General features: G+C 39.8%; 14 protein-coding genes and 1 long non-coding RNA gene across 22 annotated transcripts in view; 5 read left to right on the forward strand and 10 right to left on the reverse strand.

Annotated features, from left to right (window-relative positions):
* Positions 1-20,647: 20,647 nt before the first annotated feature.
* LOC107304300 lies at positions 20,648-33,243 on the reverse strand. Of its 2 annotated transcripts, none has more exons than XR_001550384.1 (5): positions 33,149-33,243; positions 29,379-29,472; positions 24,422-25,203; positions 24,263-24,341; positions 20,648-21,060 (listed from the first exon to the last, which is right to left on the reverse strand). It is a non-coding gene; the product is annotated as an uncharacterized LOC107304300 (long non-coding RNA). The 2 variants fall into 2 exon arrangements; XR_001550383.1 differs by lacking the exon at positions 20,648-21,060 and adding an exon at positions 23,588-24,008.
* LOC102711066 (transcription factor MYB61-like) lies at positions 25,816-28,233 on the forward strand. Its single transcript, XM_006653962.2, has 3 exons — positions 25,816-26,321; positions 26,456-26,585; positions 26,688-28,233. The coding sequence occupies exons 1-3, from the start codon at positions 26,189-26,191 to the stop codon at positions 27,706-27,708; spliced, it is 1,284 nt and encodes a 427-aa protein (XP_006654025.1). The 5' UTR covers positions 25,816-26,188; the 3' UTR covers positions 27,709-28,233.
* Positions 33,244-38,707: 5,464 nt separating the features above from the next.
* On the forward strand, positions 38,708-40,668 carry LOC121054460 (protein SOGA3-like). 2 transcript variants are annotated; one of them, XM_040524263.1, is made up of 2 exons: positions 38,708-39,576; positions 40,186-40,668. In XM_040524263.1, exons 1-2 carry the CDS (start codon positions 38,754-38,756, stop codon positions 40,272-40,274), a joined length of 912 nt encoding a protein of 303 aa, XP_040380197.1. In that variant the 5' UTR covers positions 38,708-38,753; the 3' UTR covers positions 40,275-40,668. The 2 variants fall into 2 exon arrangements, with proteins under 2 accessions (XP_040380197.1, XP_040380198.1); XM_040524264.1 differs by having other exon boundaries at positions 38,708-39,567.
* Positions 40,669-43,156: 2,488 nt separating this feature from the next.
* LOC102708245 (RNA-binding protein Y14A) lies at positions 43,157-46,514 on the forward strand. The gene is made up of 4 exons (XM_040524191.1): positions 43,157-43,510; positions 44,749-44,885; positions 45,402-45,547; positions 46,142-46,514. The coding sequence occupies exons 1-4, from the start codon at positions 43,243-43,245 to the stop codon at positions 46,188-46,190; spliced, it is 600 nt and encodes a 199-aa protein (XP_040380125.1). The 5' UTR covers positions 43,157-43,242; the 3' UTR covers positions 46,191-46,514.
* A 657-nt stretch (positions 46,515-47,171) lies between these two features.
* LOC102708524 lies at positions 47,172-57,299 on the reverse strand. Of its 4 annotated transcripts, none has more exons than XM_015837356.2 (8): positions 57,191-57,299; positions 54,494-54,564; positions 51,456-51,559; positions 51,071-51,143; positions 49,383-49,639; positions 48,585-48,701; positions 48,299-48,347; positions 47,172-47,672 (listed from the first exon to the last, which is right to left on the reverse strand). In XM_015837356.2, the coding sequence occupies exons 3-8, from the start codon at positions 51,543-51,545 to the stop codon at positions 47,410-47,412; spliced, it is 849 nt and encodes a 282-aa protein (XP_015692842.1). In that variant the 5' UTR covers positions 51,546-51,559; positions 54,494-54,564; positions 57,191-57,299; the 3' UTR covers positions 47,172-47,409. The 4 variants fall into 4 exon arrangements, with proteins under 4 accessions (XP_015692842.1, XP_015692841.1, XP_015692843.1 ...); XM_015837355.2 differs by lacking the exon at positions 57,191-57,299 and adding an exon at positions 56,266-56,281; XM_015837357.2 differs by lacking the exon at positions 54,494-54,564.
* Positions 57,300-58,043: 744 nt separating this feature from the next.
* On the reverse strand, positions 58,044-59,226 carry LOC102708802 (glucose and ribitol dehydrogenase homolog). Its single transcript, XM_006654914.3, has 2 exons — positions 58,972-59,226; positions 58,044-58,869 (listed from the first exon to the last, which is right to left on the reverse strand). The coding sequence occupies exons 1-2, from the start codon at positions 59,086-59,088 to the stop codon at positions 58,096-58,098; spliced, it is 891 nt and encodes a 296-aa protein (XP_006654977.3). The 5' UTR covers positions 59,089-59,226; the 3' UTR covers positions 58,044-58,095.
* A 2,095-nt stretch (positions 59,227-61,321) lies between these two features.
* LOC102709082 (anaphase-promoting complex subunit 8-like) lies at positions 61,322-66,034 on the reverse strand. Its single transcript, XM_040524195.1, is given in 5 exon segments — positions 61,322-62,518; positions 62,850-64,091; positions 65,486-65,858; positions 65,947-65,968; positions 65,971-66,034. Coding segments are annotated over 5 exon segments (1,791 nt in total). The 3' UTR covers positions 61,322-62,428.
* Positions 66,035-67,573: 1,539 nt separating this feature from the next.
* Positions 67,574-73,155, reverse strand: LOC102709368. Its single transcript, XM_015837880.2, has 5 exons — positions 72,871-73,155; positions 69,314-71,327; positions 69,115-69,183; positions 68,563-69,011; positions 67,574-67,929 (listed from the first exon to the last, which is right to left on the reverse strand). The coding sequence occupies exons 1-5, from the start codon at positions 73,110-73,112 to the stop codon at positions 67,878-67,880; spliced, it is 2,826 nt and encodes a 941-aa protein (XP_015693366.2). The 5' UTR covers positions 73,113-73,155; the 3' UTR covers positions 67,574-67,877.
* A 5,814-nt stretch (positions 73,156-78,969) lies between these two features.
* On the reverse strand, positions 78,970-80,434 carry LOC121054571 (benzyl alcohol O-benzoyltransferase-like). The gene has a single exon (XM_040524718.1). It carries the CDS (start codon positions 80,432-80,434, stop codon positions 79,100-79,102), a length of 1,335 nt encoding a protein of 444 aa, XP_040380652.1. The 3' UTR covers positions 78,970-79,099.
* Positions 80,435-83,509: 3,075 nt separating this feature from the next.
* On the reverse strand, positions 83,510-87,678 carry LOC102709929 (uncharacterized tRNA/rRNA methyltransferase YsgA). Its single transcript, XM_040524148.1, has 4 exons — positions 87,222-87,678; positions 86,991-87,095; positions 86,388-86,514; positions 83,510-84,149 (listed from the first exon to the last, which is right to left on the reverse strand). The coding sequence occupies exons 1-4, from the start codon at positions 87,660-87,662 to the stop codon at positions 83,932-83,934; spliced, it is 891 nt and encodes a 296-aa protein (XP_040380082.1). The 5' UTR covers positions 87,663-87,678; the 3' UTR covers positions 83,510-83,931.
* A 560-nt stretch (positions 87,679-88,238) lies between these two features.
* On the reverse strand, positions 88,239-92,818 carry LOC107304277 (putative E3 ubiquitin-protein ligase RF298). The gene is made up of 4 exons (XM_040524057.1): positions 92,694-92,818; positions 92,411-92,466; positions 90,228-92,323; positions 88,239-88,979 (listed from the first exon to the last, which is right to left on the reverse strand). The coding sequence occupies exons 3-4, from the start codon at positions 92,304-92,306 to the stop codon at positions 88,443-88,445; spliced, it is 2,616 nt and encodes an 871-aa protein (XP_040379991.1). The 5' UTR covers positions 92,307-92,323; positions 92,411-92,466; positions 92,694-92,818; the 3' UTR covers positions 88,239-88,442.
* An 11,732-nt stretch (positions 92,819-104,550) lies between these two features.
* On the forward strand, positions 104,551-106,107 carry LOC102711346 (phosphoglycerate mutase-like protein AT74H). Its single transcript, XM_006653963.2, has 2 exons — positions 104,551-105,185; positions 105,272-106,107. Exons 1-2 carry the CDS (start codon positions 104,558-104,560, stop codon positions 105,709-105,711), a joined length of 1,068 nt encoding a protein of 355 aa, XP_006654026.2. The 5' UTR covers positions 104,551-104,557; the 3' UTR covers positions 105,712-106,107.
* Positions 106,108-112,474: 6,367 nt separating this feature from the next.
* Positions 112,475-117,230, forward strand: LOC102711618 (phosphoglycerate mutase-like protein AT74H). Of its 3 annotated transcripts, none has more exons than XM_040524610.1 (4): positions 112,475-112,590; positions 114,666-114,736; positions 115,587-116,292; positions 116,370-117,230. In XM_040524610.1, exons 3-4 carry the CDS (start codon positions 115,761-115,763, stop codon positions 116,792-116,794), a joined length of 957 nt encoding a protein of 318 aa, XP_040380544.1. In that variant the 5' UTR covers positions 112,475-112,590; positions 114,666-114,736; positions 115,587-115,760; the 3' UTR covers positions 116,795-117,230. The 3 variants fall into 3 exon arrangements, with proteins under 3 accessions (XP_040380544.1, XP_015692438.2, XP_040380545.1); XM_015836952.2 differs by having other exon boundaries at positions 115,705-116,292; XM_040524611.1 differs by lacking the exon at positions 112,475-112,590 and adding an exon at positions 112,782-112,831.
* Positions 117,231-121,341: 4,111 nt separating this feature from the next.
* Positions 121,342-122,415, reverse strand: LOC121054406 (S-adenosylmethionine decarboxylase proenzyme 4). Its single transcript, XM_040523899.1, has 2 exons — positions 121,894-122,415; positions 121,342-121,806 (listed from the first exon to the last, which is right to left on the reverse strand). The coding sequence occupies exons 1-2, from the start codon at positions 122,413-122,415 to the stop codon at positions 121,342-121,344; spliced, it is 987 nt and encodes a 328-aa protein (XP_040379833.1).
* A 19,064-nt stretch (positions 122,416-141,479) lies between these two features.
* The window catches only part of LOC102712081, a 551-nt gene continuing 167 nt past the window's right edge, over positions 141,480-141,863 (reverse strand). Inside the window, exon 1 of the mRNA XM_040524626.1 lies at positions 141,480-141,863. This exon is cut by the window's right edge and continues 167 nt beyond it. Coding sequence (XP_040380560.1) covers positions 141,681-141,863 — 183 coding nt within the window. The 3' untranslated portion in view covers positions 141,480-141,680.

The raw sequence follows: 141,863 nt of genomic DNA on the forward strand, positions 1-141,863 counted from the left end.
AGCAGGCATGGAATAATTGTATTTTGCAACACTGTCATCATCTTCGTAATGGCGTTATTATATGTACAGTACTGAACAACTGTACTAATTTTCTGTGGTGTTGTACGTACAGAGAATAAGTTGTTGGGCTAGCAGCCATCCATGCATCCACCATGGCCATGCCTGCCTAGCTGCCTAGACTGTGGTCGCCGGCCGATCGACACTACGTTGTTCACGGCATCATTACACGCATATATGGACGTATTATCGATCATTATTTCATGGATTAGATTAGATCGATCAGAGGAGGAAGATGATCGAAAAGATTAGCTAGCTAGAAATCAAGTAATATGTGATCGCATGCGTGCATCTATCGCTGATCGATGATGGACAAATGCATGCGTCGCCCGGTTTTGCAGGGCTAGCTACCTTCTGCACACGTAGCCGTCGTCGATCGTACAATATCTGAAATCATGGTGTCCGGCCATGGCTAGCTAGGGCATGCACACCAAGACATCTGACACGTAGGATGGGAGGGATGGATGGATGGACGCCGGAGGAGGAGTCCGGCCACCGTCCGTCTCTCTCGCGCGGCGGCTGGACCACCGCGTGCGTGCGTGCGTGCCTGCATGCATGCTCACATGCATCGCCGTCGCCGGCCGGTCGCCGTCGTCGCAGCTGTAGCGAAGTCGATGTTCGTACGTACATACGCCCTCCCGCTGATCACTCTATCGCCCTCCCTTTTAACTCCAGCTATTTTACTACTCCAACACCATAGCATTTTTGTCTCCATAGATGGAAAAGGTAAAAAGTACTTAATTACACATTTGAACAACTTCATATGCCGATTTCATTGAAAAACCTGAACCAATAATGTTCAGATTTTTAAAACAACTGATAACTAAAATCGAATCAACCGAAGTGAAGGTGTTTTAAACCCCCCCCCCTCCCTCAATCATCACAACCTCCTATTCTCCAGTGCCATCCTCTCCTCATCTCCCCCTCACTCCTTCACCCCCCTCCTCTTCTCCGCCAATGCTCTCCTTCATATTTGTCGACGTGAGCCCCTCCTTTCCCCTCCACTACCCCTAGTATGGGGGTTGGAGGCCACTGGTTCAGGACACCTGGATTAGTGATTTACCTTAGCGACGACGATCCCCCTTGCGGCAGTGGCCTCCTCGACTGTTGTGATCTCCATCAACCACTCCCCTCCACTACCCCCCAGTGTGGAGGTTGGGAGCCATTGCATCCAGTCAACAAGAGGTCAAGGGATGATGGATCCACGGCCTTACCTAGTGACGACAACATACCTCATCCTCTCCCCTCCACCCCCGCCCCCCTCCCCAATGTGGAGGTCACGGACCGCTGGATCCGACCGTCTAGAGGTCAAGGGTCATCAAATCCATGACCTCCCTCGATGATGGCAACCTCCTAGCGACGTGTCCATGGTGAGAGGGTCATGGTTGCATTCATGTTCGATTTCAAGCATCAACTTCGTTTAGCCCTCGTCAGTGAGTACAAGGTTGCTGCAACAACCGTTGATTTCAACAACACATCTGGTCTGTGAAATATGAATGTGATTCTTATTTTTCTTGGTCTATGAAAGTGATGAATGTGAACTTGGGAAGAAGGAAACTTGAAGCATCGTCTCGATTGCTTTGAGCCAGGATTCTTTTTACTTGGGAAGGACACATTGGTGTCGTTTTTTAGACCGGCACCAATGAGGGGAACTTATAGTTGCTGCTAATTTGGTGTCGGCTCCAAATCCAACACCAAAGATTGTTTCAGTAGTAGTGCTTCTAGATCTTATGGTGCATACCTTTTTATTTCTTTTATAATTAATGCTAAGGTTTCTAACCTCCCTTTTTTACTTACCTTAATAATACAAAGTAATTCTAGTAGATACATATTCTAGAAGAAATATAGTAGTTAGATATGTTCGATTTATACTAATAAGGGCAATTTAATAGTATAATCAATTACTATCTATATAAATTGTCACATCACCTATGATCAATCTAATAGCTCACTTATAATACTATATCCCACACTATTCTCTTGTAGAGCTCTTAATTAATTAGGCGCTTATGCTGCAGCCAGGCAAATAGATTTACAACAAATGCTTGTCTTCTCTCTTCTCTTTTCTCTTCCAACAACAAATTAATAGCTTCTTTTATAGCATGTTTATGTGATTATGTCATTCTATGGTACCTGCTCTAACATTTCACCTAGTCAAAACGACTAAATTGAAACCAGAGATTTCCAGTGTATCTTGTGTGGAACCACACTAAGTAAAATTAGACTGACACATCAACTCTAGTTTGTTTCTCTTAATAAATACAATTGTATATTCAACGCACAACTATACCGGCCACTATAATTAATGTATATATATGGACCCATCAACACAACTTAACATGCAAAATCTTGTCAAGCTCTCTGTTCGCCCATTCACAAGCTTCTATCACAAAAGACTTTCACCTACTTTCTCTGCTTAAGCAATTAATCCCAATATATTTCTCATTTAATTTTACTAATTTTTAATATACATTTCCGGCTGTAAAAATCTCTATATCATGGTACCTACCAGCTTGTACAAGAAACGTACGGTAACATTTTCCATTTTGCTCTCTGTTGGCGTACTACGTAGATTAGATATAGCTACAGTAGCTCCTGGCTACGTATACTAGCTGCTATTAGTATTTCCTACGTTTCAATTCAATTTCTAAATATACGATGTATTTTATTTAGTTACGATAAGAATTTGATTAACGATTGCTTTATTAGAATACGTTTTAAAAAAATTATTATTAAAGTCTTATTTTATTATGATTTATTTTTAACATGTCAATGATATATTTATAGAAAAAAAATTTGTTAAAATTTTATTCTAATAAAACAAAATATGATTTATGTTTTGAAAAGGAGGGAGCTAGCTGCAGTAAGCGGCGATCGAGCTACTAGCTAGCGAGCTAGCTATAGGACACCGACATTGGCTAATGGCATCTGGCCCACTGATCCATCGTGTGTAGTCCATGCGTGCAAGTGACGCCATGCATTCGTAGTTATATATTTTTGTTATGGTTGTGCTCATAAATTAAAATTAAAATTTTAAATTTTAAATTTGAAGATATTTCTCATCAAGTTTATTGTTTAGTTTTGGCTTTTAGATTGCTAATAACACGTGTATAAAATTTTTATCATAAATTATTTTTTATTTATAAATATATCATTTAGTTTTTTTATGAAAAACCAAACAATATATATCACCGACTGGTTGATCAATCATGCACTAATAATCAATATGTTCAGACATACACCATCGTTGTAATCGATCCCGTCGTGCAAATGGGTATCCCTCCGTTTGTCCAATTTCTTTGTTTTTTTTTTCGCACCAGCATATTCACACTAATCAATAAATTTCACAATTACATTCCTGTCAAAATGTGTTTTCTATTCCTCTATTTTTTTACTCTTGTATTTCAAATGAGCCCAAAATTCATGGTAAATGGCTACCAAATCAATAGTATAATATCAAATCGGTGGGCTCGTAGTGGTGTTAAACGGAAGAGGGGAGGGAAAGGAGTTGTTTTCTAAGGGCACGTTTCCTGAACTGTTAAACGGTGTATTTATAAAAATTTTCTATAGAAAAATTACTTTAGAAAAATCATATTAATCTATTTTATATTCTTTAGTAATTAATTAATCATATACTAATCTCCCTCACCGTCTACGAACGCGGCTCTAGTATAGTATTTTAATCCATCAGCGTATGTATTAGTTAAGATTACGTACGTCAATGTGTACCAATTAAAACATGTACAAGTACTCAAGTACACCTAATACAAACATCTTACAGTTACTTACCGTTATTATACCGTTAACTATATTGGAAGCCAGGGATTACGTATATTAATTAAAGATGCAAGTACGTACGGATTACCAACTTTATATAATCTTTTTGAAATCCAACTTTATATAATCTAAGCGACCTACCTAGCTGGCTTAGCCTAATTAGTATATAGTTACCTTGCACATAACTATAACTAACAGTCTATTTATTGAAGTGTCTCACTAATTTGGTTAGTTGCTTAATTTAATACGAGTCGGGTACTTAGCCTGGTTAGCTAGCTAGCTGTTGCTAGCTATATATTAGGCGTGTGCTAATTAAATGGCCTTCTTGATCACTGCTACAATCATGTCTGTCTAAGTGCAGTCACATGTATAATGGATTATATATATAACATAGTACTGTCACCAACAACAATTTATAGCTTTAGAATACTAGCTAGCAAGGCCATTGAAAACTTAATTTTAGCAAGACTATATATATAATTAATCTGTGTCAGATTAATTAACAAGCTAATTAAGAGAGCTTATATGAACCTAATTACTTGGTGGGAAAAAAGCCTATGTAGTCAGTGTTCGACCAATTAATATACTATTAGCTACTCTATCATGGAGTAGTAAAACTGATGGGGCCATGCAAGGTTGTTGTCTGTCTTGTGTTTTTCCGAGGAAAAAACAACACAGCACACATGTGTCACAATAACTAAAGGTGTGTTTGTTTCTAGTGACTTAGTTCCTAGTCACGTCGGATGTTTGACACTAATTTAAAGTATTAAACATAGATTAATAAAAAAACTAATTTCATAAATAAGGGCTAATCCGTGAGACGAATTTTTAAAGCCTAATTAATCCATAATTAGCAAATGTTTACTATAGCATCACATAGGCTAATCATGGATTAATTAGGCTTATTAGATTCGTCTCGTAAATTAGTCCAAGATTATAGATGCGTTTTATTAATAGTCTATGTTTAATACTTTAAATTAGTGTCCAAATATCCGATGTGACATGGAGCTAAAAAGTTTAGCCCCATCTAAACAACCCGAAGAAAGGAAAGGAAAGGAAGAAAGAGAGAGACAGGGAGACAGTATTGGACATTAGACATGAACCATGCATGGACCATCCATTCAACTAGCTAGCTACATCAGCTTGTAATGTCCATCGGACTTTATTTTTATCTTACCCTATTTATTCTTAAAAAAATGTTTTATATTTTATTTTTCAATTATTATCATATTATGGTTCGATAAAATGATGGATAAATACATTGAAATTTAAAAAAATTAGAAGACAACTTCATTGGGATTTAAAAGAATGAAGAACGTACTGGTCTTTGTGGCTTTGGATTAATTTGTATATGATAAACTAAAAGTAAAGTCTTTTTTAAGGAGTGGGAGAGAGGAGAGTACTACTCGCAAGCTCGAGATCGATTAGTCTGCCCTTTCAATTCATTTATACTTAGGCCCGGTTGAGTTGCCAAAAATATTTAAAAAACATTACATCGAATCTTTGGACACCTAAATAGAGCACTAAATATAGATAAAATGAAAGAACTAATTGCACAGTTACGTGAAAAATCGTGAGATGAATCTTTTGAGCATAATTATTCTATAATTAGTCATAAGTACTACAGTAACCCACATGCACTAATGATGGATTAATTAGGCTCAAAAGATTCGTCTCGTGGTTTCCACGAGCCGTTAAATTTGTTTTTTCATTCATATCCACGAACCCCTTTCGACATTCGATCAAACATCTGACGTGATATCCAATATTTTTTATTCCCCAACTAAATTAAACACCCCCTTAGCTTGTCCATGAGCTAGGTTACCTAACCAGCCAGGTAAGTACATATATATGCATGATAGACTGTTAAAAGTTTGGTTGTCTTTTCATGGACATATATATAGCACGGCCAGCAGATGACCAATGTAACCTGCTCCAAAGTACACCGCAACTAGCTAGATAGCCTTCCATGAACAAAATATCAGGAGTACCAACTACTACAAGCTCACAAGTCACAGGCATGGCCCACACTCTGTGGGGTCAACTGATGATGACTTAAAAGGTTTTCATTATTATATATCACTCTCTTCAAATTTGCATTGAAATGATCAATAAATCATATAACCTAACTTATATGTTTTAGCTGTGGCCCACGTGGAGGTGAGACTCCGACAGATGTAAATAATACCTGTTGCCTTACTAACCGTAAGCAAAAAATTTGAATTTCAGAACTTAATTTTAAGCTGACTTTACACCATGATCGTCATACGCAGTCTTATCTCTTAAATCGTAGATAGGATAAATATAATTTTCTTTAACATATAAGTATTTTTGGTTGCTTCTTTGTTTCTATACAGGTTAATTATCAACCGCAGCTTAACTAATCAGATCAGTGTGACATTAATTGCGTGTGACGACCGGTGTACAGTAGCATATGGGTGGAACAGGAGCTGGATAAGCAGCAGATAGCTAGGCGAGATGATCAACGAACAAATTAACATGTTTGGGTTATATACATAATTATATATATATATATATGATTGATCGATATTCGTGCAACACGCGCGATTGTTAAGGGATTTGTTTGCCGTCATTCCATCTCCAAGGACCCACTATATATGCTAGCTGCCCGCCCGGCCTCCATGCAGTACTCTCATCAATCTATCATATACAAATTTAAATAGGATAAATTAATTTGTAGAGATTAATTTTAGAAATAATTGGAGATTTTTTGCTTACCAAGTGTTCACTTCGGTAAAAATAACTCGATTCATTATTAGCGTGTTAAGACCATCATGTTTGAGAGCTATAGGTTCCATAGGTGACTTCTAATGTTCCACCATATATACATTTGTTTTGGAGAGTGGATGGACAGTGGTCCCATGTATCAGAATTTTGAAGAGTTGATGGGTTTGGCAGATTCACCACTCAACACCGGCAACACTATTGTTTAAAGGATTATAGATAAATATAACTATGATTTCTATATGAAATTTAAAATATAATAGGATTTCAAATACAACTCTTATGTTCTTTTCTATTTTCATACATGCTTTTGTAATTTGCATACTATAATTTTTAAAAGTTAAATTAGATTTTATATAAACCTCTTAGCCTATTTTTTTATCAATGCAATTGTATTTCATATATAACTACATTAATCAATCTAAACCACAATAATTTGGACCAACTATGGTATCCAATGGTCAAATCGTTTCTTTCCCCTTCAATTAATGTGATATTGTTTTAGCCTCCACAGCAAACACAATGGTTTGTTTTCGAGTTGTCTTAATAATATATTAGATAGGTTTTGCATTAACCAATTAGAATAAATGGTGAATCCAGCAAAGAAAAACAGGCACGCGTAAATATTTGGATTGTATATGCATGGTAAATTTACCTTTCAAGCACATACATCATAGCATTAAAAAATTATTTAAATATAAAATAGTTGAATAAAATTTTAAAAGGTTTAACTAAATATTGTTATGAATGTAAAATATTTTTGACCAGGAGAAAGAAAGATCAACATTTACAGTAAACCTGTATTAATTTCGTCGGTGCTGTTGTGCAAGCGGACAAAATAGTTGATTAATTACCTATGCATGTAGCCGTATAGATGCATGCAAAGTTAGAGATCACGAAATGACAAGGATTTATAGTTGATTAACATGGTGTATATGCATATGTATATGGAGAGATCGATTGGACGCATCTGTTTGATCGGGGTGTTCAGCTATATTATCATGAAAATTAAGATTAGTGAGAGAGGTGCATGCTCTGTCGACATAATGTTGGAGAGCTAGCTAGTGGCTTAATTCGGTATTGATCATGCATTATATTGTTAATTGACTGGTTAATCAATGGTGTCAATCACAGAGACAGACTGACAGACAGCAGACAACAACCAACCGGCCGGCTAAATGCATGGTTCTTCCATGGATCAAATAGTTGCAGCCGGCTGGCCATTATTAATTAAGGCTAGCTAGCTGTGATTATTAGTTGATGGACTTGTGTAATAAATCAATTAATTAGCTACAGCAGTGCACACTTGCTCCCGTTCTAGAATAAACCAATTTTTCATTTTTTATCTTTAAGTTTTCACTCTTCGTCTTATTAAAAAAAATTTGTGATTGATACTTTTGTTTTTATTAGATGATAAATCATGAATAGTATTTTACGTGTGACTAATTTTTTTCTAATTTCCTGAAAATTTTTCAAATAAGACAGATGGTCACACGTTGGACTCGGAAACCAGAGAATTCGTTTTTTTTACGGATGAAGTAGCTACAGTGGTGTATGTGCATACACATAGCTAGCTAGGGGATTGAGTAGGCTAGCTTGCTTGATGTGCAATCTCTGGATCCTCTTTGGTACTACGATTTAATGGTATATTTATAAACGAAAAATAATCAAAAAATAATTTATCGATGTAACAGCTAGCTAGTATAGCTAGTAGTAGACGTAACACTGTATAGAAAAAACTTTTAGAAAGGCAAAAAAAATTCCTAAAACATATACACAACCATTTGTTAAAACAAATACGCTTATTTGTATAAAGGCAGTTCGATAATTAATCTAACTGCCTATGAAAAAAACTCGATTTTCATAGGCGGCATTTTCTCCGCATGGAGCATTTTCGTAGTAATTTTTAAGAGGCCATCTGCTAGCCTATATCTGGATATAGAATTTACCCATCTACCAAAATGTTTTTAGGGTACATTTCGTAAAAGAAAATCACGATGTGGCAATGATATTCCGCCATACAGAATGTTGACACTTATGAACAGTGACACTACAACACCACAGCTTGATTGGCGCGGGCAAAAGGCACTTTTAAAAAACACAAGATCTTTTTATGTTTAAAATTTGAATTAATAAAGTTCAAATACTGTAAAAATGCCCTTGCCTAGAGGCGCCTGCAACCGTTAGTACTACGAACATTTATATATATGAATATATATATATATATATATATATATATATATTTATATATTGTTTCCCCTTAAAAATTAAACCTTGTTATCTACTACTATTATAAAAGTATACAGTGCTTTCCTTCCCATCCGTCGTTCGTGTCCGTAGTCTATCAACGGGAAGTTCGTGTCAAAGTCTGCAATGCACTTTTCCTAACTGTTTTACACTGTGGAGAATGTCTAGTGATTTGCGTATCAATTACAGAAGCCTCACATGTTTCTTTTCTAATGCTTTTATAATAATAATAAAAGAGTAATCCTAGCTAGCACTACTCCTCCTTCCCATTCACCCAGAAAAAGAAAGTCTTTTTGATTCACCTAGAAAAGATAATCTAATATATGTGTGATGCTAAAAGCTAACATATATAGTTTTATAACATAAAGAGGATCTCTCGTCGTAAGGTATTTAATGATCCTGTCAAGTAAATAATTAATTTGATGTGCATGACAACGCATCGAGACTGACTGTACCGTACAGATATGCCCTACGACGACTGACGAGGCCACTGGCTCTTTAGCAAGCGTACGTCCGTCGTCCGGCCTAATATATATTGGAAGCAACACTTTGTTAACTATATGTCCTATCTACTTTAACTTTGCCGTCCAGCATGGCAGCCCTCTATATAATTTTCACGCATATCTAGGTAGGATTCTGGATCATTCTCATTCACTCCTTTTTATATATTTATCCCTTAATAATTCATCATTCATATCTCAACAAATGTTTTGCACCTAGCTAGCTAGTCCATCGAGGTTTTAATTGACAGAAAATTTATGGTTTTTGAGATAATATTTAGAGGATTTTCTTGTAAAAGGTGTTGTTTAGTTTGTAAAAAGTTTTTGCAAAAACATCAAATCAAGTTTTTGGACAACCATTTAAAGTATTAAACGTACTCTAATTACAAAATAAATTTCAGATTCCGTCTGGAAACCGCGAGACGAATCTTTTGAATTAATACGTCATTAGTACATGTTGATTACTGTAGCACATATGACCAATCATGTTCTAATTAGGGTTAAAAGATTCGTCTCACGATTTCTCACATAACTGTGTAATTAGTTTTAATGGTCATGTATATTTAATGCTTTATTAGGTGTCCAAAGATTCGATGCGATGTTTTGGAAAAAGTTTTTGGAAATTAAACAGGGCCAAATATAGTGTTTCTAGGTAAATAGTGTATAGATATATCAAATTTTTATACTAGAAAATACTATAATATGCATGTACCTTCTCAACAATGTTAAAAAAATTGCTTTAAACTAAATCCTACATTTGATACATCACCAAGTTTAAGAGTACATGCATATATATTTTAATGAATATAAATGTGCATATCTATGCTCTATGCAACAACGGAGCCACCTCCAGACAGGTCAAGTGGTCGTCGAGCTCCACCACCGTCATATTGTTTCCACTGTATTTTTGTCACAACATATATAATAAATTATCGATCAAGAGCCAAACTCGTACGTAGGTCGTGTCCGGCTTGATTTATGCATGATTAATTAATTATTAATTATAAAAGAATAAAATAAATTCATATAATTTTTTTAAACAATATTTTTATAGAATTTTTTTAAAAAATACACTATTCAATAGTTCGTAAAATGTACGCAAGAAAAACGAGAATATCTGAGGTTATAATGGGGAGCCAAATGCAGCCATAGTCACTTACGGAACCGGCTCCTTTGACTTAAGTCAAAGTGGTTGATATGTGCCGCTCATAGGCGGTAGAACCCATAGTCAGCCACCTACTTCTCCTACTTCTCTCTGATGTGTACGCATCTGTATTTTATATACATAGTTGTGTGTGGACGGTGAGGGTCAAAATTAAAAAAGTATGAAAGAATAATAGTCAAGAGGCCATACATATTGGGCTCGTAAGCGGTGAGACCCACCGTCAGCCACCCACGTCTCTCTGATTTAAGTCAGACGAGCTGTGTTCAGTCATTTACACTAGAGAACATGCACACGTCTACATTTTGTATATATAGTTGTGCGTGGATAGTGAGGGTCAAAATTAAACTGGTACTCCCTAGAAAAAAGTATGAAAGAATAATGGTGAAGAGGCCGTGCATGCTTTCATAGATTAAATAGGAAAACGCAGCTAGTAGTACTAGTGATCGATGGAAAGGCGATCGATCGATCGTGCATGAATCGATCTGGTCTTTGCAAGCGATGATGAATCAAGAGAATCGAATCGTTGAGCCCTAAAAGAAACCTTTTTGCGATGATTGGATGCAAATGTAAATGGAGAAGCCTTTTTCTTCTTTCTTTCTTTCTTTTCACTCTTTCTTTTCGGTGACGACAGTTCGTCATTGCTGCTAATTGGAGCTTTATTAATTAATTATTAGCCCAGGTTCTTCCTGTCGGTGCACGTACATATTTACAGCACAGCATATATAATATCGACGTCCAAGCTAGGCCCTGTACGTACGTGCTGGGGCTCATCGTCCATCGATCTCTCCCTTTCGTTAATCGCATGATTAAAACTTTAATTAATTAGTTTGCACGATTTTTTCGTATCCCTTTGTTGGCTACCGAAAAGACAAGAATGCAATCCAGTTCTTGGAGAGAGATGATGATGAAGAAGTTCATGTAGGTATACCTGTGTGTTAATTTGGAGGGTAATACTGAATTGAATAATTAATTTTATCAAACAATTAATGATATGTTTTTTAAATATTTTCTTGTAAAGATATTCTATATTATGGATTTATATCTTAATATATTGGAGATCGAGTTGTTTTTTTAAAGTAAAGGTAAACTATCCAAGTTTAACACCCCACACTTTGAAACGGGGATAAAAAACGGCAAAAATAGAAAAACAAGGGATTCTTACAGAAATTCAAGTCAAACATAGGATTACAAAACACATAAAAAATAGAAGAATTTTCATTTGAATAGACCAAAAAAAGGCATCTAATGAGAGATGGACTCAAGGAAAATTTTCTGAGAGATTAAAATTAACTCTTCCTAACATTTCTTCAAAATATACGTGTATTGAGAAATTAATTCCTTAGGAACTTCATAGGATTTGGGAAAGTCTAATCCTTCGTCTCAAGTGAACATATTGGAAAATTTTCCATAGGATTTGAATCATACAAAATTTCTTCACAAATTTGATTCGAACGGGCCTAATTTAGTTCATAAATTGTTTATAAGTAGTACATTAATTCTTCTCGATCGGTGGCTTTCCTGAAGAACGCCAATTTCGAAGGGTAATAGCCAAAAAAGCAACTAAATTATGTTGACATATATTAATGGCCTTAAAAACAAGCTTATAGACAAATAATTCAAACAGAACGTTATGTTTGAATTAATGACGTTTCACGCACTTAGACATTTTAACTGGTTTAATTCGATGTGATGTACAATTAACCATAAACTTGTGATGTATATTTGAGCACAATACAAGTTGTCCTTGTTTCTATATTTATTGGTATGAATGCAATGTAATTTACTCTCATATGTACAATATTATGGTTGTTTGCTAAATTTTCTTCAATTTTGATCAAATACTAATTACGTTGGACTATTCAATTTGTTTCTCGAATTTAAATACGACAGGTCATACATATAAAAGGTATGAATTTGTAGCTTTCATGTATTTTGCTGGGCAAAATTGTGGCATTTCAATTGTATATAAAAGGTATGAATTTGTGACATTTCAATTGAATATGTTGGGAATTACTGGCATATATGAAGTTGGGCAATATGTCAAGTTGAAGAGAATATGTAAAGTTGGGCAATATTTGAGTATCTGTGACTTACCTATGATTTTTACTGCTATGTATATGTGTATTCTTCAGAGGGCATGGCTAGCGAATCCTGAGGCTAGCCAACTTTTAGCATTTATTTTTTTCTAAATTTAACTCATCACTGACGGGTTAGAACTAAACCCTAACTCCTCTGACGTGTTCTCACTAACAAACCATCAGAGGTAACTTGCCTATGACGGTCACTACCCTTTGGGCCTGTCACAGGTGTGTTACCTGTGACGGATCCTAACTGGCCGAAGGGTACGTGCGATCAATACCTTTGACGAGCCGAAATGTATATACCCGTCAGAGGTGAGAATCACCTCTGACGGCTTTCCATCCATCAGAGGTGACTCCACTCACTAGTGACCACTGATCACTGACTATGGCCAAAACCGTCACAGGTGAGGGTTTGGACCCATCATAGATGACCATGTCCAGTGTAGTGAACCTATTTGTTTAGTATTATTTGATTTTTTTTCTGATTATGATGGCAGTTTGGGGTGTTAAGTTACTCTGCTAATTATCACTGGACCGACAGAAGTAGTTCTGGTCGGCGCTGTCGTCCGTTGAAGGAATCTTGAGATGCTTTTTTTTTCTGATAAATAAATAATAAGCTAAGAAGATACATGCATGGCTCCATATATTCCAATGACGCGATACCAAATCAAATCATTAACATTCATCATATAATTATTTTATGTATGTGCCGTCGCGTTCATCGAATTGAGCATGAGAGATATGATTTTATATATATTTAGTGTCAATTGTATTGACCAAAACCGTCAATTCGGTGCCGGCGATTGACTCCATCAATGTACATATCTTCCTCCATTTTGTATATATTTCTGCCCATGTCGCCTTTAGTTCTTAATTTACATGATGCACTTAGCTGGGTATAGATTAAGCACAGGTACTTGTCAAGCAAGATTAATTGTAAATAGGAGAATAATATTGGATTAGTTTTTTTCTCTAAAAAAGTGGCGCCATATTTTTAGTCTAGTTTTAGTCAATAGAAAATTGTCACTGTTTAGTTAAATATGCTTCAGTGTGCCGAGCTTCCATACCTAAGGTTATGCCAAAATTTGTCTGACTAAGGAATCCTTTGCTACGAGTTGAGTGAACTTTGGTAAGAATTTGTGTCTATGATAAGCAGGAGTAGATCAAGCATGGAGGCGGTGGGGGCTTGAGGCCCTGCTACCTCGGTTAAAGCCATTGGACCCCCACCCCACAAAAATCCCCTAAAATTTTATGTCAAAGATTAATAGAAAGAACTGAAACTCTATTTAATTTGTTTAGACCCCTCTAAACTATTGGCTAGATCTGCCACTGCCACTGATGACAAGTATGAACCGGGTTAAGTTGGCTAAACTTGTCTATCAAACTATCAAAGTTATGGCGAAGTGTGGTTACAAACCAAACACCCCCTAGTTACTGTGCAATAGTATGTTTACAAAGCACACACCTATCCTGTAACGCCTTGTTTTGTTGGTAATATGTTTTTGTGTCAAATATTACACGGTACTAGAGTTTTACACTTCATGATACAAAAAGGAAAATCAAATGGAGAACAGAATTCTCAAACAAAACTTGAAAATATATATTTTGCTAAGTTCGAACGGATATTGACCAGATTCCAAAAATTTCAACCAGAATAACCACATCCACCACATACTCTATGACCCACCAATAATCCAAAATTTCAAAAATTTCAAACTAAAAGTTGAAACCCTTCACCTTTAAAATGTGTACTACATAATACATATTAACTACATGTATGTAGCACCCTATCTTTTCGTTTCTTCTTATGCTTATAAGTCAAAATGTGAAATTTTCAATCTTAAATTTAGAGTTGATTTTGTGTTTTTTTCACCGAAGTTTATTTTCCGGCCTTGGTTTTTAAATCGCTAAAAATACATATATAAAAAATTTTGTTCATAAATTACTTTTTGTTTACAAATATACCGTTTGATATTTTTCAAAAAAAGACCAAACAATCACTCCCTACCTAGCTAGCTACTAACTTAGGGACAAGGAGTAGTTGTCTTTGGTATTGACAGTACGAAGGGGGCAGGGGCGACCCACACTCAACGGTTGACGTTGCCCCCTTAATTTGTTGTTTGCCATCCCTTAACGACAAATGGTCGTTATTACCCCATAACTACTATACCGATTAATTATTGGTTGAGTTTGTTAAACGATAAGTATGTATATAAGAACATGTACGGCATGCAGACCCATTATATTTGCCGGACAATCGATGGTTCTACCTGCATGTACACGAGTACAGTCGACGTCGATAGTGATCGCCACATAATATATATTTGGTTTTATCGGTTTGATACGTGTTGTCCGTTCTAAAATATAAATATAAGCATTTAACTTTTAGGATGTTCAATAAATACTAACATTAGGTCAAAAGATTGTTTTTTTAATTACCTTAGTTCTTAGATTCTATTTCTAAGCATTTGATTGACTGGAGAATCATTGGAATGATAATAACCATGAAAATCAATGTAGGAATTGCTTAAGTTATGATACAAAATTTAAATCATAAAAATATTTATACTTTAGAACCGATATATAGAGTATCTTACATCTGAGGACATACCAGAGGAAATCAACGTCAACTTAATTGTATATATGGAGAGAAAGCAACACACGCTTTTTTAAAATTTGGACGCAGTGTGGTGGCTACATTTCTACGTACTATACGTACGTAGTATATGTATGCCTTTTCAAAGTTTAGGACGTTTGTTGAGCTTTCAATTCTGCACTTGTACGTGCATATATTGTTAGTTTTAGCAATGTCATCATCGATCCCCTCCAAGACACCAGGCAATTTATAACAAAAATTAAAGTGGTCTTGCATGACGTAATCCACCCATCAGGGTTTTAATTTGGTGAGGTTAAGATTTTAGAGAGAATCTATTATATGTTACTGGGTTTATACCATTTTAATTAGATTTGCCATTGATGTTTACATTGATTTTACCTATTTGTTTCTATAGTATGTCATTGGACCGGATGCTTTTTTTTTTCAAAAACACCAAAAATACCCTTATAGACGTACAAGGTTAACAATTGATTTGATCCACTGAAAGAAAAAAGTATGAAATTTTTGTATAGCCTCCAACACTATAGTGTTGCTTCAAGATTTCTTTGATGTAAAATGAGAGAGGAATACTGAAAATATAGAACAAAAATATGTTGAGCAGTATATAAAAATTATTTACAAAAGAAACAAAAATTATTATATGTGGCGCATATAATAAATAAATTATATTATATAAAAGTAATTTTGCAGTGCAAATTCTTCAAACTTGCACAAAAAAAATTATATAATGTGCTAGTAGGCTAGACAAAAAAAATTCATATAATTTTTTAATCTCCTAGTGGGGGCCAAGCAAAAAATAATTATTTTAGTACTTTTAAAGAAAAAAAATCAATGGTATAAAGTACTTTTCCTTTAAGATATATCGCTATCATACGTTTCTTTTAAACGTGTACTAATATAATTAAGTTAGCATAATTTTGGAGGTGCGCGCATGAATATGGTGTACGCACATTAATTAAGGCGGTGTATTTGCGTGTGTATTTTCATGTAATCGAACAAACAAATTAATTATTTAATTATACTACTAAATAATGCATGATACAAGTATACTAATATTGGCAATATATTAATCATGCATCATGTGTACTGTGTACGTACGTGTACTTGCGTATATACGTAGGGTACATCCATACATACATACTCGAGTGATTTATTAGTGGTTAGAACGTACAATGTATCAGAACAATTAATCATGCTAGTTAGAAATAGAATATCATCACAGCACTGTAGACAAGATGTGTGTTTGTGTATAAGAACAATGATGCAGGACAAAGGATGAACTATAGCAGAGATCAAACTAAGTTGGCTAGCTGACAGTATATGTACATATGGCTGCATGCTGTCCCCGGGGCCGGTATAATCTAACACGCTCGTACGTATGCTGCTGGATTCAAACAGAATAATTGAGATACTATACTACTATCCATGCATCCACCGATCGATCCAGTTCTCTTAAATCGTATGCAGCAAAAGTGGATTCTGCAAACAGTTGTGTCCCCTAACTCCCTTGTTAATGCATGTGCTATTCACGTTGATTTGTTGCATCCCAAACAGTTTGTGGCAGTGTATATGCATGCTGCTAACCCATGCTAGCTGCCTCGATTCATGCATCTCGATCTCCCCACAGCTACGAATATAATCAGGGACGGATCAGTATGGAGCTATGCGGGCTACAGCCTTCTACATGCTCGATCCTCTATAGAAAATAAAGGAGTGGAGAGAAAGAAGAGGGGGCTAGAGAAATAAAGTAACCAGTCTTCAAAACTTTAGATCCTAGATCCACTCCTAAATATAATGGAGCTGCAACGGCAAGCCGTCGATATTTTTTGCTTCAAATTAATGGGATATTCACATATTCCCTCCGTTCTCGAATAACTAATACTCACGCTATATATTAAAATTTAAACTTCGGTTGTATGTATTTTACTACAAATAAAAGATTTATAAGTGCTTAATTTTTTTTACAAACGCTTGAAAAATATGTTGTGTTGTCGAAGTGTGTAGCATCATAATACAACCGTACAACTTTCATTCGTCACAATATAATTATTTGAAATTAATTTATGATAAACTAGAAGTGAGATAGTCAGCATTGACAATTATTCGACAGTAAAGAGATTACATGTAATTGAAACTCTCTAAGAAGTCCCCACAGTGATAAAAAAAAAGGATAGAAATTCTCAAGTTAATCGACAAAAATATAAAATTAAATTTTGTTCTCTATTAGTTCTATGGCATATATCTTCCACCACATAATATATGGATTTACTAAATTGAAAATTAATAAATACTCAATTGTACATAGTTTTATAGTTTTTTTCATCATTTAGTAACAAACATTTGAAATTAATAAATATAGAGTTGTGCTCTATCTGAAATCTTCATGGTAGTTCTTTTATTGTTTAATAATTTCAAAATTATATGATACCAAATTGTACTTGGTCTTATAGATTTTTTTGTGATTTAATAATGCCAAATTATGAATTAAATAAATTTAATAACCATGTAGTTGTACGCGGCGCAATACAAGTATTGTAGTTGGTTTCTAGCTAGAAGGAAAAAAACGCATGTTGCTTTCGAACCAGCTATTAATTCAATTGCTTTTCTTTCTTTTTGTTATAGCATGCTTTAATTATGCTTTTCACAATCTAAGCCCCAAATTATTATTCAAAATGAACACACATCCTCCAAACAAGCTAAATTGCTCAAAAATAAAATGAACTGCATGCTTCATATATATGAAACTCTCATATACACCATCCTACAATATTATCCCCTAAACTGTGTACATTCTACACTATATACATAACTAGTTGCTATCGATCGATACCTATACTCCTATATAAAAATAGTAGTGTGGTAAATCTACCACTTATCCCATCACCAACTCTCTCCTATGTTTTGAATGGAGAAATAACTGAAAACTGAAATCTATATATTAAACTAATTTTATTAACTCTACTTTAATAACATACTAATGATTTTTTTTAATAAAATTCTGTTATAACGCATGGTCGATATGCTAGTAATATATAATACATGTTCGATCCTCCAGAATACAATCATGGCTGAATAATGCAGAATTTATAGCCAGGGTTGATATCCAGAGCTGGCGTCATTTATTTGCAAAGCGTCCATATCCAGTAGTCATATACATGCATGACCTTAATTAGGACCCCCAAAACACACTTGGGCAGAAATTAATAAAAACGACGTCTCAACAGCAAGCTATTTATTTTAGGCATTTCTACATGCACGTATATATGTACGTATATACGCTAATACATACATGGACGTACAGTTGTGCCGATGTATATCAAATATGCTAGTAGTAGCTAGCTGTATGTATACAGCGACCTCTTCTGTGGATAGGATAGGCTAAAACGAATTGAAACGAATGGACCGTGTGTCATGCATGTGACATATTTAGGGCACCGCCTAGCTAGCTGTATATACATGTATATAGGAAAACTAGATGTAGTTACTCCGTTCGCATCTAAAGCACAAAAACACCTTCATACATGTTTCTGCTCTTACTTAGCATGTTCGCATCTAAGGCACAGAAACACCTCCATACATGTTTCTGTTCTTACTTAGTAGAAAACGTAGACACCGTTAAATCACATATAAACGATGCAACTATGTATAGAGTCTTTGATTTCTGCTCTCAAACTTGTATGAAGGTGTTGATGTAAAATGAGTAACTATACGTACGACGATTTAAGCTTCCTAAGTATATATACTTATATAAGAGCATACATGCATACATATATGACACCGTTGAATACATATATATGACACCGTTGAGTTACACGTTCACATTTGACCATGAGTCTTATTCAAAAAATTATATAATTATTAAACATTTTGTTATAATTTAATTTATTATTATATTAATTTAAGTATGACTTATAATTTTATATATTTAGATAAAAATTTTAAATAAGATAAACGGTTATTTAAAAATTAACAGCGTCGTATATAAAAAATGGAGTTCATACTAGCGTATCTCCGTCGTTTAATATAAGGTATCTTGAAAATGAATCTAGACAAATGTTAGTCCAGATTCGTCGTTAGAATTAATCCTTTACGTTTAAGGACGGATGGAGCATATAATAGTGATCAGTATAGGGTATACGTAAACTTTAAGGTATTTATACGGGGAAAAGGTACGTATAATATCGTAGTACTGCCAATATATATATGTACGTACGGACGGGGTGTCATGAAAAGGTGCATTGCACTGCATGATAGGACGTACAATGTCACGCTTGCTGATACGCTGGCCATTGGCGTCCCTTCCTTTCTAACTAAAGCTTAATTGGCAAAGCCAAATTAAGTAGGTAAAAGGAGAGTTAGGAGTGTACTCACATGTATATATGCATATGGATACAGTTGGATGCAATAGAGACCCTCAATGGCTAAAGCTCTATATCCTAGATTGACGCTGGGATCTAGAGTATGTAAGCTAAATTAATTAAAATGACTTATAATGTTGTACTTCATTTAAAATAAAAACAAAATAATTCATCTAAACATTACCAATGTAATCACACCTCCATATCCATAAATTTCCTAGAGCTTGGAATACTCAGCTAGCTCAATGAAAATTTTCGGTTAAAAGCTATATATGCCAAAAAGGACCATAGATTAACTGTAAATATTTGTTTCAAGATATATATATGGGGTGATTATTCGTCTTTTTCATGAAAAAGACCAAACAGCATATTTGCAAGTGAAAAATAAGTTATGAATAAATTTTCTATGTACATATTCATAGCGAACTAAAAACCAAGGCTGGAAAATAAATTTCAATGAAAAATCTTCTAAAATCAACTCCAAATTTAAGGTTGAAAATTTAAATTTTAATTTATAAATATAAACAGAAGCAAAATGATGGTGTGAAACACTGCAATATGGACACGTACGTACGCATATACGGCAACCTTAAATAGCAAGAAAAAGCATCTTGCAATGGTACTTAGCAGCAGTAGAGACCTTTTTCTTTTAGACTCATTCATGCATGCAAGGCCAAGGGGGGGACCTAATGGAAGGTGCCATTTCACATCTCGTAGGGACGGCAGATTAATTATTATAATGGGATCGGACCCCCTTAATCAATTGATGGCTTGTCAACTAGGGTGACCAGAGCCTGGCTTAATCCCAACCATAATTAACCACAGATTTTAATTTCATTTGTTTAAATAATTAAGCAACGCAATATGTTATCACACACTCCATTTTTTGTGTGGACTACAGAGATCGATCAACTAGTACACTTACTCTGTTCACAAGTAGATGCCGTTCAAAAATATACAGAAAACTCTCAAAATCTTTTAACTCACTAACATACAACAAAAAGATATTAAAATTTGATATGCAAAGTTGAAATTTGATTCTAGTAATTCTAAAAACATGTAATTAAACAAAGTAACATTGTTAAAACATGTGTATTGGAGACTCTGTTAATGTCCTAAACGACAAGTAAAAAAGAACGAAGAAGGGACCAAGGGAGGGAAGTGATAGTGTAACCTCTGTTTGGCATGCACCAACTAATTGGCTTTTTGTTCACAAAGAGGGCCATGAATGAAAGTGATGCCATTGAGGAAATGGAGCCCGGCCATGGTGTCATGTCCTGGCTAAAGAAGAAGAAAAAAAGTAGGGTAATTTACACTCAAGCACAAAACATAGCTTATTGGCCATTGATTTCCATGCATGAACGGCCAACTTTTTTTGATAATCCACAAGCAACATGCTGCTGCTGTTGTTGTGCAAACGATCGATCAGAATCGACCAGAGCATGTCGTTCTTGACACGTCAATTTGATCTGCACACACATGTGGACCATGCATGGAACTGTACCCGGTTTATCTACACGAGGAGAAAGTGAGATGCATGGAACTGTCGGTAGGTATTACAAAATCGATTGCACATAATTGCTTCAAGAAAAAAATATCATAATGATAATCAATCAACGGCTATTGTTTTTCTGGTTTGACAATTGATTATGCAGAGAAAAACACATGCCACGCACAGCTTAATCAACTAGCTTTCATCTGACTCTGTCTCTTATCTTCCTTTTTTTTTCTTAATTATTTCGATCATATCATCACCGATCGACTTGCAATATAATGCAACTTGGTTTCGTGTAATTAACATGTGTAGATGCATGATATCGCCAAGAATCCAACTCTGACGATTGGGTGTCTGACTTCTGGGGAGTGAAAAGAACAGAAAAGGAGAGAAGAGGCTATTACGAAGAAATTTAGTTGGGACGCAGGCACCTTTCATACTAGAAGAATATACTACACTGAAGAAAGTGATGTCTCGTGAAAGCAAGTTTTGTGTTATTTTATCAAAAAAAATAACATATGGATTCATGAAAAGAAGTTCATGCAGCAGCAGACGATCGAGAATTTCTTTTGGGCGAAAAGGACGAGGACGAGAGCATGGCACGACTGCATGCAATCGTCCTGGATTACTTGTTTAATCCTGCTACATTTGGTTGGTAAAGGACAGCTACAAATGGTTGGAAAATCTTGATGCAATCTTGATTAGCACATAAATGGTGATTATATTAATTAGTGATCCTACTTGGCCACTTGATCATTGTTCCAAAAAGGATTGCATGCAGAGATATATTGTAAAGACAAAAAAAAAAGGTTATGCATGCAGACGTTACCCACAAAAAAAAACAATATGCGGCTATATATAGTATCATCACATATGCTTGTGCTTAATTAAAATAAGTTTAGTTGAGCTTGCTGGTTAATTAATCATCAAACAAATGCAGAAGAAATGTCTCAACCATACATAACACGTACCAACGACCCCGAGTGTTTTTCTCTTTTCAGGTCAAACCGTCAGGATCAATTGCTGGCACATGCATGTATACATACACTCATACACACACGAACAAGAATTAGCAGCTAGGATCAATCGATTAATTAGTTAACACCAAACACCCAGAGACCACACGAGCTACGTCCTTGCACAATCGAGTACGCTACGTTGACACATGCAAACACGCGTACACGTGTACTGATACATGCACACTAATACACTATATATACGTACGTATGTATGTATGTACGACGTAGCAGTATATGGACGTACGTTGCACGGCGCAGCACACCACACAGTATGACACTAGCAACGTAGTACACTAGAGACGCATGCACAGGTAGAGTCCACTGATGACAGCTAGCAACGGAAGGAAAGAGAGCACAAAAAGCTGTGACAGTGACGAAACGCGACCTCGCAGGGATACTCATGTCCAGCAGCAAATCTTGCTTTAATTTGCCCTCATCAGCTAGCTGAAGCTGACCATGAAAAAACCTCAGCCATGTGTATTTAGTTTGTACAATATGCACCATAAAAGATAATTAACTAACTCTTCTAGTATAAGAAAACTATGTTCACAGAAACATCTGCTGGCTGTGACAGGATGAGGCCCCATTTGAGATTTAGACTTGTTGTCATGGACTGTCTACTTGGTTATAGTGTTGAATCAAGATAAAAACTTATTTTTAAAGCAAATCATCTAAGTAATACAACAGAAGAATTTTTCTTAGGAAACCTATTGTTGAAGCATGGAGCACATAATCTGCTCCGATAATTCGGTGAATAATCTGAAAACATAATGTGCGTGTGTGTGTATAAATAAAGAGTGAAACATATATATATTGGAGCTATGGAAATTGGCACAAGAAGTGCGCATCGAGTTGGCTGGCACACATGGAGCCGATGAGCTGATGCCGGGTTGTGGGAGTGGTCCCTTGTGTCCAGGCTAAGTCGTTGCTAGCTCGAAATGAGGAACAGATGGGTTGGATTGGAATGAAATTTGGAAGATTATTGAGGATGAAAAACCGGATCCATCGGCTGGGTGCCCCTTGCCCTGCCCTACCGACGTCCTAAACCCAGTGACCCAGGCAAGGAGCGCACCATATGTACTACTACTACTGTGCACTGGCTACATGTACACCTCTCCTCCAGCCTCTCTCTCACGCCTCTTGACACGTCCTTCTCTCTCTAGAAACAGACACAGTGACACGTGCACACACGCAAAGAGAGAGAGAGAGAAGGAGCGTACTAGCAGTACACTAGCAGGCACTGACTGTTAGCTTCCAGGGGTCCACTCCACGACGACTCTGGTATGGTATGGTATTACTATACATACTGTTGTCATATTTTATCCCTCTTGAATCCCGGCTGTACCGATCAGTCCCTTCATCATCATCAACACCCCCCTCAAGCCCACCACCTCCCTAATTAAGGACACCCCAGTCCATCTCTCTCTCTCTCATATAATGCTGATATATCCTATTAATAATGGTTATGATAACAATATTATCATTGGGTAAATCATCGTGTATAAGTAGTAGCAGCATGATATGTGTGTGCATCTTAATACTCTTTCCAACTCAAAAAAAAACTTCATTTTTAACATATCTCACACGTACCAATCATAGTTTAAAAACGCTAATATCCTTCTTTTTCTAGGCCAAATGCGTTTATCTTTTATTTTATAACTTACAGTATATTTATCTCACACTTTACCAAACTCTAGTGAAATAATTGCTCTAAAGATAAAGTCGTTGTAGGACAAATAAAGATATCTAAAAATGAAGTCTTAGAAAGGAGGCAGTAGTATATTGTGTTGTACTGTAGTGAAGGGGGGTGCTGTACTGGACCTATGTTTTTCTGGGGACCCCAGAGAAAAGATGCCCCGTTTCGTTTGTCAAACTCACCTTTCCCGTGATCTTCTAATGCCAGCCTTGCTGCTGCTAATCGCCATGCTGCTCCTGCCGCCACCACCCCTAGCAATCTTATCTCTATTATTATCTCTCCCTCCTAACTAAATAATGCCTCTACCTAGATAATCAGCATATGTACACACACCACTAAACAGTACACAACATTTACACACCCACAAGCATGAGAGTGTGCCCTCTAACACACTTAAAAGAGACGGAGATATTTAACTTGAAACAAACAGAGTTATGTGCATGGCATAATTCAGGCTTGTGCCCAGGAGTAAGGGGAAGAGAAGAGAGAGATGAATGAAACGGACCTGTGCCAAAGCAGAAGAAGGTCAGGCTGTCACCAGAAAATCCTTTTTCCCGGCTAGCTAATTGCAGCGTCATGCTCCTCTGCATGGAGAAGAAAGAGCAGATGGTGACACTGAATTCCAAGAAGAGTATCATAATTTTTTTAATTGCTGCATACATACATAAAGACACCGGCGATGTGCTAATTGCTCCAAAAATCTCCAGAAAAACATATACAAATGCATAGCACAACAGACAATGCAAGCCTCCAGAACGGATGAGATCCGTTGCATGGGGAATCAAAGGACAAAAACGATCAGCTGGAAACCAGATTATAAAATCATCAATCAATGCCTTTTGATTCGCCGCGCGCTTGTTTAATTGGGGATAGAGTATCCGCTGTCACATGGGCACAGGAGGGATGCCATTACAATCCTAATCATGGAATCATGGATTAAACTTTTTTTCTTTTGTCAGACAGGCAAGGAAACCAGCCATAATACTTGCATTGACTAGCTCATTTGGGGGAATACTATACTCCAAATGTTTTTGTCTCCTCCTCCAAGGCCTTTTTCCATATTTCTAAATTCTAAAAAACACAAGTTCACAGGCAACAAGCCTCCCTCTGTACAATGATCATCGGTGTTCCCATTGACGGCAGAGACAGTCAGCAGACAAATCATTATTCCTGTACCTGAGCAATTATCTGTGCAATTATGGGAAGCTCCGTTCAGAAACTGATCACAGACAACACTGAACGTGCTTCTTCTTGGATTGGAGAAGCAAAGATGGATTTCTGAATGAAATTGCTAGGGTATCTAGCTGCCCCCAGGGTAAACAAAGGGAAGAAGATGCCCTCTGTCCTGGAATACCAACATCTGATGCCACCACTTTTTTTCCCAGGACCCCAACTGTGATGATTGACGAGAGCTTTTCCACAGAGACAACTGATCCAGTGACTTACCTGAAAAGCAAGAGAAATAAAGGACAATACTTAGGTCTGACACATAAAATCTTGCAGGTGGGAGAAAATGAGGTGCACATGCACGCACGCACGCACGCACAGCACAGCAGCTAACAAAATTGGATCTTAATTGGAAACAGAAGAAAGGTGGACATGGCCTCCCAGTCCCAGCACCACAGCAGTAGTGTGCTTTCTTTCCACCGCATGAAACCCTCGTGATGTAGAAGTAGCTAACTGCAGAAAGAAAGAAAGAAAAAAAGAGAGAGGAAAACAAAAATGATAAAAGAGAGAAGGTTTCTGGTTTCTAGTAGAAGTGGGGGTACTGGCTGCTCTGCGCTGCTCTGGGTCGCAGTCACTCAACATGGGAGCAAGAACATCAGTCCTTGTCCTAATAATGTAAACCCTGATGGACTGGTTTTACTTTCACTGGCTGATTCTGACCAAGAAGTACACTGGACATGGGAAATGGGATAAACGGAAAAAGGCAAAGAAAGAAGAAGATGGAACAGTATTTTGCACAAGGCCACGACAATTAAAATATCGGTGGAGACGGCTACCCCACCAGTTTTGGCACCGGACATAGATTCTTAGGAGATGACGAGACAGACCCCCACGCACAGCCAGGAAGCAACCAAGGCAAGGGTTAAACCTCCCTTCCCACAACCACCACCACCACCTTTAAAAGAAGGTGCTAAAGGGGTGTCCTGCAAAGAAAAGGAGAGGAGTGCCCCCTAACCTTTCCCTGCTTTCCACTGAAATCTCCTATCCGCAACCATACAGTTGCTCAATTCTGGTCTCAGCTGCAGCCCAATCATTCATCGATATATACCTCACTATACCCTCCCTTATAGTTCCCACCCTTTGAGCCATGAATCCCTGAAGAAGATGTCTGTGCTACCGGAGAAGGATTAGCTGTGCAGAATTTCGCAAGCGAAACCTGCCAGCTGTGTGAATTTCAAGCTCCGAGGTCTTGCATTGCACTGAAATGGGGAGGCATTCTTGCTGCTACAAGCAAAAATTGAGGAAGGGGCTCTGGTCCCCTGAGGAGGATGAGAAGCTCATGAATCACATAACCAAACATGGCCATGGCTGCTGGAGTTCTGTTCCTAAACTTGCAGGTAAGCTCAAACAAAGTCTTCTGCATTTCCTCGTTTCAATTGCCAACTTCCAATTCTTCTCTTATCTCTTCTCCAATAATTATACTCCCTGACTTGGTCCAAAATTCTAAATTCTTCCTGGTGAATTGTTGCAGGGCTCCAAAGGTGTGGCAAGAGCTGCAGGCTGAGGTGGATAAACTATCTGAGGCCTGACCTCAAGAGAGGTGCATTCTCTCAGGAGGAGGAAGACCTCATCATTGAGCTCCATGCTGTTCTTGGGAACAGGTAAACTTTAATCTCAATTGGTAGTACCATAATTCAGGACTAGTAACTGCAAGGCAATCCTTGATATCAACTAACACAGCCCTTCTATTTTTCCATGAGAAGGTGGTCTCAGATTGCAGCTCAGCTGCCTGGGAGGACTGACAATGAGATCAAGAATCTCTGGAACTCTTGCATCAAGAAGAAGCTGCGGCAGAAAGGCATTGATCCCAACACCCACAAGCCCCTCTCTGATGCTGATCGCAGGGGAGCAGCTCCCACAATCAGCACCGAGAGGACCTCAGGCTCCAGTGACGTCAACCCATCAAGTGCTGGTGCTCTAGGTAACTTGAGCCACCTCCTCAGCGAGACAGCTCAATCATCAATGCTACTCCCGGTGTATGACAAGAATCACCCTGAAACTCCAAACTTGGCACGCCCTAAGGTGCAACCAAAGGAGTTGTTCCTGGACCAGCTTGCTGCCGGTCATGAGAGCCCATCAAGCTGCCGGTCATCAGGTCCAACCCTGTATTTTCCTTTCCAGCAACCATTAGGCTATGGCAATGAATGTGGCAGTGGTGATGGTGCAAATATGAATTCACTCTGGTACAACCAGAGTGATTTTAACTGCAGCACAATTTCCACTGTGATGCCTCCAGTTTCACCGTCAGCCCTCTCAACATCAATGGGGCTGAATCTTCCACCAGAAAATCCTCGCCACGGAGGCGCTGGCATTGGCAACGCCCCGTTCTACTGGGATGGTTCTAATCCTAGCAGCAGTGGCAGTACTGGGAGCAGCGGAAGCAACAGCATGGGATTCGAGCCACAGAGCACAACCTCGATTTTGGAGAACAGTGTATTCCCATGGACAGATATTGGACAAGAGAAAGATACCAGAGTTCACTTAGTGGAGGAACTCAAGTGGCCTGATTTGCTCCATGGAACCTTTGCTGAGGCAACCACAGCCATGCAGAACCAGAACCAATCATTATACGATGATGTGATCAAGGCAGAGAGCCAATTCAACATGGAAGGGATATGTGCTTCTTGGTTCCAGAATCAGCAACCACAGCAACAGCTACAAGCAGCATCAGACATGTATGATAAGGACTTGCAAAGATTGCCCTTGTCTTTTGAACATATCTAGGTGCAATGCTCCGCCATGCATGGAACAGAGAAGAGATCAGCAGAAGCAGAAACTTGTAAGTCTCACATATTGACTGCAAGCTACACTGAAGTGTTTGCACAAATGTTTTGATACAGAATCGACCTCAACACTTTCTCCTCAGTTAAAGATCCTACAGTGTCATGGAAAAGACAGCTCTGGCCTTAAGAGTGGCAGAAGAAGGGATAGAAAAGTACGTTCTAGAGTCTCCCTCTTTTCTCTTGAAATTTGCTGTTTTCTGTACACGACAACTCAACTTTTGGATACTTGAGTTTTGGTTCACTCTGTTTATCAAATAAATACAGATAGGCATGGGCAAAACATGTGTCGGTAGCTCTCACAAACCATACAAGTAGTCCCAACCTTTTCAACTGCTGCCATGCACGTACATGCAAATTAATTATTGCATGTTGTATTTTTTATTTATTTTTGAGAAGTTGCCGACAAAGTGCAGTTGTATATTTGTAAAGGAAAAAAATTGGAACATTGACCTGAGAGTTATTTTCACCCCCTCTCCCTTTCCAGTTTCTGTCTTAACTTTTTATGTGAAGAATCCAAAGCTACTTGATCGCTTTCTACTTGAATACAAGCAGGGAAAAGGATTGGTAGAATTGATAGGTCCAAAGAGGTAATCATCCTCCAGAGAAAGTAAACACATTTGACAAAAGAAAAGGAGGAAATTATTAATGAATATCCACCAACCATATGGATGGGTAATATATGGAACATCAATGTGTGGCGAGCACTCAAGCTATACTTATCTATGTCTGTACATCATTTCTTTGTGTGACAAAACTATGGTACATTGCTTATATTTAATGTTCAGCACCTAAGATATTGAAGCCATTTAGCATGCTTCTTTGGTTTATCTCATAATGAATATGGACTTGCAGCACCCCTTAAGCAAGGTTTGAGTTAAAACTTAAGAAGGCTAGACACAAGGGCCTGGTGTCAACATCTTTGTCCTCAGGAACATAAAAATGTGTAAAGGGGAGCTACTTGCTGGCTATGTGAGGGGATGCCTCTATTGCCTCAGCCCTTGAGCATTTGTAAAAGGGAATTATTGAATGCTCTAGGATTATTTAGAATTTAGTTCATGAGGATTTGGATCAAAATGCCCTTATCAAAACAGTCCAAGTTAGATTTTGAATATAGAAGGCTCGATAAAACTACAGTATTCAATAAAGCTAACAACTCCTAAAATGATTAACAAACGAGGAAAAGGAAAGGTTATGCCACTTTTTTTCCTTGGGCTATCAGGTGGGCTCCTTTTTCTCTTGACTATTCAAAAATTGAATCAACGTCATATTGGACTGTTACTATGCATTGCAATAGTCCATTAGTCCTAATTAAACAAAGCTGTTTAATCAGATTCCTAGGCCCCAGATTAGGTTTAGAAGTTACAAGAAATATTTTTAAGTGACAATTAATGGAGCATGGCCATGTGCACAAAAAATGCTGGCCCAAGGAGATCAGTCCTTGCATTTTCACAAATGACAATGAGACCAATAATGTTGATAAGGACCATTAGCACTAAATTAGAGATGTCCAATAATTCTGATTCATAGCCATCAAAAAAGTTACCTGTCTACATCTTGGTTCTGGTAAATAACTAAACACAAATTACACTTGCTAAGAGCATGCTTACATACCCTGATATTCCAAATCATGTGGCATATATGCTTTAATTTCCTTTGTTTATATCCTGTGTCGGCTTGGATGCATGAGCTGTATAGTTGGATGTATCTGCATGTTTTGAAATGAACATGTCAGTTGGAAGAAAGCCAATAAAAGGTACAAAAGGAAGTAGAGTTAGCAGGACACGAAAATAGTAAGTTACTAACTGTTGAAAGAAGTAGTGCAGACACTCTTCCAGAGAAACAGATGTTTGGTTTAATATTTTGATATTTAGTTTCAACTTTGCTAACAATACTGCAATAGTTGATTAACTAACACCATCATTAGCAAAAGGAAGATAACAGACAAGGAGTAATATCACAAATTACTCAAATAGCAGTAAGTAGGCTGAGAAATTAAGCTATAATCAGGCTCTAGGTATTCTATTTTTTGTGCTATTAGGACATCCAAGTGGAGCAAGGAGTGTCCAACAAATAGTTCATCTATTTCATTTTACATGACCTTAAATGCAATTCGTTGTGATCAGAGTTGAACTTTGAATACATGAAGCTTGAGTCAGTAAAATATACTGGTTTTGGTAGAAACGTAAACTTTGGGAAAACCAAACAATTAACCATCACTGGTCTCTTATAAACAGAAACTAGGGTTATCGTGATATAACATTACAATAAAACAACCAAGGCTAAGACAAGAATATATTCCTGCATGCTAAGTGTGTTTCCGAATGTTTAGTTTTCTTTCTTTGACATCAGCATGACGATGGAAATAGGAACTCATATTGGAGCAGATTTAAGTTTGCATCACTATAACCAAGAAAGATGCTCCAGTCTAGTGTTGAGGTTGCAGCTGCCAAGTACATTTCCCTGGACACTCTCAACTAACAGCATATGCCCTTAGACAAAGTTACTACTCCATCCATTCAAAAATGTTGTGCATAACTTGTCTGGAATAGAGACGAAGGACATTAAAAATCATTAAAATACCATTAACTGTTACTCCCTCAGTTCCAAAATGTAAGCATTTTCGGCACTATTTACAGTACTACTTACCCCATCCCTTATTTATTAAGGGGCACCATAGTCTTTTATTTTTAACCTTAATATCTGCTAAACAACCTAGAAATGCTTATATTTTGGAACGGAGGTAGTACTTTCTAAGTTCTATATCCAATGTGTCTAATTAGGCAAATCAAAGTAAAGCTGACATTTGTGAGAGGCATAGATGAAACATTTTGCACTGGAATATAAAGTGCACACAACGTTTGTGAACAAGATCACTACAAAAATGCATTGTACTCTATATTTCTTAATGGAGGGTGTACATGCTTGAGATCAGGGTTTTCGTTATTGCCCCGGTTACCGTGGTAACAGGGGTTACCGCCAGGGCATGGTAGCGGTAGCCGGCAGTTTCATACGTATGAAATTTGTCATGGTTTTCACGGTTTCTGCAGTAACCGCGTTACCAGTGGGCGGCGTCATCGGCTCCCAGAGATGGTTTTGCAAACCCTGCTTGAGACTTGATTGCAAAAGTTTAATCAGTTGCTCACCTGTGAGTTCACACATATTGGATATTCGGATGACACATCTCTGAACTGTGATTAACCATATACCATACTCAATAACCCAATGGCTTAGCTAGGATTGTGGTTCATGACTTACATTGAAGATCAGGTAGAGAGAGAAGAATAATGTTTGCACAACCAATCCCAACGGTATACACCCAATCACTAACAGTAGACAAGTAAACCAAAAGGAATGAACCAAGACTGTAAGACAGGAGGAAACAGCAATACAAACAGCTAATTAGTTGGGATCATCCATGAGTGCATGTGGATAGAATCAACAACCAAAAGAACAAATCAACAACTAAACATAGCTGAACACAGTGGCAGGCAAGGATTAAAGGTGGCTTGTGGACCTGGCTGTATGCACTATATAATTCAGTCTGCGCAAGCCAAATTTTATTATATAGGCTTCAGTGCTGTTTTTCTCATTTTTGTGTTTCATTTCCCCTTGATCCCATCTTTCTGGTTGCATTGGGACCACAGGATTTAAGGAGTGTAGCTCAACGTTTTTATCATTTATAGGCTGCATTCAAGCATGAAGCTGAAGCCCAACATGTCAAGGCCTGCTATGCGAATTGTGAGATCATGGCCCAGGGCACAGGAACCATCTTCCAGAATAATGGAATCAGCACTCCAACTAGAGAATTTTTTTTATGATCCCAGCAACCCAGGGTGGACCTGCGCTTTCATAAGACTTGCGTCGACAAAGAACAAACTGGTAATTTCCAAAAGAAAAATGCAAATGATTGACTATCTTGACATTCATTTGTCTGTTTCCACCATGAGGTTGATGCAGTCACCTAGCAATATTTGGCAAGAATACCAACACTTAAAGATCTAAAGCTTCACATTTTCAGAAGTAGAAAAACTGTGAAAATATTCTTAGAGAACAAAACTGAGCCACCAGTGAAGCGAACACAAGTTTACCTTATTTCTGACTAGAGCATGCAAAGTATCAACCATTATTAATATTTCACAATCAGTTGTTCTCAAACGTCAAGTGAAAAGGAAAGATTTGTAAGTGATCACTTCATCTTCTTTCCTGTTTAGCTATAGTAAACTGGCCATGGGTAACAGATAACCCAGGAAAAGAAAAGATAGAGAGACTTCTCAATTGCTACTTTACTAGAGTGCTCATCGTGATATCCATCCCCCACAGCTATATTCTTAAAACAGTATCATGTACAAATGACCCAGCTCCTCTTGAATCTTGATATTATCCTATACACTTCACCATCTCTATTTGGGCTTAATAAGATGTTTCACAATTCTTAAATCTTCAAAATAAATTAATAGTTGTGTGTACCTGACTGTTTTGAGAAAATTATGTGCATATTACACGCTTACCAAATCGCTGTTGTGACTTGTGCGTGCTGTTACAGTGACAAGGAGTGTCTCAAAAAGGCCAAATGAAAATTCTATTTCTTGTTTAAGTACACTACTTGAACAATGAACAACTTGTTTTGCAAAACCCAGGGAACTTCAGTGGTTTTTCACAAAAGCAAACATCTATCAGCCGCAAACAACCCATGCATACAGTGATCTGGATGGAGCCAGCAGGGGAAAGTGTTCGCAGCACAGCGACAAATCGATGAGGTGGCCGGCGGATAGGCGTCAGAATTGTGTAAGAAACATACATATATGTCAGCTGAAGCTAATAGCCCTGGCACTTTTTTTTTAACCTGGATATATCATCTGAACCAAATGGCGAAGTGGCCATACTCTAGTATTTGGACCTAAACATATTTGCAGCATGTTCCTTAGGTACGGGTGGTGCTAGAATGCAAATAACACGGCAGCATGTCAATCAGATGCAAACTTAGCATCCCGCATTCGGATTCGCATTGACATTTATTGAGCCACTTGGCAACATAAATTCGAAATGATGGTTTACGCCCTTGTGGTTAACCAGTTTGGGCGAGCAATAGAATGTCAGGGTAATCACTTATTGAGTCACTTGGCACCTAGCATTTGCATCGGTAATCATTGCAACAGCAATGGTGAATCCATCCATCCATCCATCCACCAGCCACAGCCACATGAAAAAAAAAATGGAAACAACCCGTCTCCTCCGTAAGCGGAGCCAAACAGATGTAGAGCCGCCGGATTCCCACGCGCAGGCGCGAGAGCGAGGAGCAACCGAGCAATCGATTTCAAATCAACGCCGCAGAGGGGGCAGAGAAAGGGAGAGAGGGAGGGAGGGAGGAGTAAAATCCGTACCGTGCGGGCAGGCCTCGCCGTTCTGTGGCGGCGTGCGCTCCCCTCTCCTCTCCTCTCGCCGCTCGCCGGCACGGCGCACGCTTGTCCCCTCGAAGCGGAGCAGAGAGGGGGGGGGGGGGGGAAGGGGAGCCGTCGCTTTAGCCCAGATCCGCGTCGGTGTCTCGGCCCACACAAGAGGATGGGCCATAAAAGCCCAAACCAAAAGCGCTGGGCAGCCGCGATGTGCTTTGTGTGTACGCCTGAAGCATTGGGGCTTTTGCATCACACTCATCCTTCGCCGGTGGCATCCCACGTGTCAAGTAACATAACTCCACTCCGGGTAAAGCTTGTTTCTCAAAAACATCGTATCGAATGATTAGACATAAATAAAGTATTAAATATACATGAATATAAAAACTAATTACACAGTTATGGAAAAAATCGTGAGACAAAGTTTTTGAGCCTAATTAGGACGTGATTAGTCATAAGTGATTCAATAAACAACATGTGCTAATAACGGATTAATTAGGCTCAAAAGATTCGTCTTGCGGTTTTCAAACGAAATCTAAAATTTGTTTTATAATTAGACTACGTTAATACTTCAAATATATGTTCAAAGATTTTTTTTAGATAATGGTATGTTCAAAGATTTGATATGATGTTTTTGTAAAATCTTTTTATAAACTAAACAAAGCCTTAAAAAGGAAAAAAATATACTCTACATGTTTCCTACTGGATTTATCTCGTGCAGCCCAGACAAAGATCAGGAGCAGACAACACTGCAGAGAAATCGGTCACCAAATACACGGTTTCTCACTTTCTTTCGAAGAAGGAGAAGAAGCGTGCGTGTACAGTGGACAAGTTCACGATGCATGCACACGTGTCAGGGCTCGACCGTAAACATGCCAGGATTAACGAAGACAAACAACACTGTCGTAATAAAGTATTAGCTATATACGTACCTGACGCAATTGATTTTTATCTATATCTAATCATTTATCTTACTTAAATTTGTTATACAAATATATAAAATTTTAGGTTATATTTAAAATTTCTTTAGTAATAAATATATTTATAATAAAATAATTAATATTTATATAAGCTTTTAATAAAACAATTGGTCCGACGTAAATTCAAGAGCCAATGTTAAATAAAAAATAAGAAGAAAGTATATCCCTGACAAACGAAAGGCGTGTCGGCCGCCGTGCACCGCACAGCGTACTGACAGTGCACGGCTGATAACTCGAGGTGGGCCCACCACGCCATTAGCCTTGAATCTAATCTCGGCGACACGTCAACGTCTCAGGAGACGTTAATTAAGGCAATTAATTAATTATAAACCCTCCCCCTTTTTCCAGCTTAACCGCGTCGACACCGACCCCCACCTGACGCCACGTCACCCGAGCCCCCGTCCCTCCCGGGCCGTGCGTACGCGTGGCACCTGCCAGGTGGGCCCTCGTCCGCGCGCGCACGCACCCCTCCAACGTTTTTTTAATTTTTTTCTTAGCTCACCTATATAATAGTTAGCTCTTTATCATTAAATACAGGACTCACATATCTCTCATATAGTTTCTTGTTCTTGTGTCCAAGCTGACTATAAGATTACAGCTTACTTCTTTTCTCTTATCCCCTCTCTCCTCCACATAAATATTTAGCAAGCTTATAGCATGTTATTAGAAGTATTAAATATAGACTATTAATAAAACTCACATCATACTCTGGATTATTTTGCGAGACGAATCTACTGAGCCTAATTAGTCCATGATTAACGAATGTGATGTTACAGTAAACATTGCTAATCGTGGACTAATTAGGCTTAAAAAATACATCTAATAAAATAGCGTTTATTTATACAATTAGTTAGTTATCAATCTATATTTAATAGTTCTAATTAATATCTAAACATCCAAGATGACAGGGCAAGTATCCCAACAGCCACTCAATCCCTCGTGGCACCTGTGCTCCTCGACCTTTACTCTTCCCTTTTGCCATCATCGCTTCATGGTTGGCTTTTTAACGAAAAATAAAACAGTATATTTATAAATAAAAAATAATGTATATATAAAATATTATATATATATATATTAGCAATCGAAAGCTAAAATTGTAAAATAAATTTTGATAAAAAAACTCTAAATCAATTTTAAATTTAATATTAAAAATTTAAATCTTTTATTTATAAGAATAAGCAGAACGGAAGATGGACGCATTTTCTTCTCCTCCTCTTTTCTTTTTCCACGCTGATCACTAATGGCGATGTAACTTTGCACGGATAACAGTTAATGTGGGGTGGTTAAATTTAATTTTTATTCCCTTGATCTTATCCGGATATATATGTGTCAGCACGAATGGAATCGCTTTCGGAGAAATCCCAAATACGATCGTCTTAATTGATTCGTGATCGTAACAGTTGCCTGGGTTTTGTGGGTGATGGATGATGAGAGGGTATATGCTCTGATCACAGTGTGTGATGGGTTAGGGTCTAGTCCTCATGATGCATCGTGATTTTGTTATAAATGCGCAGGAGATTCATAAAGCGATATATCATTTTAATTAGGCCAGATGTATAGTTTCATGACACGGTTATTAAGATGGTAAACTAGGTAATCGAGTCAGATAAGTTTTATAGGGATGAAATTCCTCTCTTATCTCATGAAACTCCCTCATTTAATAACATTGACAAGTCAGCAATTTTACTGATGCGACACTCTATTTATATGCATAACATCCCATGAATATGCATTGAGTTTGGCCTTATTATTTGCTACAGTAGAGGGGTGTGGATAAGGTCAGTCTCCAATACATGTTTCACGGAGTGTCATATATATTAAATAGGGTGTCACATTAGCAAAATTGTTGACTTGGCAAGGTCATTAAATGAGAGAGTTTCATGGATGATAGAGGAGTTTTATCCCCATAAAACTCATCTGACTTAGTTATCTAGTTTAAAATCTTGATAACTATATCATAAAACTATATATTGAGACTGTCCTAGGTAAGTAAGGCTGTGAGTGGAAATCTTAGAGTATGTCGGACGACTCGTTGTGGTTATCGGTCTTTAATATGTTGTAACACAAATTCAGAACTTGTTGATTAACCATCTCTTCTTCTATCGAATTTTGGCAGATCTTCGGTTGTTCGAAAAAAAACTTGAGAGAAGTAATTAACGTAACTGACTAAAACATATTTCATAGATAAAAATTAAGTCAACATATTTACTAGGGCAATTCTTTAACCGAACATCTGTAACTAGTTAATAGTGGTTTTGTCTTGCAAATATATGTAAGAGTACTTTCATAGCATGTACACCTTTCATCATTTAATTTTGGTTATATTGCATATATCGAGATTGAAATATTTATAGACCTTTGTCCTCTACGTGGAGAATCACCTTTGAGTAGCTAGCTAGTGAGAATATAAAAAGGCTAGGTTTGTAAGCTACTAGTTTCTACTTCATCATTTAAGGTGGTGTTTAGGTGATGTTTAGATTGTGAAAATTTTTGGAAGAAGTATCACATTAAATGTTTGACCGGATGTCGGAAGGGGTTTTCGGACACGAATGAAAAAACAAATTTCACGGCTAGCCTAGAAACCGCGAGACGAATCTTTTGAGCCTAATTAATATATCATTAGCATATGTTGGTTACTGTAGCACTTATGGCTAATCATGGACTAATTAGGCTCAAAAGATTCGTCTCAAGATTTCTTACATAAATGTGCAATTAGTTTTTTGGTTCATCTATTTTTAATGATTTATTTAGGTGTCCAAAAATTCGATGTGATGTTTTTGAAAAATAATTAGGAACTAAACAAGGCCTTAGATTGAGAAAATTTTTGGGAGAAGTGTCACGTCAAATATTTGACCGGATGTCGGAAGGGGTTTTCAGACACGAATGAAAAAACGAATTTCACGGCTAGCCTAGAAACCGCGAGACGAATCTTTTAAGCCTAATTAATCCGTCATTAGCACATGTTGGTTACTGTAGCACTTATGGCTAATCATGGACTAATTAGGCTCAAAAGATTCGTTTCAAGATTTCTTACATAACTGTGTAATTAGTTTTTTGGTTCATCTATGTTTAATATTTTTTTAGGTGTCCAAAAATTCGATGTGATGTTTTTGGAAAAAAAATTTGAGAACTAAACAAGGCCTAAATTCTATAGCTACAAATTATTATAATCTAGATAAAAATATACTAGTTTAGATAGTCGAGGATTCTAAAAGAAGTTACAATGGCTATAAACTTCCCCAAACAAAGCCCAGATTAGATAATCAACATTGTATTTATTTTGGAACAACTGTCTATTTTTAACAATATAGGTTTGGACTAGGAAATGGATTCTTGTCATTCAATAGTTTATCGACTTGTCTTTTTACGTGTTATCTAAATTGTTATGATTTTTTTAAAAAAATTAACAGATATATTAATATGTTATATAGCATTCCACCAACATGCACATCCAAATTCAAACTCTAAAGTTATGATAAAAAGAACAAATTAAATCTGATTATATATACATGTTCATAATCATATTTGATATTTGTTTTTTTATTGTATCTTGTATAATTAAAAGTTAATCTTGCATGTCGGCGTAGTGATCTATTATATATACACTAATCTATATTGATAAATGTTTTTAAATTTTTCCTAAAAATTTAGATAACATGTAAGAAACGAGAGAATATCCCCACAAGGGTTTAAAAGAGTTCGCTATCATATGATTAATTAAATATTAATTACCAAAATCACACAAAATGAATTCATTTGAATTTTTAAGTAACTTCTATATTAAAAGTTTCTGCAGGAAATAAATGCATCATTTAACCATTTAAAAAACAAACGAGCTAATAAAAATCGAGAAGTAGGGTATTTTCCATAGAATCGCTAATTGAATATAGTTCTTTCTATATTTCATATTATGTTTGTCTAAATTTATCCTTGTATCGATATATATGTTTTGTATATGTGTATAGATTTATTAGCACACATATTACTTACTTTGGATAAGACCAAAAGTTTTATGTAACGGAGAACACTATCCAACCTACTAATAAATTCCATCATGTAGCTAGATGTCCAATATATATCATCAAGTAGAGAGAGCTTGTGGCTCAGATTGTTTATGCCGACCGTGCGTGCCTGATTGAACCGGCTACTGTTGATACTTGCCATACATACCACGCCACCATGCCGCTCAACCTTGACAGCATCGTCGTCTCTCCCAACACACACCAAGCTCGGTTTAGATCAATTTTAATGCATGTTTCATGAGAGTGTCATGTATATTAAATATGACGTCATATCAACAAAATTGCTGATTTAGTTGGTCATTAAACGAGGAAGTTTTATGAGATGAGAGAGAAGTTTTATCCTATAAAACTCATCTGACTCGGTTACCTAGTTTATATTGTTAGTAACTATGCCATAAAACTATCCATTGAAACCGGTCTTGGCTTAGCTACCACCTGTCGCCATTGCACCCAAGCTTAGCTCACGTTCTCACCGCCCTCGTCGTCTTCCCCGTCCGCCTATATATGCACGCGCCCACCCAACAACGGATGCTTCCCACCATCTCCACTAGCCTCGCCTCGATCGATCCCAGCTGGTCGGTCTTGGTTGGTTGTATGTCGCTTATGGCGCCCACGACGACGGAGCCGATACCGATCGGCCGCGTCGACGAGGAAGGGGGTGGGGGGGACGACGACAGTGACGTTGACACGGCGGAGTTTAGGGCGCTGAGGAGCCGGCTGTCGCGGCTCTCCGTCGAGGGCGGCGGCGGCGGCGATGGGCTGAGGAGTAGGGGTGGTGCGGTCGTGGAGCGAGCTGGGGGTGGGTTTAGGGTCGGCGGCGGCGTGCGGGAGCGTCGTGGTAGTTGTGGCGGCGGCGGCGGCTCTCCGGGTGGGCGGGCGCTGCCGCCGCCGCAGGCGTGGCTGGCGGTGGAGGACGCGGGGAAGATGAGCTACGGGAGCGACCCGGAGGAGCAGTGGACGCGGGTGCTGCAGGGGGGAGGGTACGGCGGCGGGGCGGCTGCGGCGGCGGCGCAGAGGCAGGTGCAGCGGCGGAGCAGCTTCAGCGTGGTGCGGCGGGAGCGGGCGGCGCGGGAGGCGTGGCTGGACCGGGCGTGGGAGATGAAGAAGAACTGGCACGAGCGGAACGGCGGCGCCCCCGACGCCGACACCCCCGTGGTGGTGGTCGTCGGGAAGGGGCCCCCCTCCTCGCCTTCCTCGAACGCCGCGGGCTCCGTCGGCGGCGGCGGCGTCGCCATGGACATGGAGGAGGTCCGCGCCTGCAGGGACCTCGGCCTCGAGCTCCCCTCCGACTGCACCGTCGAGATCCAGTGCTACGGCCTCTCCGCCACCAGCAGCCCCACCCACACCGCCTCCGCCACCTGCAGCTGCTGCAGCAGCGCCGCCGCCTCCCCCTCCGTCTCCAGCCCCGGTACGTACGGTACGTGCATACATGCATGCCGCCGCCATATATCTTATCTCCTCCTTCTCTTGATCCCTTCCTGGTTCTTGCATGCACAAATCAACTCGAACCAACAAAAAAAAAAGATCTGCACCTCGACGACGACGAGCAGCTAGATCGAGTAGCTAGCTAGCTAGTCTTCGACTGGTCAAGCAAGGCAACTCCATGAATCGATCGATTTCTTGGTTACTGTCACCGTCAATATTAATTACTCGATTAATTAGCTTAACCAACCACTGCAACCGTGCCTTCCCGGCGTCGCGGCAGACAAGGACAGCTCGTCGCCGTCCGGCTAATAATCTCCATGAGCATAGCACTGCCGCTTCTTCTCCGGCGAGCCCCTGCCTCCTCTGCCTCCGATGCATCCATCCATCACCATCCAACCACCCGTATCACGGCTCATCATAACAGAGATCGATCTCGTCGTCATCATCATCACGAGCATAACAACAGAGTTAACGATCGATCTGGAAACAAGCATGGGAATTCATTAATTAATCAAGCTAATAACTAATCAAACACACACGCTTGAAATTAATGCATGCAAACTAATTGCTAATGTTGGTGGCCTGTGTGATTAATCAACAGCAGCGGATGATCCGATGGATGTGAAGGCGAGGCTGAAGGTGTGGGCGCAGGCGGTGGCGCTGGCATCAACCACGCACCTCGGATCTTGATGCATGCCTTTCAACGGTTGAGATGCAACGAGTGAACAGAAAAAAAATGGAGAGCTATGTCCTCAAGATCTCGACACGTGGATCAAATCATATATATGCCTGGCTATGTCCTAATTAAGCTAATTTCACGTATTTTTTTAGCCCTGTATAGAGACAGGGGTTTAATTTTCTCACTTGAACCATGATGGTGTTATATATTTCCCACATGTATCACATCTCTGGTTTTATTTTTCTCAGTATTGCGATGTGTGTGCTTGTGTTGTCAACTTCTTCTAAGAGTCCTCTTTTTCCATTGTAAAATGTGATATATAATTGAGCAGTGTGGCTTGTCCAACTTACCATGTACTCTCTCTTTGTTTTATAACTAGAGCAATTTCACAATCCTTAAATAGATATCGAGAGACACCAAAATTTTAGTGTAAAATTTGATACGTTCTAGTATCTAAAGTATCAAGAGGTACCAAAACTTATATAGAAAAAAATGGTACCTTCTTAAGAACTATATTCTCTTATAACTATGTTATAAGTTGTTTTGACTTTTCTTAGATTTACCATGAACCAATGTGTGTGTATATATATCTAAATTAATTAGTATTAATATTAATTTAGAAAAAACAAAACATCTTGTAACATGAAACTAAAGTAATAAGTAACGTGCCTTTTCAAATTATAAGTGCAATAAAGAGTAGTGAAACAAAGCTTCGGCACAGTATTTCGATACAAAACTCGAAACTCCTGTAGTGAACAAACAGAAGACATGTAAAGAGTTCATTCACCCTCATTTTTTTAGATAATGGATAGAAATCTGGCATCTACATCTATAAGTGGATCACACCCAAACATTTAGTACATAGACTCTAAACCTTGAAACAAGGAACACGACAAATCAAGAAACAAAGATAAAAATACTAAAAATACTAGAAGACTAATATACAAGTATTTTTCAATGCCCTTGATTCAACCTTGCCCTATCCTTGTGCAAAAACAATCACATCACTTGTCTACTTAGGTCGTGTTTTTTTGGTAAGTAACCGATGTGTAAAACGTAGCAGCAAATTAGCATATGATCAATTAATTATCAGCTATAAAAAACTTTAAATGGATTGATATGATTTTTAAATCAACTTTATTATATAAAATTTTCACAAAATACACACCGTTTAAAAGTTTGGAAAGTTTGCACACGAAAAATGAGAGAATCTGAGTTAACTAACCTGAGTGAAGAATAGAGCCTTAGAGACTTTAATATTAGGATTTTCCCGCCTAAAAACACCCCTCTTGGAGCTCCCCTTTGCCTATGGCTAACTACAAGAGAAAGGAAAATAGTGGATATATCCCAATGTGCCACCACCCGCAATCTCACTACCACTTTTTGCTTGCCACTTGCATTAGATACGGGGAAGGGAGATGATGGTCGGTATAAAGATCAAAGATGTCCTAAATGGGGCTGAATAGCAAACTTAGAAGACAAGGCCAAAATAGTGATTTTAAAGCTTAAACTAACTTAAGAGCCTAGGTTGTGTGAAAGCACAAATTTATGACATGTAGCCTTTCCTAGCGATTTCTACTAAATCTAAAGAAAATATCACCCTCGTGTTAGTGACACCACCATGTCAACAAATTTTTGATTTTTTTACCACATTTGTTACTCTTTCCCCTTTATCCATTTTACGTAGAAAAACATGACCAAAATGCCCATCTCTATTTGCATCCCTCTTCCTTTCCTCTCTGTTTCAATGCATAACCCTAGAGCTTGACCAACCAGTGGAGCCATGGTGTCTTAGTCGTCATTGATCATTCTTGAAAGTACATCTAGACCTCTTATGAGTTTTGAATAATTGATAGCAATATAAATAGAGAACTAATAAGCATTAATGAGTTAAGCATAGGTTTAGTCCCTGAAAGGTGAAAGGATAGTTACTTCTATGTTTTGTTTCATGTAGTAAATAGTTACTTTGATTTTTTTTGTGTAAAGTTACTTCCATTATTTGTCTAAATTTTTCCAATACAACAAAAAATTACTTTTTTATTTGTTAATTTACTTCAATGGTTTGTCTAAATTACTTTTGATATATCCCAAAGGTACTTTTATTTCTATATTACTTCTATAGTTTTTCTAAATTGCTTCTAATATAACAAATTGGTACTTTTATTCCGTGTTCAATTATCTCTACAATTTGCTAAGTTACTTATAATACAACAAATATTTACTTTTATAATTTGCTAGATTATTTCTAGTACAACAAAGAGTTGCTTCCATTTCCATAATTCTAGTTTTTTTCGTTGCAACTTGGATAATAAAAATTAAACCCTAACTATTTAATACTCTGTTGTGACGCTTGAGCTTTTTCCAAGTTCAGAAAAACATGGAAGCATAAAAATATTACTCCAAAATTATATTTCAGGCTACAGTGCATCCAGTGCTATTTTTCATGCATAGAAAAATGTCTTTCAACCCCCATAATAATATAACGAAAGCAAAAAACATATAAACCACAGTAATACAATAATGAGAAAGTCTGGAGTAACAATCCAGAGAGAGGCTGTGTTCGGCTAGAGGTAAGATATCCGGTGAAAAAAACGTAGTAATAAATTAATACATGATTAATTAATTATTAGTTATAAAAATAACAAAATAGATTAATATGATTTTTAAAACATCTTTCATATAAAAAAACTTTCGTAAAACACACGCCGTTTAGCCGTTTACATAAAAAAACGAGAGAATTTGAGTCAGTAAGAAGGTGGCCAGGGTCCGAACCAAAATAAAAATAGAAATTTTAAAAAAGCTACTGTAGTATAAAAACTAGAGACAGACCGGATCACTGAAACTTGGATCCGTTCGCTATAAATGAGATGTGAAGGGGTGTTTTTGACAAAATCCGGCCCTGCATCGTGCAAACCTCACCTCCTCGACGCAAACCCCAACCCTAGCTCCCTCCCTCCCTCCCTCCCCTGCACTGCGGCGATGGCGGCGGTGACCAACGCCGACGTGGAGGCGGTCGACTTCGACCCCGACGACGACGACCTCATGGACGAGGACGCCTCCGACCCCACGCCGGCGCCCGCCCCGCCGCGCCTCCGCTCCACCATCGCCGGGGGCGACGACGGCGGGGGCGCCCGGAGGACCAAGGGCCGCGGCTTCCGCGACGAACCCAGCTCCCGCTTGGCAGGCGCCGGACGCTCCGCCGACTTCGACTCCCTCGGCTCCGACGGCGGCCCCGGCCCCGTCCGATGTACGCCTCTTTCTTCCTGCCCCCGTCCCGTCTCTAGCTTTCTCTCTCTCTTTTTTCTTTCTGTTTCTGTTTCTGTTTATGTTTGCTGAAGAGGAATGGTTTCGCGATGGTGATGGATTGGTTGGGCATCGTTGTGTGATCTTGCATAGGATCCTATCTCGATCTATTGCGTTTTGATGTTAGATGAATCGGCCTAGATGCCAATCTGTGCTAAAGGTGCTGTCTTGGTATGCAAATTCGAACGCCAAGTTGCAATTTGTTAATCAAATCTGCCTCTTTGTGACTAGCGAGGGTTTGGATGTGATTTCTTTGATATATTTTCGTTGCTGTGGTCTGCTCTTTTGAGTTATATGGCTGGTTGATCCTATTCCTCCTCCAAATCCTTGCTGATTTAAGTAGATCCCTTTTCATGCGCTCCATCTCATTAAAAGGATGAGAGTTCTGATCAATGTTGAGTTAAAATTTTGAAGCTTTTGGATGTGTTGTACTTGTTAAGTGGTTAGGATCTCAGATAGTAGGCTGTAGGATTTGTTCCCACTTGTAACCTACAACATCAACATCGTGCCATCTAGTAGCTTCTGGCATCTCCAATAACTGCCGGCTCTAGGTTAATTTATCAGCTTGTACCTGCAACATTTAGTAGTTTCTAGCATCTGCGTGGAGAGGTTTATTTGTTGTTGTTGTTGTTCTCTTCCGAGCAATTTGGGGTTAAGGAGCTGATTCAAAAGATTAGACTTAGCCAAGAGAGATATGGATGTGGAATTCTACACTCCTGTAAGTCGGGTGTTGGTATGGTAGAAGTTCTTGTATGACACCTGGACCTTCTTTTGGTTATTTGTGTTGCTTGCGTTCAGTTGATGTCTCTATTTGTTTTAAAGTTTTCAAACAATCTCAGTTTCGCTAACAGTTTCCTATCTCTCCAGTTAGTTACCAAAGCTTGAATTTCCCTAATCATGCAACATTTTGAACCTACTATTTCCATCTTTAGCAGAGGTTCAATTTCTGGTTGAATCGTCATGTTTGCATATGGCATAGTCATGTTCTATTGGAAATAAAACAAATAACCAGCTCATATTAAAGCTTTATTTCTGTAATGCATTGTACAATGAAAGCTGTGTGCGCAAAAATGTAATGGTTGAAGGTCAGGTTGTGTTTGCTTATATTATTTGTTTCCTCGTGGAAGATAAGATAATTGGCGTCAGTATCTGATTCCATGCGTATTTGGTCTTGTGTTACAGCCATTGAAGGGTGGATTGTGCTAGTCACTGGAGTTCATGAAGAAGCTCAGGAAGATGACCTTCACAATATTTTTCGGGACTTTGGACAGGTCAAAAACTTGCATTTGAATTTGGATCGCCGAACTGGATTCGTCAAGGTATGTCTTTCTACTATGTAATGTTGTAATGTGTGTAGGCCCTTTTGCAACCCCTTGTAACATTGTTTATACTTTATAGTTCTAGGTTTATAGGATTTTCTCTTATATAAGATTCCTGAAAGTATTCCATAACAAGGAATAACAAAATCCACAGAAACTGGCCCTGTAATTTGGAGCTCATTTTTTATCTAATATTTCAGATTACGATACTTAGTTTAAAAGAACATACTGTTTTGCATCTCTTCTAACTACGCCCCCCATCTTTTCTCTTATGCTTATGCATAGATGGCAAAATTTGAATTTTAGAACTTAATTTGGAGTCGATTTTTTTATTTTTTCATTATAGTTTATTTTCCAGCCTTTGCTTTTAGATCGCTAGGAACATGTATATTAAAGTTCTCCCACAAATTATTTTTAATCGTTAATAAGCTGTTTCGCTTACGCTTAATTTCAGCGAAACAATGAGGCTTGGGTTTTTTATCTCCTTGATTCTGTCTTCACCTTTTTCTTTTCCAGGGATATGCCTTGATTGAGTATGAAGCTTTCGAGGAAGCTCAAGCTGCAATAAAAGCATTGGATGGAACAGAGCTTCTAACACAAATTATAAGTGTTGATTGGGCATTTAGTAATGGCCCAGTCAAGCGTAGAAATGTTCGGAAGAGGTATGTTTATGTGAACTTACATGCCCCTTCTATTTGGTTATGGCATAACAATCATACTATCAGAGGGCTAGGTTTTATTCACATAATCTTTTGCTGACAGGGGCAATGGCACATGTTGTAAGATATTTTTTTTTGCACCATCTAATCATCCTACTACTTAGCGTGGGGTAGAGGATAGTGTGTGTGTGTGTGGGGGGGGGGGGGGGCTTGGTTGGATTGTTTAGTCCTTTTTATTTGCAACTAAAAGTAGTATGTGCCATAATTATCCCTTGTTTATAAAATTTGACTCAGATTTTGTTTGACTCTCAAATATGTGCTAGGATGTATTTGATCTTACTGGAAAAAAAATATTGTCTATTAATTGTTGAGCTAATGCCAATGTGATAATATGAAATTTATCGATGTCTTTTAGTTTCAATTTTTCTAGTTATGCATATTTCGACTTTCATTGCATGTATTTTGCTCAGACATTTCTTCTGTTAATTAATCATCAAGACCGCTCTGACTAAATGTATTTTAGGGCTACATATTGTAGGCGCTAAATTTCCTCTCATGAATGAATACTAATTCTACTTGGTATTCTGTTCTCGTCAGATCACCAAGAGCTCATCGCTCTAGAAGCCCACCAAGGAGAAGATACTGAGTGCTTCCCACCATACCATGGAATGATGGTGCTTAGAGTTCAAGAATTGCTTGTAGGATCCCAGTTGTTTGCTTGGCCTCCTACATAGTTTGGTTATCAATGCTCTTGTGCGACTGGTAGTTCTGTGCCATTTTAACTCTTTTCAGTACCATGAGTGGAGCAGTGTTTACTGTGTTAAGTTTGGCATTGCCAGCCAATGTTAACAGCTGAAGTGTTGGATCTTTGACATGAGATGGTTTGTTGCTTGGGATGTTTACATCGTATTGTACCTCCTCTATGCTTTGCGTTCCTTGTTTTTCTTTATGAAAACGTGACCATTATGAACTTGAGTTTGTGCAGCATTGTGCTCAAATCCAGGTAGTTCTACTTGTGGTGATGTTGCAACTGTGCTTACATTTCTTTTCCCTGCCACTGTTTGATTTTGCCAGTGAAAAGCTCCCTCTTGACGCTGCAAAGTTGCACATTTTGACATTTTAGAAGTGCCGTTGCGTGTCAATAATATAAGCACTTTTGGACTAATAACATCTAACATTGTTCTATGATCAATAGTTTTTATGATTTGTGTTGCAACATGTCTGAAGATCATTAATCAGACAGTGAACTGTCCCGTAAAACGCAAACAACGTCGCAACCTGCCAATGAAGCGAACTTCACAGGGCCATGAAAACAAACACTGCCCAAATCAACGGCATAAGCACATCACTCGTCAGTACTAAGAGATTTTTTTTATTTTTTAAACCTTTTTAAGAAATAATTTTATTACTAAACCTTTGGATAAAATATTTTCACCGTATGAACATTTTAAAACAGCTTGCCACACCATGCCATGTCCGAACAGACGGCGTGGCAGCGTTGTCTTTGCCACGCCACCAGCACTGGTGTGGCTAAAAAGTTCAGTTTTCAAAATATTTTTTCTAAAGGTTTAGTAATAAAATTATTTTTAAAAAAAGATTTAAAAAGATAAAAAAATTTCGTACTAAGAAGAGATTTGACCACCATCATCAGCAGTATATTTCTGGTGTGGCCAATTCAGGTTGTTGACGAGATCTGGCAGTGCAAGTGTACAGCTCCACAACAAAGCGCTTCAGACATGCCTATTTCCTCAGTAGTCTAAGGATGTATGTGGGCTGACCTGCTAAGTGCTAACCTACTACTAAAAGGCCTACAAGGTCACAGCTGCTTTTGCACCATTACTACTATAATGACCCAATGATTTAGATTAGATACTGGGTCTCAGAATCCCCGAGGTTGTGGCAATGGTAGCTGGCTGACTGTTTAGCCTACAAGTGGCAGTTGCATCTGATGAAATTTCCAGGCTCGAGGAACCTGGAGATTCTTGTGATTTATCTGATCTTTTCAAGAATTTCCTCGAGGATTCTGGAGCTTCTTGTGATGTATTTGATGATCTTTTCAAGGATTTCCGTGCTTCCTCTTCATCGTCGTCAGATGTCGCCTCTTCATCTGAACTGCTCTTATCTGTGTCTGCAATCCATAATTTGAGGCAGCAAACAAAGATTCAGACATCATAGTGGAGAACATATATTCTAGAATCGTATCTAATGAGTTCTATTATTCAGAAATCTACGCAAAGCTTGAGAATAAAACATATTTAAGTGAATCAAATTAACCGAATGTCTCAGCTTTGTTCAGAAAAAAGAAACCAATAGAACTAAGAGATTCATTATTAACAGTTTTTAGCAAATAGCATAGTTATTGTTTATTTTTTCAAATGAAATAACAGGATACACCTCTTAAAGAGAAAACAAGAGTAAAAAAAGATTTGCCTCAAACGGTTTCAGCACCAAGATCAAATGCCTAAGAGGAACAACATATCTTTCTATAGAATATGAAAGTATTTTGTTTGAAAAAGTTATCATGAAGTTTCCTTCAAATTCCAAATGATAAACAAGCTAACCAATCAACCAATCATCATGCATTCCTTGTTGTCATGTGGTAATATTTTCCCACTTCCCTTTTTGTTCTTGGCTTACAAGAAATGGACGAGGATTGCAAACCACCAAGGCAATATTAAGATCTTAGAATATCACAGTTTTCAACTGGAACACAGCCATATCATATCTACAAGGACCACAAAAGATCAGGCGTACCAGATCTATGATGAATCAGACGAGCAGCATACCAGCAGCGTCCATTTGCCTGACGCCATAGAATGAATATATCGTTAGATGTATATATGATAATATAAATTTAGCTGAAACTGTTTTAAGCTATAAGAACTGCTCCAGCTCAGATATAGACTCACCAAAAGGCCAAAACTGAACAAGAATCACTTCGGATCAGTATATACATACTTTGGTCCTAAACTACAAAAAAATTACATAGAAATTAACAAAAGGTATTAGGAGTCCTGCCATTAGGGCATTAGGTAGATACCTGTGAAAGAGGTACAGTCCAACCTTCTACCAGGCACCAATTAAGAGCAGGCCTGATGTCCTTACAGTAAGCAGGATAACAACGACCTTCACCTAAGGGAGGTTTCAACAGCTGTACCTGCAAGTAAATGGCCAAGCAGAGAGATCAATATATTGTCTCATGTATGTTCCTCCAACTGTATCTTTACCCACTGAAGTTTTTCTTTTTCTGTTCTTATAGGGAAAATATCTCAACATTGTGTGTCCCACTCAATATATGTTGCTCAGACTTTTTTAATAAAAAAGCACGACCATGTATCATTATGTTGTGCTTTCCTACATTTTGCAATTCTTGGTGGGTGAGTCCAAGAAATACTAATATATATCCAGAGTCTGGATCGAAAAGGCTGGACAGTCCAAAAGCACGTATAAGGAATTGTAACACATCTCTTCGACATTTAAGATGCAAATCAACAATTGATTGCAAACTTCGGAGTTAAAAAACTGACTGTGAATTAGATTTTATTACTTTCATTTTCTAGTGTAGAGACTAATTAGTTTGATTAGCACATGGTAAAATTATATTCCCTTCGTTCCATATTATAAGACTTTCTGAGTATGCCTTGATTTATCGATGTATCAATGTATATGTTTTGTATATGTGTCTAGATTCATTAGCACACATATGAATCTAAGTAAGGCCAGAAAGTCTTATAATATGGAACAGAGGGAATATTTATCACGTGTGAACAATAACTGAACTCATATCTTATAAGGGCAGCAGCAAATTTATCGGCTTGCTAAACTATTAGATGTTTACCTTAACCATATCTTCGTTGAGTAACTTAGTAATTTTCCCAGTCCAGTAAGAACCTTCAGACAACCATTCAATCAGATCACCTACTTTCGGGGTATCACAGAAGGATACTATCATATTACTCTTTGGAAATTGCTCAGGAACTTGATCCCCCTGATACAACTCAGGAAAGGAAGGACGAAGCATGCATTCTATATCCGCATTTGAGTTCCTTTCGACATAAGCTGGGTTCTTTTCAAAGACTCTAGTCCATGTTTTCTCTGCAAAGGGCATGGGGAGTAATGGCATGACATGAGGTGTATATAAAACTAATTTTCCTAGTCATGATGAGTTCCCTTCTTGCAATAGTTGCTTGTGCTTTATCAGCATATAAGGATAAAATGGATCACATAAAAATTATACAGGCTGCAAGAATTTGCCTATATCTTCACAAGGTTACAAATGCCTACAGGTAATGCCCCCTCTATAAAACAAGATAAGCATCTGTGGAAGACACGTTCATACAAGCCCTTGCAACTCTCATTATACAGCAGCTATATAAAAGAAGAAAATGCAAATATATCAAGCCATTCCAATACTGATTTCTGTAACACAGTAGCACCTATTAGTTCACATAAATAAGTAAATAACTTATTTACCCCTCAACCCATGATAATACTGTTTTATGCAACATATAGAGAGGAACGATTAGTTGGTCACCACCAAATGTAAAACAAAAGAAGTGTTACAAGATAGTGGAGATCATAGACCAACCAAACTGTAAACCTCTGTCAGTAGATATAACAAAAATGTATTCCCCAATAGAGAAGATGTTGGGATTCATATTTAGATTAGCTCTGTTCAACTTTCCTATTTACTAGAATATAATGATTTGCAAGTTTCCTTCAATAGCTTCATAAATTATGATCTGTACAACAGATTCTTTCAAGGCAAGGCACACATAGGAAAGATTTTGGTTTTAAAGCTATGAATGACCCATCCAATTAAACGTATTACATGCGCTAGATCTCATCCATGGCCCATTGACTGTTACAGAATGCATGATTTGTAAAAATACCTCATGATTCTTATTTGTGTTTCATGATATATTGCTCTCTTGGAGGCACCACATTAAAAAATGTTAACTATCAGGAGCATATTTTGGGATGGACCACAAACTAGAAACTACAGAGAACTACACCATACCTACAAATTCTTTTTTAAGTTATGGTAATCCCCACCTATATATGTAAATCTGGATAACTACCAGAACATTTTCAAACAAAAAGGGAGCATAACGTCAAATTTACCAGCTGGCTCCAGGGCCACAGTGATACTTGGTAATTGGTAGCAGAGAAAATTGGAAAGAAGAGGGCTACTAACAGTTTGAGGCACAAATGATGCCAACAATACGGTAAGAACATATCCTCAAATCTAAGATAGTCCAAGAATGACTTATCATTTATCAAAATGCTTTAGTGCAAGTTGTTTGCTTAGAGATTTTTCTTCAAATCTTTTGGGTAAGATCAATCAAACAAAAAGAAAGTTATCCATATGACAAGTGCCTTTGTCTGAATAAGCATTACTGTGATGGTTTGTAACAATTGCAGGCATGAGTATAGAGGATTGTCCATTGTATAAAGGCATTTTGCATAAAAAAAGAAAAAAAATAAATCCACAATAAAGGATAGCTCAGATAACAATTTTCTTACCTTCATCTCGATAATCAATATACTCCAGGAAATACTCAAGGTTCCCCGTTTCTGTTACACGCGTATCTATAATCTGAAAATAAATAAGGTGACATGTTTTATATCAGCACTATGCTCCATTATGCAACATGGACCAAAAAAAAGTGCTCCATTTTTGGATTCTATCAAACTTGTCTAGTACATAAATTTGTCCAAAGTGTGCAGCCATATAATCAGCCATATAGTAACATGGGCTAGCTGGCTTGGGTTCCAAGCCTTACTCCTACCTATTTTATTGATATTAGGTCTTTCCCTAGTATCCGCATCTTTATGCAGGTGTTATTATATGCTGAAATGTGCAATGAACTCCAGAGATAAATAATAAGAAAGAAATTAGCCGCCTCACCTTACAGCGAAACCATGCACCTTTGTAACCATCGATGAATGACTTTGACTCTGCAAAATCACCCTTTTTGAATGGAAGAATCAGATCCATGTCCAATCACCAATCTACAAGCAAGAATTGAGGTTAGATGTTAGCAACAACGCGAAATGATTAAACATGACAGAAGAATAAGCACATCATCAGCAGAACAAGGAAAAAGGTCGCTTCTTTCTGTTTACTTTTTAGCACAGCTCCTGTTAACAGTTAACCTTCTAGCAGCACAAGATGGTGAGTACAAAGAAAAATGTTAGCAGGTGACTTCATGGCGATGAAACCACAAGATTCTTTGATTCGATTGCCCCCACAAGCTCTGCAAATCCACATTCCTCAAGCATGCATTCAAGAAGACATCCTCGATAACACAACCACAAATAGAACCACGATAAGCACATCACCTATATTAAAAAAATCGCATTTCTTTTTCTTGTGGGCTTATGATTTCCGATATTTTGAAAGCACAATCAGTTTTAATCACCAGAGCAATCGCCTTTTATTCCCCCCCCACCCCCCCCCCCCCCCCCCCCCCCCCAAAAAAAAAATGGGTTCTTGATTTTACAAGACGCACGAGATTGGAGAAGCCGGAAGCGCGGGCAGGGCCGTACCTGGAGCGCGTCAGGAGGCGCTCAGCTCCGCCATGGGAACCGGGCAGCCGCGCACTCCGGCGATAGGCGCCGGCGACCACGCGGTGTGGTTCGCCCTTCGCCGCCACCTCTGTAACTGTATTGCTGCGTGGGAGGAGCGAGCTCCAGACTCCAGAGTGTTCTTCCTTTTCTACTACTACTTTAGTCTTAAATAATGGGACACTCATATTTTTAGAAAAAATTTAATAGCTATTCCTATATTCTTGGACTAATATATATATATATATATATGTATGTATATGTATATGTCTAATGAAATATATAAGATATTACTAGATTTTTCAAAGTGATTTCGTATGGCATTTATTTATTAGTCACCAATAATATAGTATATAAAAATAAATTAATGGTCAAAGTGTTGAAGACTGCATAAATAGCATGCATGTCAGGTAATTTTGGACTAAAGGAATAGTAATTAATTAATCATGGTCAAAGAAGCAAAGAAGCTCTAGATTGGACCCAATTATTCTTATTGCAATCATCACAATGCTTGATATAGGAAAATTATCTTAAAATAAATTATGTATGTTAAAAAGAAAGAGGATATTTACTATAATTGAAAAGGTACCGGAAGATTTCTTATTTTTTAGTGTAAAAAAATTAGTGCAAAATTTTAACACAGTAGGAAGTACCATAAAAATTATAGAAAAACGTAACTTCCCAATTACCCATTTTAACAATGTACGCCTCCTCAATCTCACCTTCTTTAATTTCCTCTCCACCCTTTCGGCACTCCCTCTTGGTGAATAAATCTAATGGTGGCTCAGCTCAAAAAATATTAGGGATGGCTATAAATATATTTATTAATTTTAATATTAATAGAAGGCCACGAGAAATGATATGATTATAGTGGCACTCATAGGACATGACATGCTACCTATGACTCCCACACTCTCTCAATAGGTTTAAGTAATGTTTTGTCTCCTATAAACTCCACTTAACTGATCTAGGGAACTTCTTTTTCTGGAGGTTAGCATGAACCAACATAGAGATCTAATGCGATAAATAAAGTGAGGAGAAGTAGGGTCCAGCAATTTCCCCGCCAGGGCTAGGGATTTGCCGGAGAACCACCCCTACATGGCCGGGGGCAGAAAAATTTTCCCCCGTAGGAGCCCCTAATAGTGTGATTGGTTTGAGGATGTCATGGGATGGGTCAGGCCTATTCCTACTTTTTTTGGGAATCGAATGGTTACACTTCTATGTTTGGTTTGAGAGATGAGATGAACTATATTTTTTGTTTGGTAGAAGAATGAAGGAGGAATAGGATCCATCCATTAGTCCACGTTTTTCCATCTCACTAGGTGGCAGCTCCGGCACGGGCACAACTCCAACCACCATCGTTGTCGTCATCATCCTCCTCTCCGAGCGCGACAGAGGGCACTGGCATCTAGTATCGAGGAGAGCAGGCGCGATGAAGGGAGCCAACGACGGGTAGCAGGAGGCGCGATGAAGGGCGCCGACGCCGGGAGGAGTAGGACAGTGGATGCACTGACGCTGGAGGAGGTGTGTCAATGGAGTTGACACCATTGTTTCCTCCGCGTGGGTTTCGTTTGATCCGACCGATTTTGGCGGACGAACTGGACCAAGATCTGGGAGGAATATTTCTCTTTTAGGTCCAACCTATCCTACCTATGCTCAAACCAAACACCCTTAAGAATGGGTTGGCGCTATCCATCCTAACCCTAGAACCAAACACACACTAAGTGCATTAGCGCACTAACATTTTTGTATTTATGTGCCACTGTCATCGGCCTTAGAATCAAATCATATATACTCGGTTCTGGCATTGCAACCTCTAGGGTAGTAGCAGTACATGGCGCATGACTCACAAGTCACAGAGGACAAGTAATGTTAGTAGCATGCATCGGTGGCCGACTGATAAGGTCGGTAGTGGTGAAGGTTTATCAGGCAATACATGGTGAGCAAAGTAGGCAAAGTGACACGACACCTCTCCAAAGAATCTATCATGGCACTAGGTGCTGAGCACAATGCATGTGTACTAGAAACACCCATTGTGATGGACACATGAGCCGTAGCTTGCAAAGGGCTATCACGTTAGATAAAAGCGTGTGGATGGTATGCGAGCATGTGACGATCAGATGATGGAGGAGTTAATATAGGATGTGGGGAGACGGTGTATAGGGGAGGGTCAAGGGAAATCACGATTGGTTTGATAAGTGGGAATACCAACGACAAACAAATGAAAGGTCCATATATGAATGCACATAGGATACACAAACGAGACTCGGATGCAAACGCATCTAACACACTGGACAATGGACAAAATAGGTAGGTCATGATCAGAAACCAGGTCGTATTTTTATAATAGTAGATAAAATATTGGAGATATGTTTGTACCTTAACCTTGGTGTATCAATTTCCAATGTAACAATTGACAAACCTCTTGCACATGAGTTGATAAAAGGAACCTAGCAAAAGTGAATGTAAAGAAGTTAAAAAAAAACTTAAATGTAACACAATAGAATAAATAGAAGGGTTTGAGACAAAATAAAAGAAATATCAAGACAAAAATCATTACAAATAATGTGAAAAGCAAAATCGGTCTCCTTTGTTGAGGATTAGCTGACCGGAGAAAGAGATGTTAGTTTCTCTGTCATGTGTATGTGTGATGGTGATTGACATGTGCAACCTCAATTGTACTTTAAAAAATCTTGCAAGATTAATGAAAACTCTACCCCACAAAAGAAAATGACAACTACTATCCGCAAAAATAAGAAAATTAAAAGACAAGTCAACTCTTTTCTATACTCAATTGATAAAATAGACATTTAAGATAATGTTTGATCAAACTTTTAATATTTTGACATCATTTTTATATCATAATACATTTTTAAGATTTACAATATTTATGATAAGATGGCACTTCTCGAGGCAAATCCATGAATACTATATCTTCTATATATAAACTAAAAATTTGAACAATTACTGATGATAAAGTTTTAAAAGTTTGACTAAATCTTTATGTAAATATCAAATATTTATAACCGGAGAGATTATGTTAAAGAGAAACAAAAAAAATATCCAACACAATACAAATAGAAAAGATATTTCAAACTTTTGGGAGAAAAAATATATACATCTATCAAATGATCAATAGAAAAGGAGATGATACATTTAAATTTTCTAAAAGAATAGTAGAAAAGAATAGTTGAACATTGGGATAAAAAGACACACATATCAAAGTGTCAACATGAGATAGAGTTAAAATAATAGATATGGCAATAAATGTCGACATATCAATATAATTTTGAATGCCTATGGAAAAATAAATTAATTGAATAAAAATGAAGATACATTAAATAAATAGAAAATGATCAACATAAGGGAGAGAGAGTTAAAATAAAAATGGTAATATATGACTTAGCTATATAGATTAACACTCCACTAAAATAAATTAATTGAGTCAAAATGAAGAGATTAGAGAAATAGAAAACAAAATAATTCACAAAATCCTAAAAGCAATTTATACTGAAATGAATGAAAACAAGCAAAAAGATCAAAGCTTTCTTATGTGACTTAGGAATTGAATAGGCATAGCAAAGATGACTAAAACTTCTCTATATGTATCTTTAGGGGTGGTAATGGGCCCAACCTTTTCATCTATATAATTTTAGAGGTTGAGTGCAAAATAGACTGAAATTGAAATTGTATAGAGCCTTGAGCTAAAAAAGTAAGAATTAAATATAGTTATGGAAAAAGCCAAGGACCTTACCCCATTACCACTCGTAACTATCTTACACCGTAAACAACCAGAAAACCATGTATATATATATATATATATATATATATATATATATATATATGGTTGTATATACACCAAATCTTTGATACATTCATTGTGTGAAAAACAAAGATGCCCAAAAAGTTTTCTTCATACAATAGCAAGTATGCCTGGTTATGTAACGATAAATCATTATGTAAATTCAAAATTTTTGAAAACAGAAATGCTAGATAATGGTATACCGTTCAAATCAGAAGCAACATGATGCAGCTACTAGTACTAGATGGCTTACTCCGACACATATGAGATGATACAGAACATTCACACGGAGCAAGCGACGACGATGGCGGCGACCACAACGACGTGGACGACGACAACGATGGCTCACCTTCTCCTTGACGCCATCCTCCTTGGAGAGCACATGCTGCCTTCGGTGTGTCTCCGCGGGTCAGCGTCATCCCTAATCTGCCGCTTCCACTTGAACTGTGATGTGATGACGTGATGGCACACGGAGGACGAGGATGTCCTGCCTCACCGTAGGGGAGAGGGGAAGTAGAGGCTACAGGGGAGATGAGGAGGGGTGTGAAGAGCTGCTGCTTGTAGTTGAGAGGAGAGGGGAGGGGAGGAAGACGTCTTTAGTTTGGTTGCTTGGTTGACATGGTACATATGAGTACCATGTTACATGGAAGCTATCATGTTGTATGGTTGCATGCACTGCTCTCTCCTTCCCCAACTACAAGCAACCGCTCTTCATGCGCACGGACAGAAGGCATCAGTGGTGACGGTGACGTTAGTGAGGAAGCACAACGGCTGCGGGCGGCGACAACGACAGCAACGAGGAAGCACGACGGTAGGATTTGCGACGGCGAGGAAGCACGACGGAGGAAATCACGACATAGTGAGGAAGCACGAAAGAAGGGAATCAGCACCACGGCAGTAGGGAGTCGGTGTCATGAGCACGGCAGCGACGAGAAACATGGGGGCAAGATGGTCGGCACGGAGGAAGAATGCGCCATGTTTGTTTTATTTGGTTTGCTGTTGATATCGAGGGTGATGATCCTGTTCTTTAATGGGAAACCGTAGGGTAGCAACCCCTTTTGAAAAAGCTGAATTAGATCCAAACAATCAATAAAACTGAAAACAATATAAGAAAACAAAGACAAATTGATCTAAACAACCGATAAAATTGAAAACACTCTCTCCATCTACGTAGCCAACAAGGAACAAGATCAGAAAATCATCCGAAAAAGCAACAGCAAAAAGAAGAATCAGCAAAACCACACCAAAGAAAATCACCAACTCGGGGCCCTCACCTTTGCTACTCGTCGTCGAAGAAGAAGAGGAGGAGGAGGAGAAGAATGAATCGGCGAGAGATCGATCTGAGAGCTTCAAAGACCGGCGGCTTCTAGGGTTTGCGTCCGAAAACGCCGAGAGACGCGGCTCGTCTGCCGTTTGATCTGCGTTTACATCCATATTTATTTATTTATTTATATATATAAGCGCCCGTGACTAGCTCCTGCCTGATCATCCATTGGCCCATACTAATGCCACTGCAAGCCTGCCCCAAAATTGGCAAGAAAATTGGGCCCAGCACTGTACGGCCCAAAATTTACACGAATTTGGTAACAATTTGATGAGTTTACATTCATGGAAAATGAATTTTCCCAAATTAACTTCTTGCTTGGTAGGAGCAAATCTGTTTTTTTGATGTGGTGAGTTCAGTTACCTTTTATTACTGGCATGCATATCTGCTCGTATTTGAAGACGTGATGGAATTTTCTTGGGACAGCTATAATTTGATTACCCTTTCTTTTGAAAAATTTTCTTTTGAAATTTTTTCCCCAAATTAACTTCTTGTTTGGTAGGATCAAATCTGTTTTCTTGATGTGATGAGTTTAATTACCTTTTATTGCTGACAGGCAATTCTGCTCGTGTTTGGAGACGCACTGAAATTATCTTGACAGCTAATTTGATTACTTCTGAAAAATTTGAGGTATTATAGCAACATAGATTTTGCAAAATTAGGATGTAATGCAAGATCATAGCTAGCGAAAAGATGGATGCTTATTATTCATCGTCGTCTTCCTTAGGTACAAGCTGGTACGTACTGACACGTGGCGGAGGCACAGAGCAACACACGTAGGCGAAAGCTAGCTATACACTGACACGTCGCCGGCGGCCGGCTCTCGACGGCGGCGTGAGGGGAAGGGTTTCCACACTAGCCATTGACGACGGCGCCGCCGTTGACGTGGAGCATCTGGCCGGACATGTAGGAGGAGTCCTGCTCGCTGGCGAGGAAGACGTAGCTGGGCGCCACCTCCGACGGCTGGCCGGCGCGCTGCATGGGCACCTGGGAGCCGAACTGCTTCACCTTCTCCGGCGGGAAGGACGCCGGGATGAGCGGCGTCCAGATGGGCCCCGGCGCGACGCCGTTGACGCGGATGCCCTTGTCCACCAGCTGCAGCGCCAGCGCCCTCGTGAACGCGACGATGGCGCCCTTGGTCGCCGTGTAGTCCAGCAGCGTCTTGTTCCCCTTGTACGCGTTGATGGACGACGTGTTGATGATGCTGCCTCCGCCGCCGGCGGGCATCCGCTTGACGGCGTGCTTGGACATGAAGAAGTAGGAGAAGATGTTGGTGCGGAAGACGCGCTCCAGATCGTCCTCGGTGATGTCGGTGATGCACGGCCGCTCGTACTGCTCGGCGGCGTTGTTGACGAGGATGTCGACGCGGCCGCCGTACGCGCCGGCGACCTCCTCCACCACCTTGCGGCAGTTCTCCTCGTAGCCGAGGTCCGCTGGGATGGCCATGGGCTCCCTGGCGCCGCCGGTGCGCACCCTGATGTCGCGCAGCGCGCGCAGCGTCTCCTCGGCGTCCTTCTCCTCCTGCCCCTTCACGTACGTGAAGGCCACCGTCGCGCCCTCCAGCGCGAAGCACAGGCACACCGCGCGCCCGATCCCGGAGTCGCCGCCGGTCACGATCGCCACCTTGTCCTGCACGCACGAACGGGAATCACTTCATCCTGTGCTTCGCCGGCCGGCAGCGCGCCGCCGACATGGACGGACGGGAAACGAGAAGCACGTGCACGTACAAACCTGCAGCTTCTTGGCTGGCTTGTAGTTCTGGATGATGGCCTCGGGGCGGGGATCCATGGCGTGCTCCTTCCCCGGCTGCGACTCCTGCTGCTGCGGCGGGAACTGCTGCGACGCCATCCCTCTGATGCTGCTGCTGCCGCTCCGGCGAGCCGCCGCCGCCCTGTCGCGAACAAACGGGGAGTACAACAACAAACAAGAAGAACGATAAGCGTGCAGGGAGCGACGGAGCAGCAGCACCGGCGCCGGAGACGACGACGACGAAGCTGTCGCGAGGCGTCGGAGAAGACTCGACGGCCTTGGTCGGGTGGAGAGAGCGCGCATGCGGCGTGGGTGCGCGTACGTGGCACGGTGAGCTCGCCGTGCTCGAGGCGGATATAAAGGAGAAGGAGAGCTCGCCGGCGGCCGCCGCGTGGCGCGGGACGTGGCGGGTGGCGTCGCCGACGACGCCGCCACGCGTCGCCGCTTACCAGCGGGTAGGCCTAGCTGCCTCAAAGCTTCCATGGAACTCACTACAAGATACTACTCCTACGTACGAAATGATTATGAGAACGACTATAAGACGGACGGGATGGATAAAATAAAGAGTCCAAATCGATCCAAAACCACCTTAGAACCAAACGTCGTTTACCCACCTTCGCCGACGTCGTGGTGTGCGCCGCCACACCGCGCTCTTATAGTAGCGTGTCGTACGCCTCTCTCATGTACCAGAGCTGGTATCAGATGATACCACTGGTATGGTACCAGTTGGTATCATCTGGTATCATAACGTCGCGCGATAAGAAAAAATAAAAAAGATACAGGCATCACATTGTACTAGATAGTAACAAGTGATACCATATGGTGCTAAGTGGTATCATATGATGTCAGCATGTATCAACCTGTATCAATAAGTATCGATAGGTATCGCTTTATTTTTATATGGAAACTTGAATGATACCGATTAGTATCAACATATACCTAGATGATACCAAAAGATGTTAGAAGGTATCAATATGTATCAATCCACTGTTATAAGGGGTATCATATGATATCAGTTCACATAAGCGTTAATTGGTGACTTCGTGATATCAGAAGCTTCACATTCACGTACGTCTGTCTATTTATATCGTATATATCGTAAGATGACTGACGAGAGTGCTTTTTTTTTCTACACAAGCATATGCACGCATGCATCAAGGATGCATACTCGCCCAAAATGCGTAGATTAGCTAGAATGGTCGCCGGCGCAGCAAAGCGAGGAGAAGGTGCGGAGGAGGCGCACGGCGTGGCAGCGTGGAGGCATGCGACGCGGAGGAGATGCGATCATTAACCATCTCGTTCGTACGGCATACCGTGCGCAAGTTTTTCCGAATGATTATTATAGTACGTAAGTACGGATTAATTGTGATTAATCGGTAAGTGAAGTTTAACGAGCGCGATTACCTCTTATTAAGTTGGCTCACTACAGAGATTGGGCCGCTATGTGCCGCAGCGTCGTCTTCCTGAGAACCGGGCCCAGTATCGGCCTTGCATCTAAGATACAACCTCTGTTTCATAAAGTAAACGTAAGATTTTTACTTTTTTTTAAGTTGCAACGTTTAATCATCAATCTTATTTAAAAATTTAGTACAAATATACTACTTCTGTTTTATAATATAATATATTTATTTTTTTGATTGCAACATTTGATCATTCGTTTTATTCAAAAATTTATTACAAATAAAAAAAATAACAAGTCGTGCTTAAAATTCTTTTGATAATAAAGTAAGTCAGAAGCAAAATAAATGATATTTTCATAATTTTTTAAATAAGACAAATGGTCAAACATTGCATAAAAAATCAAACATCTTAAATCATAAAACAGAGAAGTAAAAAATAATAAGTCGTGCTTAAAATTCTTTGGATAATAAAGTAAGTCACAAGCAAAATAAATAATATTTTTATAATTTTTAAATAAGATAAATAATCAAACATTGCATAAAAAGAGTCAAACATCTTACTTTACGAAACAGAGGGAGTAAAAGTTAATGAACATGATTGGACTTAAGTAATGAAAAAAAAGGAGACCCAAACATGATGCTGTTTTGTACATTGAACCATCTCAATGTTCCTCTCTGTTTTGTATTCCTTCTTTCTATATTCTTTTTATATTATAAGACTTTCTAATCTTGTTTAGATTTATATATGTACTAATAAATTTAGATATATACAAAACATATATATTGAATCTAGACAAACTCAAAAAAAAATTATAATATAAAACGAAAAGAATAATACAATGCCGAACTGCGAGCTGATATTGCCTCGGGCAGCCTCAAACTCCACGGGCTGTCATTCCAATGTTAAGTTTCAGTGTCAATTCCCTGGCAAAAACAAAAACCATACTGTAAGAAGTAAAGCAAAGTTTTAGCGTGTATAATTTCCAGCTTCAGCCTGAAAAAATCTGATGGCAGGGATCATTAATTTCTAACAAAACTGGAGTATTATTACACCAAAAAAATGATGATGTACGATTAAAAGGGCAAAGAGTTTTGAGGCCAAATAACGCACTCATGCAGCAGGTAACAAATGCTTTTAATCTAGTAAGCAGTAACACACAAGACTAGCATACTTAAAAAGAATGAAACGTATAAATTTAAGGACTACCAAAGTTTCCAGATCCAAGTATCCAACAGATAAATGTAGTGGTGCAATTGCAACGAACTTTCTCTAATTCCGCGTTTCCAATGGCGTTACATCAAGTGGGGCAACCAATTGTGATCCTTGCTACAGCCCACAGGCATATGACATGTGCCGGACAGAATAACATTGACAAAACTGGAACTACTGAAAAAGAAAACATCGATGATTTTCATGTCAAGCAAGAATACAACAGCTAAATCCAGACAAGGCAAGTCTTTCAAGAAGTACATATATGCAACCGATTCCATGAGAGGCAACACAGACCAAAGCAAATCTAGTGAAGAAAAGCCATAGAAACATAGAAACTAGCAGAAAGTAAGCAGCAACGCCGATACTTGAGCTACTGATCTTTATCTCTCCGATGGTGCTCATTTCTGCCCCCAAGCCGGCGCCTAGTGTTACTAATTACCAAGCTTCAGCAACTGGAAGCGATCATTATGCACACAAGGTCAACATCTCCAGCAATATGGAGCTTTGTGGCAAGGATACAAACGATAATGATCACTTCTTGAAAATTGGAATTGGTTGCTCTACTGGTACGGAGAAACGCAAAGTACCAGTTTCATCAGGTGGGTGGCCTTGATAGATACCTTTTCCTTGCCTGGTGCAGGTTCAGTGATAACCAACTCCCTTTGTTCAAGAGGACTCTCTATTGTACCAGCTCTCTTGAAACCAATGTGTATCTTTCCTCGAGGCATGCAAAATGGAGCTAAGAATATGCAAGCAGCAGTTTTCTCTTGTGCATTTCACTTACCGCCTTAGTTTTCCAACTGAATAACTTATCTGTGAGTCAAATTTACATTGCAAAATGGTCGATATCCATCAATGGAAGTACTGACTGTGCTCTTTTTAGCCCTTGCAAAATACTTTTTGCAGTTTCCCTTTCCTGTAAATATAGAACATACAAGTGGTAGTGAATCAGAATCATCAGAAAGAAGAGATCAAATAAATATTGATTATTTACAAATGAAAGCACGATGTTCCAGTTCCGACTCTTAGACCCCAGAGTCGAGCCAACAGGCACCGCTTAACAAAACAAATCAAAGTGAATGCTTATTGAATAAGTTGAAGTATTTTGAACTAAACATTAGTACACAAACACAAGTGTTTATTAACACATTAGCCAATGGTAGCATTATAGATTTCACCATTTTGCTCAATTCCATCTTTTGCTATTTTCAATAAGTAAAAGGTACTTTGTGTAAAATTGAACTTACTGGACCGGTGTAATCCAAGAGCCTTGTGCAATAGTGCTCTGCCTCCTCAAACCTGCCTATGCTCTTGCAATGCTTAGCAAGGAAAAGCAGAGCTTCAACAAAATTCTGGCCCTGCCTTTCCTCAACCTCCATTCTCTCTAAATCCTTCTTGTAGTAAAATGCAGCCTCCTCTGATTGTCCAAGCATACCATGTAACTTCGCTAGCTGGTGAAGTGCTATTCCTTCAGTGTCATTATTATTTGAAGACCTCTCATAGCACTTGATGGCTTCTTCAACCATCTGGAGTTGATCGCTTTCATAGCACTGAGCCATAGCATTCCAGAGCTGGGCATCATTAGGTTGTAGGTGTGATGACTTACGGAAGTAATAAAGTGCGTAAAACGGCATTCCCATCATCTCATAGATCTGACCAAGACCATACCAAGCACGGTAATCTCTGGGATTTATATCAACAGCTCTCCTGTACACATCAATCGCAGCAGGTGTATTTTTCAGCTCAACAAACTCATGTCCCATAAGAGTCCAAGCTGAAAGATACTTTCGATTAAGCTTCAGTGCCCTTTGAAAGTACAAAACTGATTTTTCATGCTGCCCCTTCAAACTGTAGTAATTTGCAATTATGCAGCATGATTCTGGGTGGTATTTATCTGTCAAAAATACTCTATGAGCAAGGAAACTTAAAGCAGTCGAGCTTTCTTTTGCATACAATAAATTTGAGTAAACGTCCATAGAATCCACACGGAAAGGATCAGTCCTAAGGAGTTCTTCAAAAATCATGTCAGCTTCATCTAGGTCTCTCATACTATACCGCACGGTTGCTATTTGAGCCTGAATGTAGTCACTACAACGGAAGACCCCCATTAAGCGCTCATATCTTCCCCAAAGCTTCTTTAATTCGAGATGCGCACTAGCAAGGAAGAAATCTTTCATCCAGTGATTTTTGAGATTTAAGTTGTTCAAAATGTCACTACTAGTGCAGAGAGACTGTAACTCTAACCAAGCACTCCAGTTCCAAGGGTAGCTGTTGACAGATTCCACCAGAACTGTTCTTGCTAGAGCTTCACTTCCTTTATCACGTAGAACAATGCCAAATAAGCACAAACTGAATGAATCAATAGCACCAGTTCTCCGATGTGTTGAAAGCTCTCTCTCCAATGCAATTAGTTCCTGATTAACAGCATTGCTTTTGCCCAGAGATCCCTCAAGCTCAATTGTTTCTTCATCTTTCCGTCTCTCTCCAGCCTAAATTGTAGAGAAAATAACTATGATCATGGAACATGTCAAATTTCAAAATACTAACTAAATTACGAAGCAATCGGGAGACAGTTTCTAGTATTTGGAAGATTAGATAAACTGTAGAGGAAAAGATAACTCATCTAACAGTCAGGGTTATCCTTCCATGGATTGTACATCAGAGTAAGAGGGTAGTAAGGTACTGCAAACCATTTTTTCATAATTTCAAATGTCATGCATAGCTGTAACCCAAGTATAGATAACCAAATATTAGCTAAGGGCCATTCTAATATTTATATCCCCATCTATAATGTGTGGGGAACATGTTAGCCACATTTATATGATCCAATAAGTTTAGGGCCTAGTGTATAGGGACACACATTGATGCAAGATTGACATAACAACTGTACATATTGACAGTGCAGCTTGCCAACTTAAATAAACTCCAGCTAATAAAAGGACCTGCTAAAATGGAAATCAGCATGACTATTTCCATTAGTGGCACGCTACATTTTCACTTTTTCAGCAATCAAAAGCAACATGGTCACAAGCACAAATTATATATTGAATTACTGTGGCGCATCGTGTACTCCTATTAAATAGCAAAGAGGAAAAGATAAATCATTTATGGATCTGGATCTCAGCCCTCCTTGTTACATCAGCCTATAAGTTAACACCTTATACTTAGTCCGTACATCTCAATATTAGAATTATAACGCTTCCAACAGAATCACAGTATTACTAAAATACATTCCTGCATGCAATAAATTCGTCCAATGTTAACATTGCAGCAAACCAGCAACTTCCACTTACTATAAAAGTAATCAAGCATCCCTGTAATGCACAGAAAGGACACCGAATGACTAGGAACAAAGCAAATAAGCAACAGTTATGTACAATAAAGGGTTTAGCATTTTTTCAAAGGGGTGATTGTTTGGCTTTTTCAAGGAAAAAGTTAAACGACATATTTGCAAATCAAGACTGAAAAATAAATTACGATAAAAAACCTCCAAAATCTACTTCAATTTAAGACTGAAAATTCAAATTTTGGCTTATAATCATAAGCAGAAGTGAAATGATAGGGGCACAAATGTCCAGATATTTACCAAATTAAGGTTTAAACTACCCATAAATCAGTACATTATTATACCAAGATAGGGGTGGGGGGCAATTAAGACTTAAATCCTAGCATCTCACCATGACAAGGGGCTTCTTTTCTTCAGTAAAATCCCACTAAATCTACTGTTACTCCGTTCACGGGCCAATATAGCGAATCAGATGTTTCTGCAGGTTGAAAAATATGAATTCACTCTATAGGCGAATTGCAGCCGTAAATATTTGCAGCGAGACATTTCCTCGAGCACCACTCGCTATAGCAAAGATGTGCAAACTGGAGCACTCACCATGTAGAGGGCGTAGCAGCGAAGGAACACGGCCTTGCGGGCGGTCTGGCCGCGCAGGACGTGCGCGGCGCGGCGGTACTCGCGGCAGTCGAAGTAGGCCTTGGCAAGCAGGTACTTGTCAGCCCCCACATCGAACGCGTCGTCATCGGCAGGCATGGGCGTGCTGACGTACGAGACGCCGGCGAGCGGCGTGCCGGCCTCGCCCCCCGGCTGGAGGAGGCGACGGCGGAAGCTGGAGCCGCCGCTGCGGTGGAGGTGCAGCAGGCGGCCGCTGGCGCCGGACGCGGCGGGGCCCGCCGAGGAAGGGGTGTCCATGACCACCGACTGGGCCGGCCCCGCGTCCGGGTCGATGCCGACGAGCAGCTCGGCCGCCCTGCATGCAGGGAGGAGGAGGGAGGATGAAGCGAGGGGAGACAAGGGCCGGCCCCCAGGTGGGGTGGGGGCGTGGGGCGTATTCGTACCATTTGGCGGCGGAGTAGAGGCGCGGTCGGCGAGGTGGCGGGCGGCGGCTCGGAGCTCGAGGCGGTATGCTTCCTTGGTGGAGGCCATTGGTTCGGTCCTTGTGGAGCAGATCGACGGCGCCGGAGGAGAAATCCGGCTATGCGAACGAGTGATGGATCAACGACGGGATTCCCAGAGATGGTGCGCGTGCGGCGGCACGGGTGGGGTGCTCACCGGAGGCCGGCCGACGCGGCGAAGTAGCGAGGAGACGCCACGGCGCGGGCTCCGAGGCAGCGGATGGGCCTTGGGCCGAGCAGCCCGCCTGTCTGTTTCCACAGGTAAAAGGTTTGTTCTTTATCCCTCTCCTATACATATACACAAGTATTATACTCGTGCTATAACGCACGTAATTTAGTCACATGAACCAACAATTCAAATTTATTTACCTATCAAGTATTTATTAATCTAATTATTATTTAAGTAAACTCATGTAAAATAAGATGGTAGTGTTTATTATAAGAGCATCTTCAACCTATGTCTAAAATTGATTAATAAAACTAACATCTAGAAATTGAGTTTGAAAATATATCTCCAACAGATTTTTAAAAGCATTCATAATATTTGCACACAACTATAATTAAATCACTTGTGTTCTAAATTTAAGACAAGAATACTACTTGATCCAAATACGAGTTATTTATTTTTAGATAATTATTTTATGTCTAATACTTTCGTATATGAACCCAATACAAACTTCCGTAAAGAAAAATATTAGCTCTTTTTTTTTTTGGAAATGCTATAACTTTGTACTGTATAATTTAAGCATGAAGCTGACATCGGTCAAGGCCTCCGTGCAGCGGCGTCGGCGGCGCCGGAGCAGGCGAGCGAGCAGCCACCCTGCTGCCGTAGACGTACGGCGCCGCCGCCTCCGCCTCCGCCTCCGCCTCCGCCCTCCATCAAAGACGCTGCCGTGGGGGGATCTTCCCGGAACACCCACCCTCCCTTCCTCCACTTTCCCCACCGCCGGCGCTCCCCAGCACTCGCCGGCGTGCGCCGTCAAAGTCCGCCGTCGCCGCTGACGACGACCACAACGCCAGGAATACGGACACCTTGCCTGTGAGTGCCCTCTCCTCCGCTCCCTGCTTAAATTAAACCCTCTTCCTCTTGCCCTAACTCCACCTTAAGGCTTAAGCCCTCGCTGGATTTTTTTCCCCCAACACCTGAAGCCTCTCCTGCGTTCTGATTTATTACTCGTGATTTCAATCTGATTAGGTATGCTCTCCCCTGCTAATTAAATTCCATTCGAGTGAATTTCTTTATCACAACGGTAGCAAAGATCGAGCTTCATCTTCACATTTCGCTTATAACGTGTTGATTTGTTACTAATAATATTATTGGTATGAGTCATTGGCTAAGGGTTTATACTGCAGACTTCTTACAACATAATATAACGTTCAAAAGTCATATGCTTCAGGCATCTAAGATAATTTGATTAGCCACAGACTCCTGTCCTGTGCTCTTATGAAGATTCAGCTTTAGGTAAATAGTATTTTTCTCATTTGTATCACTCTTCTGCTCTGCAGTGCACATGAGTATCCATTTCCATTTTTCTTTAGATTCTTTCGTTTTGTTCAAAAGAATGCCATCACTTGATTCTTTAGAGCACACTTGGCTGAGAATTATTCTGGAGTTTCTGAAAATTTATCTGTAGAAGAAAAATCACACAATACAAGCATAGAAGCACCATATTGTAGCATACCATGGTAATCTGATAGTATCCATGGAAATTATTGTAGTCTCACAAAATACTGACACTGGGCTCAAAAACACAACCACTCTGACACACTATCCAAATGAAGAGAACACGATGACTCAAACACGAATTTTGGTTGGCACAAACGCTGACTGATGATGATGATGGTGGACAAAAAGAACCAAGCAGATGACTGTTTTAAGCAATTAAAACCGATATGCTGCTTGCATGTTCTCCGTAGCAGCCGTATCTGCAGGAACAAGCAAGAAAGCCATTTAGATGAAATCATGGTGAAGTTTGATGCATCACATTAAGCCGGCTGAAAATACTACTGAAATGTCATAAATCTCAATCAACATTCTTTTACTGTTTACATGACAGATTAAAGACAAATATTAACGTTTGAATTATGGATTCTCAAAGAGGATTCTAAGTATGTTTTGTTGATCCTATTGGTTGTGAAAGGGCAAGAAACCTAATATATAAGTGGGGAGCCACTCATCTCATTGTCTAGCTTTTAGGATAGAAAATATCATTTATGACCTACAATTGGTATTAGACCCTAGCTACTTCAACATCTCCGATCCGATAGACACTAGGGTGTGAAGATCCAATGGACCGTCGGTGCCTATGGGGCCCATACACCTGAGGAATCGTCGGTGTATGGTGAAAGGCTAAGGAACATCAATGTTGTGAATGAGAAGGTTGTTGAATAGTCTCACATTGGTTGTGGAAGAGTAAGAGACATAATATATAAGTTATAGTGAGGGCTATATAAGTGGCAGAGCCTCTCACCTCATTGACTAGCTTTTGAGGTTGGAAAAACCTTTTACGATCTACATGTTTCAACTGGCGTTTTCACTAAAATGGCAAAATATAGTACCTTTCTTTGAAATTGGGGCTTTGCCGCAGCTTTTCTTGTAATTTAGTTGCAAAGGAAGAGATGCATCCGTGAGTACCATCCTTAGGAACCCCGACACCGCAGTGAAACAGCTTGAAGCTCTCAAGTTTTCTAGCAGTTCTTGCCACTTCATTTAGTTCCTCGTATACTCCACATTGTAGGATTATTTCTCTGTAGCTGCTGTTTTCTTCGACCATCCAAGTCAATAATTCAAGTGTGAATATCCTTATACATGGAAAATCAGTAATTGGAGGCTTGTACGCTTCTAAAATCTTCTTAAGGTTCTTGACAAATGTGTCCACACTAAGATTGGCATCCTTCAGTGCCTTGGAAAAGTCACTTGTTGTGTTCGGTGAACTACAAATCTGCACCGCAAGGCCTATAAAGCTCTCTAGTACTTTGCCCTGTTTAACCCACAGGTCATCCTTTACCTACACATATATCCAAAGAAAATTGTTCCTTTTGTGACTTGGAAAGTTAAACTAGGTGCAAATGTAGTCAGGAGGTAAGGGAAAACAGTAACTATTTTCTTACATGGTCCAGATTTTCTGATGATGATGGATCCTCCAAAGTCGCCGTTGCATCTATGACTACTTTGAACACCTATATAGTTGAATTTTCAGTGAGAGATATTAATTTTTGCGCTGAAGGGAAATGGTGATGAGACATTACTCTGATCTGATGCATACATAGAGAATATATATGTTGAGTAGACCAGATCCAAAGAGAGTACCTTTGGCAGTGCATCATCTATCAAGTGCATATCAAATCCTTTTGGTCCTGAGTAGGCACGCAAATTCACCAGGAGTTTTGCATGCAAACTTTTTGTGTCTTCTTCATCCTCAGCCCAGATTATTTTTTTGACTGTGTGTAATGTTTCTGATCGTAGACTACGTCGTCCTTCAAAGTGTGCCAGCACCCTTTTCTTCTCTTTCTCTTCATCTTCAGACGAGAGTGCCTTCACTATCTTGTTTAACTCTTGTTCACTATTGATCTGTTGTAGGAAAGCTTCAACATTTTGTTCACATTCGGTGGTGAGCAGAATCAATGCTTTAGCAGCTTCCGCAGAGTGATTCACCCGTGGCAAGGAGAGTAGATCTTCCAGATCAAGTGTCTGTACCAGTGTCTTTCTCCTTGACTGGAGAAGTTGATCCAGATCAAGTTCTTCTATGAAGGCTGAAATTGGTATTGAAAAGCTTTGATCTTCCACGGTACGATTTTCCTCAATGAAAAGCTGGATTTGGTTTAATAATTCCTCGCTGCTGTACTCCAGAAGCAACAACTTGGCAGCTACTTTAGTTATATTTATGTACGGCCATGTCTTGGAAAGTAGACAATCCTTAAGGTTCTTGATGATCTCAGGCAACTTGCCAATATCTTGTCGTGCTGCCTTATCCACTGCTAAGCATGATATGACTCTTGCTGCATGAACATGCTCCAAGATCATCCCAGTGTTGGTCAGGAACTGCAAATTTCTTGAGGTTTCTTCCCTGAGGCAAACCCCAGCAGCGCCTGGTGCAGCGACGAGCTTGCTCAATATGTTAAGTGCCATGCCAGCAATAATTTCTCGGTCAATCTTGTTGATGAGTGGAGGAGGAATATCGTCTTCTTTTTGAAGCAAAGGCATGAACTCTTGCTCAATCCAAGAGTCAGAAATGATGTCGTTACTCCTTGTGCTGCCACGGCCATGACCACACAGGTTAGTGAGGTCTATAATCCTGGACAGTAGATCACTGTCGTCGTCTTTGGCTTGCCTACAGTTGTCTGGGTTGTCCGTGAGCTTGTCCAGGATGTGTAGTCCAAACCAGATTAGGTCAAAATCCATTTTGGACACCCTGTTGTATGATGTGCTGAGCAGGGAAGAAGATATGAGACAGAGGATTTGAGGACAACTCTGAACCAGAAGGTCTGGACTGAGCTTCAGAACTACTCTTGCAGCATGGCCTCTGATGTCCTGATCGATGGCTGTCCTGACGAAGCCTAGCATATTGAGCAGCTTCACCAGATCGTCGGGTTCCATGGAAGCTTGGAGCCTCCTAAGGGCCAGGCTTCCAAACTCCAGTGACCTGAGGATGCGGTCCATGGCGCGAACGCCAAGTAACTGGTCATCAACCGTGCTGGACACCGCCAAGTTCTTGGCAAAAGTGACCAGGTTCATGCCGACAATGGCACTCACATTCCCAGCGATGAACTCCAGGTAACTGTTCTGGGTGTAAAGGAAGAGTATCTTGCGACCGGAGGGCTCAAACAGCATGTACTTCCTCAAGGCTAAAACCTTGAAACATTCAGTCAATGGGATCAGCATCATGGAGATGAAGATGATCCCCTGGGCAAGCACCAGGTAGTAGAAGATGTTGAGTGACCAGGTGATGTTCTGGTGGTCGTCCTGCCCAATGAACTCTGGATCAACGTAGTCTTGCTTCCTGATACGCTTCCAGGACAGGGCTACGAAGGTTCCGGCGGCGGCAACCTGGGCTAACCACATGATAGCTCTGATGGCGAACCCGATCCTGGACCGGCACCCGTAGATGTTGCACAAGGTCCATGTTTTCTCTTCCTGCTTCCTTCTACTGGTCCTTCCATGGTTTCTCTTCTTCTGCTGCTGCTGCTGCTGCTGTGTTGTTGTTGTTCTGCGCCTCCACCAGCTCATTTTTTGCTCCAAAGCTGTCACCGCCTTGTTTTCTATCAGTGCTTGTGGTGCGCGCAAGAACATTTGATGCGCAGGATCCTCGTATCCACCCAGAATCCTGTCAATGCATTGTTATTATTATGATTGTAATGTATACTGATGTCCTCCCAGCTGCTTCATATATCAGTATTACACAAATATTCATCCCTACCATCCCCGTTTTGCAGGGGAAGACTTTTTAGCATGATCTATACTAATTAATCTAGACATATATACACACATAATATATACTGATCAATAGATGAATCAAGGCATTGCTAAAAAGGCTTACAACATGAAACTGAGGAACTATATTATATCACTGCTGGTTTTATATGAAAACCATCGAAATCCCTACCAGTTTTTCCCTAGAAACTATTAGTGATATAAATGTTCTACATTTCTTTACAAATAAAGTTATATAATTTTTTGTATACAAATATTTTAATTTGTATAAATCATTCCTAGCTTATAAATCTATATAAATTTCCATAAGATAAATGCTTTAGTTTGTTATAAGTTTTGGTTTTCATATTTTTGATAACTTTAATTAGAAAAATGCGATTCGCACAGACAACAGACTGCTCTACATTTGGAAAGTCCAGGCAGAGGGGAAAGGCAGGTTCTTTGGCCGGCAGACAAACTCTAGCTCAGGAACTGGCCAAACACCGTCCTTTGCCCGCTCTGCAGTATCTATAACGAGACCGTTGATCATCTCATCGGGACCTGTAGCTTTGCTCGTCAGGTCTGGAGACAGGTTTTCCAATGTCTACGGGTTACACCCCCTGCCCCTGCCCCTGACTATGCAGGAAGAATACATGCAATGGTGAAAAGATTGTAGGAAAAGATTACCGAAGGAAATGAGAAAAACCTTTGATGACCTCGTCCACCTGGTCGATCTAGTTAGAGAGAAACAATATGATTTTCAATCATGCAGATGACGGAAGACCGTGCGATGTGGCGTAGAAAGCGTGGGATTTGTATGAGGAGAGACACTAGCTTTCGCTAAATTCTAAGTAACCCTGTCTTTTTCCGGAGATTGTAAACCTTGCTTTTCCCTATCTATTAATTAATTGGCAGCGCTCCTGCCTCATATTAAAAAATATATATAACAAAAAAAATATAACTTTAGTTATCGTAATATTCAGATTTAAAACTTTTACATATATAATATGATAATTAGATTCGTGATGACCAATGAAAACCGATGTTCTTCAAAACCGGCAGCTATTTAAAATGATACATGATAAAGATATATGTAGTGGTGGGTTTAACAAAAGTGTTGTAGATGTTAATCCATCTTTCATAGACTAGATTAAATTTTAAAAAGTTTTACGCAGAAAAATCCCAAAATGCCTTATAGATTCTTACTATATCCTCTGTTTTTTATTTAATATCGTTGACTTTCAGATCTATGTTTAACCGTTGTCTTATTCAATTTTTTTACAGATATACAAAATTACAGGTTATGCTTGAAGCATATTTAGTAATAAATCAAATCATAAAAAATAATCAACAATTATATATTTTTTTTAATAAGACGAACCGTACCCAAAAAAAATCATCATACTTAAATGAAAAAAAAAGCGAAGAAAGTATAAGCAGCAGAGGCACGTACATACCCGATGGATTGGACGAAGGCGATGACGGTGACGTACCAGAAGTCCTGCTTCTTGATGAGGGTGGAGAAGCCGCCGAGCAGGACGACGGTGGCCCAGATGGTCGCCAGCGTGCCCAGCCCGTTCATCGCCTTGTACACGAAAGCCGTGCACAGGAGCACCGTCTTCAGCTTCTCCTCCGGCAGCGGCTCCCCTTCTTCCCATTTCTTCTTCTTCTTCTTCGCACCATCCGTCCCTGCATCCATTGTGGCTAATTACCCCCCTAGCAGGCCACCGGTTCCATCTTATATATGCAGGCCCGACATTAGCTACTCCCTCCGTTTCATAACGTTAGTCTTTCTAGCAAGACGATCCATATGAATGCTAATATATCTAGACACATATATAAATTATATAATTCAGCGATAAATGAATTTAGTCTATGCTAAAAAGACTTACAATACAAAACGGATGTTGTACTTATATAGACACTGACGGATCTAGCCAACGAGATTAGGGAGTGTCTGAATCCTTAAGATAGAGTTTCAGCCCCCCTTTCTATTAATTGCTATAAAATTTTAGGGGGGGTCTTCGTGGGGGCTCCAATTACTTTAACGGGGGTAGCAGGGGCTCGAGTCCCGGCCGCCCCTATGTTGGATCCGCCCCTGTATATAGGCCACCTGTCCTGCTCACTCTAGGGGTGATTCTTCTAAATTGCGTATTTGCAGATGGAAAATAATTTGTGAACAAAACTTTTATATATGTATTCTTAGTGATCTAAAAGTTAATATTAGATAAACTCCGACCAAACCCTCAAAATTAATTCTAAATTTAAAAGTTGAAAGTTCAACTCTGGCTTATAAGCATAAGCATAATAGAGTGTAATATGACTTTCTAAGACCGTCTAAATTCATCTATTCATAATTCATCAATATACAGCATGTTCTGTATATACTACGTGTTCAAATTTATTAACGTTTATATAAATTCAAACGAATCCATAAAGTTTAGTACTGCTTACCATCCATAGCAACTAATAAGTCAACATATTTATTTTATAAACAAAATAAATGTATTTCCAAATAGTACTATATAAAGTCTTATCTTCGGATTCATTATACAGCCGTACGTAAGAGGGATTTCTTTTTTTGAAAAATCTAATCTGCAAGTGATTGTGTCTTTCTCGTGCTATTTATGTACGATGATTTTGAATACGAAACTTTAGACATTGATATAGTATACTATATCGAAAGTACACGTATTTTATTTAGAACTAATTTAATTATTATAATATCTACCTACGTTAACCATAATATGTAGAAGTATCGACGTAATTTGATAGAGTCATTCGATCTAAATGCTACATGAAGAACATAAGCCAGATGACGAAACGCGGAGACCTAGGATGTAGAAGATCATAACATGAGTGATTCGGCAGATTTGGATTCCTTTCCTATATATCCACTCATGTGGTACTTCAGCATACGATTCATATACGATCCATCTGTCTAGAGATCGTCATATACATCTAGAAAGCCATATGGTTTGAAAGAAGCTTGTACAGTTTGGGAAGGGGTTTTTTGAGAGAAAAGAAAAATCTACTTCAACCGATATGCCCTTAGGCACGACCATACATAACATAGAAATCACACGTGGAAGGGGTGGGCAATTAGCTAGAGCAGCAGGTGCTGTAGCGAAACTGATTGCAAAAGAAGGTAAATCAGCCACTTTAAGATTACCATCTGGGGAGGTCCGTTTGATATCCCAAAACTGCTTAGCAACAGTCGGACAAGTGGGTAATGTTGAGGTGAACTTAAAAAAGTTTGTGTAGAGCTGGATCTAAGTGTTGGCTAGATAAACGCCCCGTAGTAAGAGGGATAGTTATGAACCCTGTGGACCATCCCCATGGGAGCGGTGAAGGGAAAGCCCCCATTGGTTGAAAAAAACCCACAACCCGATACAAGCGACAAGTCCCTGATACATTTCCAGCTATATACGAATATGTATATACGTACACGCGGGTAGCATTTTTACGGCTAGCTGCATGCCTGCCATGATCGACATCTTTTGTTTCTTACACGCTATTTGAAATTAAAAGAAACAGAGAGACAATCTTTTTTATTTTTCTTTTAAGAAAAGGCTTAGAGCTAGCCCAGCTTTTAATAAAGCACATCCCAGAGACATTAAAATCTCAACGAGAAAATTAGAGAAATAACCAAAGGCGTTTGCTTACTTTAACCCTCCAAAAGCCTTGCATGATTCTTATTCCACCGTGATTTATACAGATTCGGACTTGATCAGCTTTAAAAGAAAAAGAAAAAAGAAAAATCTGGACAGATTGAACAAGGTCCACATCCAACGAACACAGTAACTGTAATTATAGGTCTAAAAAGAAAAAGGGTAATAGCCGACGCAAGAGATGGAGCGATCTATTTGTTCGACGTCACTGATTTCTTAATCTATATTTAACTATTCATCTTTAAATTAACTATAATAATAAAAAATAAATTATAATAAAATAAAAAAATATTTTTATAATAAAAAAATCAAATAATTAAATACATATTACAAACCATAGCTGTTACCCGGGGCAGATTCAGCTGGGGAGGGGGCTTATTCTCTCCCCCGCTCCAATGCACACAACATACACGTAGAGTTTAACATGTAGAACCGAAACATAAGAACTAAGCCTATCAAATTTAAAATTTAAATTTTATAAGCACAGAATTGAAAGATAAGGTGTGAGTATTGTCGTGGTTATCGGTCATTAAAAAAAAACATATTTTCACATGCCAGAGAGTAACATGTTTTTGCAGGTGGGCCAACTAATTGCACTGCCCTCGAAAAAGATTTAAATATTATATTTTTCTCCAAATACAATATATATCTTTCTTGGCCATTGCTAATTTACATTCGAGATTGAATAATTGTCAAGTCTGTGTTTGGCAGGGGCTTTTCCCAACTTTCATTCACTCGTTTTTCGTACATATATTTTTTAAACTGCTAAGTGCTAAATGATATATTTTTGGCAAAATAATCTATGTGAAAGTTGTTTTAAAAATTATATTCATATTTTTTGCTAATAACTAATTAATCATACGCTAATCTACTGATATGTTTTGTTGTCCGGGGAGAAGTTTACACCCCACTGCCGAGTGTTCGATGGTTGCTCGTGGCATTTTTTAATATATAAATAGAATCTAAATTATAAGTACGTATTCATATACACATATTTATAAGTTGAGTTAATGTACCAAAGTAAAACGAAGTTAAACGTGATTCAAATGAATAACAACTAATATACCTCGGACAATAGACAAGCAAGGGGTAATATCCATTCTCAATATAAGGTTTTACTACGTGGTTTTCAACATTGTCATGTCATTAAAATATATTTGAATAAATAAACGAAGCAAGTTCTCTTAATACAACATTTTAATTTATAGTTTTATAGGCTAACATGTTGCATGCAAGTTATCGGTAGCATTGATTAAATATATGGACATGAAACAAATTGTACCTATGGGATGTTTTAATCTAGATTTATGGTCTACATAAGCCTTTGCGATATGTTATTATTTAATAAGAATAAAATCCTCATAAAACTTGTATGGAGAAACCGAGAGACATTTTTTCCTAGAGCTCTGCTTTTAGGAAAGCACAACCGAGGGAGATTAATCTTCAACGAGGAAAAGAAACAACCAAGGTGTTTGGTAACTTTAAGCCTCCATAAGCTTTCCATGCTTTGGTTCTTATTACGCTTCGATCATTCTTTTTTTAAACAGCGAGAGCAATTTCAGTCATTTATTGACATTTTTCGTGATTCTCTTATCTTCATAGATTGGTTAGTTATTTTGGTTTTATCTTTAGTCATGACAGGAACTTAGATAAAAAATGCACATACATTGTAACGAACGAAGTCTACGGTAATATTGGATTTTAATGATACGTTAAATAACAACTATATTCTTTATATATATATATATAGTGATTGAGAGCAGCTTGCCAGCTATCTGCAGTCAGATCGTGTGACTGCTGCGTATGTTTCATCGAAATAAATACAAGTTCTAACACCTAAACACACAACAGTATGCATACTTTATCGTCGTAAACACGAAAATTATTCAGAAATGGCTACAGAACATGACCATGTCAATAATTCAATAATCATGATTCAGAGGTAATGCTGGTGTCTACAATCTTCCAGTTCTGCGTGTTCTTTTCCATACATGGACCAAGATAAATGCTTGCATAATTTGTTCAATCAATCAATCCTGATTAAAGCATGGGGTGATTGTTTGATATTTCGAGTGAAAAAGACAAATGACATATTTATAATAAAAATTTATTTATAATAAAACTATATACATGTTATTGGCAATACAAACGTTAATGCTAAAAATAAAATATAATGAAAAAACTCCAAAATCTATTTTAGTTTAAGTTAAAAATTTAAATTTTAGATTATAAATATAGGCATAAGCGTAAAGATAGGGCTCATATATGTAGGGACTAAGTGGCTGTTTAGTTCCAAAAATTTTCACCCAAAAACATCATATCGAATATTTGAACATCTAAATAGAGTATTAAACATAGATAAAATGAAAAACTAATTACATAGCTACGTGAGAAATCGTGAGACGAATCTTACATCCAGTCAAACGTCTGATGTGATATGCACAAATTTTTATTTCAACAACTAAATACCCCCTAATTTAAACCGTCATCACGAAAGCAAAACTGAATGGAACACAGCAGCCGGCGGGCATCTCCTCCCGTCTGTGCTGAACCTTCCCTAGGTGCGAATTCAGAAACCCTTCCAGCCGAAGATGCTCTGCATTGACTACAGTTTCTGGCAGAGCCCATCGGTAATTTTGGTGGTCATGGTTTGGGTGACCGAGGAAAAAAAATAAAATAATATATTTATAAACGAAAAATAATTTGTGTCTAAAACTTTTATATACGTGTTATTAGCAATCTAAAAATAAATACTGAAAAATAAATTATGATGAAAAAAAACCTTAAAATTAACTCTGAATTTAAGGTTGAAAATTTTCCAAGGTGATTGCTTGTCTTTTTAAGGAAAAAAAGCCAATCTTCATATATGCAAACATATATGCAAACAGAAGTAATTTATAAATAAAATTTTTATATACTTGTTCTCAGCGATCTAAAAGCAAAGCCTAGAAAATAAATTACAATAAAAAAAATTCAAAATCAACACTAAATTTTTAGATCGAAAATTTAAATTTTATCTTATTAACGTAAACAGAACAGAAAAGATAAGGGTGCAAGGACAAGGGTGCAAGGACGTCACCTTTTACAATAGAAAATGGTCCCAATAGAATCATTTTTCTGTAGACAGGAACCTATTATCAATAACAAACTCTACAAAAGAGAGTTCTTTCGACATTGGCCTGAAACATACGTAGTAAATGTAAATCGTAAACTAATACAAAAAAAAATTAGTATCGGACGCCCGACCGAGAGGCAAGGATGAGGCGCCCCAACGTCAGTTGCTATAGCTACTTGATTTACTTATGTACCTCTCTTCCTTTCATTTTCAAATATTTTTTGGGCTTGCATGAGCACGGTGGGCCGATTGGGCCGTCGGGCTGACATGGCATAACCTGACACTCCAAGGGCCGTGTCTGGGCCTCACATGTAGCCTGTGGACAGGCACGGCACGACATGGCACGAACTGTTTAACAGGCCGTGTCAGCCCGACAAGATATGGGCCGTGCCTTTTCGGGCTCAGGCCGGGTCGTGTAGGGCGGCCCATTTGACCATCTATACATCGGAGAGGAGGAAGAAGAACTAGAACAGTGCATGTTCTCTCTTATAGTTTTTGATGTTTCAGTAATATATTCTTGATGTTCCTTCGCCTCAAATTAAAATGTTGTAATGATATTTATTATTTTTTTCTTTGATAGATAAAACATGTTTTTGTTTTATTAATAGATAAAACTTGATGTTTCCTACTATACAACAAAAATCTTTTAAATTATGAATTAATCATGTTTCATCGTGAGTACAATTAAAATAATTTTTAAGGGAACAATGAAACACTACTTTTTTTATATGTGATGAAACATCACCCGATGTCCGATTTTATTTAATAAATAAAATTCAAAAAATTCTTACATCTCCTCTCTTTTCTCGAACCAGGCCTACGAGCTACGGCCCATATTATTGTGCATACTATTACGGCCCATTTTGGCCCATAACTATTATTGTAAATAAAGCTTAATATTTAATAAGATTTGGACAAGGCTGAGAGAGACAGCCTCTCCAGCTCTGACGCGAAGCGCTCCATGGCCGGCCGCGGCAGCGACACCAGCGCGCCCACCGCTGCCGCGCCGTCGCCGCCGCCCTTCTTGACGGCGACGAGGAAGCACAGCCCGAACACCACGTCCGCGCCGCCTCCGTACACCGGCTCGCCCCACCCCAGGTCCAGCCGGTGGAACCCGGCGTGCCGGTGGTCCGACACGACGAACACGTTCGCCAGCGCCAGCAACGGCCGCCCGCGCAGGACCAGCGCGTCGGCGGTGGACCGCGCGTACTCCGCCGTCACCACCGCCTTCGCCTCCCGCACCAGCTCCACCGCGTCGGCCAGCGAGCCGTGCCGCCGCAGCGCCTCGGCGGCGGCGAGCGCCGTCGGGGCCACGCAGGCGTTGCCGTAGTAGCCCGCGGGGAGGCTCAGCTCGGCGACGCCCCTCAGGTTGGCGAGGACCACCAGGCGCGCGACCTCGCCGTCCGGGAGCTCGAGCGCCGCCGTGCGGGCTCGCCAGAGGAAGCCCGTCAGCACCTCGAACGCCGTGGCCGTGTCGCGGAGGCGCGGCGGGAGGCCGCTCCTGATCGCCGCGACGTCGTCCGCCGTGAAGGTGAAGGTGCGCGTGACGAGGTCCCCGGGCGGCGGCGGTGGCGGCACGGCGTCGAACTCGCGGTGAGGAAACGACGGACTCGGTGGGCTACGCGCCTCGAGGAGCTCGCGGCACCATGCGGGCGCGACGGTCGGGGCGGGTAGCCCTCGCGCGAGCTCGCCGACGGCGAGCAAGAACTGCGAGATACCAATGGCGTCGCACATGGTGTGGTTGAGTCGGAGCGCGAGGACGAAGCCGCCGCATAGCAGGCGGGTCACCTGCACGAGCAGCAGCGGGCAGCCGAGCACGCCGCCGGAGCCCTCGACGTCGAACAGCAGCTGATCCATGGACGGGAACGGCGCCCTCAGGCCGCCGCCCCCGGAGCTGGCGGAGCACTCCTCCAGCCCGACCAGCCGCACGTCGGCGTCGGCCTCCACGAACAGCACCCCCTCGCCGGTGCAGTCGACCACCAGCTTCCTCCCCTCGAGCTCCCGGACCCGGCCGGCGAGCGGGTAGTACGGCACCAGCGCCTCGCCGAGCGCGCGCCGGATGACGGCCGCCGCGTCGCGGCCGCCGGCGCGGTAGAAGAAGGCGAACGGCACCTGGACACGCAGCGTCTCGTGGTCGTCGAGGTCGGACAGCTGCTTGGTCTCGCGAGGCGTCGGTGCGGCCGGGCTGACGAGCTCCGGCTCGCGCCGGCGGACGGCGAAGCTGAGCGTGGCCATGGCCCTTTGCTGCTCTGCTGGCGTTCAAGTTATTACGTAGGAATACTCCCTTATCTATAAATAGGCTTTTAATGGCTGGTGCGAAAATATTACTCCATCCGTTTTATAATATTGCTTGTGCGAAAAGATGTTTGACCTTTTTGATTGTAACGTTCGTCCATTCATCTTATTCAAAAAATTATGAAAATATTATTTATTTTGCATGTGACTAATTTCTTACAAAAGAACTTTAAGTACGATTTGTTATTTTTTATATTTGTACTAAATTTTTAAATAAGATAAATGGTTAAACGTTGTAAAAAAAATCAAACATCTTACATTATGAATAAAGGTAGTATTTGTTTCCTTATAATGTAATGTTACCTCCAAGAGAAACCACAACCACCGGATCAATCGCCAATCAATAGTCTAAATAAATTTGAAAGTAAGATAAAAAAAAGTCCATATAAAATACACAATAATATAATATAAGTAAGATCAGAGCATCTTATAATATAAATCGTAAAATACGTTCCACACAATTATACTAGTCAAAGATGCTTAGCTATGGTATCTTGAGGAAACTGGATGCCGGTCAGGTCTTTTTTACCTTTGATTGAGATGCTTCTGTGATGAAGTCTTGCATTTGAAATATGCTGAAAAGGACTAAAATAGAGAACTTCCTAATGAATACGCCAAACTCCAAGCAATTGGCCGGCTGCATTCTCAGTAGATTATAACATATGAATTCACACATGCGCTTACTAAACCCCCAAACGGTATATTTCTAAAAAGAAAAAAAACTTTCTGAACATTTCTAGAATGTTACACCCACATCTTTTATTTGTTTGTGCTTATATGCCACAATTTAATTTTTAACCTTAAATATAGAGTTAATTTTAGATTTTTTAACCAAAATTTATTTTTCAACGTTGACTTTTATATCGTTAAAAATACATACATAAATTACTTTTCATTTGTAAATATACCGGCCAAACAATCACCCCCTTAGTACTACTATAATACCTATCGTTATGAAAAATGCTAAGATCAAACTTTTTATAAATTTGACTATGAATAACTTGTAAAATATTTACTTCACAAGCACAGAGACTATATAGATTAATCTTGAAAGGTGCTTTAATATGTTTGTTAATATTTTTATATTGTAGTAGAAATACCAGTTATTCTTTTAGAGACCATGCTTTTATTAAGGGGCAATTGCATAACTGGTCCTACTTTAGAGGCCAATTGCTGATTTAGCCCTGTTTTTTTAATTTGCAGATTTAGCCCCAGTTTTCAAAATTAAAGCTCCTGTTTGGCCCTACACCATTAAGTTAGGTTAACGGTGTTAAGTGAGAAAAAAGTGGACGTCTTTACCCTTGCACATTTAACTCTGTTTTGTTAGTATTATTTGCATATTTGGCCCTATTTTTACATATGTGTATTGTAAGAAATATTTGTAATATTTAACTTGTATTTACCATATTTGAGTCGGTTTTAATTGATATTTGACTAAAGTTTGATAAATTTGACTAAGATTTAAAATACATTTGATTAAAATTTGAATAAATTAAAAAAATTGTGGTAAACAAAATTGACATAGTTTTATCTATTTTTTACATGCATCAGGTTAACCCTAAATACTGGACCCTTCTTCTCAGAACTCTATTTAGCACGAAAGCAGAAACAAAGTACAACAACATTTGTAGCTTTATAATGCTTTTACTCCATAAAAAAGCTTGCCTGCAGAACTAGTAGTTCGTAGTGCGAGGCACAAGCTGGAACACCAGTCTCATTGAAAATTTTGATTCTTGTTCTTGTTGACTTTACCATATCCTTGATTATTGCACCACTTGGACCAACTAAACAACCAAATTGCGCTTTGAGAATGAGAACCCTTGCAGAGCGGCATGAGTGCATATTGCTATTGCCTGGCTCGCCCGCCGCGCGCCCTGGCTGCCGAGCGCCTGGCCGCCGCCGCGCCCTCGCATGGCCCGCCCGTCGCACGCCTGGCCTGCTCGCCGCCCCGAGCGCCTGGCCCGCCCGCCGCGCGCCTGCTCGCTCGCCGCAGCCTGCCGCTGAAGCGCCGCCGCCGCTGAACCCTAGGGTATCGGTACGTTGGTTGTAACTGGGAAGGGAATTACAGATAGGGTTAAGAGTAGAGAGGGGGCATAGTTGTCATTTTGCGTATTTTTTTAATTTCTTCTCTTTTTCTATTTACACTACTCACGCTACATTAACAGTATGAAGCTTCAATTTTAAAAACCGAGGCCAAATCTACAAAGCAGAAAAAACATGGCTAAATCCACAATTACACTCTAAAGTAGGGCTAGTTATATAATTGTCTCTTTCTATTTACACCACTCACGGTAAATTAACAGCAGGGCCAAACGGAAGCTTCAATTTTAAAAATCGATGCCAAATCTATAAAGTGAAAAAAACAGGGCTAAATTCACAATTAGACTCTAAAATAGGGCTAGTTATACAATTGTCTCTTTTATTAAATATAAATATTATGGAATCAACGGAGCATCAGCTCTCTAAAATTCAATTCGTCTATTTGTGTACTCAAATAATGGTCGTAAACTGCTGAGAACGCAACTTTGACAATACTCGAGCATTTAATCTGTCTCCATCCACTCGTGGTCCACTAACCGTGCACTCCATCCGGTTTTATAATATGTCATCTTAACAAAGGTTAAGATGAAACTTTTATAATTTCAACTATAAATAACTTTAAAATATTTATATTAAAAGACTGAATATTGTGTATATATTAATCTTTATATACATATATATATACATGTATATGGTAAATGAAAATAATTGTCAAAGCTATTATTTGGAGACTGTCTGTGTCAAAAACGATAAGGGTCTCTTCGGTTTGAAGGAATTTTACAGAAATTTTAAAAGAATCGAACTATTTTAAAATTCCTGTAATCCGAAGAGCCCTAAGCATAAATAGAGGGGTAGCAGTAGAACAGTATAATGGCTGGTCTTGCAGCCTTGTGGGATGATATGGATAACAAACGTTAGGTACAGGATAACAAACGTTCATTTTAGGTAAAGGATAACAAACGTTCCCAGGGTCGGTAAGAAAAAACATGACATTTCATGAGTTCATCACAATGGGAGCGAGAAAGTTAAGACGTCACAAGCTGTTTAGAACATAAAATGGATGGGACAGAAATATTTCACAGCAAAATATAACTTGTTTACCCCTGGACCCTGGTTTGAAGGTATTCTCTTAAACATTGCCCCTGATTCCACAAGATTTCTGTTAGAAGGGATGCAGCACTTGCGTTCCTTGCGAAGCCATAAAACTGCAACTGTAACAAAAAAAAACCATGGGTTCTCTGAAATATACTCAATATATGTCTGCGTCCCTTGGCAAAGATAAACCAGAGCCAGATATTGCGCTGCGTGTGGTTTTCTGGTATTGCAAATCTCATCGAAGCATTTTCGCCCTCAACCAATGCAGGGATTGGATTAGCAAATTGAGAGGAGGGGATACTCTAGTCTGAAAGCATCATGCTTAAAACATTTGATTCTTGATGCTCACTACTTCCATTTTCCTCAAATATGTCACAGGCATTTTCTCTTCGCATCTTCCGTTCTTCAATCACTTCTTCAATTGAGTCGTTACAGTAGAGCCCCCTAGATTGGCCCTTTGGTTTGTCAGCTACAACGAATTTATTGCCTTCTCGCCCTCGTTCTGGAAAGCCAGCCCAGACTGTAGGAAGTCATTAGAAAAATCAGCCATGACAATGAAATGCAATTGACCAATGCAAAAAACTGAGCGCAAGCACTCCACACAAATATATTGACTAGAAAATTGTAATAAAGTTCAAACCGGTAAACTTTTCAACAAAAGTATAAGTCAAATATTTCTGCCAGCTGTTATCTTGCAATATCCTGACTATTCAAAGCCTCAGCTTGCTTAAATTTTGAGAGTATTGGCCCCGGCTGGCAATATAAAACAAATAGTAGAGAAACCCAGAAAAGTTTTATTGCACAGAATGTTATTTTACTTTTGAGTGTCAGTACTACAAAGAAATTCCAAATATTGAGCATCACAACAGAGTGTACTGAGCTCACTTCTAGGGCAGAAGGATCTATTACAAACCATGAACTTCTACGTAATGATAAATTGCAAAGGCAAAGCTACATATCAGATGGTCTTTTATCAGTAAACTGCATTTGGACTAGTTTTTATTACCAAAGTTGCATATTGGACCATGCAATAGCAAGCCTTTTCACTTTAGACTGGGTTCTGTTATCAAACTTTGCATATTGGACTAGTAGGCCAATAAATCAGTGACCAAAGACCTTCTATCTCGTCAATCTTCCGTGATCCTGACATGTAGACGGTGCTCAAGCTTGATCATGGGACTAGTACCAGAAGAGGTCAAGCTAGAAAACATCAGAAATGGTGCTACCAACACCAACTGGACTCAACTATTCCCATGGCGGATGGTGTCCCCAAGGTGCTGGCGAGCTCGTTGTCCAGCTTTGCTCCTCTCATGGCCAACAGGCTGAACAGACACATATAGGGGTGGACAAAAAGAAACCGGAAACCAAAGCCCGAACAAATCAACACAGAACTGAGCCAAACTAGTGGTTTTTCCGGTTTTCTTCATGTTGCTCGGTTTCTATTTTCTTGTGCATCAGTTTTTGGTTTTATATTCAGTTTTTGCACGATGTGAGCTGAACCAACTGAGAAAACCGATCCCCTACTGCGATCGCTGCCCCTTCCGTCCGTCTCCGTGCATGGCAAGGAGCAACTCACACAGATAGCAGGGCCCAACATGGCCCAGCCAGCCCAACAGGTAACCTTCTGTGACTAGGGCCCATGGAGCAACATTGTACAGATGAGGGAGTTCACAAGCAGCGTCTGGGCACTAGAGATTGAGGGCCACGCATAATCTCCAGTAAAAACTGCACCAGAAAAAACCAAACCGACTTTTCAGTTTTAATTTTGCTAACACAATCCTTTGGTTGCCAGTTTTGAGGAACCAATCCTCTAGAGAACTGAAAAAACCGAACGCCCACCTCTAGACGCATACGTATGTCAAGCTCGATGGCAGCAGAGGGCTAGAGGCTCTATGTGCAAGCAGTATTAGACACCATGCTAGAGCGAGCAGCATGCATAGACCTTCCACTTTAATTTTTCTGTCGACGAAGAGCTAGCAAGCAGAGCACAACATGTGGATGGGAAATTGGCAATGGAGCTTGCGCCTTGATATTCCCTGGTCATGTCAAGCTGATTGGTTTTGCCATGGCAGACATGGTTCTTGGAGAGGAGAGTTGGAGAAGAAGAACAGGATCTAAGGGAAACATGCTGTAAACATATCTAGTCCAAAGTGAAACCATAGGCTTAATCCTAGTCCAAACCACAACATTGTAAAAAGAGGTAGTTCAATGTGCAATTTACTCTCTCTTTTAAATTAACAACTCAAGTTCAAATAATTGACACAGGAAGCAAGTCTAACTGTATGTTAAAGACAAAAAATGAATATATCAAGAAAGGATCTATTTTCTCAAATTCTTTGACTTAAAATCAAAAGGACGAAGTGTCACTGAAATGTTCTGGTATATAAAAAAATATGATACAAGGGGAACATCTTTATAGACCATGACTTAGATGCAAACATGTAGGCCAAATTTGATCTAAGCACCAAATATATTCCTATAAAGAAGATTTGAACTAGACATACATAACGTGCCTTTCTGTTACTGTATCGCAATTATATTCCAAGAACATGTTTGGCAGAGGGAGAACGATGTTTGAGAAAGGAACATGGAAACATGATAGACTAAAGTTCTATAAAAAAGTCAAATTAAAAGGCAGCAAAGGAAAATCAATGTGCGTATTTAATACTTTACAAATGTGTGTATTTGATACTTTACAATCTTTGGTATCTTGTTCAGCTAATAACTTGATATATATTGCATCAATTGAAAACATTACCTCCAAAGTGATGGAGAACAATCGACGCTGCAACTGTAACATTCAATGATGCAGTCCCACCACCGTACTGAGGAATGTAGACAAAAAAGTCACAGATCGCACACTCCTTTTCCGAGAGTCCTGTACCCTACTAAATGCAATACAAGGTTGGAAATTAGAATAAAAATTGCTCGTTATGCTTTGTTATTAAAAGGATCTACATCTAATAGGCGGCTTTCCTCGTCAGGCGATTATAGTAGTTTTAGTAAGCATTATGACAGCCATAAAACGCATTGGAGCTGATACCCATCAGGATTCAAAGGGACCATAGGAAGCTAAATTGCAACATAATATGGATGTGCAAAATGAAGAAAGAGTCATCAAGAATTCAAATAACACCTTTTTCTTAACATGTTCATGATATCCATAGAATTCTGAAACAGACACAAGTGCCAACAGAAATCATGTGATGCAGATCAGCCATTTATAATAAGCCCATTTAGTTTCCTTCTCCAAAATTGCAGTTCGCTGAAGCTAAACAAACATAGCAAGCATGCGAGCGAAGCTGTCATCCATGCCGAAATACTCAAAACTAACGAGGAATCATGGGGAATCCAACCCCACCTCATTGCCAAAGAGGAAGGCGGTGCTCCGGCGGAATGGATGCGCCGTCACCGGCAGCGCGTCGTGGGTGATCTCCACGCCGCAGATGTCACACCCCCTCTCGTCCTGCACACGCAAACACAAAAACCGGCGGGCGGATGAGTATCGAGGCAGCAAGGAAGCAGATGGGGGGAGGGGGGGGGGGCTAGGGTTTAAGGAGGCGGGAGGGAGGGAGGGAGGGAGGTGCTTTGCCTTGAGGTAGGCGCGGGCGAGGGGGAGGGAGGCGAAGTGGCGGAAGCGGAGGTGGGAGGTGGCGCCGTGGCTGCCGAAGGCGCTGACGTCGCGGCGGCCGACGACCACCACCTCCGCCACCCCGAACGCCGTCGCGCTCCGCGCCAGCGTCCCAACGTTGTGCCGCTTCGCCACGTTGTGCACCACCACCACGCTCTCCGCCGCCGCCGCCGCCATGGCCGCCGTCGAACACTGCAGCCGCGTCTCTCTCTCCCTCTCTCTCTCTCTCTCTCTCTTCCCCTTTCGGACTCGTGCGCCGTCTCGCCGACATGTGGGGCCCACTGGGGTGAGACAGTGAGTCCATCGGTGCACCGTACACCGCGTGCACGTAATGGTGAGGCTCCATCCTCTCCGTGGACCAAGATCTGTGCTGAGTCGACTCGTACTTTCCCAAGCCAGCATTGCTGTCTCAAAACTCTTTCGATGCAACAACAAACAATGCAATTCACCTTCCCCACACACAAAGTAATCCATGACACAATTGCAATCCACAGTTGTTTTGTATCATTAATTTTGCATAAACACTTCATTTGCTGGATAAATCAGACATAATCCATCTATTGGGGGGGGGTCTTTGAAACTGCGTATATTTCAAAGGATTTTCGTAGGAATTAAACAATTTCATATGAAAATCATATAAAATTTCTACGTTCCAAAAAAAGAGGCCCTTACAGAAATCTGCAAGTTGAAGGACCAGAAAAAAAAAAACTCATGGGAACTAAATGGATACCAAGCTTCTGACATGACAAAGTGTTCTCGGTAAGCATAGCGATTACCTTTTGTGGCTTCACCCAAACTGTAGCAATTGACAAAAGCCAAATACCCACGAACTGAAGCTCAGTTCAGTAAGGATTTCAGGAACAAGAAATGGATAAAATGGAACACATTGTGATGCTCTTACCTGACAAGAACTGATTACCTCATAAAAAGGAGTGTACTCAGCCAAAAACAAATTAGAGTAAAACATGCCGCTGTACATCCATAAAAACCAAAACCCATATCCATTTATCCATTATCTCTGCAGGGTTTGATTGATGTGCCATTCAACCATGTATTATTGTTAAAGTTTAACCACTCTCACCACCACTCATTATTCCATCCAATCTTCCATCGATCCAAGCTGAGCAATCAATCAGAAAAAGAGACAAAACAAAACAAAACAAAATGGTGTATGTATGAAATCTAGAAACCGGCGAGCCGGGCGCATACCCTGCGCTGGATGGGGGTCCGGCACGAAGGGCACTCCTTCATCCCTTGCTTGTCATGGAGGTCATTGCATTTCGCGCAGACCACCTGGTGCGCGCAAGGGAGGAAGACGACGGACATCTCCTCACTCAAGCACATGACGCACTCCCGGTCACGCTGTATGTCGTCAAAATCGAGTTCTTGGGGTACTGCTGCTGCTGCTATATTGGCCAAAATTTGAGCATTGCCCTTCTTTCTCCCTTCAGAAAGACGCAACGCGGTGGTAGTTTTATTGTCTGATACCCACTTGGGAGCACCGACCTTCGACGAGTCCAGGGACACCTTCAGCTGCGAAATCTGCTGCTCAAGGGCTCGGATCTCGCTCTTGTATCTTTGCGTGTCGTTCTCCGCTTTAAGATGCAGAAAATTCTCTTCTGACCTCAACGATGTCTCAATCTGATCTCTCTCTTTCTTCTCTAAGCTTACACGGGCAACTGCCTCAATCTTTCCAGACTCCTCTTGCCTCCATCTTGCCTGGAAGTATTTAAATCAGAGAAAGACCAAAGATATATACAGCTTTAGTGAAGACTGCAAAATGAAGGGATAAATGATATTGCACAGCTACAACAGCAGTAGGAGGGAGGAATTAAAAAGCAACATTACAATATTTACAGAATACAGTCCTAGAACATCAAATAACTAGTACGACATTACCCACAAGATTAACCGTTGTTGAGCTTCTACTTCAGGTACACCATGGTATGTGCAATCAACTCGATATGAATTCATGACTACTGAAAACCATGAAGCTAACGAGAGGTCGATTCGCAAGCAATCAAGTTCCATTTTCATGCACTCAAGACATTTTCTACTCTTGATAACTGCAATAACTCATTTGTCCAGAAAGAAAAAGGTATTTCATGTTTCCTCCTTAAGCAGTAATATGTACCTAGCATCTGAAAGACGGTGAATATAAGGAAGGTCGTCATTGCAAACTGCAGACATGCAGTGAATAAATGGCATCGTTTTTGACATTTGGATTTTGGAAATTACTCAATACCATTATAAAAATGCCATCACATGACATCTTTCTTTAACAGTACCAACATTTGACAAATGGCTAGCTAGCACTTGAGTGAAAGAATAAAATGCAATATCATGTAAAGCTCACAGCTACTTCCTAAAAAAATTGTGTGTAAAACATTGCAATCTATCTATAAAATACTAAACATGCTTAGGGCAGTTATTATTTGCAGAGGTAGTTTACCTACCAATTTATTCTAGCTTTTGGGCGTCCCCAACCCCCTTAGGAGTGAGGACCAAAAACATTTTTTTTAAAAAAAAACATCAAAACAAAAAAAATACAACCATGGCATATACATATTTCTAAGCATACCAAGAGAACAACATCATCTATTAAAGAACAAACTGCATAAATGAAATAATAAAATACATAATGGAAAACATCATAAAACAGACAGTAAGATGCCTTCCATATATTTACAAGCTTTTTCTCAGCGTCAATTTACAGCAGATTCATTCAAAGACATACCCATCTAAAGAGTAAGAGTTAAGCTAACTGTTCATCTATACACGATTGAAGTTAACTATGCTGGTGGTGACATAATTTCTTGCTAAGAATGTTCAGATATTTCAATTCTTACAGAAATCACATGATTAAAGATTGATAATATATAACTGATAGGATTCAACAGTGTAAGCCCCCCTTTAAAAGATTGTAAAGAGGTAAACTGTAAACATAAATGCCAAACCAGTAAATACCTGGATTTGATCCTTCTGCTCTTTAGCATGCTGCAGTCGCTGGTGAACCTGAGAGAGCTTGCTCTTTTGAGTGGCAAGATCCTCTTGTAGTAGGGCTCTTTCGGATTCCCAATGCTGAGACCTTTTAAGACTGTTCTCATCCTTCTTTGAAAGCTCCAAAATATTTGTTGCAGACTCTAGTGCATGCCGCTTTGCAGCTTCCATCTGTATCCTAAGTTGTGCATTCTCAGCTTCACGTCTACGAGCAGAAGATTCTGACTTTTCAAGCTGGGTGTTCGCTCTAGAAATCGCAGACTCCATCTCTAAAAGCTTCTTCCGAGTGCTCTCTTCCAGATTATGCCTCTCTTCTTGGAGACGGTCTGCCTCTTCCTTCTCTTTCCTAAGTGAATGGAGTTCTTCCTTCTCCTTGGCTAGTCGACGAGTGACTTGCATCACCTTCTGCTGAGCCCAGTCTGTCCAGTCCCTCATATGCGCTTGTAACTCTTTCTGTCGCTGGACAAGAATCAAGACCATTTCATCCTTTTTATCTTGAGGGATCCAAACCTTCTGATCCTCATCGTATGACAAGTTAATTTTGCTGCTAGGATCCATACCCTCTGTATTGGCATCATGATTCAAAGATGGAGTAGAACTGTCATTTGAGGATGGCAACGGCAACGACAATGACAGATCTGTGCTAGCAGCTGGTAATGGATTTGAGTTACTAGCCAGCTTGGCATCAAATGATGGAACAGAGGGCAGGGTAGCACCAGTAAAAGAAAGGTCAGGTGGTACTTCTGATCCCTTCATACTCACAGAAAGACCTTTGCCAACTTTTGATGACCCCTTCAAGCTGCTAGTGGTAGAATCTGTAAGTGACCTGCATTTCCTGTCCAGCACTGCACTACCTGAAGAGCTGTGCTTGCCTGACCTAAGAGATCCTTTAGAACCCAATGCCCGGGAACTCTTATCAAAACCCATCAACTTCTGCCGGTGCAAGGAATCCCTCTTAGAGCTCCCCCTCTTACTAGGGAATGGCTTATCATCTTTCACAGGTTGCGTCGCGGCAGCAACAAATGGTTGATCTTCTGAATGATCAGGCACAGGAACCGAGTTTTCTTTTGCCTTAGGATTTGGGATTTCACTCAGCACCTTACCTGAGACAGAAGGTTTACTGCTCGGAACATTCAGGTTTTCTGGTGTTGCAGATGAATCAGCCTTCACAGTATTATAAGAACTGGGTGGCACCGGGGTAAGCTTTCCGCGGAAAGTAACACCAGTCTGTGGGTTAGTAATAGATACCGATAAATCCGAACTCGGATTAGGCTCATAGTTTCCCACAACTGGCTGGGCAATCACTTGAGTATCCACTGCTGGGAGGGAAGCTGGGTTGTAGTCCATGGCACAGGCATTGGCCACATTCATATCCGACATAAGCAAGCAAAACATCACATCACCAGTGGTGTAGAATGGTTGAGCCTGATTGACCAACGCGATCATGCCCCCGAGCACGGCCTGCTCAATCTTCCTCGTGTCTTCTTCGGAGGCGCCCTCACTCAGCATGTCCCCCTCAGTCTTGAGCACCTCGACCGCCGCCTCGCCGAACCCAGCAAGGCTCTCCCTCCAATTGTACTGCGTGGCCGCCCGCAGGACGGCGGCACGCGCGGTGGGCTCGGAGTACCCCATTGCGATGATCAGGCTCACGGCATTGTCGAAGGTGGCGTCCAGGCCCTTGAGAAGGATCTCCTCAAGCAGCGCCTCATTCGGGTCATTCCAATTCACATATCTCTGGCACTCCAACAACTCCGCCGTCGGGTGGATGTCCTTGCAATCACACGAGCCCGGGATGAGGTCGAGGTTGACACCCTCGGCGGCGACCGCGGCGGCGGCGGCGGCGGCCGCCGCCGCTATGGCCGCCTTCTCCGGCGACATGAACTCGAACCCCACGCAGTCCGCCGTCAGTGGGTACTCCAGCCCGAAGGGTCCCAGCTCCGCGGACGGCGGCTCGGCCCGGTACTTGCGCTTGTTCCGGCTGGCCGCCTTCTCCTGCGCCACCGACCCCGACGGCGGCGGCGGCGGCGGCGTCGCGATGGTAGACATCAGGAAAAAGCCGCTGTCTTTCCACCAAAAGCAAACAAATTCTTGAGAAATCACACCCCCGCGCAAATTCCCCCCGACACACGGATTGAGAATTTGGGACAGACCTGGCTCCTCCTTCGTGAGAATCACGAACACAAAAACAGAAAAAGAAAACACGAACCTGAAAAAGAAGAAAAAAAATCAGGTAAACGATATTCTCAGAACCGGGAAGCACCACCGAATCAACAAGAAACAGAAACCAAAAAAAAAAAGAAAAAGAGAGAGAGAAAGAAAACATCCGCCCCCCACATCCCAGGACGAGACTCGCTCGCTCGCTCGTTCTTGATCCGATCGGGCGTGGGCGAGGGGAAAGAAGCGGGGGGCGGGGCGGCGGATCGAGGCGCGTACCGGGGGTCGTGCGGATCGGCGGGGATCGAGGGTGGCGCCCCCCTGGTGATCAGAGAGGGAGTGGAGAAGCGGAGTCGTGGAGGGAGGAGGAGATGGGGGGAGGGAGGGAGGAGGCGCCGGCTGTCTGTCTCTCTTCTCTTCTTCCTTGTGCTTCTATGCCTGAATGCCTCCTGCCTGAAAGAGACGAGAGTTTACCATTGCCGATTTACCACTTACCAGCCCCATTTCTCTCGTCCTGGTTTTTTTCCTCTCTTTTTTTTCTTAAAATTGTCAGCTAGTTGCATTCGTCTTAAAATATAAATATTTTTAAATTATTCAGAAAAGATTAAGATTAAAAAGAAAATAATATAGTGCTCGTTAATAAATGAAGAATGTATAGAGTGTGATTGTCGGTGGGGATAAAATGGATTGAATTTTGAACGAGAAGCGATCGATGAGATAAGTAGTATCGTAAATAGTGTCAAAATATTTATATTTTGATACAAGATTTAAATATCAGAAATACTTACATTTTGTAATAGAGGAAATACATACTAACAATATAATGTCGCGTGTGTTGTGTGCGTCTAAGGTGACGGCTGACGTGGACGGTTGAATTGGTGGCAGTCTACGTGGAGAATTGTTTGAGGTAATATGAAAGATAAGAACCATATGTGTTGTTATATATAAATATATATAATATATATGTGTGTTAAATGCATGATGTCTAGTTCTTTTTACGTTGAATGCAAGTTATGGTGAGTGGTTGTATGGTTTCTTATGATAACGATATTTCTGAGTATGATTTTAGTGATATATGAGCATTAAGTAATTTGTTGTATGAATATGTAACCAAAAAAGGAATTGTCATTTCAGCATAACTACCCATGGATATTAATGGATATTAAGTAATTATTGTGTAAATTAGTGGGAGAACAAAATTACACATAATAGATTGTACAAATATGTATGCATACAATTTGATGAAAGGAAAATGTTCATCCAAGAATAATGCAACACTATGTAATGTATTCACGGTCATTTTATTGTTAGTTATATATTATTGCAGGCATTGCCTATATTCTATAAACCCATGCAAGCATTACAATAAACTCTTACTACATTGAAAAAGTTGTGGAGTTACCCACTCCTATCAAACCTCGGAGAAAAAAAATCAAACCTTACTTTATAGATTATCACCTAACACCAGTAGCACACAACTAGACGGTCTCATCACCATGAACCACCACCATAACGGTGCAAGCAACCATGTCTTCATACTTGCTACCATCATGGCATGAATAGGTGATTCAATATTTTCCTTATTTATTATGTTACTAAATATAGTGAGTAGTAAAAGGCAAGATAATGTTCCATATTTTCACAGCTGTTGTCAATCCAGATTTTAGAAGAAATTTAATATTTTCGTCCGAACAAGCAAGTAATAAATTTATATGATACGATAAGATATCTAATATTTATTATTGACATATATACAAATGTTTTCAATGATCTTATCACCTTCTTTTTTTAGTTTATTGAATTAATTGACTAAACCAAATTCAATATCTTGATTTAAATTGAAATCACTTGATTTTGTTTTTTACCTTTTCATCAAAGAGTTGATAAATAAAAAATAGAGCAAGTATGTCATCTATTTTTAATTGATAATACAAGCAATAAAATCATTCTTATTTTATATCTAATGTATTTACATATGTATTAACTATATAGACGAGACTAAGATGTGAACTTCCACTTAAGTGCATGCCCCTGTAAATTTATTTATTTATTGAAAAAATATGTCCTTTAGTGTTTATTGCCTTTTCATTTAGTAATATGATTTAATCAATAATCCATAATGTTGTGTGATTGCACCATCATGCCTACACAATTACTATGTATTTAATAGTAGTTTGTTCCAAATAGACTCCAAATAATGTCAATACTAAATTAGATATGAAAGTTTCCACCTACAAAAGGTATTGGTTTTATTGAATATGTTTGCTAACAATGAACATAAATTAACTTGACAAATAATAGCTATGTAATACCTATTATAAAGGAAACGACAAATCATGATGATTTACTCTAAAATATGAAGCATCAACATATGCATTTGCAATAGAATGATGCAACTGATAGGAAGATCTGCTATATATAGGATCACAATATCAATTTTTATGTAGTTTAAAACTTTAAAGTCTAGAAAACAGAATATTGAATTGTTAAACCCATTCTATTAAGATAATAGTCAACTATAGATTTTTAGATGAACAAACGTACACAAAATTAAATGAACTCAAGTAATTGATAGTGCTTAGATCCGATAATGCAATGATTGTTAAGTAGGATGATAGGTCACACACACTTGGAGATATTAGATGTGTATGTGATGAGGCAAAAAAACTATATGTATTAGGCTTAAATATCACTTTTTTACTTGTCATACCGACAACATTATTTTTATGGTTTTGAAGTTGATAGATGAAACATAAACTAAGAGCTAAGAGAAGAAACAAACTTTTCCTATATGCATGCATATATTTTACAAAACATAAAATGTATTCCAAAACATATTGGAGACCATGCATATATACTCCCACATATGGTATACATACACACAAATTGTACACCTTTAAGTAAGTTTTTCATCTCAGTGGGCCAATCAACCAATGAGGCACTTTGGATAAGAGATCGATTTTCTTCTCATTGACTCCTTTGTGTACCATATTTCCATCCACCAATTTATGGTGGCAATTCAAAAGGATAAATTTGCTTCAGGGGTCACATGTACTAAGTATTAGTGTATTAAATATGAGATACTCCACAGACACAAAAATACATTAGCTAAAATTTTGCATACAAAATTGTGCGAGGAAAGGTATCCCCAAATATAGGATAAGCAGTTGAGTAGGTAAGGAAACTAACCCTAAGAAAGATAAGAATTACCTAACCCAACTCGAGGGTGTGCTAGACTGATTGATTGTATCCGGTTAGCCTCCCAAGTTCTTCTTGAACAATGGGGCACCTAATGGTATAAAAACGAGTGATTCTATGAGGGGAATGCATCTCAAGACAACAAAAGTCACATCTAGTCAACTCCCGAAGGATTTCCAAGAATTAGTTGTTGACCACCTTCCCAATCTTGCCAAAATATATAGGTGTGTAGATTAAATCAGGGTTTTTGCCATATATTTTAAACTTGGTGTGCCCATTAAGGCAATATACATAAACATGAGTAGGGGTATTGTCCACATTGAGGACTGAACATGTATAAATATCTCTATCTCTTGCTTCTTGGCAACAATTTCGTTTCGATCCTTGTATCAACCTAACCATATATACTCATATACTGTAGCTGGGGTATATTGACAAGTGGCTCGATGAAGATCTAATGGTAGGCTTGGTCATAAATATTCGACCTTCACAACAAGATTTAATCAAATTCTTAGAATTTTGATCACCAATAACTTTTTATATGCTTAAGTTTTTAAATAAAAAAGTTTGCATAAATAAGCGTTATGAAGTACTATTACAATGCCACAGACTTGTTAGATTTACCAAAAAACTAGCAAAATGCACGTACTACATAATGGGGGTAAGAGAGAAATTAAATGACACATTTCAGATATTTTTCCTATCTATAGGAAGAAGGTGCATGGAGTATACCTTTAGAAAATGGGAAGATTATTGACACTGCTATTAGCATTTATTGATAAAATTATACGATTGTCTCTCTTTGTTTGTTTTTATCAATGTAGATCTTTTTCATCCATTGGACTTAAGAATTTATTCATTTTTGTGGTGGCCTTTTGCAACATACCCAGGCTTGGGGATGTAATTGAAACTTTTGTAACCCAATTGCTGGGAATGAGAAATCAATCTTCTGTTATGCACCGTCTCATTTCTTTATTATTCTTGTGTATTTGGAATTGCACAATAGGACATTGCACCTATTAACCCTAAGTTAAAAATTTGAAACAGAAAGATAGGCACAACTAAAAATCTCATAAAAAATCTCAAGTGAATCTAATGAACCTGTAAAACATCACTCAGTGACGGAGCGGATAGTTTCCGTCCGCTCCGAAAAAAATGGATACGGAGGTAGCTTGGAGCGGATATTTTTCGGATAATTCGAATACGGATAATTTTCTTTAGATACAAATACGAATACGGTACGATAGTTTCCGACGGATACGGATATTCTGGCGGATATCCGAAGATTGTAATGAGAGGATATCCGCGAACTCCTAAAATCAGTTCAGCCTGTTTGATTCCAGGTCTGGCCCATCAAGGCATCAACCAATTTACTACAAATTGCTTTTGTGCTATTAGACTATCAGTATTTGTTGAATTCATTATGTGCTATGTGGTGGACTTATGTCACTTATATGTTACTCATGAAACCCATGAAACTAAATGTAACGTGTTTAATCTATGATGGGCCTAAAATGACAACTATCCCGATTAAGTTAGCTCTATATATGTAGTGCTATTTTCTTTATGAATGGTTTGAGTGGTTTGTATGTTTCGAGAAATATTTGTTTTTTTATTCGTGTTCGACTACATCCGATCCTTATTCGTATTCAAGATAATTCATATTTGTTTCCGTATCCGAGATATTCATATCCGTTTCCCTATCGCCTAAAAATATGGAAACAAATACGGTACGTGTATTATCCGTCAGCATTCGCTCCGTTTTCAGCCCTAAATCACTGAATTTTCTCATAATATTATCTTTACTCCTATAAATATTCTCAATGGCGGTGGCTAATGCCAGTGAATCTGCTACCCAGCCCGCCAACTCTTTGATTTTTAAAAGAAAAACAATGACTATAGACCTACATGTTAACCACCTCTACTAATTCTATTTTTTGTAAGAAGAAAAAAATTGTGCAATGAATAGACCCACATGTCAGTAACAAATATATGCACTAATTAAGATATGATAACTATAAAATAATATTAATAACATGCTAATGATTATTTTAAATAAAATACCATTGCTAGTATCATAAAAATGCTCTAACAATTATTTCATCTAGTTAAAGTCCGAGAATCCAACATTATCAGTTTGCCTGTTTGATCTCTTTATAAAATACTGGCCAAAGCAATTCACACATAAAATTTTGAAGTTTAATTGAGACCGAAACCTCCTATAATTACTGGTAACATGGTGCATCTAAATCTACCCGTTTACTGCATAAAATGCCTTCACAAAACCCCCTCTGTGATATACAATCTGCAGAAAACAGAATTATTTACTTATCATTGGAAACTTCCCTAGAGAAATATATTTAGAATTTGACCCCAATCTTCTTGAGTAGACTTAGAACATACAGTAATCTAGGTACAGTAAATACACCAACCCTTGGGACCACCTGTAAGTCACTTACACTATGCTTGCAAAAGGTCAAAGTAGCATAGCTTTAACACTTGGAAAAATTTAAACTCTCTCTAACCATCACACTTACCAGTAGGCCCCGCCGCCCCTGTGGGACCCACCGGTCAGCCTCTCCCCTCCAGCTCGCCTCCGCCCACACCCCTCTCGCCCACCTCGCCGCCGACGCGCTGCCGCGCACGCCAAACGCTTCCTCCGCCCAAATCCACTGAAGCCCATGTCCCTGTCCCTGCCGCCGCCGAGCGGAGCGCCTCCGTCCGCCATCTCCATCAAGCAACCTTCGGTGAGTCTCATCGGAGCCTTTTAGCACCACATTGATCTAGGCTGTAGAGAGAGCATATGCATACACGAAGCCGACCGCCGCCGGCCGCGCTTAACGCGTCGCCGGGGCTAGATCAGGCCACCGCATCCGTGCCCCTTAGTCTATCTAGGCTCGCCGCGCCTCCCTCTACCTTGTTCCTTTTGGTCGCCACGCCTGAAAATCCGCTGCAACGCCGGCGCCGCCGGCCGCGCCAGCCCAGCCAGCACCCCTGCTCCATGTCTATGACAGGTGGCGCCCACCTGCAAGAGAGAGGAGGGGAGAAAAGAAAGTAAAAGGAGAATAAACTAATTTCTGTAAAACTATAAATTCGGTTAGCTTTGGAATTGCATAGGGAATTCATTTAAATTCCAGACTAGGTTAAACCAATTTTGTCAAACTCAAAGATTTATCTATTTTAATCTAATAATTAGAACCTTTCAAACGATAGTTTAAAGGAATTCTTGCTGTTTTAATTTATAGGAGATTCATCCATCTTCAGAAAATTATGAAACTAATTTTGTTAACCCTAGGAAATTATGCCCTTCCTGTTTCTTAAGTTGTTTTATTATACTTTAATATGAAAAGATTTTACTATTTTAGTAAATTAAATGTGAATATAAAACAAGTATTAAACCTATATGAGCCATATCTTTTACTTGGCATTATATATAAAAAATAAGGATAGCTTCAATATAAATCAATCGAGAACAAAATTAACCACTGCATAGATCATTCACAGTGTAGTATCTTGTACTTTTGCTTGTGTATTGAATATAGTTGCATATTATTTGGAATATTAGAGGAGGAGCCCCTAGGAGGTGAAGAGGTGGAAGTAGTTGAACATACTGAAGAAATAGCTGAAGAGAACTACACTCAAGGCAAGAGTCCCACTGCCTTTGATCTCTTCTGATTGTCCCATGATTTTATTTCGTATAAATCTTTGTCTGCCATCGCTTTCAACTATACTGTTTATTTTTCTTACTAGATTAAGGGGGTGTTTAGTTGGTGAAATGAAAATTTTTGTACGTCACATCAAACGTTTGACCGGATGTCAGAAGGGGTTTTCGGCCACGAATGAAAAAACGAATTTCACGACTGACCTAGAAATTGCGAGACGAATCTTTTGAGCCTAATTAATCCGTCATTAACGCATGTGTGTTACTGTAGCACTTATGGCTAATCACGTACTAATTAGGCTCAAAAGATTCGTCTCACGATTTCTCATGTAACTATGTAATTAGTTTTTTTTTATCTATGTTTAATACTCTATTTAGATGTCCAAAGATTTAATATGATGTTTTTGGGTGAAAATTTTTGGGAACTAAACAGCCCCTAATTTGAATGAGGTTAAAGGTAGCTAGAGTGCTAGACCTAGACTTGTATGCTTATCTAAGTATTATTGCCATGCTTTCATTTATAACCTTAGGATGGAATTTAAGGGTATGCTAGATCAAAAGATGGACTATTTACGTGCATAAATGCTTAGACCTGCTTAGAATGCTTGTAAATTAATACATGGCATTTATATCTTTGAGCAAATGGGATCTTGATATTTATGTACAACATATATATGAAATTCAGTTGTGAAACAAAATGAAGTAACCATGGTTTTAGACTTGGGCAAATAAGTGGTACGCATATGGAGACTGGAGTAGTTGCTTACTGATAGGGGGAGTACCTGTCTGAGTCGATTAACGACTGAACTCAGTTTCATGCATAGAGTACAGATACTATTCTGCTATGGCTGTGCATTTGTGGTAGGAATGTGCGTGAATGTTAGTGGCTGACAATAAAATCTTGTGAGGGCGACAGAAAAAAGTTTCAACATATTATGACACAAAAATAAGCAGGGCAAAAAGAACTTCTAGCAGATACAGCAGCCTGCATCTTATGAAAGCTTTAATCTGCTATTTGAGTTGTGTTATGCCATACTTCTCCAGTAGCACAACGATGGCGTTGAGACATATTTGACTTGATATCAGTCAGTGGTCAGCACCAATAGAAACAAATATTGCATACTTTCTGATCCTCATCCCAATCATTATACCCTTTGAGTGCATTACCAGTCAGACTTAAGTGCTTGCATGATCCATCATAACTTGTTATGTTTATCTATAGGGGCCAATTTGACAACATAATCCAAGATTCCAAGTTGCCCATGCACTTACAACTGTCTATTAGTAGTCATTATAAATGTTATGATGAATTGCATTGGCTGCATTCAAGGTTATGCTAGTGCTTGATGTGTGCCATACCCTCTCTACCGAAAGAGAAATAGAACCGAAATTCCATTAAAGATTTATGCACTCTGTTAGTCGAATATGCATTATGGTGTGCTGTCATGAAAGCCAAATTTTTGATTCCAAATTTGGCCTTTGTTTTGATTCCACGTATTGGTAAGGTTTCGTCCAAAGTGTATGCTACTCTGTTTAGTTCACTTTTTGTTGCCAAACTTTACCAAGACCAGGACATTCTTTTATATAGTTTTATGTGAAATTGTGGCCTTCAAACCACATACCATTGCGACATTGAGAAAATTGGCATCCCTGATCAATGGGCAACTCCGTATGATATTCTCACCCTTTTTCTGGACAAGGCTAACATATCTCAATGGTTCATTTTGCTCAAGATTTGTCGAATTCCCATTAAAATCTGAATGGGTGATCCACAGTTTTTCTGTTAAGCTTGGGAATTCCCAGTGTCCATCAAGAAACGTAGCCACATCGAAAGACAAAATTGGTCCTAAGCGCTAGCTGAGTAGGACCGAATACAATAGAACAACTAAGATTTTCATAAGTGATTCATTAGCATAAAGGTGCATTTAGCGTGTCAGAACTCAGAACACTCAATGTATTTTTTGTTGAACTCCATGGCATGGGGTGGGTAGAAAAAGCAAACGGCGTACCCGTAAACAAAAAATAATTTTAAATACTATTTTTACATACATATTCTTAGCATTCTATTCTAATTTTTACGTATAAACATAAATAGAAGTAAAAATATATGAATAAACATAAACAGAAACGCAAAAACGCGGGTGCATGTGTGACCAGTGGGTTCCGTGCTTTGCTTTGCTAGCCATTGATTCTGGCTGCGATCCGTTCTCAAAAATTTTAGAAGAGAGGTCATATTGACGCGTACAGTTATATATTTGAAGTATTAAACATAGTCTAATTACAAAACGAATTTTAGATTCCGTCTGAAAACTGCGAGACGAATCTTTTAAGTTTAATTCGTCATTAGCATATGTTGGTTATTGTAGCACGTATGGCTAATTATGTACTAATTAGGCTCAAAAGATTCGTCTCACGATTTCTCCCATAACTGTGTAATTAGTTTTACTATTTATATATATTTAATGTTTTATTTAGATGTCCAAAGATTCGATGTGATATTTTTGAGAAAAGTTTTTGGGAACTAAAAAGGGCCTCTGTGTTACTACTCGAGAAGACATGGGTTGTCCATTTCCTGCCATAAGTTCCCAAACCTTATAATCCTAGATGCATCGAACATGATAAACTTTGATTGGAAGATCGCGAGTCAATATTCACACTAGAATCACATGAAAGACAAGCTTTTGTCTGATGAAATTGATCTACACTGTTCAAAGGTCCCAGAAACCATGTTATCATGCCTTCTGCACTGCTCATTTTCATTCTTGTAGACTGCTAGTTAGTTTGCCCCAAAATCCAATTAGACATCACTACATCAGATGCTGGTTTCAGTCGCTTTCATCAGAAACCAAACAGGATCATCTGCTGTTTGAAAGGTTACAACAAGAATAACAATCCAGTCTTTATTAAACATATTTCACTTTAAATTTGGAGTTCATTTTAGGATTTTTTTTAGCATAAGTTTATTTTTTGGTGTTGGCTTTTAGATCGATAAGAATACGTATATAAAAGTTTTATTCACAATTTTTTTTTCGTTTGCAAATATGTCATTTCCAAACAATCGCCCTATATCCAGGGAGATAAAGGCCGCGTTCGGCAGCCCCCAGATAGTTAATTTACCTTCCTCGTTTTCCGCACGCACGTTTTCTAAACTACTAAACGGTGTATTGTTTACAAAAATTTTCTATAGAAAAGTTGTTTTAAAAAATCATATTAATATATTTTATTTTTTAATAATTAATAATTAATTAATCATATACTAATCTATTACTGTATTTACCGTGCCAGAGCATAAGTTAACTTACGCCCCCGAACGTGGCTAAAGTAGCCTAGGAAAAATGGGATAAAAAGTGAGCTGAAACTTCTCTGCAATCCGAGCTGTATCCACTATTCCATTATCTTATCTGGTGCCTTGGATTGGAGGGTTTGGAGCACCACATGAGGTGTTCTTCTTCCTTAGGGGAGAAGACATTGTTGTCAAGACTCAAAAAGCTTGTGAACCTTTGGGAGCATGTGATGTCCTCTAAACACATTAATTTAATTAACTATGGCCTACAAATACAAAATTTGATTTAAATGTTTGGTTTCTTATTGCGACCCGTCCTAGAAACATGCTTGCTCCGGCATGCTTCATCAGGTTGCTTACGTGTGAAAACCAAATCAGTGTCAAAAAAGGCCCCAAGCAAGCAAGGGTTTAATTAAAGCAATCTTTATTCCTTATTACTAGCTTTGAGCAATTGAGCTAGACATGATCACTCATAGCTCCCCCTTAAACAATGTTTTGATTACATCCTACATAGGCCACGTTCGTTGTGGTTGGTGTTGGGGTAAGTTCTTCTGCGTAAAAAATATAGTAATCCATTAATACATGATTAATTAACTATTAATTATAAAAAATTAAAAAAAATAATATGATATTTTAATGAAACTTTTCTATAATTTTTTTTATAAAAATATATCGTGTAACAGTTAAGAAAGTGTGCATACGAAAAACTAAGAAATCTAGATAGGTTCGGCACCATACTCTTAGTAGTGCACACGTTGCTTACTTCATAAATTGTTACCATCTTTCCGGCAAAGCAAGCTTTCTTTTGTGTGCCTGTTACTTGTTAACACAAATCACACTGCCAAGTTGCAACCTTTTCTTTCCCGTTGGAGCACACGACATCAGCATTATGGTATGCCAGCTATTCAGCTAAACTAACCACAGTTCATCGTTAGATTCAGTATCATCTTATCACTGTGTCTCTTGCTTGCACTGCTCTCCACACCTCCTAGCACACGTATCTGTAGTCCTGCACACTGTTTGCCATTGATGTTAGTACACCAGATTCATGTCAGCAGGTAGGTAGGTATGCCATCTATCAATGGGCTGCGATTGTTTGGAAAAAAAATCACATGTTATCTATAAATGAAAAATAATTTATGAATAAAATTTTATATTGTTTTTAGCGATCTAAAAGTGAAGACTGGAAAATAAATTTCGATAGAAACTCCCAAATTAGCTCTAAGTCTTAGATTAAAAATTAAAGTTTTAACTTATAAATATAAACGGAAGCAAAAAAAAAAACAACAGATAGGCTCTGGGGTTTTGTTCAGAGGGGGTAGGAGGTGTGGTAGCATCAGCCACATGAACAAATTTCCTGGAAGAAGCCGGAATGCATCACCCCAGAAGGCCGCCAATGCCACGATGATTGACATGATGAAACCTTACCTAAGATATGTATCACTGTAGCAAGCAGCTTGAGCTTATCACATATAAAATACTGCTGGCCGTGTGATGGAAGCGTCTGCTCCGTGTTATCTGTGGACTGCATTGATCGTCAAGAGAAAAAAGAATGCACCGACTGTTGTTGCAGAGGAGCATGAGGCTCGGTGCTCATCTTTTGACTTATTAAAATATTAAGTACAAACAAAAATAATTCACGAATAATATTTTTATATATGTGTTTTTAGTGATCTAAAAACTACTTTTTAAAAACCTAAAAATCAACTACAGATTTAATGCTGAAAATTTAAATTTTAGCATGGGATGATGGTTTGGAATGGTGTATTTATATACATATATTGTTGGCAATCTAAAACCAAGTATGGAAAAAAACTTTGGGAAAAAAAGCTTCAAGAATCAACTCCAAATTTAAGATTTAAAAATAAGGTTGAAAATTTAAATATATAAGTAAAAATAAAAAGATAAAAGTGGATATTAGCATAAGCGAAAAAATAAACTTAGATGGGAACATTGCCGAGGAGTGGACTCATTATGCAGGAAGAAGCGGAAGCATGGGTGATGCAGCTAGGATACGCAAAGCATCCTATCGCAGCGGCTTTACAACACCGCGTCTTCCTCCTTTTCTTTGCTTTAAATTTGGCGGTGGTGCACGCCGGCCCCGGCCACCGCGGCGGAGGAGGAGTGCCTTCTGTGTCGTGTCGTGTCGTGGCGGAGAAGGAGAAGGAGATGACGCCGCGGCGGCTCCCGAAGCGGATCATCCTGGTGCGCCACGGCGAGAGCCAGGGGAACCTCGACATGTCCGCCTACACCACCACGCCGGACTACCGCATCCCGCTCACCCCTCTCGGCGTCGACCAGGCGCGCGCCGCCGGCAGGGCCATCCTCGACGTCGTCTCCTCCTGCTCCGGCGCCGGTGGCGGCGGCGGCGGGGCCAACTGGAAGGTGTACTTCTACGTGTCCCCCTACGAGCGGACGCGCGCCACGCTGCGGGAGATGGGCGCCGCGTTCCCGCGCCACCGCGTCATCGGCGCCCGCGAGGAGTGCCGCGTCCGGGAGCAGGACTTCGGCAACTTCCAGGTCGAGGAGCGGATGCGCGCCGTCAAGGAGACCCGCGACCGCTTCGGCCGCTTCTTCTTCCGCTTCCCCGAGGGCGAGTCCGCCGCCGACGTCTTCGACCGCGTCGCCAGTACGCCCCCCGCCCGCACCTCGCCATTGCTGCTCGCACCGCAAGCGACGAGCTAAAGAAGACATCGATGGCTCCTTGCGTTTCAGGTTTCTTGGAGTCGCTGTGGAGGGACATCGACATGGGGAGGCTGGAGCAGGACGCGAGCTGCGAGACCAACCTGGTGATCGTCTCCCATGGCCTCACCTCGCGGGTGTTCCTCATGAAGTGGTTCAAGTGGACGGTGGACCAGTTCGAGCGCCTCAGCAACTTCGACAACTGCGAGTTCCGCGTCATGCAGCTCGGCCCCGCCGGCGAGTACAGCCTCCTCGTCCACCACACCCGGGAGGAGCTCCAGCGGTGGGGCCTCTCGCCGGAGATGATCGCCGACCAGCAGTGGCGCGCCTCCGCCAACCGCCGCAGCTGGGCCGACGACTGCTCCTCCTTCCTCGCCACCTTCTTCGACCACTGGAACGATCATGAAGACGACGACGACGACGATCACGGGGAGGAAAATGGCAAGATCAACAAGCTGCTGCTGCTGGAGTAATGATCTTTTGTTCTTGTTTGCTTGGTTCTTTCTTTAATTATACTTCAAGCTGAAATTCTTTGGAATTTGATTTGATTGATCGCCATCGGGGCGACGCATTAGCTGATTCTTTTCTGTTTATTCAGTAGCCTGTTCATACATAGTTGCTAGCAATTACATTGGATAAATACTATATATGATTTGGGGGAAATGGAACAAATCAATTACATCGAGTGCAATGCATCATTGATTTTCAGGCCTTTTGTTGTGAATTCCATTCGTATTACTTCACTGTCAAAAGGGGATCATTGCACATCTTCTGTAACTAACAACAGCCCCTTCTGTTGTAAACTCTGTCCTATGTCAAAAACATTTGATTTGGGGGAAATGCAGCATATTGGAATCACAACATCTATGAAGGCCAGTTATGTCTCCAAGATTTGGTTCCAGTTCAATTCTGATTACAGTTTACTACTAGAAATGGCCATGTCCTCTTTTACTATTACAGTTTGCTATCTTTAACTGCTAAAGTAGGTCATATTTTACATCTTCAGTTTATATTTTCTTTTACAAGGAATGCATTTTTGTCAGAAAAGGATAACCTTACCATTTCATTTGGTTGTTTCTCTGCTCTTTTTTCCCTTTTGCGACGGGGCCAAAAAATAGCACCTGCTATTCATGTATATCTAGAGACACACTCCAGTTTCCACATGCATTTCATCAGAAAACAGGTGCAAATGCAAAGATTCCCTGCTTGCTACTAGTTGGCATGTTCATCCTTGACTATGGCACACACTATAGCATCTAGATTTTGGTCCCTTGCAATTTCGTGCAGTGCACTACAAGTAGGTGTACTTTTTTTTCCCCTTGTTCTTTTCTCTCTGTGTTTCTTTAACCAGGAGTACCAGAATTGTGGATCCACATAAACTGAGCACTGTCCTAGGATCTGTGTACTAATTTGAAGTATCTGTGTACTAGGATCTGTGTGATCCATAGTCTAATCAATATATGATTAGGCACATCTAAAAATAGGAAAAATGAAAACAATGGCTTGCATCTGCAGGTAATTCAGTAATCAAATATCCAGCTGTAAGGATTATGTGTTGTTGATAGGGGCAGATTTTTCTTGTCCTGCATCGCATGAACTCGATATGTTCCTCTCTTCCTACGAGTTTCCCATGGATTGCACATGAGCATATCAGCAGTCTGAATTTTTTTTTTAAGAGCAACTGGGGCGAGATCCCCAAATGCTGGCTGAGGCGTAATGTTGACATCTTTTTTTTTTCTGAAACAATGATCAATACCCATCAGGGCTTGGATTTCATTAATAAGCATGAAACTTTTGGACTAGTTGCCCATGATATTTTGCTACGTAAATCGCAAGTTAACAGGGCATTGACATGCTTACTTTAAGTATATTGGAATATAAGAACAACTTGTTCTGACATGTAGGTTGTGCAGCTAATTTATGGTCCCTTTGGCTGCTTGCGTTGAACAGATCACTCTACCCATTCACTCTTCCGTTTAATATTCCCTCCAGTATTTTATTTGTCATATACTTTTTCTTTAATTCTCAGAAGTCAACGGGCTGCAATTTTGATTACTAATCCCCTTGTTCTACCCACCGTTTCATAATGTAATATGTTAGATTTTTTTAGTTGCAACGTTTAACCATTCGTCCTATTAAAAAATTGAGTATAAATATAAAAAATGATAAGTCATGTTTAAAGTTCTTTTGATAGTAAGAAAGTCACACGCAAAATAAATAGTATTTCCATGATTTTTTGAATAAGACGAATGGCCAAACATTGCAAGAGAAAAGTCAAACATTTTACATTATGAAACGAATTGAGTATTTACTACTTCCGCACTTCATTTTTTTAATGCTAGGCGCCATCAATTTTTGGAACTATGTTTAAACGTTTTAATAAAATGAATGGTCCAAAAGTTAATGGCGCCAAATAAAAAAACTTGAGGCAATACTTGCCACCATTGGTTAGTGCTATTTTAATTTTGATAATTAAAAACTTCTAAATCACTATATATATATATATATATTGTTCAATGGAAATGAAAATTACTATATGATACTATTGAAAATTCAACACAGTACTTTAATAAATATTGTATTATTAAATATTTATGATTATTTTGTGTTAACAAGTATTTAGAAATGAAGAAATCCCCCCTTCCCATACCATGGATGAGAGGTCACGCTCACTTTTATGGGTGATCGATCGAGATTAAATAAACATGGTTAATAATTTACTAGTATAGATGGGTGAAGTTGATACTTATGATGTAGCACAATATTGATATATGGTTGGGCTTGGTCTAAAGTGGTGTTAAGTTGGTTAGATGATGGTTTAACTTTTGCTAAACTAAATGCTTCATAAATGTTGTGAATGCAAATTGTCCCTGCGAGGCTATTTTCATTGTACTCCCTTTGCATTATTATTACACTTATCTGGTATGACTTGTTGAGTACGGTGTTTGTACTTAGTCCTAGGATTTCTCCTTTTTCATAAAGGTAGGTATTGAGTCTGATGAGGATCCTTTAGATGACTAAGGCGAGTCACTATGCTTGAGGACTACCTGTGAGTCGTTGCCCCGTGTCCTAGTTTAATTATTGCGCTGTATGTTTAAGACTTATTATTTTATTTATTTTTTAACACGATGGTCCTGTATTGATTTGTCTCTTATGTACCTGGGTGGATCGGGACGTAATTCACAATTAAGTTTGAAAATTGAATAAATTTATGGGTGTGACACATGGCAACAAAACTTGTGGCCCTTGAGACTTGTTGGGGAGGTAGTGACTTCACACCCAGAAATTCCTGACCAAAATTTCTAAGCTAAATGTGTATTAAATACTTGTCCAGGATCAGCTAGGGTACACCAAACCACATAGGTGACATACAATTTCATGTCTTACAAATAAATAAAATATTCATTTGAATGCAACGAAAAAGGATAAATAGCCACTCTAATCTTGATCTTCCGAGCGGGCAGCTCCTACCACAGGCAGACTTGACGGCAGAGGTGAGGCCTAATCCTGAGAGTTGACTCGTACTCCATCTCTGGTGGGGAAAAAGAATGGTGACTTGACACAACCGGAGGCCACGGGTGGCACGCACAGGCACCGGCACGGAGGCCGCGTCTGAGCATAAGCTGGTAGGAAGAGGTGCATGTGGCGGTGAGCACAACGGACGATGGCGTGGAGTGGCGTGGGGAGAGGTGGCGGTGAGCGACGACCTAGTACGGGACAAGCCGACAGCGACGGTGAGCTTGGTTTTTATTGGCGCATGACATTTGGAAGTGGCTGGTAGGGTGAGAGAGGGGGCGCTGACGACGTGGGGGAGTGGGGAAGGATGGATTCCTCCCTCCCATTGGCGGTGAGGGGTGGGGCAGTGCAGCGGTTTTGGGCGAGGTGCATGGGGGTGCAAGGGTGGGAGGATGTGGGTGGACTGAGAGAGGCAGGCAGCGGTTGATGGTCCTAAGGAAGGCTGCGGGAGGTAGGAGATGGGCCTGATAGATGGGGTCCACCTATTAGTGTTCCTAGGAGAGAGATTGAGGAAGGGGAGTCGGACTTGGGCAGCTAACTAAGCAACGGCCTGGGCTGGCCTAGCAGAAAAGGGGAGGGAAGAAGGGGAGGAGTGAGGCAGGTCGGCGGGAGGGATGGGCCAAAACCAGCCCAAACCAAACCAAGGTGGGGGAGGGGAAAATAAAGGAAAAAGTAAAAGGAGGGGATTTTAATTCCTTTCGTGATTTTATTAATTATTTAATTTGTTCCAATGCATTGTATTTAGCTTAAAGTCCTATAATGCATTTGCCAGAGGATTATTTTAAAATACTCCGGCAGGTCACTTCCCGTTAATTAAATAAATTTTATTTATGATTAACTCTTGATTAAATTAGATCATTTACTCTTAATGATTTACTTCGATCGAATTAGGCTAGGGGAGGGAACTTGGGACATGACATGACCAGCAACGATTAGACCACCAAAGATGTCACCATCTAGCATATGCCTTCTTACCATGTTCCTATATGCTTTGCATCTCTAAGGCCTAGTTCTTAATTTTTTTTAAAAAAACATCACATCAAATTTTTGGATATCTAAATAAAGAATTAAACAAAGATGAATCAAAAAACTAATTACATAGTTATGGAAGAAATCTTGAGACGAATCTTTTGAGCCTAATTAGTCCATGATTAGCCATAAGTGCTACAATAACCAACATATGCTAATGACGGATTAATTAGGCTCAAAAGATTCGTCTCGCGGTTTCTAGGCTAGCCGTGAAATTCGTTTTTTCATTTGTGTCCAAAAATCTCTTCTGACATCCGGTCAAACATTTGACGTGACACTTCTCCCAAAATTTCTTCTCAATCTAAACGCCCCCTAACTCTCCCTTCTATGCTTTTGTCCATTTGCGTGTTCGGATGGTAGTAGTTGGCTGGTTGTCCGCTGGATATTCAGACTTTAGTAGTTGGTGGGTTTGAAGGCAGATTCACCTTTCACCTTCAATGTTAGCATCTTTTAAAGTGGTACAAATATTTAAAGTTTCAAATGTTTTGATGAAATCTTATCAAGACATTATTGATAGAAAGTACTAACATTTTTAAAATTGTGTATGCTGATGAGAACTCATCTAGCGACATGACCTAACCATCATATATCATCACACAACTTTTTTTTCTTGGTATTGTAAGTACATTTTGATAAAACACAAAATTGTATAGTACACAAGGAGGAGAAGTTCTAAAAAAAAGAAAGGAGGAGAGAAATGAGGACAATGGTAACCGGTAAATTGGTAATGGTAAACTTATGTGGTGAGATGACTCCTTTCCTTTATATTAGGCAACACGCATTTAGGCCTAGAGAACGAATGAGAGACAGTAGGTAGACGCTTCCTCACTCTCCTCATCTCCTCCTCCATGACTCTACTTTTCCAATCCTCTCTGATCACCAGGGGATTCCGCCTTGATCCCTACCGATCCACCCTCCCTCCACCCCCAGTACACACTTCAATTCATTGCCCCCACTTCTTCTCCCCACCCACGCCCATACTCGGTTGGATCAATAGCGAGCTAATCTCATCCTAGGACTGGATGTAGGGACGGGTGTGTTTTTCCTAGTTGATCTGGTGATGATTCATAATTATGAAAAATATCATTTTTGAATTCTCCTTTTAAAGCTTATTTTTTTTGTTGTCCGTGATTCCCTCCTCACGGGCACAGGGAGCCAAGTTCGTCTCAAAATCTCAATCCATGCACCTAGGGGAATTTGGTTTCTACCTTTTTGGTGTTAGGATTGCGGGGTGTGTGATTTCTCTGAAGTATTTGTTGTTTAGGTGGAAAGAAAATGGCTTTTATAATGTCTACTATCACGCTACCGTTGTTGTTGAGGCCGGTAGCGTACGAGAAGGCGGCTAGTTAGGACAAGTGCAAGTACTAGGCTACTGTCCGCCGAGCTAGCACCCTTTGGCCCAGAGTACCCACTTAATTATGACAGATTGAATGTTTCTCTTTTCCTAGGATAGGTCTGATTTTGTAGATTGGGTCTATACTAGCTCGTATCACTAGACTTGGCCCAACTTACCATGCTTTGCTTTAGGGTTGGCTAATTTAGTTATATGCATCTATATAGTTAGGGTAGACAAAGAATTTGTTTGGAAGCTTGAACGAATGAGAAAAAGTTTGGTTTTAGAAGACTAGCAACCCAACAACTTTGTATTTTTCCTAGCTGCATCAGCCAAGCCGTCTGAAATGAAGTTCAATTCCATTTCAGCCTAGCTAAGCATGATTTTTTTAGAGTGGCAGAACTTCACCCATCAGACCTCCAACAAACAAACCTATAAGGATAACCACGAGGGAGCATAAGAATATATGCGCCATATGCTAATACGGCTAGCAATATACATAGTGAACCTTAACCATAAGATACTAATAATTATAAAAAGTAGCCTTAAGCTTGGAGCTTGACATTAAGAAATAAAATACTCTCTCTGGTTTTTTTTCGACACCGTTGACTTTTTGATTTACGTTTGATCCTTCGTTTTATTCAAAAATTTTATCCAAATATATAAAATTATAAATCATACTTAAAGTTATTTAGTAATAAACCAAATCATAATAAAATAGTCAATAATTATAAAATTTTTTGAATAAGACGGAGGATCAAACGTAGATCAAAATGTCAACGGCGTCAAACAAAAAAATCAGAGAGAGTAATAGAGTAAACACATGCATATGATAACTACTCTCCGTTTCATAATGTAAGATGGTTGACTTTTTGGATCGTAACGTTTGACCATTCGTCTTATTCAAAAAATTATGAAAATATCATTTATTTTGCTTGTGACTTACTTTATTATCGAAAGAACTTTAAGCACGACTTGTCATTTTTTATAATTATACTAAATTTTTAAATAAGATGAATGGTCAAACGTAAAAAAAAAGGTCAAACATCTTACGTTATGAAACGGAGTTTATTTGCTAGAGGTAAAATATGATTTTCTACGTACATGTGGTAAGCATCTTAATTTTTTTTTATATTTTAATCATTGTGCCAATAACCACAAGGTATCATGGGACAATGGGACCAACCTTAATAATTTAAATAATTTAATAAGACGAATGGTTACCAGAAAAAATCCACGGAAAAAAAGCAGAAAAAAAAACCCAGCTCCGTCGCCCTCTCCGATCGATTCGCGTGGCGCATCGTACCTACGTATCTTTCGCATCGACGGCAGGGAAGGAAGGAGAGTTCAGAGACTCGGTCAATTTTCCCAAACAACGAACTCTCTCTCTCTCTCTAAACTCGCTCCCTCTCTCTCCTCTCTCTCTCTGTTCTTCCTGCCTTCGAGGACCGGAGGCTCGCCGCGACCACACGAGGTACGAGCGCTCCCCCTTCTCGCGATAATCCCCGAGCTGATTTCACCGCCGTGTTTCGCCTGCCCGTCTCGATTCCCCACTCCCCCACCCAGAATTCGATATCCCAGGCAGGTTTTCTCGCTCGCTCGATTGATTGATTGGTTGGTTGATTCGTGTTGTCCACCGGGTTTTGGGTTGAGGGGGCTCCGATCGTTTGAGAGGATTGAGGCGCTGGACTCGGGGGGAAGATTGCTGTGTGGGGGTAAGTGAGGTGCCGCGAGATCAATTTATGAGAAATACGTTTCACATGCATTTGGATGTTTTGTGTGTTGATTTGGCGATCCGAGGAGCCATGTTGGCTTACATGCCTTGTGTCTCATGCTGTAAGGAGATAATAGTAGGGTTTGCGACACCACATAGCTGAATTGATGAAATGCGCAAAAGGTACTTTCCTCTCTTATTATGGGGAATGTGATGTCAATTTTCCATGATATGCTGTGCGACCAACAAAAATTCCTATTCTGAAATCTGATAGCAGTATTCCTTCTGAAGGGCTAGGAATGGGATTATTCCAATATATTGCCAAAAAAAAAGAGACACATTTCAGATATTTTTCCTTTTTCTAGGAAGAAGGTGGAGTATACCATTATTGCTGTATAATCCCATTTACAGAGCTAAAAACTGAGAAGTATATGTAAAAACAAAAATTACTGGGAAAATTGTACATGCTTTTGGACATGCTAGTAGTATGTTCATTGTCCTTCCTCACAGAAACATCGGTTTAGGCTTAAGCCTCAGTGATCATGTAAAAGGTCCTTTGAACGACTGCAAGCACTTTCGGTAGACTGTACATAACCAGGGAAGCATTCTTACGTCGGTTTCAGGCTTTCAGATCATGTTCATATGATGTAGGTTAGAATTAACACATAATGAAGCAAAATGTTGTAGAGCAAAACAGTAGGTGATTTGGAATTTGCAGTCCATATTATCAAATATGGAATGAAGGTTCCAATTTTCTAATCCAATGCGGTGCCAAATTTGTCCTTATATACAGCTCCTCTTCTGTAAGCTTTCATTCTACACTCAGACATCAAGCCCCACGGAACTCTTTAGAGCAATATGCCAATGCTAGTCTTTTGCTAAGTCCTTTTTAGTGGTGAAATTTTAGTGTTTAATTTTATAAACTTCTAGGGAGGGAGGATGATCTTATTAATTGTTAAGAAATAAAAATGGTGAAAAATACTCTTTCATCATGTCCTTTTTCAGACAAGCAGCGATGGGGTAAGAAAATTTGTCAGATAGATACCTCTCTTCAGTAAGCAACAATCTCTTTCACATATGCTGCTCTTTTGAACTGTTCCAGGACTCTATTTTTTCTTCTGCAACTGTGCATCTATCTCCATGAAGCATCAAAGCCCCATGCATCCTTCTATTTGGATCGCCATAAGTGATAACAATGCTCAAACTTATGCTCACCAAGTTAATCATGCCCAAGATAGCTGCCCTAGGAAGCAAGTTTTGTTTGTTAAATCCCATTGGAAGTCCACAGTATCTGCCACAATCCTGGTGTACATGTTGAAATGCCTTCTGCTGATCCTGTTGAGTGAGGACAATCAACATTCTCATTAGATGTTGCTCGGCTTTGTCTTTGTTCCAAGGACTAAAAACTGAAGGATCTGATTATCAATTTGATCTGAAAGGTCCCAGCATTTCTATACTTTTTTTAGTGATGTATACATATCATTGTATCAAATATAAAAACCTACATATAACAAATCTATATATTCTGCAGCTTGTATTGATAGCAATTACGATAAGCGGTGCAACACATCCAAAAAATATATATTCCTTGTTTTATTAGTAGTCTGCTGATATGGCCATAGATTATGGAAATAGATTTAGAACATTCAGTTATTTCAGTTTCAATTATGGAAATAGATTTGCAAGGCGTAGCTTGTGTTGCACTACCTTGTAGGCTAACATAGCATTCAGAAAATGAGAAGATTGATAAAATTACACGATTTTATTTCTTTCTTTGTTTTTATCAATGCAGATATTTTCATCATGTGGACTCAAGAATTTATTCATTTTTGCAGTGGCCTTTTGCTTTCAGCTCAATCTCATGAGTGTACTTATCATCTTGGAAACAAGGACAGCTGACTTATTGGTGAGCGCTATCTCCTGCTTTTGCAGTTTTCATGTTTAAGTATTACCTTTTGTTTCTCTAGTTATTTTGTGCATATTGACTGTTATCATGGGTTTGTAGTCCCCCGTATTCGTGCTGCTTGCTTTTTATAGTTTTGTGCATTGAGGAGCTGTAACTCTTGAGAACCATTCCAATGACTAAAATACTTGTATGTGCAGTTCTATATTGTAACTGGATAATCTTGTTTTAGAAAATCAAGTTAAATAAATTCCCATTGAAAACAATGTTCTATTTATATTGGAGAACCATGCAATTATGTGGTGGTGAAGGCAAGATGTCCAATATTTTAATCAGAATGACCGGTTCTCAAACTTGTGGCACGGTACTACTTAGGTCTATAAGCTTGGAAAATACACGTTTAGGTTCATAAACTTGTTTTAATGTATCATTTAAATCCATAAACTTATTTTAATGTACCATTCAGGTTTATGAACTCGTTTTAATGTATCATCCAGGTCCATGATTTTAGATATTAAAACGAGTTCATGAACCTAAACGTGTATTTTCTAAGTTTATGGACCTAAGTGATATCGCGCTATAAGTTTTAAGGACCGGCCATGTACTTTACTTTTTTAATCAAATTTGTATAACCCCGGGTTATCAGATCAATTTCATTTTAAGTTATTTTTATTTCTTTGACCCTCTCTAGATTGATTAATATGTAATTTTATAGTTTAGATTAAGATTTTCTTAGTTCAATCTAGTATTTTATCGAAATCTATGTCATTGACCATCAATCTTTAAAGTTTAATGTAAGTTATATTTATTTCTTGAATTATACTAATCATCAAAATTATTATAATAATTGCAGAGTTGGTTTAATTTATTTTATAAGCCATAGATGAAGTGAGCTCTTCCCCAAACCCGCTGGTGGCTGCCGCTTGTTTCGTTCATAATTAATTAATAATAATATAATTAATTAATTATAGTAAGAGAAGAATAAAAGGATCTGGATCTGGTGGATCCCCTCGCCCTGGCGCCAGCCATGTCATCCGATTCCTCCCCTACCACCGGAGCAGCACCGGAGGATCTCGCCGCCAAGGAGTGCCTGTTCTGCGAGATGACGCGGCAGCACCAGCCGCAGTGCGTGCGGCGCCTCCCGAAGCGGATCATCCTGGTGCGCCACGGCGAGAGCCAGGGCAACCTCGACATGTCCGCGTACACCACCACGCCGGACTACCGGATCCCGCTCACGCCGCTCGGCGTCGACCAGGCGCGCGCCGCCGGCAGGGGCATCCTCGACGTCGTGTCCTCCGGCGGGGCCAACTGGAAGGTGTACTTCTACGTGTCCCCCTACGAGCGGACGCGCGCCACGCTGCGGGAGATCGGCGCCGCGTTCCCGCGCCACCGCGTGATCGGTGCCCGCGAGGAGTGCCGCGTCCGGGAGCAGGACTTCGGAAACTTCCAGGTCGAGGAGCGGATGCGCGCCATCAAGGAGACCCGCGAACTCTTCGGCCGCTTCTTCTTCCGCTTCCCCGAGGGCGAGTCCGCCGCCGACGTCTTCGACCGCGTCGCCAGTACGCCATTGCTGCTTGCAACCACCTCGCATTGCTGCTTGCAAGTGATGAGCTCAAGAAATGGTTTCTTGTTTCAGGTTTCCTGGAGTCGCTGTGGAGGGACATCGACATGGGGAGGCTGGAGCAGGACGCGAGCTGCGAGACCAACCTGGTGATCGTCTCCCATGGCCTCACCTCGCGGGTGTTCCTCATGAAATGGTTCAAGTGGACGGTGGACCAATTCGAGCACCTCAACAACTTCGACAACTGCGAGTTCCGCATCATGCAGCTGGGCCCCGCCGGCGAGTACAGCCTCCTCGTCCACCACACCAAGGAGGAGCTCCAGCGATGGGGCCTCTCGCCGGAGATGATCGCTGACCAGCAGTGGCGTGCATCCGCCAACCGCGGCAGCTGGGCCGACGAGTGCTCCTCCTTCCTCTCCACCTTCTTTGACCACTGGAACGATGACGAAGAAGACAATGACGGCAATGAAAATGGCAATACCAACAAGCTGCTGGAGTAATAATCTTGCTTCTTGTTTGCTTGGTTCTTTCTCTAATTATACTTGAAGTTGAAATTCTTTGGAATTTGATTTGATTGATCGCCACCGGGGCGATGCATTTGCTAATTCTTTTCAGTTTAATCTGTAGCCTGTTCGTACATAGTTGCTAGCTATTACATTGATAAATACTATATATGATTTGGGGGAAATGGAACAGATCAATTGAATTGAGTCAAGTGCAGTGCATCTGAGGAATACATTAATTTTCAGGCCTTTTTTTTTCTGAATTCCATTCCTATTACTTGAGTGTCAAAAGGGATCATTACACATCTTCTGTAACTAAAAACAACCCCTTTTGTTGATAAAGATAGACAGGTCACATCAATTTCAGCTTTTGTTGGTAATGGTATATGGGATTTGGAATTTCATTGTAAATTCTGTATTTGCCAAAAATTGATTTGTGGGGAAATGCAGCATATTGGGATCAGATCATCTGTGAATGTCAGATATGTCTCCATGATTTTGTTCCAATTCAGTTCTGGTTTCCCAAAATAATTTTACTACTAGAAATAGTCCTCTTTTACTATTACAGTTTTCTATTTTTAACTGATAAAGTAGGTCATATTTTACATCTTCAGTTTACATTTTTTACAAGGTATGCATTTTTGTCAGAAAAGGGTAACCTTAGCATTTCATTGGTTGTTTCTTGTCCTTGTTCCTTCTGTGACGGGCGAAAAAATAGTACCTGTTATTCATGTATATATGGAGACACTCCAGTTCTCACATTCATGTCTACTAGTAGGCATGTTCATCCCTGACTATTGCACATACTTACATACAGATGTTGTTCCCTTGCAATTTCGTGCAGTTCACTACAAGTAGGAGTACCTTTTTTCTTGTTCTTTTCTCTCTGTGTTTTGTTAACCAAGAGTGCCAGAATTGTGGATCCACCTGAACTTGAGCACTGTCCTATTTTGTCTGGTCAAAGTCCCTTCAATTTTATTCACTTCATCCTACAAGCTGGTCCAGCAAACTCTGCCCCTCTGACTATCTGAGTACTTGGATCTGTGTGATCCATAGTCTAATCAATTATATGATTAGACACATCTAAAAAAGGCAAAAGAAAAACAATGGATTCAGTAATCAAATACACAACTGTAAGGACCATGTGTTGTTGAGGCTTAATTAGGGGTAGCCTGCATCGCATGAACTCGATATGTTCCTCTCTTCCTATGAGTTTCCCAAGGATTGCACATGAGCATATCAGCAATCTGATATTTTTAGAGCAACTGGGGCGAGATCCCCAAATGCTGGGTGAGGCGTAATGTTGACATCTTTTTTCTAAAAGAATGATCAATACCCACCAGGGCTTGGATTTCATTAATAAGCATGAAACTTTTGGATTAGTTGCCCTTGATATTAGGCTGCTTAATGGCAATTTAACAAGGCACTGACATGCATACTGTAAGTACATTGGAATATGAGAGCAACTTGTTCTGACATGTTGGTTGTGCAGTTAATTTATGGTCCCTTTGGCTGCTTCTTGAACATGCTTGATCACTCCACTTATTCACTCTTCTGTTTAATATTCCCTCCAGTAATTTATGTCATATACTTTTTTTTTAATTCACCGAAGTCAAGGGCTGCCATTTTGATTACTAATCGCCTGGTTCATTTACTACTTCCTCCGTTTTTTAAATGCTAGGGGCCGTCATTTTTTTGAATTAGTATGTTTAACTAAACTTCTTATTAAAAAACTACATAATTACTAATTACTTTTGTTGTTTGTTTTATCATTAAAGGTAATTTAAACGTGACTTATATTTTTACATATTTGCACATTTTTTTCATAAAACGGATGATCTAAAGTCAATGACGCTAAATAAAAAAAAAGCAGGATTTGTGACAATTGTTAGTGCTATTTTAGTTCTGATAATTCATAAATTCTAAATTGCTTTATATTGTTGAATGGAAATTGAAATTATATGATACTATTGAAAATTTCATATGGTACTTCAATACATATTATATATTATTAAATATTTATGATTAGTTTATGTTGACCAGTATCTAGAAATGAAGGAAGTAATTCCCCCCCTTACCGTGCACTAAAAAAGCAACTTACAGAACTGTAAAAATACTTTGTTTATAACAAATTTAGGAACTGTTCTTGAGGGCAACATAAAGATGAAAAAAAACTTATTTTCCATGACTATTGGTAAGCATTATACCAAACCAACAGTCAGACTAATAACGAGGAGTCGGTACTCCATCGTCGGGGATTTAACTTTTTGCCACTGATATTATATCGGGTTTACATATTTATCATACTGTAAGTTTATGACACGTGGATCCTGGACCCATATATTATAGACACATTGATTAAATGTCACGTATAAGAATGACAAATAGTTAATTAGCAGTAAAACAATAGTAATTGTCTTAATCAAAATAAAGTTTAAAAATAATTTTAAATTTGGTTAAATTTGATGTGAATTCGCACCGTTCAAATGTGGTTACTGTGAGCTACCAATATACTGCTCGGCGGTAATGTTGCCCCTAGGGTTGGTAACGGGGCAGATCAAAACTGGGTTAGGCAAGAACAACGCTCGTCCCTACCCTAAATTTTGGCCAGGCCCCGAAGATAAAAACCGGGTGAACTTCCCCGTCTTGACTCTCGTGAATCCTTGGCCCTGCACGGGCCCCGATATTCCACAAAAACAATCCACAAAAAGGAGAGGAAATGAATAGACTCACAGCGGAGAGAGGGGTGAGGATACCGGCCGCCGTGTCGAGGCACCGAGCTTGGGTAGCCACACCGTCAGGAGTTGGATTCATCGCGTTGGGTCACAGCGTTGTGCCAGGTCACGCCGGGTTGCCACATCACGTGGGGGTTGGGATCGCAGCTAGCTTGGGGTCCACCGTCGCTGCTTGCTTGGGGCATTGCCGTTGCCGCGCTTGGGGGTCGCTGCCACTAGCTTGCCATGCCGCTGCCACTGCTCACCAGACCATGAGCATCGTTGTCAGAGAGTGAGAGATGGAGCCATAGAGAGAGTGAGTGAGTGAGAGAGAGCGCGCGCACGTCAGGGAGTGGGAACTAGTGTTTGTTATTGGACCTAAGTGGGCTTCAATTTACCATGTTTTAAGGGTTAATACAGCTCTTCCGGGACCGTGAGTGTAAATCCTTGTCTGTCCCTCCCCCAGCCTCAAATCCCTGCGGGTCCAAGGTCCCTCTCCCAGCGGTATCGTAACCCTACAATCCATACAACGCTAACCAACACATGACTGCCACACATGCTTCTCGTACGTTTAAATAGTGCATATTAATTTGTAAAAGGAATTATAAAAAAAGTTGCTTTAAAAAATTATATTAATTTTATTCTTAAAATTTAAGATAATTAATAGTTAATTAATCACATGCTAATGACTCATCCCATTTTACGTATTTATTCCTGCTTTCCCCTCCTCCCTAACTTAGCCTTACTCGTTCCACTTCCATGCACCCAAAAATAATAACAATAGTAAAAGAAGACCACATTGAGCCTCAAGTTAGCAGCAATATAATGTCCACGCTTCAGTCGATCGATCGACAGAAACATGAAAATTTTCACATCTGAAACACCGCAATCAACATTCCAGCAGCGACCAAATCTCCCCCAAAAAGCATGCACAACTAATGCTTATGTGCAAGCATGATCACTGATGGCAGCACAGCACGCGCGAACTCCACTCCATTTCCACCCCCACTCCACTCGACCACTCCCACATTGCACATTTGCATTCATCCTACTCGCCCATAGTGCCCTTACCACCACGGCTAACACTGCATTATTTCCAAATTTTTATCTTAGTTTTTTTTTGTCAAGCCACCATGGTGGGTTAATTGAAAGCAAATCGAGTGATCACAATGCGGCAAATTATCAGGGTGTCCAGATCTTTCGATGAGCTCTATAGCAAACAGGGTGTCCTGATCTTTCGATAAGATCAATAGCTAATGGAGTTGTGTCGATCTTGTGAGCTATGTCGAAAACCCTGAACCATATATATGATGCTGCTAAAAGTACAAAGCGTGATTTGATTCTTTGACACTTTATAAATAAATAAATAAATTATAGTTCAATTATTTAATATCCTAATCCATCATCATTGACTTAGATGATCCCACGTGTCTTAGTCATGAGTATCAACATAACAGGATGCCCAAATCTTTCAATGAGCTCTAAAAAAATGAGTATCTGGGTCTTTCGATGAGCTCTATAGCAAACGAGATGTCCTGATCTTTCGATAAGCTCTATAGCTAATGGAGGTGTTGTGTAGATCTTGTGGTTGAGCTATATAGAAAACCCTGAAATATATATGATGTAGCCAAAAGCACAAAACGTGATTTGATTCTTTGACACTCCATAAATAAATAAATTAAGGTTTGATTATTTAACATCCTAACTCACTCGCATTGACTCATATGATCCCACGTGTCGTAGTCACGAGTATCAAAGCAAACAAATTGACAAAGAAAAAAAGTACCAAATCATCAAATTTACCGAGCACAAAACCCCTTGTCACCCTCTCTACTTGTCATGCTCATGCATGGTGCTCGCCGCCACCGTGAACGTCTGGTATGTGACTGTCCCGGCGCCGGGGAACTCCTCGGCGGCGTGGCTTTCGCAGGATAGGCCGAGGGGCTCCAGGGCTTCGGCCACCGCCGTGCACGGTGACGTGGCGCCGCCGGTGTAGGAGACTGACACCGAGACGGTGGCCGGGCGGAACGCGGCGACGGCACGGCGGACGGAGGCGAGCGCGTCGGCGGTGTCGTCGGAGGTGCACTCGTAGCTGGCGTAGCTATGGCCGTCCTCCGGGGTGACGTGGATGGTGGCGTAGCGCGCGCCGTCGAGGGAGTTCATCGAGTAGCCGCACGGCGCAAACGCGTACGCGCACACGAGGGAGCGCGGGTTCACGCCGGCGATCCCCGACGCCGCCGTCATTTCGTCGCCGATGGCGTGGCTGGTCCGGCCGTCGCCGGGACGCTGGTAGAACTTCGCGGCCAGGGCGCGGTCCAGCTCCGTCATGCACACCTCCACGGTTAGCCGATGCGCCGCGCCGCCGCCGCCGTCCCCGTCAACGCAGGACGACGACGCCGAGTAGACGTGCCACCTACGCGAGGCGGCGCCGCACGACGACGACGGCGGCGGCAGCACGGCGGAGCGGCGGAACCGGAGCTCGCCCGGGACGGCGCCGTCGAGGTACCCCACCTCGTCGGCGAAGTCGGCGTGCGGGAACGGCTGCGCCTCCGGGAAGAGGTACTCGCCGCGGGAGTACCTGCATGACCGGAGCGCGAGCCCTCCCCCGAGCTCGGCGGCGGTGCGCAGCAGCACGGGCACCGCCCGGAGCAGCCGCGTGGTGCCGCACGTCTTGAGGACGACCCGCCCCGGGTACACGAACAGGCTCGACTCCGACAGCACGTACGCGTCGAACGCCGCGTTCCCGGCCGCCGACACGACGGTGCACTGCGCCTCGTCGAGCACCTCCCGGAGCGCCTCCACCGGCATCAGCCGGAGCCCATGCTGCACACCGCCACCACCCACCGGCAGCGTGAACACCAGCTCCAGCCGCTTCTCGAACCCCTCAAACCCGGAAGACGCCATTGATCAGCGGAAGCGGAGAGGATCGACTGAGACGACGCGCGCGAGTGAGCTAGAAGCGAAGGAAGGCCGGGGTTGTATATATAGCACGGCACGGCGGGGTCGTGATCGAGCCAAGCAAGCGCGCGGCTGGAGGTTGATGACGACGTTGCCATCGATCGATCTGCATGGAGGTGGAGAGAAGGCATGCGCGCGAAGCACGAGCAAGAGGGAGAGCAATGGTCATGATTGTGAGCATTATGGCCGGCCGGCCGGGGAGGAGGACGATCTTCTTGCTCATGGCGCATGTAGTGTGTTCATGTGTAGTAGTGGAAATGGAATGAAATTGGAAGGGACATGACCCATCTCTCTGGTGGCTGACCAGAGCAATCTATCTATATCTATATAGATCAATATTTATATACTACCTCCGTCCCTAAATGTTTGACGCCGTTGACTTTTTTATACACGTTCGACTATTCGTCTTATTAAAAAATTTACATAATTGTTAATTATTTTTATATCATTTTATTTATTAAGGATACTTTAATGCATATATATAGCTTTACATATTTTTAAATTTGTTTTTGAATAAAACGAATGGCCAAACGTATATAAAAAGGTCAACGACGTCAAATAATTTGGGACGGAGGGAGTATATGTTTATCTACCCATTAGATTTTCGTTCTTTTCTTTATCTACATGTGTGTGTATATATAGTGGTGGAGAAGTCTTCTATGCGTTTAAATAGATGTACATTACTTGTATACTATCTTTTCCATATTTTAATAGACGATCGTGCTAACTTTTTAGCATTCATTTCATTCAAGTGGGGGAATGGCTTTCTTTTCTGGTAAGACCAAGTTTATTTTATAGTATAACCAAATATTGGCTATAAGTATATAGCACGTCGTATAGGTACGGCATGTAATAACTGGTCATCATCATAATAAACAAGAAGATATATTTTACGAATATATTTTCAACCATACCTTTTTCACACGTATTGATCTATCATATGTATCAGTGACAAGCGTTATACTCTTGGAGCTGATCACATACAGCAGTTGACAACAGTTTAGTAGCCCACTTATTCTCTCTGCGAACTTTTCTCCTCCACCCAAACATACAATCTTAAGTAGTATGCTTATAGTTAGCAGTTTAGCGCAATCGCCCTTATTAAACTATCTCTCTTAGGTTGGACAAAGCATGTTCCTATGATCTGATGGCAGTAGCAAGCATGGCAGAAGACGACAAAAATCAAGTTGACAGTAAATTAACCTAAACCTAGCCAGCAATTAAAAATGACCAGGGAAGGCATGCAAGCAGTACCCTGCACAGACAGACAGACAGCATGCCTTCGTAATCATGAATTAGCACAGTGATTAATTAAGCTAATTAATGAAGCAACAAGATATATATATGCAATGGGTACGACGTATGTAGCCATGGGCAAGTGCAGATCGGCCTTTTAGCATGCAGGTGCAGGTGCAGCGATGATAATTAAGAAGTTGGCCAACACAAGGAGTAGTGGCGCAGCACCATCACCAATTCAGCATACACACGCACACCCGGCAGCGCAAGTACACCTCCTCGAATCAGACGGATACAGTCTCCGTATTAAAATAACTTTATTTTTATCAACTTAATTATTCTGTAAATTTTTATAAGTAATTATTCGTGCAGTTTATAGGAAAAAAACGCCAGACAACCTATATATATATATATACCTACGTCGGTTGTATGCATGGAAGACCCAACATAAAAAGGCAGTGTACCTGCTTGGGTTGGTGCATGGTAGAGAAAAACTGGCATAGATGGATACTCTATCTATCCATCTATGCCGTGCACGTATATAAGTGACGGACATTGAGGTAAATAGCGAGCCGAGCCAAGTCGACACAGAAACAAATCAAGTTCGTACAAACACACCATATCTCTACCCTATATCTTTCTCACGCGTGCGGGTAGCCTAGGCTTCCTACCTTGTGTCTCATGTTTTACGTGGCAGCGACAAGTCTGCCATGCTTAACCTAGCTAATTTTTTTCTTCAATTTTTTAATAAATCTTTTAAATAGGACGGAAACTTAACCTAGCTAACTCAGAAATCTTTTTTTTTTGAGTAGTACGTCTGTACATCATGATAGTGTTAGGTATCCTAATAGCATCCCCAACAACTCATCTATCTCATCTTCCATCTTAGAAATAGAGAATGAAGAGTAAAATTTGAGCTGTAGCAGAACATCTATCCCATCATCTATTTTTTGATGTCATCCATATTAGAAGAGAGAGACTCTATATTTAGATGTTCTCTCTCTAATCCTCTAAATAGATATGGAGGATGCCATATATAGATGATCTGCTGGAGTATAAAGGGATATGAAAGATGAAAGTGTTTTAGATGATCATCTAAATGAAGATATGAGTGACCAAATTTAGATGAGCTGTTGGGGATGCTCTAAGAGGAGCAAATTCAGTAGTATAGCCAAATGCTTGCTTCAAATCATCTATAGTCAATCTAATAGCCCATTTACCTACAAAATATATACTATCTTATTTCACCTGTCATACATACATTGTGTCTTGAAGTCCATACGGCAGCTAATTACAAATCTGTAGCTCACTGTTTTTCTCTCTTCTCTCTTGCCTCCTTAAAATATATATTTATAGTTGGCTTATAGTTTTCTATTGTACCTGCTCGAAGGCTGAGTTGTTTGGAATCATATCGGTCTAGACTATAGACCAATGTAATCACATGAAACAAGATAAATTATTAATGCATGATTAATTACATGTTAATTATTTTAAATCTGCAAAAAAGGTTTATTTGGTTTTTAAAATAACTTTCCTGTATATAACTTTTTTAAAAAGTAACTAATCATACTTAATTTTTATCCTGTTCTACGTGACTAAATTGGTTCAGCTCAGTTTGATCCCAAAGCACTCGCCATGTGACTTTACTACGCCGGTTGTCCTAAACTTTGCATCTCGAGTTCTCGACAGTGTTTGAGCATTCGAGCACATAATTGAACAGTAACACTACTCCAGTAATTAATTAATTTACTTGCAAAATGCTCAGATCAGAGCATCCAAAGATTTTGTCAAGTCTAAGGCAGCAGCAACTGGAAGTGTCAAAACAAGGCCGGTCGAACCGAAGGGAGACAGGTAGACGACATGCCTTCCAGTGCCGATGATTGCGTGCAACTTCTACCTGGCTTGGCTTGACACTAAAGGGTGAGTATAGTTCGCGAAATGTAACCTTTTGGTGTTACGTCAGACGTTTGTCCGGATATCGTAGGGGTTTCGGACACGAATGAAAAAAATGAATTCCATAGCTTGCCTACGAACCATGAGACGAATCTCGATCTTGAGCCTAATTAATCTGTTATTAGTACATGTGGTCTACTGTAGCACTTATGCCTAATTGTGGACTAATTAGGATCAAAAGATTTGTCTCATGATTTTTCCTCTAACTGGACAATTAGTTTTTTATCTATAATTAATGCTATATTTATATGTCTAAAGATTTAATGTGATGTTTTTGAAAAAAAAATAGAACTAAATAGACCCTAAAATTAGACTAATCTAAATTTGGTCATTTCCATAGTGTTTCGACCATACTTCGTTCCAAAGGATATACATAACTATCAAAATTTGGTTTATCTTGTTTTGGCCTTAAATCAAATATAACTTCACCTTACCGAATACTACTCCCTCCGTTTTAAAGAACAATTTTCTAGCTATGGATTACCTATCGAGATTTATAGAAAGAATCGATTCTCTTTGTGTGAAGGATGTATTGACAATGAAAATTATTGACATATACATATTTTAGCTAGGATAATTTTGGTCTTAAACCAAATTAAACCAGCCCTTCATGTCGATCGGGAACTAAAGAGGCAAGTAAATGTGCTTGCTTCAAATTGATGGCTCAATTCCTTGCTTTCCGGCCCAACGGTATACATGGGCCGCACGTTCACTTCCCCTCTATTTTGAGGCCAAATCACAAATGAGGTACGGCTGCTTTGATTTTTTATTTGATACGTTTCACTTTTTAATTTATGTTTAATTACTCGTGCTATAATTTATTTTATTTATATGACCTCCATATGGCATTCGTATCCTTACTTTTCACCTTATTTTTCCTTACATTAAAACTCTTATCCTTAGCATATCAATAAAGAATTAATACCCTTATTCCTTGCTTTTAAACACTACATTATCAATCATTTAACACTCTTCCTTATCCTCAAGACAGTGGCGGAGACAGAGCCAGAAACACTATAATTCCTTTTGTTGGGGCGGGGATATAATAACTATAACGTAAGTTTATCAAAATTAACAAAAAAAATTATTTATATATTTAGCTATACTGTTCCTTTAGAATTTTTATTTATATATTTTCTTTATTAAAAATTAAAAAATATTTTTTTAAAAAAATACGAAACTAGACCCTAACCCCCGCTGGACTTTAGTAACGATATATCCAACGCGACAAACGTCCATCGGTGGCCGTTAGATGAGTGACTATCGGTGCTTTATACCCATAAAGTAAAAAAGACTATATATATACCATAAATGGGCCGGCCCATGAACAATATATAGAACAAATGGGCTATCTTCATCGTGGGCTGCTAGCATGCACGCGCTAATTAGACTATCCGGATAAAACACTCCTCTCTCAATGCATAGTTTATTGTTTACTAGGTTACATGTAAGACACAAGATGTCTAGATAATAGTGCATAGAAGGTTTCATCTTCATGAAACTCATTTCATCTCTTCATTGATACTTTGTCATATCATTAAAAATGTTTACATGACACCCTATTTATTGCCTATGAAACTTCTATTGAGATTAGTCTTAGTACACGCTAAGTGAAGGGTTGGTGTGTTCTTTTTTTTTTTGAAAGGACGGTTGGTGTGTTCGAAAGGCAGGGCAAGAAGGATAACTAAGCAGTAATGTTTGTATATATGGAAAAACCAATTGTTCTCGCCGAACTAGTAGTAACGGTAAGGGAAAGGATGAGAGTTTCACGTATGTAACCTACTCCAATTTGGTGACAAATACCAATCTTACGGTGGTGATCAAACTTTCATTTGCTAGCTACCTAGAGATTATTATAGTGGCCAAGAAACTGTAATCTCTAGCAACAACTAATTAACAAAAAAGTTGGAAAGAAACTAACATATGCATGGAACTTACCAACTAAAATTCATTGTTTTCGCTGATCGAGGGAAGCCGATCGATTTAGCCTCCAAACAAGAAATAGCAGTAACCAAAAGAATGCAGAGCACAATGATCGCAACAAGATCCATATACAAAAGAAATCTACAGAATCCCATATATTTCATACGGTAGAATCATCACGCACGCGGTTGAGGTAGGCGAAACCGCGAAGAGAGAGTACCTGCTCTGCTCACTGACCACCATGAAGTCCTTCCTGCCGCCCATCGCCGTCGCCGGACACCACATCCGGCGGCGCCGCCGCCTTCTTCTTCTCTCCTCCGTCCATCGATCAGGCCACCGGCCAGTCGATCGATCTATGTGTAGATGGGAGTTGGGGACGACGATCGATGGTCGATCCAATTGAAGGAAGCTTTTCGGTTTTCAGTTTACCGACCGGTACGTACGTGATGATGGAGTCCCGGACGGAAAGAAAAGATGGATGCAGTAGAAGACGAGGTTAATTTGTGGTTTCCTTTTGAGCTTTGCACAAAATGGTCGAACATGTTCATCGCTGCATCATTCTAACTGATTTTATGTTCCAAAGTTTCGTTTTGTGGCACTACTACGTTACATGACACGATAGGATAGCTAGGTCCGGAGGTGGCGGTTTATGTCAAACCGGCATCTATTGACCATTTTCAGTCTCCACGGGCCCAATATATACATATAATCAGCACCAATAGTAATAGTGTCAACCTTTAAAAAAAACGGCCCCTATATTTTCGTAGGGACTATTTATTTAAAAAATCCATATATCACCTATATATAATATACTATAGGTATGTGCCGATACTTTAAAAAACTGACATCTACGTAGAAACCAAACCAATCTTGTTGGAATATTTTCCTCACCCCCATCCACCAATCATTCCTTATCCATTCACCCTTACTATTATATCTCTCGGTTTTATCTTATCCCAAGTCCTAACAGAGCGTCCTCCTCTCTCTTCTCGCCCCTCACCTCCTCCTCTTACTCCTCCCACTACCCTAGCATCCCCTTGGCAAATCTCTTAGTAGGTGGTGGGTGGCATTCCCTCGACGGTACATGGAAACAGGCGACACAGCTTGTGACATCACCCAAGCACCCAACCTTTCCACACAGTCACGCAGCTTGTAATTATATACAACCTACAGCTCATAATAACTTTATTTTTCATTTTTCCGTGTCCAACGTTTGACTATTCGCCTTATTTAACAAATTTATACAAAAACTTAAAAAAATTAGTCACGCATAAAGTACTATTCATGTTTTATCATCTAGTAATAATAAAAATATTAATCACAAAATTTTTTAAATAAAACGAAGAGTTAAAATATTGTATAAAAACTGAAAAATATAGGTATTATGGGACGGAGCTAGCATGTGGAGAGGAGGACACTGATCGATGCTAGATTGTGAATACTGTCTGTCTCGATCATGCATGCTGTCATGTCAACCAACAAAGCAGATTGTTCTTGATTCTCATCTCTCAAGACATCAACGGTTGCAGGTTATCTTGGGCTCCTCTATTGATTGCAACCTCGATTTTGGAATTTGGATGGAATTACAGGTTTAGTTTAGTTTACCCCCAACAGCATTAATCGAGTAGATAAATTCAGGAAAGAAGTCTTGTCCAAATTCTGAAAAAAATGGACAGTAATATGCATGGAAATGGAGGCTTATGCCGGTCTAATTAAGCTATCATCTGAAGAAGATGCATGGGAGTTTCTACCTAACAAAACTAAAAAGATAAGAGCCTTTTTCACGAACCTTGGAGACTTTAGGTTAATTATGTGTTGGAAGCAATAAAATAGGTAAACTTATAATCATTCATTAAGCTTAAGTAACTTTCCAACTATCTTATCCTAGTTGAAGTTCTGAATTTGAGAAGCACTGATTAATCTGAAGGTCTGGATAACCTTCAGATATATGTTCCTAAAAACTTGGAAGTATTTCATTTCATCTGCAAGTTCATAATAAAAATTTTGCAAACAATGGCCAACTCAATACATGATGAAAGGTAATAATTAATTTAAGTCAACACATGCAGTCACACACATATATAGTCAAATCAATTTAACAATAAGGACCGAGCAGTGCTCGGGTGTGTGTTCGTGTGCGTCCTGTAACCTTCAAAAAAAATCAATTTAACAATGAACACGAAGTAGCCAAATTATTTAGTTGATAATTAATCACCACATACTAATTAAACAGGATAAATTAATACATGCACCACTGCCATATATATATGAAGTTCATCATCACCTCTACCTTGATCGATCACATCATGTCTACATATATGACATAAGCTGAGATGAAACTAAGCTCTTTATTTGCACTGGCGGTGTGGTCGATATATCGACCGATCAGACGAGGTGGCGGCCATCACGGCCGGTCGTCGTCGCCGGCGCCGGAGGGCCGGCCGCCGGCGATTGCCGGAAGGACTTGCCCTGGCTGAACCACCTTGCCTTGGTCATCTGGATGAACCTGTCAGCCTTCTTGTTGATGTCCTCCTTGATGGTGTGCATCCTCCCGAGCGCACCATGGCCGCCATGGTGGAAAGAGTGCTTCGTCGGCGCCAGGTTGTGGAACACCTTCTGCACCGCCACATCGCCGGCGGCGGCGCCGGCGCCGCCGGCCGGAGCAGCTGGTCCTCCTCCTCCTCCTCCTATCTTGCTCATGCTCTTCTGGCTCTGCTGCCACCAAGGCATCTTGCTCCTAGCTAGCTAGCTGCTAGCTGTTCTTGCACTTGCACTAATTAAAATGGTGTGTTTGCTAGATTTGCTGGAGATTTCTGCCTCTTTGTTAATTTTTTTTTGGTGTTGGGTTGCTTGCTTGGATTGAATTGGATCTGCAGCAAAGAAATGGCGTCCTTTTTATAGACAACAAAATATATTCGATATTCTTTTGCAATAATACTCCTAAATATGTGTGAAATGTCTAACTTTATCACTGATTTAGATGTTCTCCTCGAATATAGCGCCTAACCAGGGTGTCCGTCGATTAAGCATAAAGATGGTCAACAAGCTCTCATAAGTGTATCCACCCTCGTCTTTTCGCTTATGTTTATACTTATAAGCTAAAATTCAAGTTTTTAATCTTAAATTTAGAGTTGATTTTAAGATTTTTTTTATTGTGACTTATTTTTCAGCATTAACTTTTAGATCGCCAAGAACACGTATATAAAAGTTTACTTCCAAATTTTTTAAATATGTCATTTGGCTTTTTCTTCGAATAACCAAATAATCACCCCCCTGTTTTGTGGTGCCAGTGAAAGAAAGACGGATTAATGACCAATGACATGTCCAAATAAATAATGACTTACACCTAGGGGTGGGAATGAGCTCAAGTTTTTCTATATAAAGTTTATGTGTTGTGGTTCAAAATGGGCTGGGCTAAAATTTTATAGGTTTTTAAGCTAAAAATATTTAAGAGTTTAAGTAGGGTTGTGAAATTGTAAAAGGAAGAAAGGGCCTTGGTCTATTATCACCCCTACTTACACTCCCTTGTTGCAGATCTTTTATATATGTGAATGCCATTTTTAAGTTTTTACATGAGCCTGAAAAACCATGCATGAAGATAATACTCCTCCTTTGGATCGAGTTGCCGTAGCTTGGAATCAAAATCACCCCATTTGATTAACATAATATTTCATTAAGATACATGCCATTTCAATTCTCCATCAATGTAGCGGAGGCATGTACCCACGCATCGTCGTCTCACATTCTAAGATGTAGCGATTATGGCGGATCATCGGAGGCCACATTCAAGATGCCTAGGGCCACTCACGAGGGTGTGAATGGATCGGCCCGTAAATCTGTTTGTAGACAAATTAAATGGATAACCCATCACTAATTAAGTACATGTAACTTGGTATTAGGCTATTCCTAACTTAATGATTAGGATGGTGTCCATAACATTAAATAAGTTATCACCTAGAATGAAAATGATGCGGCAAGTGAATAAATGAGGAAAGACAATAAAACCATGTCTTGCATGAGACACGGTTTCGACGCAACATCCAAGATATCATGTGAGACAAGTACCATTAAATTGAAGTATGAAATAGTTGTGTTTGTATTGGAGAGCAGTGTCTAGTACTAGTTTCTTGATGATGGGGAGTTTATAGAAACTATATCTAGTGTTATGAGTTAGGAATGACATTAGGGGTTGGAGATGCGAAGAGGCCCAACTAGCTAGGCCTGGATAACGAGCTGGCTCGGCTCGGCTCGGCTCGGCTCATTAAAAGCTCGAGCCAGCTCGTTTAGCCCGTGAGCAATCATAGCACATGCAAGTGAGGGGGACAGTGGGGGGCATCGTCGGGGAGGAGGACATCAGGGAGAGGGACGACGGGCGGCGTTGGGGAGGGAAGGCGACGGGGGCGGTGGTGGTGGGGCTCGGAGGCAACGGCTGAAGCGCCGGTGAGAGGGACGATGGGGGGCAACGTCGGGGAGTGGGACGTCGGGGAAGGGGACGACAGGCGGCGGCGATGAGGGGGCCGACAGGGGCGGCGGCGGTGGTGCTCGGCGGCAACGGCGTCAGCGTCGGTGAAGAGGACTACGGGGGGCGGCGTCGGGGAGGGGACGACTTTGGCGGCGCCGATGAGGAGGGCGACGGGGGGTGGCGATGATGAGAAGGACGACGGGAGACGTCACCGGGGAGGGGGACGACGACGACGACGCTGATGAGGAGGACGACGGGGGCGGCGATGGTGAGGCAACGACGGTGGGGAGGGGGCGATGGGGGCGGTAGCGTGGAGGGTCACGAGTGCGATGGGGCGGCGGCGTGGAGTGAGTCATGGGGGTGGGGTGGCAGCTGATTAGGTTTTCTTGATGGGCTATTTGGGCCACTGGGCCTTTTTCCTGGGGACATTTTTTTGAGCTCGTTTGGCTTGTGAGCTGCTCGCGAGTCAGCTCGAGTTGGCTCAATAGCGCTACCGAGCTAAAATGTTGGCTCGGCTCGGCTCGTTATACTAACGAGCTGAATCGAGTCAAGCCGAGCCGGTCACGAGCCGAGCGAGCTACTGAACTTCGAGTTTTTCGTCCAGGCCTAGGCCCAACCTTGGTTAGGGCAAGAGAAGGCCAAAAGGAAGGGGTCTGAAGAAACCCTCAAACATCAAAAGTTTAAGCACATATCGGCTGAAAAATTGTAGGGTCAAGCCAAGCCAGCATGGGCCTGACACAAGTTGGGCCGTGCCGTGTCTAGCCGGGGCCTAACCCTGTGCCATGGGCCGGGCTGCCGGGCCCTGGGCCGTTTGGCCAAGTATACACGCAGGAATCCATACCACATGACGATGGCCGTCGCTCTCGCCGTCGACCGGCCGGAATCACACGTGATGTACGCATGATTCCCATGGAATCAAATTAAGTTTGCTTGTACATGTTGCTCGCATCACTCCACGTCTATAGCTAATTTCGATCGCCTGCATTAATAGGGGTATCGTTCTTATTCTTTCGATCAGCTGTTCAGAATGCAGCATCGATTATGGTCAGTCTTAGCGAGCTTAATAATTCTTCAGACGTCAACTCATGCAAATGAGAAATCAATTAAGCATCGCATCAGGTCCCTTCTACACCAGCTGGGCCAACTAATATAGGGTTCAGGCCAGTACTTAGGCTGTGTTCATTTCTGTTCATTTTATAGAACGTTATCTAATTTTGTGACAGCTATCTAATGTACGTATAAAAATCAAATTAATTATTATAAGATCAAAAATATATCCATAAGGATAAGATGAGAAGCTTTTATATAAAAATTTGTATTAAAAATATACCGTTTAATGTTTAAGAAACATGCGCGTAAAAGTCGAGGACAAGCTGGCAAAATAAAGCAGCCTCGTCGCTTCTTGGTCTCCAAAAGCTTGCAGATAGCTAAGGCCGTAGTGAACGACTTCAGATCCGATATGATCACCTGTATGACAGAATTAGTCTGGAGAGAATAATCGTCAGGTAACAATGACTTGAACAGGTTATGTCTATCTACTTTGGTCATACAAGGTTGTTCAGATTCAATCCGGAGGTCTACAGTAACCAAAATTTGGATCATATTTTGTCATTGGATTAAAACAGACATGCCAGATCAGCTGATTATTACAGTGTTTGCTACAGTACCCCCGAAATCGTTGTGATCGAAGTATTTTGACACTGTTTATGTCTTTTTTTCACGGTACACCTCACATAAACAGTAATGTCTGCGTTACTGCAGTTCAGATTAATTTCATAAAAAATGCTGCCAGTTGTAAAACAGGCAGGATTGCAATCGGCGAATGAAACCTATTAACCAGACCAGCTCACACGCACTATTTAGTAGCATGAAAAATTCATAATTCCATCTAATTAGCCTTCATCGCTATTCAGTTTCTGAATTATTGTATATGATATGATAGGTGAATCAGAATATCAAATAAATAATTATTCACAAGCAGTCACAAGTAGTAATTAACATGTGTGCAGCACACAACATATCTACCTGACGTGCCGCATGGAAAAGAACTCAATTCGTTGCAGCCGCACTGTAAAAGCTGCTTTAATTAATTCCATTCTATATTCACAGATGATTTCTGATGAAAATTAATTAAGTGGGTGGTTTCTTTACCACATGTTCTTCATTTTAAATAATTACTTTGCAAATCGTAAACGTCAAGTCGATATATATACATATGCTGGCTAGCAGCTGGTCACTGCGGTATATATTCATGGAATCTCTCCTGCCAAATTAGTTTGGTAATGAAGCCCTAATAATTGACACGATTAGGCATCCATGACTGCGACTACAAGGGCTTATATATGATCATCTCGGGAACATATTACCACTAATAACACCTGGCAATTAATTCGACACGGCAAGCAAATTTGGGAGGAACAAAATATTTCTCTACAGTAATTATGATTTGAAAATATTTAGATACTTGAGAGGAACAAAATGTACCACATGCATTTAGTTAATACTGAAAAGAAATAGGCAAGCTAGGTATGTAGCTTTGGAGTTCGATGTGTGTATCAAAGCCGATGTGTTTATGTCTATTGAAATATTTGTGTAGAATGGTCTAAATTACAATAATGACAAATTTATTCGGTCCAAAGTAAAAGTATGGTCTAAAGTAAAATTTAGATAATAAATGTGGCACATAGTACTATTCACTCTTTTTTTTCTTATAATTATTTAAATTAAGTTGGGTCATAAAGCTAGGAGTTGCTGATCTCATATTGGAGAGCTCACAGTACGAGGATCAATGCTGCCAGAGACGATGGCAATGACGATGACAGCCACAATTAATCGAAATCAAAACTGAAACCACATGTTTGGGATCGGAAAGCTCTACACAATCTATCTATGTACTGTTCAAGCTACGCTGATCGATGTCAATTTGCTCAACATTTTAATTGCTCAGAGAAACAAATTTGGTATAAATTAAGGCACACCTGTAAGTTATTTCAGACGACGCATCAGGTGCTTTCCACGCGTACGGCTGCAAGGATTAATGAAAGATTATTGGCTGCTTAATTGATTTATTTGAGCCTTCTCGATCAATCTCGCATTGCATGCAAATGGAATTGGTCCGTCCATAGAACCCTAGCCAGCCAGCTAGCTGCAATATTTATTGATAACAGCTGTCTTGAACTGTCTGGAAAAAAATTATCAGGTGCCAAGCTCTAGATGAAGTAAGCCTATTTATCTTTAACCAGTTACATATAGATCCTGATAAATCTAGACAAATATATAAACTGGTAAAGCTATAAGATGTTACTATATGAAATGGAACAAGTATTTGTTAATTACGGACGTGGAATTTTAGCAATAGGATTATTTCATAAGTGATGTTTTTCACCTAGGAATTCGTTTTTATATATTCTTGACTTCTAGATTGATATAGGCAAGATGTTGCAAGTTGTAAAAAAAAGTATTTTTTTAAATATAACTAAAACATTTTCGTTAAAATATTATTATATATATGAAACATAAATGCCATTCATTAACCATTATATTACATCTTTTTCAAAAATATGTTGAACAATACTATGCATGTACATTCTTGGGAAGTAACAGGCACTAACAGTACCAACAAAAAACACTAGGACATCCCTGTTGTGTCAGTTCTCTAATACCCATCAAAAACCACTAGGACATTCGTGTCAGTTCTTTAATACCCATCAAAAAACACTAGGACATCCGTGTCAGTTCTCTAGTACCCGTCATGGATAGAACGAAGCAAGGTCCTGTACGCCTAAAACAAATACCTGGCACAAATAACCCCTTATTTTTGTTGGGTATAAAAAAAATTACGGACATCCCTATTTTTTTTAGGGTACGGACATTCCTATTGGTGCAAGGTGAATATAGTATTAATATAGCATTGGTCACCGTGGACAGCGTACCAGTGACACGTTGATGTTTTTTTTTTTTGACTGTGATCCTAATTTTTGTAGACAGATATGCAACCTGCTATCGTATACTTGAAAGATATAATCTAAAAAGTGATAGCGTCGCGGAACATTTCATCCATCACCAGAGTGCCAATAAAAGTATGCCATTATAAATTCGTCGATTTTGAAAATATGTTATTACTATTCGACTAATTGTAAGAATGTCATTATAATTTTAGAACTATTTCAGATATATTATTTTTGGATCAAATTGTCCTTTGCACTTCTAAGGACGCGGTGAACAACAGAGAGGCAATATAGTCCAATTTTTTTATAATGACACCCTTACAATTAGTCGAATAATTTTGAAATTATAATGACACCCTTACAATTAATCGAATAATAATGACATATTTCAAAACTAGCAAATCTATAATGCATAAATCTAATTAACAAAAAAAAGTGTGAACAACACGTTGGTATCGGAGGAACAACCATGGATGGAAGCTAGGGCAAAATGCTACCCCCAACAAGAGACAACAAGAAACCCGGTTCCTCGGCGGTGCAATCGACTTTAAATTAAGTTGATAAATTCTGAGTTTGTTATATAGAGGAGAGCGACATATTGTGTTACAAAATAATTATTCATGGTTCTTTTTAAATAAGTGTCTTCTGTCTAGAAGATTTAGCAGCACGAGGAGAGGGAGATACAAGGAAACAGAACGGGGAGAGGGAGATGCAGCGCTAAACACATGTTGCATCTAGTTAAAAATATTTCACATATGTATACTTTACAACACATGCTCCCGTCTCACTCCGGGGCTAATTTTATATCATATATTTCCCCGTATTTATGCATGCATACATCCGTTATATATTATAAGTAGAGTGCAAATTAATTAAGGTCACATCATTTAGGTACGTATTACTAATTAAATTGAGAGTAGCTAATTAATTCAGCCCGAGGAACATCCTCTTCCTGTCGCTGATGAATTTTTCAGACCTCTTGTTGATGTCCTCCACCGACACGATGCCCCTGTTCCCGCCGCCGTGCTTCTTGCCACCGGCGCCGCCACCGTCGGCCGGTGGAGCCACCGGAAGGTTGCTGCCGCCTTTGCCGGCGCCGCCGTACGGCCCCCTGGGCTTCGTCAGGATGTTGTAGACGAGGTCGAGCTTGTCCACCTTCTGGACCCTCACCTCTATGTCGGAGGGAGCCGGAGCGCCGGCGGCGGCCATGGCGGAGTGGCGAAACATCTTCGTCGCCGTCGCCGTCGTCGCCGTGAGTTTTGTGCTGGAATTGGCTACCGGCTGGGAGACCAGCTGATGGATGTCTCTTGTCTCTGAGAAGCTTGCTCTATCGATCTCTGATGGCAATGGCTGGTGATCTACCGGATGGCTCCATTTATAGCGTGTCTAGCTAGCTATTGTTGGGAGTTGTTCTTTTGCCTATTTTTTTGGGGCTGGATTCTCATGAACTGTCCATCACTGGGAGAGCATGCAAGTAGCCCTATTCTTTTCTAATAAGATTTTCATGTTTTTATTTTAGATTATTCAATGATTTTGTGTAGCTATTTGAGTGTATAAATTAACGGCTGAGTTAACTATTACTCCCTTCATATTTTGTATATGACACCATTGACTTTTGAATCTACGTTTGACTGTTCGTCTTTTTTAAAATTTATAACTAAATATGCAAAATTATAAAACATACTTAAAGTTCCTATAATAATAAATCATATTATAATAAAATAATTAATAATTATATAATTTTTTTAATAAGACGAGAGGTCAAATGTGAACCTAAAAGTCAACGGCGTCATATAAAAAAATATGAAGAGAGTATAAAGAAAAAAAAAGTTGATTTATAGATATCATAAGAGAAACTTTTATATAACTTTTTGTATGAAACGCACAATTTTTGTACAATCATGGCCAGGAAATATGTCTACAATAATCTATAATCCATCACGGAAAAAAATAACAGGGTTGTGTTCTCATTAATTTGTTATCTCGAATTTTTGGTATAGTAGTATATGCTATTGGAATTAAGTGTGTGTGATGGTAAGTGGTGATTATTTAATGCGTGGGAATCTAAGTGGAGCCTTCAAAATATCAAGTATCAACATCCATCACCAGAGTGCCAACAAAAAATAAAGAAAAAGAAGAGAAAACAACACATGGGTATAGGAGGAAGAACAATGGAAGGTAGGGCAAAATGCTACCCCAATAAGAGACAACAAACAACCCGGTTCCTCGGCTGTCCAATTGATTTCAAATTAAGTTGATAAATTCTAAGTTTATTATATAGAGCGATATATTGTGTTATAAAATAGTTATTCATGCTTCTTTTTAAATAAATGCCTCTATATAATATTATGAAAGAATTTGGACACATATATACCGAACTTTTGATATATTTCTTTTTAAAAAAGCTTCGAGTCAAAAGTAGTTGACCTTTCAACACAGAAATTAAGACTTCCAAATTAAAGTTTTGAACTTTCAAATATTACAAAAGCTGGAGTTTTATTTAAAAAGATAAGAATCCCAACATGAGAATTTTCAAATTCCAACGTGAAGACTTGAATTTCGCTATTGAAGCGTGCTAGGATGGTTATTCTATACATATACATGATAATGGATTCCAATCATTTGCCAAAAATGATAATATAAGTTGTACGTAACTCTAGTGTATAAGGATAGACTACGTCGCATAACAAATGATAATATGGAGTTAACACAAAAAAAGGGTAAGCCTTATTAGTAAAACAATTACTTCCTCTGTTTCATATCATAAATCATTTTAAGTTTGTTCTAAGTCAAACATTTTTAAGTTTAACTAAGTTTCTCAAAGATTTATCAACATTTGTAACCCAAGATAAATATACTTTAAAATATATTCAATAGTGGATTTAATCAAACTAATTTATTCAGAAGATATTAAACATTTTTCTATAAATTTTATTAAACTTAAAAATGGTTTGACACGTGACAAATCTAAAATGATTTGTAATTTGAAACGGATAAAGTAAAACATATATTAAACAAACACTAGGAGAAAAAATAGGCAATAATCACTGCCGCTCACTACTACCGGTTCGGTTAAAGCCGACCATTATTGAGTGGCACCGCTGGATATATTGGGCATTTAATTTATTTCTAACGCAATCGAAAGGAAATGTGTACCACGTTGCAATTTGCGATAACGGCCATATTCTCGTGAAGGAATGAGTCCAAAGTAGAAGTAATTCTCTAAGCTAAGGCCCTGTTTAGATCATTCAAAATGACAAAAGTTTTGTCATTTTGAAGTAATTTTTAGTAAAATGAATCTAAACACTAGGGTAAGAAAATGGTAAGTTTGCATTTGGCATTTGGCAGTCTAGAGTAGTAAATTTTATCAAAAAGTGTATAGAGATGCGGACCACCTCTTACTTTTGCCAAAAAAATAGCAACTTTTATATACCTCTAAACACTAACTTGCAAAAATACATTACCAAAACTTTTATCATTTGCCATTTCAAATGGCTCTAAACTGGGCCTAAATTAAGTTGTAAAAAAGAGGTGGTGCCGCTGGTCTAAGGTTAAGTTAGTTCTTTCAGCATCTTAATTTATATACTTTTAACTTTCGTTAAATAACAATTTTTCCAATGTACTTTGCATATCATTTTGGTAAAAAAAGAGATATTTTTATAAAGTTAAGACAAGCTACCGCTTTCCATCTTTTATTTTTCTTTCTTACTCAACCATATAATTTTACTTGAGTAAAGTGCACCATCTATCTCTAACTTTCATGCCATGTCTATGTCTCCAAACATATAGACAATAAAAATCCAAGTCTCCATATTTATTAAAGTGTGTCATTCACTCGTTCGATATAAAATCGCCACTCCCCTCAGATCCTACCATGGCACTGTGACATAGCTTCCGCCTTGTTTTTTACTCACTTCATCCCTAAATATTTAACACCGTTAATTTTTTTATACACGTTATTCGTCTTATTCAAAAAATTTACACAATTATTAATTATTTTTATATATCATTTTATTTATTGTTAAATATACTTTTATGTATATATATCTTTATATATTTATTTTTTAATAAGACGAATAATCAAACGTGTATAAAAAAATGAATGACGTCAAACAGCTAGGGACGGAGGGTAGTACTTTTTATTGGATGACAGGCCTAAACAATATTCAGCTAAATTGTGCGACGTCGGTGACAGTACCCTCAATATGAACAGCAGCTCTGAGGCAACTAACAGACGGCGTGTCCCAACACAACAAACAGTAGGTAGCATCTAGGGTGCTAGACCTGCTAACGGGTTAGATGGAAATGGATTAAATGAATTGAGTTTTAATTTAGATTGTCTTTGGTTATATGTAAATGTATTGTTACTTCAAATGGTTTGGATTGGATTGGATTGGGTTATAGAGACAAATGAATTGGTGTGGACTAGATTTGTTTAGGTGATTTTAGGTTTTAAATGGATTTGACCCGTGGAGACCAAATGGATACCTAATGGATACGAGAATAGATATATGTGGAACCCACATGTAAAAATTAATCAAAATTTGTACAAAGTTGCTCTTATACATAATAAAAATCCCACCAAATTTCAGTCAAATTTGATATTTTTTTTATAGTGTGAACGTGAATTTTAAAATTTTAGATCCAAAGTTATACATACCAAATGAATACATCCATTCTGCTAGAGTGGATTAGATTTATTTTAACCAAATGTTCTTACGAGGAGTCGAACATGACTCGAGCCACCTAACCCCCAACTTAGCTATAGACCCGTTTGCGAGCTCACTACATATGACACCATTCCCATCCAACCACATCCCTTTCCCCACCACCGGCCTTCCTAACGATGTGAATGGCAGAGAGAAATCTGCACACTAGCAATGCCTCCAGAAATGGAGAACGCAAAGAAAAAGAGATGAGAAAAGGAAGGAAAAGAAAATCAATAGTGGTGAATTTATTAAGAAATGAAAGCATTTGGGCTCTGTTCCAACCTATATTTTGCTCTTGGTTTATCAATGTACAAGAAAGCCAAAAAAAAAAAAAGCTATATCTTTCTATAAACAAAAAGAGCATAGGTAGCACCAACATGTTATCATAAATCAACAGGACAACAAAGGGGGAAACATGTTCGCATAACTAAAATGTCCAAAAGTCTAAAAGAGCAGAATCTTGTTCCAAGTGTCTACTTCCTGCTTTGGGGGCAAGCAGGTGACACACCCCATCATACCCAAGAAAAGAATTAAAAACAAATGCCCATTCAATTTGCATGATCCTAAATTAATTAAATCGACGCAACTTGATGGATTGATTTCTCCAGGTCACAACTGGATCCTCAGCAGGTGAAACACTAGCTACTACTTGTCTGAGCTTCTCTAATTGTAGCCTAGCTAGCTAACAGTTTCAGGTCATTCAGAATTTTCAGATAACTCGTTTCAGAAAAGACAAGTGCAGTAATTAATTAGTGTGAATACTATGATACATATATATACTTTGAACAACTCTGGAAGCTAGATATCATACATATATATTGATCAGCTCATCTCTCAAGGGATACTTACACATACGCATTCTAATTAATACAACATACTAATTAAGTAGACCAGATCATCCTAAATCATATATGTTTAAGATATAGCAGCATACGAAGCATTACATGATCGATCAGCTCAAGAAATTAAACTGCTGCTCGCTCATTCGTCGCCTTGATTGAACTGCCTCTTCTTGTCCTCGATGTACTTGCTGATGTACTCCTTGGTGACGGCTCCTCCGTGCGGCTGCAGCCAGCTCGCCGGCGCCGGCGTCCTCCCGGAGAAGACGGCGGCGGCGGCGCCGGCATGAGGAGTAGCCGGCGGCTTTGGCTTCGCCGTCACCGT

The sequence above is a fragment of the Oryza brachyantha genome, chromosome 5, assembly GCF_000231095.2.
Source record: "Oryza brachyantha chromosome 5, ObraRS2, whole genome shotgun sequence".
Lineage (NCBI taxonomy): Eukaryota > Viridiplantae > Streptophyta > Magnoliopsida > Poales > Poaceae > Oryza > Oryza brachyantha.

Bases quoted from the DNA above. Each gene is read 5' to 3' on its own strand.
- LOC121054571 (XM_040524718.1), bottom strand. From the start codon at position 80,434: ATGGCCACGCTCAGCTTCGCCGTCCGCCGGCGCGAGCCGGAGCTCGTC.
- LOC107304277 (XM_040524057.1), bottom strand. From the start codon at position 92,306: ATGTCTACCATCGCGACGCCGCCGCCGCCGCCGCCGTCGGGGTCGGTG. The intron at 88,980-90,227 runs GTATTTACTGGT...AAATACTTCCAG, and splicing joins AGCAGAAGGATCAAATCCAG to GCAAGATGGAGGCAAGAGGA.
- LOC121054406 (XM_040523899.1), bottom strand. From the start codon at position 122,415: ATGGCGTCTTCCGGGTTTGAGGGGTTCGAGAAGCGGCTGGAGCTGGTG. The intron at 121,807-121,893 runs GTTGACGGGGAC...CTGGCCGCGAAG, and splicing joins ACTCGGCGTCGTCGTCCTGC to TTCTACCAGCGTCCCGGCGA.
- LOC102711618 (XM_040524610.1), top strand. From the start codon at position 115,761: ATGTCATCCGATTCCTCCCCTACCACCGGAGCAGCACCGGAGGATCTC. The intron at 116,293-116,369 runs GTACGCCATTGC...TTCTTGTTTCAG, and splicing joins CGTCTTCGACCGCGTCGCCA to GTTTCCTGGAGTCGCTGTGG.
- LOC102711346 (XM_006653963.2), top strand. From the start codon at position 104,558: ATGCAGCTAGGATACGCAAAGCATCCTATCGCAGCGGCTTTACAACAC. The intron at 105,186-105,271 runs GTACGCCCCCCG...CTTGCGTTTCAG, and splicing joins CGTCTTCGACCGCGTCGCCA to GTTTCTTGGAGTCGCTGTGG.
- LOC102708245 (XM_040524191.1), top strand. From the start codon at position 43,243: ATGGCGGCGGTGACCAACGCCGACGTGGAGGCGGTCGACTTCGACCCC. The intron at 44,886-45,401 runs GTATGTCTTTCT...TTTCTTTTCCAG, and splicing joins GCCGAACTGGATTCGTCAAG to GGATATGCCTTGATTGAGTA. The intron at 45,548-46,141 runs GTATGTTTATGT...TGTTCTCGTCAG, and splicing joins CGTAGAAATGTTCGGAAGAG to ATCACCAAGAGCTCATCGCT.
- LOC121054460 (XM_040524263.1), top strand. From the start codon at position 38,754: ATGTCGCTTATGGCGCCCACGACGACGGAGCCGATACCGATCGGCCGC. The intron at 39,577-40,185 runs GTACGTGCATAC...ATTAATCAACAG, and splicing joins CTCCAGCCCCGGTACGTACG to CAGCGGATGATCCGATGGAT.
- LOC102709929 (XM_040524148.1), bottom strand. From the start codon at position 87,662: ATGCTGGCTTGGGAAAGTACGAGTCGACTCAGCACAGATCTTGGTCCA. The intron at 87,096-87,221 runs GCAAAGCACCTC...TTGCGTGTGCAG, and splicing joins TCGCCCGCGCCTACCTCAAG to GACGAGAGGGGGTGTGACAT. The intron at 86,515-86,990 runs GTGGGGTTGGAT...TGCATTTAGTAG, and splicing joins CCTTCCTCTTTGGCAATGAG to GGTACAGGACTCTCGGAAAA.
- LOC102708802 (XM_006654914.3), bottom strand. From the start codon at position 59,088: ATGGCGTCGCAGCAGTTCCCGCCGCAGCAGCAGGAGTCGCAGCCGGGG. The intron at 58,870-58,971 runs GTTTGTACGTGC...TCGTGCGTGCAG, and splicing joins AGCCAGCCAAGAAGCTGCAG to GACAAGGTGGCGATCGTGAC.
- LOC102711066 (XM_006653962.2), top strand. From the start codon at position 26,189: ATGGGGAGGCATTCTTGCTGCTACAAGCAAAAATTGAGGAAGGGGCTC. The intron at 26,322-26,455 runs GTAAGCTCAAAC...GAATTGTTGCAG, and splicing joins TTCTGTTCCTAAACTTGCAG to GGCTCCAAAGGTGTGGCAAG. The intron at 26,586-26,687 runs GTAAACTTTAAT...TTCCATGAGAAG, and splicing joins CATGCTGTTCTTGGGAACAG to GTGGTCTCAGATTGCAGCTC.
- LOC102708524 (XM_015837357.2), bottom strand. From the start codon at position 51,545: ATGGATCTGATTCTTCCATTCAAAAAGGGTGATTTTGCAGAGTCAAAG. The intron at 48,702-49,382 runs GTAAACATCTAA...ATTTACTTGCAG, and splicing joins TCAACGAAGATATGGTTAAG to GTACAGCTGTTGAAACCTCC. The intron at 47,673-48,298 runs GTACGCCTGATC...TATGGATTGCAG, and splicing joins TCTGATTCATCATAGATCTG to ACACAGATAAGAGCAGTTCA.
- LOC102709368 (XM_015837880.2), bottom strand. From the start codon at position 73,112: ATGGATGCAGGGACGGATGGTGCGAAGAAGAAGAAGAAGAAATGGGAA. The intron at 69,184-69,313 runs GTACTCTCTTTG...TCAACTATATAG, and splicing joins TAGATGATGCACTGCCAAAG to GTGTTCAAAGTAGTCATAGA. The intron at 69,012-69,114 runs GTAAGAAAATAG...ATATATGTGTAG, and splicing joins CATCAGAAAATCTGGACCAT to GTAAAGGATGACCTGTGGGT.